The 144,179-nt window shown below is 43.9% G+C and overlaps 4 long non-coding RNA genes across 13 annotated transcripts in view; 1 reads left to right on the top strand and 3 right to left on the bottom strand.

Annotated features, from left to right (window-relative positions):
- The window catches only part of LOC134472391 (uncharacterized), a 12,317-nt gene extending 8,719 nt beyond the window's left edge, over positions 1-3,598 (bottom strand). Inside the window, exon 1 of the long non-coding RNA XR_010042196.1 lies at positions 3,456-3,598. This is a non-coding gene — a long non-coding RNA (uncharacterized LOC134472391). The remainder of the gene's footprint in view (positions 1-3,455) is intronic.
- Positions 3,599-70,237: 66,639 nt separating this feature from the next.
- Positions 70,238-85,991, bottom strand: LOC134472389 (uncharacterized). Its single transcript, XR_010042194.1, has 3 exons — positions 85,758-85,991; positions 73,275-73,420; positions 70,238-70,675 (listed from the first exon to the last, which is right to left on the bottom strand). It is a non-coding gene; the product is annotated as an uncharacterized LOC134472389 (long non-coding RNA).
- Positions 83,065-88,157, top strand: LOC134472390 (uncharacterized). The gene is made up of 3 exons (XR_010042195.1): positions 83,065-83,149; positions 85,776-85,870; positions 86,773-88,157. It is a non-coding gene; the product is annotated as an uncharacterized LOC134472390 (long non-coding RNA).
- Positions 88,158-93,552: 5,395 nt separating this feature from the next.
- On the bottom strand, positions 93,553-109,563 carry LOC106028889 (uncharacterized). Of its 10 annotated transcripts, none has more exons than XR_010042413.1 (8): positions 109,352-109,563; positions 107,943-108,084; positions 104,190-104,233; positions 102,496-102,621; positions 100,563-100,730; positions 96,721-96,798; positions 94,963-95,049; positions 93,553-94,625 (listed from the first exon to the last, which is right to left on the bottom strand). It is a non-coding gene; the product is annotated as an uncharacterized LOC106028889 (long non-coding RNA). The 10 variants fall into 10 exon arrangements; XR_010042408.1 differs by having other exon boundaries at positions 100,563-100,781; positions 109,352-109,562; XR_010042416.1 differs by having other exon boundaries at positions 102,496-102,607; positions 109,352-109,562.
- Between the last annotated feature and the right edge of the window lie 34,616 nt (positions 109,564-144,179).

The raw sequence follows: 144,179 nt of genomic DNA, 5'->3' as shown, positions 1-144,179 counted from the left end.
TGAGTTTGATCCCTGGTGCCAAAAAATAAATAAAACTCCTATCTTAAATGGACAAACAGTTGTACCTCATGTGTCTGTGTGGATTATTCAAATACTAAAATTTAAAAAGAGGTATAGCAGGGGTTGCCTTCCAAACGAGTTAAAGCAAAGGCCCAGAGGCCCCTTGTGGTGCTGGATCATGGGGAGGACCAGAATGTCCTCATGATGGGGTGAAGGGAGTATAGTGACAGGTCTGAAGAATGGGTACTCACCAACCATTACCAAAATCTTGCAATATCTTAACAATGGTAACATGCTACATGCTAGTGGACTTCCAGCCCTGGTCTATGCATTTCTCCTTCAATCTCAATAGTTAGAACCGAGGTCTATGACAGAAAGAGGACTCTGACTGAGGGGAGAACGAAAAAGAAAACAATTCTGAGGCAAGTGCATCAGAAGAGAAAAGAGGCGGCAGATACCAAAACGAATATAAAAACTATGTTGAGGAAAGTATTTTTCACATTCTTCTACTCTTCCTCTTCCTAATCACAGGACCCGTGATCATCGCAATTCTAGGCTTTAAATCAATTCACAAAAAACAAATTAACCCAAGCCCCTATGCTAAGTGACTTATTTGTCCAGTAAACTATATGTTACAAGTCCATTCACCTGAAATATAATTTACTGAGGATCAATTTGCCGAATTTACCAAATTCATGTTTTCTAAAAACCACTTATGGGGCCCACAGCATTTTGAATCTGATGAACTGGAGGGCAAGAGGAACATTGGGAGCCAGGGAGGAGGGTGGTAGAGGCTCCTGGGTTCTGCCTGCCCTCAGTTTACTCTCTCTTGCCCTCAGGCTTAGTCTTTGCTTTTGGTCTCCTTGAGCCTTTGAGCTCTGTGCTGACTACAGAGACAATCTGTTCTACCAAGCAGAAGGTTCCTCTTTGCTCCAGTTCCCTCCAATTGTGGCAGCAGGGAGCTGGGATAAAGATAAAAGCAACATTCCTTAAAATGCTGATACCACACAACTATCTACAAGTTGCTAAAACCCACCCAATTAGAAGTGCTACAGTTAATCATGTTTTTGATGACAATTGGAAAGTTTGGATAATTTGGTAAAATTTAAAATTGCTAAGCACTAAAGAAAAATTTACGACTTTTGCAAAGATTCAGAAATAAATCATTATACATAAAAAAATTCCCAGAGAAAATATTAAAAGTTCTGGCAACATTCAGAAGAAAAATATGTCCACTGTTAAAACTCGGTTTTCGAAAACCTTTCAAAAAACAACTTTTCCATGAAGATACAGGGTATAAAGACAGCAGTGAAAGGCCACACCCATCTAAAATCAACCAAAGCATGCTTCATCTGCTGGCCAAACATCAAATATATAAGTATAAACAAAGCAAAACAACTAAAAATAAAAGATTCCTAAACTGAAAGAAAGTGCTCGAAAGGAAAGAACAACTTGTAGGTATACCCATATAAGTAAGGTATGTTTAAGTGTGCAAGATAGATAACCATATTATTAAGTTTTTGATAGACCATCAAACTGAATAGTTGTACTGTGATTGACTGTCTTTGATTTTGTAACTTGAATACTTCTAAGATAGCAATATATATCAACTAGTGATGATTTCTTAATGTGACATTCTGTATCACTTCTACACTTTATTCACCTTTGCTTTCTTTTTTAATTAAAAAAATCCCACCCACTCCCAAAAGATGTCAACTTACATGAATCATCTAAAGACTGGAAATTTTGTGCAAAATAACAGTAACCTTTTAAAGATATACACATCTATAGATACACAGATTTTTTTAATATCAGGAATTGAACTCAGGGCTTGCAAGGCAGGCACCTGTGCTGCTGAGCTACATTACCAGTCCCTCATGTTACTTTCTAAATAGCAACTTATGAGGAACCAGGAATCCTTAAAGAAACAGCCAGTTGCAAGTCAGAAGCAAAGAGAATTCAAAGTGAATCTGGAAATTTTGTTTACCAGAAACCAAAGAAGTAGTTGGAGAATCATTATGAGGATCTTTTTTTTTTTTTAAGAAAAGAATCAGCGTAAAGGAATCAGCGTAAAGGTGATTTTATTAGCCAGATGTTAAGTATAAACAAAAAAAAAATAAGTGAAGGATTATAACACAGTAAATATTAATAAAAATAAAAGAATCCTCAACTTTTTAATGATTTTCTTAAAGGGGGAAATAACATGCTTTTTTGCAAAAAATACCAGCTAGTCAATATACAAGCAATGACATAAATAGAAAAACCACCATTTCCATACTGATTCAAGTAAAAACCATCAATGATGGTAAAACCACTGTATAAAAATTTTGGGAACGAGTGGTCACATAACCTGAAAGCATCATACTATAGACTATTTACCAACTGCAAAGGGAAAAAGTTATTTTTATAACCTGCCTTGTCTTAATATGGCAGAACATTTTTATTATGATTTTTGGCTATTGATGCTCCCTCTGATACATTCTTCACCTATTTTCTGGTGGTTTGTGAAAGGACTTTGCCCCCAATGGGAAGCTGCAGCAGTGGGAGGCTGGGAGGTGGAACTAAGGGGCTCTATGTTGAGGTCACCTTTCCTGCCCCTAGGCAATTTACCTGTGGCACAAAAGGAATTCCACTGGGCTACCTGTGCCATCAGTAATGTCCCTTAGGCACCACCCCAAACCTAAGCTATATATATGCCCCCACACCATGTGTCTGGTACAGAGAAAGCCAGACCCCGGAGGTCACTGAGTCTTTCTCCACATTCTTAAAATAAAGACCACTTTTATCTCACATTTCTATCTTTTTAGCTGCCGAAAGTTCTATCAGTTTATCTTTCATTAACTGAGTAGTATAAATTTTTAACTGAGTCTTTGACTTGTTTACGGGACATCTGTTACAATACAAATTTTAAATTTTGATACAGTTAAATATCTCAATCTATTTCTTTATGATTTCTGCATTTGAGGGAATTTCATCTATCTTTCTCTAACTTCAGAGTCATAAAGACACCTTCCTATATTTTCTCGTGGAGTTTGGATTCTACTTAGCTTGTTTATCTAAGAAACTGAAGAATGATAAAACTGGTGGAAAAGTCACCTTCTGTTAACATAATTATTTGTTCTATTACATTTTTCAGCTCTAAGTGAATTCTCCTTTGTGGACATGAATAATCAAGAGCTGAGGAACAAGGGAGAGAGGAGGGGAAAAGGAAGGAAAGGAAGAGGAAAAATGAGACTAGCAAAAAAAATGGTTTGTAAATAAGGAGAAGAGGAATTCAAAGGAGAGGAGGGGAAAACGGGAAAAAAAAGATGACACATCATGTACAGATATGAACTATGTACGATAAATGTTATTATGTATATCTAAAATGTGCCAACAAAATAAAAAAGTTTAAAACATGTTACAGTTATAATTTCAGTGTGTTAAGTGAAAAAGAACAAGTCGTATCATCTTACATGAGTGAACAAAACTTGTTTCTTGAGCTCTTCAGAACTGTCATTTGGAGTCCATGCTTCAGCAAACTGCAGGAAATCCCATTTTTCCTTATCACTTTCCTCAGCCTGAAGTTGTTCCTTCCTACCATTCAATATGCTCCCAGTGACCCGAGCCTGTACAGTGGAAAAGCACGGGAATTTTACAACAATTCACTTTTTAACTGAGTCTCAATAAGTGTCACCTCACAGCTGACACTTATTAAGCAGTAAATGTATTTTGCATTTCAACAACAAGCTATCAACTAGGAAAAATGTATTTTTCTAGCAGACTATGGACTTTAGTAATTTATTCAAAATTACAATCAAAGTACCAAGTCAATGATTTCTATCTTTAATGAGTAAAGGATCTAAGTAAAAATATTATATATCAGCTTTTCTAATAAAAACTTTTATACTAATGTTTATGTACTTTGAAATTTAGCCAAATATGACTGACAATGCTGAATAGCCACACCCACTGCTTAGAAAGTACAGTAAAAAAGGAAACATTTGTGCTCCCTCTGAACTTCATCACATTGAAATCCAGCACACATTGTGCTGGCATGAGGAAGTGGAGCATTTGGAAGGTGATTTGGCCTTGAAGGTGAGAATCCCTGGACTGGGATTAATGAGTTTATAAAACACTCCATCAGGAAAATACAGTTAACTCCAAATAAATAACCCAATGATGCACAGGAGACTCTTAAAAAATTATAAACCAGTCCCAAAATTAGTACCAGGAAGAAAATTCTAAAATTCAGAAATTAATGAAATGAAAACAAAATTGACTAGGTACTTTGTGAATGGATCAAAGAACAGATTCCTGCAAAGGTTCAACAAACTAAAACTTTAAGCCATTTTTAACAAAATAAGGAAATTTTTTCCCAAATGTATGGTAACAGAACTGTAAAAGGTAAAATCACAATCGTTTTTGCCCAAAGCTACAGGATCAGTTGTGAATCTTTTACAAGGTCTCTATTTTAATGAATTAGGAATTCAGAAAAAGAGGGTAAATTCATATGTGTATAAAACCTAAGTTCAAAAAAGACTCAGTAAAGTTTTATAAGAACAATAGAAAAGATCTACTTCCAAAACTCCTAAGCCTCTTCAATGAACTTGAAAGGGAATACCCAGATTCATTCCTGGAACTAAGCATTAACCACATTCAAAAACCAGAAAAGAACCCAAGCATTACAGGACTATCTCTTTCACATTAGCACAGATGCAGTGATCCTCAATAAATACTGGCAAACAGAATGCAGCAAATCAGTAAGCTTATACTCCATGATGAAATAAAATTCATTCCAAGGGTGGAGAAATGGTTCAGCATATTCAAATCAATGAGTAAAACAAATTACATACACAAAAGCAAGGAGAGAAATCACATGATCGTCTCAATTCAGAAAAAACTTTCAAAAAATTTACTACACACGTATAAGGTTTATTTTTAAAAGCTTGAAAATACAGGTACACAATGTAGTTATCTCAACCTGGAAAACTATCAGTCACAAAACAGCAGTAAACATCATACTATAGCTGAAAGCTTTCCACAAACATGAGGAAATCAACCTTGTTCACTATCTCCAGTCTCCTTCGATATTGAAACATTTTGAACCAGTAGGCAAAGCAACAGCATGAGACAGAAATAAACAGGATGCGGCTAAGAAAAGAAGTTAATGTATCATTATTTGCTGAGGACGTCACCCACTACACAGAAGACTCCCTCAACTCCAGCAATAGGTCCATAAAAGTAGCAATTACATTCAGAGGAGTACCAGGATATAGACACAACACTCAAAGATCAACAGCATTCATGAAAACCAATAGACAAATTAGAAAACTAGTACCTTTCTCCATGGTATCAAGAAATGAAACACCCAGGAATTAATCTCAACAAGAAAATGAATGATCTTCATAAAATAAACAGCACTAATAAGGGAGATAAAATAGAATATCTAGCATTGAAAAGTTATCCTGTTTCTGAACACATACACCCACTTTAGTTAGTCAAAGAGGTAACCATACTTGTAAAACTGTTATTTAGCTCTCACAAAAATCAAACTTCAAAGCAGTATTCTTACAGAAGTAAAATTGACCCTAAAAAATCAAACAAGCAGTATTCTTACGGAAGTAAAACTGACCCTAAAATTGGTTATGGGAGCAGGAAAGACTTAGAATACCAAAAGCACAATCCAGGGAAAGAAGGGCAAGGCAGCGGAACAGAAGAGATCTAGAATAGCAAGGGCAATTATGGGCAAAAAAGGCAAGGCAAGAGGTATCTCAATTCCTTACCTGAAACTGTATTACAAATCCTCAGTGATAAAATCAGCATAGTACTGGAAAAGAAATAGGCCTAGGATCAATGGAACAGATTAGAAAATACAAACACAACTACAAAGGAACTCAGCCACCCAATATTTGACAAAGGGGCTAAACATGTCGCCTGGAAAACGGATAGCCTCTTTAATAGATGGTGTCTGAAAAATTGGCTTTTCACATGCCAACAACTTAAAATACAACCATGCCTATCACCATGTACTAAACTAAAGTCAAAATGGTTCAAAGACCTACGTATTAAAACACAAAAAATCTACTGGAAGACTAGGTAGGTCGAAATCTGGGAGACACCGAGTTAGGCAGAAAATACATGAACAAAATGCAAACGGCACAGGAAACACTTCAAAGAATCAACTGGCATTTTAAATTATTGAAAAGTTTTTGCACCTCAAAATAAATCATCAATGGAGTGAAAAAGAACAGCCACCGAATTTTATACAGCAACCCCCTAACCCACCCAGAGATACTCCCAAGATTAATTCAGTGGCCTGGAAGCCATTCCTTACCTTGGCTTCGCACTCACACAGGCACCGGCACTCGCATTCCTTGTTTACAAGGCAGGAAGTGTGCCTCACGTGACTTCCAAACCCCCGCAAGTCGCACACGACGCTACGCCACGCCACGCCACGCCACGTCACGCCACGCCACGTCACGTCACGCCACGTCACGCCACGCCACGCCACCTGACGCCATTCCCACCCCATCCCTCCGGAAGTGGGATCACCGCGGGGGGGGGGGGGGGGGGGGCAGGGTTGGCTTTGGGCCAGGCAAACCTTTCCAGTTCAGATGACTATTTCACTGGGTCAGCTTCCAGGAGGTAAAGCACCGGGGCCCAGTCACAAATGTCCTGCACAGACCTGAGTGGGCCAGCCCCGGGCCTCCAAGCACCCCCCCCACCTTGTCCCCTGTGCTCCCCAGGGTGCCACCGTGGGGGGGGGCATAAGCCAGTCAGAATCATAACCACAAAGATGCAGGTACTTTCAGAGGACCGTAACAAAGCCCTAGATGAGCTAAAAGAAAAAAGATATAAACCATAAAAAGCAGTTCACTAAAGATTGGAGGCCATAAAAAGCTTTCAATCAGAAATGTAAGAGTTTAAAAATCATACTGAAAATATGGGCACAGAAGTCACCCTGTGAGGCTAGAATTTCAGAACTAGAAGACAATGAAGCTGTTAAAGATCAAAGATCAGCTCCTTTAAAATAGAGACTATTAAGGATAAAACAATTGATAGATGATGTAATGAAGACTAATTGAGAATCATTGGAATAAGTGAAAATCAAAAGAAAGCACATTGTGCCATAAAAGATAGGTCCTGTTAGGATGGCAGAAAACTTTCCACGGAGTAGTCCACTCAAAATAAATAGAATACACTTTCTTCTCAGCCACAAATTGAAGTTTCTCTAAAATAGATCACATACTAGCACATTAAGCATGCTTAAGTAAATGGAAAGGAATTTAAATTACCTAGTGCATTTATCAGACATACACAATGAAAAAAAACTAGAAAACTGAGGCTAAAGAAAGCCCAGAAATTATGTAAACATGTGGAAATTAAACAACACCTTCTTGAATAATCAATGTACCAGAGATGAATTACTGAGGAAATTAGACAATCCTGCAATCCAGTGATAATGCCAACATACTACAATGCATGGTACACTATGAAAGCACGACAAAGAAAAACATTTATACATGAATTCTATCATCAGGAAAATAGAGCAAGCCCAAATAAATAACCTAATGATGCACAGTAGACTCTTAAAAAATAATAAACCAGTCTCAAAACTAGTACCAGGAGAACAACTCTAAAGATCAGAAATGAATGAAATCAAAACAAAATTGACTAGGTACTCTGTGTACGAATCAAAGAACAGATTCTTTGAAAGGTTCAACAAACTAGACAAACTCTAAGCCATTTTTAACAAAATAAGGGAAATTTTTTCCCAAATGTATGCCAATAGAAATGTAAAAGGTAAAATCACAATGGTTTTTGCCCAAAGCTACAGGATCAGTTGTGAATATTTTCAAGACCTCTATTTCAATAAAATAGGAATTCAGAAAAAGGGGGTAAATTCACATATATAACCCACATTCAAAAAAGAAAACTCAGTCAAGTTGTATAAGAACAATGAAAAAAGATTTAGCTCCAATACTCCTCAGACTCTTCAATGAACTTCAAATGGAATACCCAGATTTAACCGGATTCAAAAACCAGAAAAGGACCCAACAAAAACAAGCATTACAGGACACTCTCTTTCACATTAACACAGATGCAGTGATCCTCAATAAAATACTGTCAAACAGAAGGCAGCAAATCAATAAGCTTATACTCCATGATGAAACAAAATTCATTCCAAGGATGCAGAAATGGTTCAGCATATGCAAATCAATGAGGGAAACAAATCACATTAATGAAAGCAAGGAGAGAAATCACATGATCGTCTCAATCAATACAGAAAAAAACTTTCAAAAAATTTAATACACACTTACGAGGTTTATTTTTAAAAGCCTTGAAAATACAGGTACACAATGTAGTTATCTCAACCTGGAAAACTATCAGTCACAAAACAACAAGTCAACATCATACTATAGCTGAAAGCTTTCCACAAACATGAGGAAATCAACCTTGTTCACTATCTCCAGTCTCCTTCGATATTGAAACATTTTGAACCAGTAGGCAAAGCAACAGCATGAGACAGAAATAAACAGGATGCGGCTAAGAAAAGAAGTTAATGTATCATTATTTGCTGAGGACGTCACCCACTACACAGAAGACTCCCTCAACTCCAGCAATAGGTCCATAAAAGTAGCAATTACATTCAGAGGAGTACCAGGATGTAGACACAACACTCAAAGATCAACAGCATTCATGAAAACCAATAGACAAATTAGAAAACTAGTACCTTTCTCCATGGTATCAAGAAATGAAACACCCAGGAATTAACCTCAACAAGAAAGTGAATGATCTGCATAAAATAAACAACACTAATAAGGGAGATAAAATAGAATATCTAGCATTGAAAAGTTATCCTGTTTCTGAACACATACACCCACTTTAGTCAAAGAGGTAACCATACTTGTAAAACTGTTATTTAGCTCTCACAAAAATCAAACTTCAAAGCAGTATTCTTACAGAAGTAAAATTGACCCTAAAAAAATCAAACAAGCAGTATTCTTACGGAAGTAAAACTGACCCTAAAATTGGTATGGGAGCAGGAAAGACTTAGAATACCAAAAGCACAATCCAGGGAAAGAAGGGCAAGGCAGGGGAACAGAAGAGATCTAGAATAGCAAGGGCAATTATGGGCAAAAAAGGCAAGGCAGGAGGTATCTCAATTCCTCACCTGAAACTGTATTACAAATCCTCAGTGATAAAATCAGCATAGTACTGGAAAAGAAATAGGCCTAGGATCAATGGAACAGATTAGAAAATACAAACACAACTACAAAGGCACTCAGCCACCCAATATTTGACAAAGGGGCTAAACATGTCGCCTGGAAAACGGATAGCCTCTTTAATAGATGGTGTCTGAAAAATTGGCTTTTCACATGCCAACAACTTAAAATACAACCATGCCTATCACCATGCACTAAACTAAAGTCAAAATGGTTCCAAGACCTACGTATTAAAACACAAAAAATCTACTGGAAGACTAGGTAGGTCGAAATCTGGGAGACACAGAGTTAGGCAGAAAATACATGAACAAAATGCAAACGGCACAGGAAACACTTCAAAGAATCAACTGGCATTTTAAATTATTGAAAAGTTTTTGCACCTCAAAATAAATCACCGGGGCTGGGGATTTAGCTCAGCGGCGTAAGCGCCTGCCTTGCAAGCAGGCAGTCGTGAGTTCGATCCCTGGTACCGATAAAAACAAAAAAGACAAAAAATAAAAAAATAAAAAAATAAATCACCAATCGAGTGAAAAAAAAAGCCACAGAATGGGAAAGCGTTTTATACAGCAACCCCCTAACCCACCCAGAGACACTCCCAAGATTAATTCAGTGGCCTGGAAGCCATTCCTTACCTTGGCTTCGCACTCACACAGGCACCGGCACTCGCATTCCTTGTTTACCAGGCAGGAAGTGTGCCTCACGTGACTTCCAAACCCCCGCAAGTCGCACACGACGCTACGCCACGCCACGCCACGTCACGTCACGTCGCGCCACCTGACGCCACTCCCACCCCATGCCTCCGGAAGTGGGATCACCGGCGGGTGGGGGGGGGGACTTGGCTTTGGGCCAGGCAAACCTTTCCAGTTCAGATGACTATTTCACTGGGTCAGCTTCCAGGAGGTAAAGCACCGGGGCCCAGTCACAAATGTCCTGCACAGACCTGAGTGGGCCAGCCCCGTGCCTCCAAGCACACCCCCGCCTTGTCCCCTGTGCTCCCCAGGGGGCCACCGTGGGGGGGGGGCATAAGCCAGTCACTTACCTGGACTCTGGGCACTTTCCTTCCAGGGCTCCAGCAAGTGCTTGGCTTTCTTCACCATCTCGTGAATGCCCTCCACTAGGTCCTGTATCTCCGCTAAGTCCAAGCTGTCCACCATCCTGTAGGCAGCAGTGATTTGGAACTTGGAAAAACCCCAAGCAAATGGGATTGCTCAGGTTCAGCTTCCTCCTACCCCGCCTCGGGTTCTTGGACTTCCCCCTCCTCCAAAGCAGGAACTATCCCTGCGGAAGAAAAGACACGGGTTTAAACTGGAAAAACCTTCTCAGAGCTCCACTTGGGTGAGTTTCCTGGCCCTTTCTTATGGTTATATTTCCATCTTTAATTTTCCTAAGTCAGGCACCTGGGGTGCGCCGTCCGTGGTGCTGAGTCTCCCCAGGAAGGCACAGGGGCCTCCTCAGCAGCAGACATTGGGCTGGTTGGGGCCCTACATGAGATCAGAAGCCTGGGAGCAACCAGTACCTGTGAGGGTGCCTCTGAGACCCAAAGGGAGAAACGTCTAGCTTTGCAGTCCCGGCACTGGGGGAATCTCAGGGGGCCCGGGGACAGACACCTAGGCACTAGCCTGTCACTCACTAAAACCACCATGTGTGTTCACTTCTGGAATCATCAAGGCCTTAGAAGTCTTTCTTCCTAAGAACCACGAGTTCCTTTGGGACAGTGAGGAATGCGGCACACAGCCCGACCTCTGGTCTTCATCCTCTGTCTCTGTAAACCCCGGGTCCCATCGCATCTTTGCCCTGCCAGAGCTCTGTGAACCAGCAGTCAGTGTCTGCCTGGGAGCTCCAGCCGGGATTGATCAGCCCTGAACGAATAGCCTCCCTCGTGCTTTGAGACTGATGACACCATGATAAGAGGTTCAGGGGGACAACAGCTGCCCCAGAGGCCATCACCCACTGTCCCAATTCTCCAGTCACTTGGATTCCAGAAAGGGTGGAACCCTGCAGACTGGGACCCCAAATGACAGAGACAACTCTTTCCTGGAAATAAAACCATCAGCCAGGGTACCAAAGCCACCAGAACAGACATCACTGGCCACCAGCCAATCCTGACCCCTAGCCACCAACCTTGGAGGGCAGGCCAGTCTGCACCCCACTTATCAACTGTGCCCCCTCAACTTCCTAACCTGGATGCTTTTCCTGCCTTACCTATAACTTCCTGATTAAAGCATTGTTCTATAAATTTGTGCTTTAGATTTAATTTCCATGTCTACTAAGGCAAGCATTTACACTAGTCAGAAAACAGCTGCAGACAATGTTCCAGAGAGGTGGTGCATATCCAAAGGCCCCATGGCAGAAAGAGGCTGACCTAGCAGGGGTACAGGGAGTGAACAGGGGTAGTACTAGGCAGGACTCTGCTCAGCACAGAGAGAGTGGAGAGCTTGGATAACTATAATCAAGGCTGAAGAGTGGGTTCAAATATAATAGAGCACTCTATCAACACTGCAAACCATCCCATCAAAAGTTCACAGAAGAAACGTATCACAATCACAGGAACCAGTGCCGAAAACACATCACTTGAAACAGAACAGTGATTTATGGGGAAATTTCCCTCAGTGAGGAAAGAGAAAACACTCTCACTTTGGTGGAGAACAAAAGCAAGACTGAAGTGGAAGGGATCAGCTCAACTCTCCCTGAAAACATAAGAACAACAGGGACATGCACCCCACACCCTTGCACAGCTCTGCCGAACCCAACCTGGCCCTGACCCTGACGCTGGCCCTGACCTAACCCTAACACTAGCCTAAGCCTAACCCTAAGGCCTGGCAAATGCAGCGAGACACAGAGGACAGGAGAGATGAAAAGAGAAGGAAGAGAGGTACAGCTGTCTTTGCTCTCAGGGGAAAAAAAGTATGTTTGAAACATAGTACCTTTTATCACTTTATAGGAAACCCCTCTCCTGTTGATAGACCTTTCATTTTATCATTTTGCAAAGTTACCCCTAAAAGATGACAGTTGTAAAATGTCTAAAATGCATACATACAGCTGGGTATGTGATGCATGCCTGTAATCCCAGCACTCAAAAGGCAGAAGCAGGAGAATTCTTGGGAGTTCAAGACCAGCCTGGGCTACAAACGAAGCTCAAGCTACCCGAACTGCATAATGCGACTCTGTCTCCAAAAGACAAAAATTATTAAATTAAACAAAACATAAAATGCATATAACTGAGAGTAACCGTGAGCACAGAAAAATGCTAGAAATGATATAAATCTCCAATTCTAGGAGAATGTGAGATGAAGAAAAGCATGTTTTTGCATGGATTTTCTTTCATCTTTAAAAATAGGGTTCCTAGATATGTGTGTCTGCAGGGGTGGTTTGAGTGAGGGAGAGACCAATCTGTTAAAAACCCTGACCCTGGCTTCTTCCCACCCATTCCCATTGGCAGGATTTCAGGGGGAGTTGTAGAAAGCGATCCAAACCCCTGCATTCTCCCCCACACCACCTGCCACTCCAACACAGGACTGACTGACATAAGTTGTGGGAAATATGAACTACAAAAAAGGACATTGCTTCACCTTTCTTAGGGCTGTAAATTTCACGGAAGGAAAAAAGTTTACCAGTGAAGACAAAATACTCTCATGACGTTAGCAATCACCACCATGCACCTGCCGACATGTAATCTCAAATTTATTTTTAATCAGTAGAACTACTAATTAGAAATAAAGTAGGGAAGCATGTCATAAGTAACTGGAGAATCTGGTTAAAGTATCCTAATGTCCGGTTAAATTCAGCACTTTCCAAAGGGGGAAAAAAAAAACACAACAAGTTGAGAAGAAATTTTCCTGACTACCATTTATAGAACTTTTAGATATTAATCTTGTCTACTTACAAATCAAAACACTGTGATAATGAAGTAACAGCTGTCAAGACGTAAATCTACCATGCAGGAAAACCTAACCTTGAGAACAAAGTTACAATAAAATCCCTCCCACTAACACTGCTCAACTCTCACAACCCAGAGTTTTGTTTGAGCAACTGCAACATTTATTGATAAATAAAATAAACTCAGTGACTTTTGGATACAGCATCTTGGGGCAGAAGCAGCAAGAGAGTTTGCTAAGTCTGCTATGGCTTCTCTGCTGCAGCCTCACATGAACTGAGAGCACAGTAAAAGGTGAAGAATAGGAAATAGGAGAAAGAACTTTTGCAAAAGGGAAGACAGAGAGACAAAGGGAGGAGGAGGAGAGGAGAAGGGAGGAGAAGAGATGGGCTGTGTGCATGCACCGAGTCCCCACAATGAATGCAGTCACTATGTGCTGTAAATATGACCTAATAAAAAATTTAAAGCGAAAATGATTTCTGCATACTGAGAATCTGAACCATATCTCAACTCTTCTGCCTGCCCTAAACATGAGACTTCCCTGAGAAGCTCCAGAATTATCAGATTATAGAGACGGGGGTAACCTGAGATTCTCCTGTAACAAAGACTTAGTTTTATGGGGTTTTTTCCTATTATTTCAACAAGTACCTCAGGTCCTTCAAAATGGATCATGAATTATCACTACATGAGAAATGTTTACAGAAGAAACAAAATACATAGAAAATTCTTGATTGAAGGGTGAAGGTGAGGGGATTCCTGCGCACAAGGGAAAGCACAGTCCAGGAAGCAAGAAGGGCAGAGCCACTTGCCCTTCCTGAGTCTAGTTCTGTGTCTGGATTCCCTCCTGTCCTGCAATCCTAGGCCTCCAGGGAGGGAAGATTTGCAAAGGGAAGATGTTCTACGGGAGCCTTCAAATGCAGGGCAAGAATGGCCACTCGACAAGGGTGACTGAATGTCTTTCTCTGTCATCAATTCAGTACTAAGAGCCCAGCTCTTAGTGTCAACTAAGTAACTCACCTAGTGTCACCCACACAATTCAGTCCCTGAGGCACCCGAGAGTGCAGATGAGGAGGAGCCTCAGACATCACTATCTAGTCTCCATTCACAGATGGAACTCAGACCCAGTGAGAGATCCCTGAAGTCCAAAAGTTTTGCAAGCAGCATCACTCTTGCTAAATCATCTTGAAAATGAGATCACCATACCATGTGCCTAAGAGGAGGGGGCAAGGACCAGCCAGGCCAAGATGCCTGGGAATTCATGAACAAAATGAAAACCGCAGGAGAAATACTTCAAAGAATCAACAACTGGGATCACGTCAAATTAAAAAACTTTTGCACTTCAAAAGAAATCACCAACAACGTGAAAAGAAAGCCCACAGAATGGGAAAGAATTTTAAGCAACAATCCCTCACACAATGGACTTATATCCAGAGTATATGAAGAATTGAAAAACATCAAGACCCCAAATTCAAAGACCTTCTTCAAAAACGAGCATCTGAGATGATCACACATTTAACAGATGAGGATCTACAAATGGCAAGTAAATGCATGAACAAGTGTTCACCATCACTGGTCATTCCAGAAATGCAATTCAAAACAGCACTAAGATTACATTTCACTCCAGAAAGAATGGCTTCCGTCAAGCAAAGAACTGATAACAAATGTTGGCAGGGCACTGGGTAAAAAGGAACACTTCCACACTGCTGATGGGAGTGTAGACTGGTGCAGACACTATGGAAAACAACAGGAAGATTCCTTAGGAAACTGGGGTTAGCAATTCCATTCAATCCAGCTATTCGGCTCCTGGGTTTTTTCCCAGAAAGACTGAAAAGCTCATGCCACACCTGATATATGTGAACCGATGTTTATAGCAACACCATTTGTAATAGCTAAACCTGGGAAAACACTGCAGTGCCCGTCAAACAAAGAGTGGATGAAAAAGATGTGGTATTTTTATACAATGGAATACTACTCAGCTGTATAGAAGGATAATCTTGAGATCTTTATAGGTAAACGGTGGCAACTTCAGACTATTCTCAGAAGGGAAATAAGTAAGACCCACATTTGTAAATATCACATTGTCTCTCTACTGAAAAAAAAAACTATAAAATCTGAAAGATAAAAGATCCAAAGTACAAAACAGTCATTGTTAGAATGAAAGGAAAGCACGCTAAAGGATATAACTATATAGATGTTCAGGTGTGTAGGATAGATGCCCCAGCTTCTAAGTGTCCATTATATCATTGAACAGTATGGTGCACACTGTCAATGCTTGAGCGTCAACTTTTTATGCTTTCATTTTGTAACTTGAATAGCTATTTGTAAGAGGATAACATGTAACTATCAACTACTATCTTCTGATTGTTTATATTATACTTTGGAACTCTGCATTGCTTCTACCCTTTTTTCTCTTTTGTCTTGTTTACTTCATTTTTCCGTAAATAAATTTAAAAAAAATACTAGAGGCAAATTCCAGAGAACTTCATTGCTGACCTTACTATAGAGAATCCTCACCTTCAAAATTAACTGAGGCATTCAAACCTTTGGATTGTGCTAAATACGATAATTACCACTCCAAAGTATGTCGCTGAGTAGAAACTAGTGAGTTCTCTATACTAGCAGCAAAGTCTTCAGAAGATATATTATCTACCAATTTAAGCATAAATAAAAACAACAGAAACTTGAAAAGAAACAAACCAAATGCCTCCCAGAACTCCCAATACACCCAAAATCTATCCAGTGGGGTAAGTACAGAAGAGCATAACAACTAAAGATAAACACTCAAAAGGATAGCAGAGAAGGTTACAAAACACTAAAAAAGGCTCAGCAGGATCAAAGAAGATACCACTTACAAGACAATCAGAATCATAACCACAAAGATGCAGGTACTTTCAGAGGACCGTAACAAAGCCCTTGATGAGCTAAAAGAAAAAAGATATAAACCATAAAAAGCAGTTCACTAAAGATTGGAGGCCATAAAAAGCTTTCAATCAGAAATGTAAGAGTTTAAAAATCATACTGAAAATATGGGCACAGAAGTCACCCTGTGAGGCTAGAATTTCAGAACTAGAAGACAATGAAGCTGTTAAAGATCAAAGATCAGCTCCTTTAAAATAGAGACTATTAAGGATAAAACAATTGATAGATGATGTAATGAAGACTAATTGAGAATCATTGGAATAAGTGAAAACCAAAACAAAGCACATTGTGCCATAAAAGATAGGTCCTGTTAGGATGGCAGAAAACTTTCCACGGAGTAGTCCACTCAAAATAAATAGAATACACTTTCTTCTCAGCCACAAATTGAAGCTTCTCTAAAATGGATCACATACCAGCACATTAAGCATGCTTCAGTAAATGGAAAGGAACTTAAATTACCTAGTGCATTTATCAGACATACACAATGAAAAAAAAACTAGAAAACTGAGGCTAAAGAAAGCCCAGAAATTACGTAAACATGTGGAAATTAAACAACATCTTCTTGAATAATCAATGTACCAGAGAGGAATTACTGAAGAATTTAGACACTTCCTGCAATCCAATGATAATGCCAACATACTACAATGCATGGTACACTATGAAAACACAACAAAGAAAAACATTTATACATGAATTCTATCATCAGGAAAATAGAGCAGGCCCAAATAAATAACCTAAAGATGCACAGTAGACTCTTAAAAAATAATAAACCAGTCTCAAAACTAGTACCAGGAGAACAACTCTAAAGATCAGAAATGAATGAAATCAAAACAAAATTGACTAGGTACTCTGTGTACGAATCAAAGAACAGATTCTTTGAAAGGTTCAACAAACTAAACAAACTCTAAGCCATTTTTAGCAAAATAAGGAAATTTTTTCCCTAATGTATGCCAATAAAAATGTAAAAGGTAAAATCACAATGGTTTTTGCCCAAAGCTACAGGATCAGTTGTGAATATTTTCAAGACCTCTATTTCAATAAAATAGGAATTCAGAAAAAAGGGATAAATTCACATATATAACCCACATTCAAAAAAGAAAACTCAGTCAAGTTGTATAAGAACAATAAAAAAGATTTAGCTCCAATACTCCTCAGACTCTTCAATGAACTTCAAATGGAATACTCAGATTTAACCGGATTCAAAAACCAGAAAAGGACCCAACAAAAACAAGCATTACAGGACACTCTCTTTCACATTAACACAGATGCAGTGATCCTCAATAAAATACTGGCAAACAGAAGGCAGCAAATCAATAAGCTTATACTCCATGATGAAACAAAATTCATTCCAAGGATGCAGAAATGGTTCAGCATATGCAAATCAATGAGGGAAACAAATCACATAAATGAAAGCAAGGAGAGAAATCACATGATCGTCTCAATCAATTCAGAAAAAAACTTTCAAAAAATTTAATACACACTTACGAGGTTTATTTTTAAAAGCCTTGAAAATACAGGTACACAATGTAGTTATCTCAACCTGGAAAACTATCAGTCACAAAACAACAAGTCAACATCATACTATAGCTGAAAGTTTTCCCTAAACATGAGGAAATCAACCTTGTTCACTATCTCCAGTCTCCTTCGATATTGAAACATACTGAACCATTAAGCAAAGCAACAGCATGAGACAGAAATAAACAGGATGTGGCTAAGAAAAGAAGTTAATGTATCATTATTTGCTGAGGACATCACCCACTACACAGAAGACTCCCTCAATTCCAGCAATAGGTCCATAAAAGTAGCAATTACATTCAGAGGAGTACCAGCATATAGACACAACACTCAAAGATCAATACCATTCATGAAAACCAATAGACAAATTAGAAAACTAGTACCTTTCTCCATGGTATCAAGAAATGAAACACCCAGGAATTAATCTCAACAAGAAAGTGAATGATCTTCATAAAATAAACAACACTAATAAGGGAGATAAAATAGAATATCTAGCATTGAAAAGTTATCCTATTTCTGAACACATAGAACTACTTTAGTCAAAGAAGTAACCATACTTGTAAAACTGTTATTTAGCTCTCACAAAATCAAACTTCAAATACAACCAGTATCCTTACAGAAGAAGTAAACCTGACCCTAAATTCATATGGCAGCAGGAAAGACTTAGAATATCAAAAGCACAATCCAGGGAAAGAAGGGCAAGGCAGGGGAACAAAAGAGACCTAGAATAGCAAGGGCAATTATGGGCAAAAAAGGCAAGGCAGGAGGTATCTCATTTCCTTACCTGAAACTATTTTACAAAGCCTCAGTGATAAAATCAGCATAGTACTGGAAAAGAAATAGGCCTAGGATCAATGGAACAGATTAGAAAATACAAACACAACTACAAAGGCACTCAGCCACCCAATATTTGACAAAGGGGCTAAACATGTCGCCTGGAAAACGGATAGCCTCTTTAATACATGGTGTTGGAAAAAATTGGCTTTTCACATGCCAACAACTTAAAATACAACCATGCCTATCACCATGCACTAGACTAAAGTCAAAATGGTTCCAAGACCTACGTATTAAAAGACAAAAAAATCTACTGGAAGACTAGGTAGGTCGAAATCTTGGAGACATAGGGGTAGGCAGAAAATACATGAACAAAATGCAAACTGCACAGGAAACACTTCAAAGAATCAACTGGCATTTTAAATTATTGAAAAGTTTTTGCACCTCAAAATAAATCACCAATGGAGTGAAAAAAAAAAGCCACAGAATGGGAAAGCGTTTTATACAGCAACCCCCTAACCCACCCAGAGATACTCCCAAGATTAATCAGTGGCCTGGAAGCCATTCCTTACCTTGGCTTCGCACTCGCACAGGCACCGGCACTCGCACTCCTTGTTTACCAGGCAGGCAGTGTGCCTAGTGACTTCCGAACGCCGCACGCCACACGCCGCCACGTCACACGTCACACCACGTCACACCACGTCACGCTACGTCCCGGCTTGGCACGCTGCGCATGGCCCTGGAGTGGGGTCACCGTGGGGGGAAGGGGCGTCACCGTGGGGGGAAGGGGTGTGGCTTTAGGCCAGGCAAAGCATTCATGTTCAGATGGCTCTTTCACTGGGTCAGCTTCAGGTGAACACCACTGTGGTCATCTTCTTGTGAATCCAGTTACCACAGTATTGCTAACAATTGCCTTCATGGCTTCCTGCATAAACCTCAGTCTCACAACTCCATCATGGAGGTGGGCTATGGCCTAGATGAATACATAGATCCTGCCAACAAGTTTATACATTAGGAAAAGAAAACCTTGGATACTTACTGCTAATTTTGTTGAGATGTGAGATTAACACAAGATACCTTTGACCTCTACAATTACAAGAGATACTCAAAATGGTGGCCACTAGATTCCAGACATTTTTCAATAGAGCAAGCTATGAAGTGTGTATACATTTTTTAGCAGATTCTGTATATATTTTAAATTTTTCTAAAAGCTCATAAAAACAAGAAACACAAACAAAATTAGTTCTAAGAATGTATTTTTCTTTAATAATATGCACAAAATTTTATAGTTTGATTATATAGTCAGTGTAGAAGATATTTTACATTTCTTTTTGCATACCCTGAGAAGTGATGTGCATTTTAAAGCACAGGATGTTTCAAAGTGGATCGCTCCCATTTCAAGCATTGAGCACCAGTGGTAAGCAGTAGCTACCTTGCTGGTGACTGCAGACCTAAGCCATTACACTTACCTGATGGGGAAAACACCAGTAGAATGCATACAGGGAAAATTCATGCTGCTTTCAACAGAGATGCTCACAGTGGGAGGAACTTCCAAGCCCACTGGGTGCATTGTTTTCCTTCCCACGCCATTAAAATTCAGCAACTGGGACCTAAGTGCGGTTGCACAATGTATGCATTGATTTACGCTGTTCAAACAGGAGACACAAATCTTAACTCTAAGACAAGGTGGTGAGATGCCATTTTCTCAGAAGCCGGAAAGCTGAAGAACCCACTGGATGTTTTTTTAATAGCAAAAATTTCCATTGTGAAGAACCAAAGAAACTGTGAAATAGCTGTTAACCAAGTGATCATCTTACGCATACCCACAATTGATATGTATGTCTACCGTGTGTGCATGGGCGCTCACGAAGTCATGTAGCTGAATCTCTTGGAATATCACTGTCTTAGCACTAATGTCCTCATGAGACTCTAAGCCTGGACTCCTTGACTGTGCTCTATACCTACAGAGCTTGTAGCTTTTCTCAGAAGGAAAAAACAGCTCTGCCCAACCACCGAAAGCCTTTAGATGGACATGAGTCTCTGGCATCTGCCGGGAATCCTCAAGTGCAAAACCTTCACATTTATATCTGTCTCCTTAGCTGATTTCCATTTCCTGCCTGGCTTCTGGAAGCAAAGGGAACTCAAGGTGACACCACCCCAGTTGATCCCTATGAACTCTTCACTGTTTTCCCTAGAGGTAACTCACAGATTGGAAAGACTCTGTCAGTGTCTACAGGCACCTAACATGTTTTAAATTTAAAACACAATGAATTCTTCACTACCTTCATCCACTTTCCATTCCTTTTTGCAATGGTCCAAGCACCACTGGCGTCTTTGGAGGTCACAGACATCTTTCCCCAGTGACAAAGGATGATGATGACTTCTTTAGGTATGTCTTTTCCACATGTTCTGGGGCAGGAAGAAAGGACGTTAACATTTCTGGGTTTAATTTCATTTAAAATTTTACAGTTGCTGATTTTGGCTACAGAATAGTGCAGTTTGTAAACTATAGTCATGTACTGTGATCAAAAAACATGGCAAATACTTCAAATTTAAAAATTTTTTGCAGTAAAAGACAAATAGCCAAATGGTGTTAGAAATCCTGGCTTCCTACACACCAAAGATTAAAGTTAGATCAATGTCTCTCCCCATGAACTAAACTAAAATCAAACTAGACCAAGGATCTAAATATTAAAATAGAAATGATCTTGTGAACAGGTAAAACTCTTGAAGACAAATGTACAGGCAGACTTTCTGAATAAAACTCTGATCCCACTGGAAATATTACCAAGATGGAGCACTGGAATCACATCATTCTAAAAAACTTCTGCATAGCAAAAACATCACCCAGCAGGTTGAAGAAATAAACCACAGAGTGGGGGTTTTCCTTACCAGCTACTCCTCAGACATGGAACTAATAACTATATAGAGAATCCCCCCAAAATCAGATACCCAAAATGTAAAGAGCCAATCTAAAGTGGGCATTGGAAATGAATAGCTATTTCTCAGATGAAGGAATACAAAAAGCAAATAAATATATGAAGAAATGCTCAACATCACAGGTCATTTGTGAAATGTAAATTAAAACAACATTGGAATTCCATTTGCATCCCGAAAGAATGGCTGTTATCAAGACATCAACCAATAACAAACGCTGGCGAGGCTGTGAGGAAAAAGGAAACTTTCTCCACACAGTGTGAGTGTAAACTTGTGTAACCACTGTAGAGATCAGTATGAAGATTCCTCAAAAAACTAAAACAAGAGGTTCCATTCAACCCAATTATCCCTTCTCGGTATGTTCCTGGAAGAGTTAAACACATCATACTACAGCAATATATGTGCACCGATATTTATAACAGCACAATGTATAATAGCTAAATCTTGAAAATGACCCATATTCCCAACAGATAAATGCCTTAAAAAATCTGGTTTTATATACAATGGAGTACTACTCTTCCATCAGGAAGGAGAAACTTGAAGCATTTTTAGTTAAAAAGATGAACCTTCAGGCTATAATGTTAAGTGAAACCAATCAGACATAAGGCATGGTTTCTATTATATGAGCAACCCAAAGTATACATAATGTAAAGATATAAATAAAATGTAGATAATAGGAAACAGGAAGATAGATCTTTTGCAATTAAGAAGGGAACCAAGACATGGAGTGGGGAGGGGCGGAAAGACATGGGAAGAATTAAGGTGTGTTATGTACACGCACCAGGTCCCCAAAAGGAATGCAGACATTGCATACTGTAAACACGAGCTAGTAAACATTTAACAAATAGATTAAAAATAACTAATAGATTTTCTCACTGTGTGCTTAGGTTTGTTGTTTATCCACCCTGTGCAGCCTAGGAGAATTTGGGGCAGCTGATCTCTTATATAGAGGATGAAAAGTGAGAGATGTGCAGAGCCTGAGATGATCTGGGTTTGCGTAAATGAATTCTTAAGGGAAGACGAGGAGCTCGCTTTGGAAGACACAATTTCTGAGGTCCTGATGTGCAGCAAGAGCCAAACAGCGGCTCCTGACCAACTGCTACTGACCCACAGTCTTCCACTGCGATCCTTCTGAGTCCTGTGTCAACTGTGCCATCGTGTTCAGAAAGTTCTAGGAGACAGGAATCAATACCAAGAATTCACTGATGTGGGCACAGAGCACTGTGCCTCTTGTACCCCCAGAGCAGCTCCCGACTTGCATGGCTGAACGTGGTCTTGGCCATAGGTCTCTGCATGGTGACAGTCCCTCATTCATTTTCCTGGCACCTGCTGGGCCCCTCTGTGCTTGTGACTTTGCTGCTTCTCCCTTTTCTTCTTTATTATTCCAATGTGCTCCGCACTGCATCTGCAGACTTCACAGGACCTCTCTGATTGAGGGTGCCTAAATCACAGGATCACAATCTGTCAAGAAGCTGCAGACTGATTTTCTTTCTACTAGAGCAGAAAAACACATTTTCTTTTATCCATATGGATTTTGCAGTGAAGCTGTGCAGTAAATTATTAGCACATTCAGATTGTCAGTGACAACTCTGGATGATACGCAGACTCCAAGTGTGTTGTATATGATCTTCCAAAGATGCAAATGCAAAGCCTATTTGCTTTATCCTTCGGCTTGGTGTTCCATTATTGTATGTTGTTCCAGTCCTCTGGCAGAAAACCATAGAAATAGTAAGGAAAGAAAATGCAAGACTGGGAAACTGTTAGAAACTTAAGGAAACTGGGTCAGGATGAGGCTCAGAGGCCAACATAGGACACATCGTGGCTGAGGGCCGAACCTCAGGGAAGTTGAACTTTAGCCCCATGCAAAGTGAGCGACTGAGGGGAACTGAGATTCGGGGCCTGATCGAAAGTCAGCGCACTGTTATTGCTTCAGCGAGGTCTCCTTCCAGATTCCCCAGCTACACTGCAGAAAAATAACCTTCAGGTGAACTGTGTCATGTGTCATCTGGAGGGAGTCACAGAAGGCCCTGGTACTGACTGAAGTCACTCTGGGTGAATCTGCTTCTGGATGAGATGAACATTGAATCAGGATGAGATGAACATTTGAGTAAAGCAGACAGCTCTTCTCAAGGCAGCCCACTCAATCTGCTGAGACTCCAGGACAGTGAAAGGCTAAGAAAGAATCCCCCGAATCTGTTCACTTTTAAGCTGGAGCATCGGTCTCCTGAGTCCAGACTTGGACTTGGACTGCAGCATGCGCTCAGGAAAGAGAACTTTGAGAATTGCTTCAGAATGCCAAGAATGATGGAACAAATGCTATAATCCCAGCACTCAGAGGGCTGGGCACTGAGGCACGAAAATTATAGGTTCTGGTCCTTCTGGGGCAACTTAGTGAGAATCTCTAAATAAAAAAGTCTGAGGATATAGATTCCTAGCATCACCAAACAATATTTTTAATGTAAAATTCACCATACTGACTGGTCGCACCTTGTATTGTTATTTTCTACTATAATCTTTCATCTTTCACACTCTGACTGTGATACATCCTAGAATATATAACAGTAACACAGTTTGCATGAATTTTTCCTTTACTTTTTGTTGTTCTCTTGACGTGCGTTTCATATCTAATTTCCGTAATTCCCCTGTAAATGGACAGGTGTTACCATCCAGATTTACAAATAGGACTAAAAGAAATAAAGTGCTCTAGATCGGGTCTGGGGGTGGTCAGAGTATGTGGCAGAGGTCTGTGATCGATTCTGGACCAGGCTCTACCCATTGGTAAGTGGAGGCCTCTCAGTGGATGGAATGTAGAGCTGGGGGCCTAACAGTGCTCAGTCACCCCCCCTCCCCCTAACACATTCTGTGACAGTTCAGATTTTTAGGATCACTCCCAATTTAATCATTTGTAATTTGCTACTAAAGCAATCTTTCCCAATGCGCTGCTGTGGATGGACTGCATTTTTATTTCATCTGCTTTCTGCTCCTCACCACCATTTATTTATGATACATTGGAAAAGGACTGAAGTTTAGTAATTTATGTTTTTCAGACAAAATTTGAAGATTGTGTTTACTAAATTAGACATTATACTAATGCATGCAGGCAGTGACTACTTAAGTGAACGGTAAGAACAAGACTGCTCATTCATTTCATCCTTCCAAGATTCCTGTGTCAGATCTGGGATGACAAAATCTATTTTTTTATCACAGACTCTTTTCTTCTTTTCTGTTTGCATGGATAGAATTTGAGCACACACACAGACATGCACACACATTTTACGTAATTATACAAATATTAGCCTCAGATGCCTGCAGAAAGCTGTGTAACTTCTGAAGCTTCCTCCTCTCCTCCTTGCTCTCCCACAGAGACAGCCACTCCTGGGTGTTTTATCGGAATCACCCCCATTTTCTTTCCGTCTCCTCCACCATCTCCAAGTGATCACTTGTTTGCTTTGGGATTTTTCCACAGGAACCACACTGTGTACATTACGCTGTCACTCAGTTTTTTATTCAAATTGTTTTGTAGATTCTTTCCCCATATGTCACATACACAGTTTGCCCTAGAATGAACAATTTAAAATTGATTAGTAGTGGAATCAGCCACTCCGGACTACATGGGGAATCCAGCTTGCAAAGAACATTATCTAAGGGGACAAAAGCGCTGATGGTGCCCAGTTGGATGCAGCAGCCTTTGACAGGGCACGTAAGGTGCCGGTGACCGCAGTTTCTGCAAACTTTCTTCCTGTAAATTGCAATCCTGCGTTCAGTCATGGCCTCTTCTGTTGGATGTCCCGTGTCACCAGCCCAGGCTCTTTGTGAACATGATTGCCCTTCCCATCATCCAGATGGAAGCTGGACATTTCTGCAGCCTTGTTTAAGTGCACGTCCGCATAACAGAGTCTTTGGAGAAGCAGAGGCCACAGGAAGCAGATGTGTAAACACGGAAAGAGCACTGTTGTCAGGCACTGGCTCACATCACTCCTGAGGCTAAGGAGTCCAAATTTGGAGAAGGAGGCAGCCGATGGTGCTGGAGAGGCCCAAGACCTGTTGCAGGGGGAGCTCCCATTCCTAGGAAACTCAGCCTTTTGTTCTACTTAGGCCTCTGTCTGACTTGATCAGCCCCCCCCCCCCGTTATGATGAAGGGTTATTTGTTTATGCCAAGTCCAGCAATTTAAAGCCTCTAACACCTTCCAAACTGACACATAAAGTGAGCCATCAGAATGCAGAGTAGCTCAAATCTGGAGTTTGGAAGTTGTTTACCTGAGATTTTCATTTCTTCCCAGACGCTGCTCTAGCAATGGATTCCACACTCTGGACTTCCCTTATGTTTGTGTCTGTGAACACACTCACTACCTGCCAAGTGCAGCACAGGGTTATAGTCATTGGCTTATTTTTCTCTTCAGTTCAACTAAATGATATCGAGTGAGAAAATGAAGCTAATTCACAGGTGGCTCCCTGGGGCCTCCATTCTGGACAGCACAGAACAGGCACAGAGGAGGTGCCTGCTGGATTCAGACCAAGGCAGCCTTGAAGAGTCGTCCTTACTCCAACACTCACACGTGGCAGTGCTGACTTGAAACATGCCTTCTACAACAGACCTAGTGGAAGACATGTAATTTCCTTAGGGTTCTCTTTCGGGCATTACTATCTCCACTCTAAGTACTTGAAATGATTCTCCCATTGACAATGAGTCTGTGAATAACAGGACCAGAGTGGAGGGTTCTCTGAAGTGCATCCTTATAAAAAGGGCAAAAGGATACACTACAGTCTTCAACAGCACAGCGTGCTTTGTCATCTGGGAGCTGAGGCAGAGGTCCGGCCCTGACACAGGCTCCACAGCAGCTCTCCTGGCCCTGCCTGCCCCTTTGACACGGATCAGTGACAACCATTGGCAGGAGGTAGAGTTCGCACATGGCCCATTTTGTCCTGTGGTCTGTTTGTCCACCCTTAACCGGGACACAGGACCAGTTTCTGGGCTGCCCCCTTGCAGTGAGAGACTCACAACCAGTAGTGGAAAGTTGCAAAGGGTGACCACACACTGTAAGTAGGGGCATTGCTGGCTGCTAATTCTGGGATCTAAATCAGTTTCTGCAACACCTGAGTGCAGGCCTGGGCTCACATTTTCTGTCTGATTTCAGCTCTCTGTCCACAGCAGTCTCTGACTGACATGGATTCTCTTCCGTTAGGTAGGTAAGGGTGGGTAAACACATGCTGGGTGTGGAGGACCATTGCTATGGCTGTAATATGTACAATGATTTGTGTGATTTAGTTTAATCCTGTGACGTAGATCGTTTTCTCTTGAGGCTGACACAAAGGTGCAACGCAGAATGTCTCACACCATACTGAGAAACTGTTAAGCCACAACTCAAACTCAGATCTGCAGAAAAATCAAGCAGACAGAGAGAGTATGAATAATTCACTGTGGGTGTTTATCATGACCAGTGGGTGAAACCATGTCAAACAAAACAGGTAAAAAATATAGAGGTGAAGGAACAGGAGTCACACAGACCTGCTGATACAGGAGGTTCATATACACTTTCTTTAGGTCACTTGCAAAATGCAGAACTAACTCAGAGGGCTGCCGATAGGATTAAATAAAATTACGAGTGGCATAATAACTAGCACGTTTGGGCCAGGGATGCAATTCTGAGTCACACTGCATGCCTGCAAGTACAAGGTCCTGAGTTCAATTCCTGGTGCAAAAACAAAAAACAAAGCAAAACAAAGCAAACCTAGTGTGTTCACATAGAAACATCTATCTTTAATCCAACACCCCTGGACTAGGCCAGTGGCAACGTCTCCATCCATAAAAGAAGTAAATTTAATAAAATTTGAAATTAACACAAGAAAAGTACATTTGCATTCATAGGTTTGAAAGTGCATATACTTGTTGGAAAATGAGAGATGCCTAAACAAATTAGTTTAAATTGGGGAGAGACAGAGACAGACAGACAGGGAGAGGGAGACAAAGAGGGAGAGGAAGACAGAGACAGACAGAGAGAGGGAGGGAGAGAAATATGAATGTGCCTGGTTTGGAGACAGTTGATCATGGAGTAAAAGCTCTGAAACCTTGAACCCAAAAAAATCCATTTCTTCCTTTAAGTTTTGTACATCAGAGATTTTGTCTCAGTAAGAGGAGAGTTGACTAATATAGACTGGCTTTGGGTACACAAGGATCAAGATGCTTAGAAATAACTTTATTCTATCTTTCTTTTTTATTGCTATTGTATCTTGGTGAAATCAGAAGCCGGCTATGTTGTCCTCTTATTTAAGTGACAGTAATAAAAATAAGAGGAGCTATTCCTATATCCAAGAAAGCTAGCATGAAGTACAAAGTTCTGATTTCCTGGAATTTGAAATGGTTTGGTGACAATTTATTTTCAAAGCTCACCAGAGCAGCTCTAGATGTTCCTGGAGGTCAGGACACTGAGAGGATGGAAAATAAAGAAAGGAGATGAAGGCTGGGCTCGCTCGGGTGAAGCCTTTACTCTCCTGATGGGAGAGAAGGCACCACTCAGCCACTGCAGCACCCATATCTACACACTCAGGAGGAGGACGTCAGTGTCAGCCCCGCTGCCCGGCAGCTTGTTCTCCTGCCTGACCTGGGTGCCTTGCCTTCTCCCAGCAGGAACAGCTGGTTTATGTGGCTCGTGTTGGGCTCTCCGTGTTCTCAGGGCTGTCTTGCTTAGCCCCACACATGTGATCCAGCTCCAACTTCAGCTGCTCCCTCCACAGCTGTAGGTGAATTCATCTCCCTGAATAAAGGGTCTGAGAAATTAACCAAGAAACCAGAAAAAAAAGAAGAAAAATTTTGTTAGTCTACAAACTATATTTTCTAGAACATGATCGCTCTGGGCTCCCTTCTTTGACTGAGAGATAGAAGAACTTATCTTTCAATGTTGTAATGTGAAAAAAAGAGTATCCTTTGAAACTCTCCAATTTTTGTTTCCTTCTCTGTTGTTAAAGTGCTCTCCAGGACATCACTCCCGCTGTGGTGAGTAGGGTGGAGGGCCCCTGGGACTAGGTTTGGGATCTGCATCTAGGAGATCGATGGGACACATTTCAGGGTGAGCCTGAGGGTGGATTTGGAGGTGTGGGCTTGGGGTCTATGTCCAGTCTCACACCCTTCTCTGGTGCTCTTCCCCTGCTCTGGGTCACATCCATCATGAGCTCAGCAACTCTCCTCTACCACTTTGTGCCACCGTGATGCTTCTGCCTTGGAGCTGACCATGGACTGAATCTTACTGAAACCGTGAGCCACATTAATCCTCTCCTTAAACTTTGGGTATCAGGCATTGTATATCAGTGTCTAGAAAGCTGACTGATACACTCTTCAAGCTGCATGATTCCTTAGGACATCAGGATACTGGAAATGAATGATGTCCTTACAATAAACGTATGTTTGCCCTGATTTTATGTTTTCCTCTAGAACTATGTTGCCCGGTACAGTAGACTCATCTCACTTGCTTGGAAGTTACATGCTGCCAGAGGATGTTTTACTGAGAAGCACTGATGTAGAACATTTTCATCCTCACAGAAAAGGGTTCTAAATGGTGACATTCTAAACTTACTTTATTGACTTACCCGACAATAGCTTTCTTACTTATAATGGTAAGAAATTTACCATTTAATAATGGTAAGAAATTGCCATTTCTTACCATAATAATGGTAAGAAATTTACCCATTTCAAACTTTAGTACTTCTCTCTCTGTCATATAAATTTTAAATAGATATTTTAGCAGACACTGCTCTGAGCAAATGTACTTGGAGGATCAAGGGCTCTGGAGTCAGAAGATCTGGTTTAAAGTTACATCTGGTAATTGAATTGCTAGATGTATGACACGTCAATTTACTTTGCTTTTCTGAATCCTGAATTTATTATCTGGAAAATGGAGAGGGCAAACTTCATGTATAAATTACTGTGAAAATTAAATAAAATAAATGTGTAAAAACAACTCAGAGAGCTATATACCCAGCTATTGAAAACTGATGGTTTGTTTCGCACTTTGAGCCACACTGAGCTTGTGTTGAAACAGAGAGTAAGCCCGCAAGTGTGGTTTGTCTGAATGCTGTGTGTAGATTCCATTATCATGGAAGGATAGCATCTCCATCCTTTAACTCTACCATGATGTTTTGGATCCAGGCTTGGATTTTTCATTAATTAATATTGTTATTATTACTAGTAGAAGTAGCAAGAATAGTAGTATCAGTATCTGTAGTACCAGATTAGGCCTACCATATATCCAAAGACCTTTTCAAATCTCCACTAGAGCAAGACTTAACTCTTTTTTTCAACTCTTAAATAGCTAATAACTTGATGATGGTTGTCTATTGGTGGCTAAAGTGATGACAGATACATTGAATGAGGCCAAAGATAAAGCTGAACCTGGGTATCTTTTAGCTAAATCCTGTTGACTATGGCTCAAGGATGACTCACATCATTTTATATTCTGATTTGCATGAATTGATATTTCAAATAAAAAAGCTTGTGATCGCCACTGAGAAATCTTCTTCTCACAGCAGGTGATGGGTGTGTATCAGTAAATTTCAGGTGAGTATTTAGCTAATATACTGAACAAGGGCCCCTTAGAGGTGTTCCTGTCCTGGTCATTGGAACCTGTGAAGGAATTAGCTGGTGAGCTAGAAGAACTATGAGGTTGCAGTGAAGGATCCTGAGAAGAGGTGTTTATCCTGGGATGTCTGAATGAAGGAAGTGTTGTTTGTAGGTGAAAGAGGGCAGAGAGAAGTAGAGACGACATGCGGAAAGGTCCCCAGCTACTGTGTTTGAAGGTGAAGGAAGAAGCTGTGAGCTAAGGAACTCAGGTGGCCTATGGATGTGGGAAGAAACAAAGGATCTGGATATAGAAATTTTTGGAGCTTCCAGGAAGGACAGAGTCCTATGACATCTTTGATTTTGGACTCCTCAGCTCCAGAACTTGAAGGAAATAAATCCATGGTTTGAATCCATTGAATTTGTGATCCTGTGTTTCAGCAGCAAAAGGAAACTGATCCTTTGTTTTATTTTTGTTTACTTACCAGTACCAGAGATCGAACTTACGACCACAAGCTTGCAAAGCAGGCACTTATGCCTCTGAGCTAAATCCCCAGCCCTTGATCCTTTGTCTTTAAAAATGTTCCTTGCACAGCAGTCTGATTTCCCTGGGGCTGATTCAGCTACCATGGTTGCTGGTACTAACCAGCATCTGTGGATCTTGTCAAGCATTGATTCTCTCCAGGAACTTTAATCGAACTATTGACTCAATTTGCACAACAAATCTATACACAATGGTTGTTTCAGCAGAATTTTTATTTTGTTTTTCTTTTTCATAAAAAGGAAACCAGGAACTTTTGACCAGGTTACTGAAGTCCTTAGGCAACTGGCACTTCTCACTTAGGAGGGGTGGAAGGGTTTTCCCTTTGTGGTTTTACTTCCTTTTCAGCAGATGATGTAACCTGGAGGGGTCAGAGAGCAAATAGCTAGCTCACAGTCAGGCTGCCTTGAGCAAAAGGATGCTGGTCTGAGCATAAATAATGCGTCACAACGAGGGATACAAACAGTGGGGCAGCAGTTGAAATCCATTCAACTGACATAGTTTTGCCTCTGTAACAATCTTAGCATTATTATGGCTGACAGCCACAGGGATAGTAGGAAAAATGGAAGTGGTTTCTTGTGAAAGGAACACATTTAATGCTGTTTACCTGACTACTGAGGAGACAGCCCTGCTTAGGATGAGGTGATGGTAGATGAACAAGTGTGTTTGGGTTGAAATTCTGGGTGCATCTTCCTATCTGTAGGTTCTGAACCCACGTTTCTGCACCTGGAAAGTGAAGATCATTACCATTTTCCATAAAGTAGAGAAGGGCCTGCTGAATTTTTCCTGCATACCTCTTAGCTAAGCCACACTTAGCACCAGAAAAGGGCTGAATTGTTGGATTCTCCTGTTTAGCTCATTTCAGTCTCCTCACCCCACCTGCACATCCAGCATTGCTCATTTATTTTAAGTTTTGGTTACATGAACCCATGTTTGCAGCACATAATGATTACATTCATTGTGGGGAGTTGGTGCAAGTATGTAACACACCTTAGTTCTTTTTCACTCCTTCCCTTCCCCTCCCCTCCCTCCCTCCATCTATTGCTTCCTTTTCCTCATGCAAAAGTTCCATACCTCTGTTTCCTGTTATCTTTTATTAACATTCTCCCAGTGTCTTAGCTCTGGCTGTTGTCATAACAAAGCACACCTAAACTGCATGGCTAACAAAACGGGAATATATTTCTCACAGCTTTGGACACTAGAAGTCCAGAAAAAGAGGGCTGCCTGTCCAGGCTGGTGAGTTTTCTCCTTGTTTACGCTTGATCACCATGATACACGTCACTGTATCCTTTTTTTGTTAGTTTGTTTGTCTTTTTGAGATAGAGTTTCTATGTAGTTTAAGATGGCTCTGAGCTCAGTTTGTAGCCCAGGTTGCTCTCAAACTCACAACAATCCTCCTGCCTCAGCCTCCTGAGTGCTGGGGTTGCAGGAGTGCACCACCACACCTGGCTCATGTCACTGTATCCTTGCACGATCACCTCTGGATGTGCATGGATGGAGATAGGTAGAGATGGTAAGCTGTCTGCTGCCTTCTTTTATAGAGAAATAAATCCTGTCTTCTGGTTTTCACCCTCCTGGCAACATCTAAACCTAGATACTTGCCAAGGGGTCTATTTTCCTAAATACCATCTCTTGGCAGGATAGGGTTTCAACATATGAATTTTAAGGGGCACAACTTAATCTAGAGCACTTATGCATTAAAAAATAAAAATTCATATTTTCTCCTTTTTGCATTACTATTTATCCAAACAAGTAGCTATTTATCCTCAGAGCCAGGTCATGGCTGGGGCCAGGAGGCACTGAATGAACTCAAGCTGGCACATCCCCGCTTTGAAGGTGACCGTGTGGCAGGGCAAAGCAGTCACTTCAGAATTATAAGTTAAAATATTTCATTGACAGGAGGTCTCGATGTGACCTCTTGAGGTTTTGTCCTCAGAGATGGCCTGCTTATGTGACTAGAGGGAAGAAAAGACCCCTGTGTAGTCTGTCACTCGGCTCTCATTTGCCGGAACTCAGTCCCAACAATCTGAGGAAAGGTTTAATTTGGCTCATGGTTTCAACTGATTTAGTCCATGGACCACTGACTTCATGGGAGAAACAGCATGGCAAAAGGATGTGGCAAAACAGTTCAAGGAGCCAGGGAGCAGACCAGGGGACAGTGCCTCACAGAAAGCAGCAAAGGACCATGCACCATACCCAATGCCCACCTCCCTGGTCCACTTAGGCACACTCTGACCTGTATCTCACTAATCCCCTAACCTGACTCCACGACAGTCAACCTGACACATTATGATTAAATACCACATGTGGAGACGTGAAGAAAGATAAGGAGTCGAGTGCTGCATGTTGAAGAAATGCTATCTTAGTTGCTTCTCTTGTGACTGAGGCACAGTAGCCAGCACGTGCACATTTAAGGAGAAGAGGTTTGTTTAGCTCACAGTTTGTAGAGGTTTCAGTCCATAGTCTACTGGCTCCAAGGCAGGACAGCATGGAAGAGAAGAAGCAGCCCATGGTGTGGTAGAAGGAAGCAGGGACAGATCAAGGGAGGAGGGAGAAAGATAGACCATTCCAAGCCACAGCCCTGTCACCACTTTCTCCAACCAGGCTTAAGTTCCCAGTGTAACATTCAGCTGTAAACCCATCAGTGGACCAATCCATTAATGAGTACCATACACCCATGATCTAATTACCTCTTAAAAGCCCCATCTATAAGCTTGTGAGGAATTGGGGGCATCTAAATATAAACCTTAACAGTTGCTATATGCCAGGCCCTAGAGACAGCATGAAATAGCTGAACAGTGAAAACCTTCTTGCCAGCATATGCAGTTTCAGCCCACAGCTCTCCAATTATTCATGCACTGCATGTGAGATAGCCACGGTATTCCACCTGCTGGAGTCTAAATGGCTAACTATTAAGTTCAGAGCTATTTAGAGCCATTGAAGAGCTAAGGCCATACTCATCTCTCTATTTTGATCCCCCCTTGCAATTGATTTTTCCGAATAACACCTCCGGCCTACATTTAGGGACATTAAGAAGCACAGTCACAGAAAAACTTTCTGACACTTCCACTGATGCCTAGGGGAAAGATTTTTGTTTTTGGTTTTTTATTTTCTTTGCTGTAGCACATAGAGGCTGCTCTTTTTTTTTTTTTTTTTTTTTTTTTTTTTGCACATATAACTTGTTCTTATTTTATAGTCATTAAATTATAATTATATTTCCATCTTTGCCTTAGCCAGATTTGCTGGTCATATCAAGCATTATTTCTGAATAGTATAACATATGTTTTTCTGTACCTTCGTGTGTGTGCTGGAAAACTCCTAGCTGGCTGATAATGAAGAATATATGTGGAAGGTGTCACTTTTACAAATAAATGAGAAGGTTGGAAGTGGGGCAGATTCATGTTACTTCAGTGGTTGAATAAGAGTATATTCTCCTGCTTCTGTCTACTTCTGAATGCTGGATGTGCTAGTGGGTTCAACTTTTGAGCTTGGAGTGGTTTCTCAGTCACTTTCCTCATCTCTGGAGAAAAATACCCAATGATCGCAATTGAAAGGAGGAGAAATTTATTTTGGCTCATGGTTTTGTATGGATTAGTTCATGATCAGCTTGTGCAAATGCAGAAACCGGATGGTAGAAAGGTGTGGCAGGGAGCAAAGATGCTCACCTCATGGTGGTCAGAAAGGAGAGAGGGTGGAGAAAGCCAGGGATAAGAACCCATCTTCCCAGGTGTCCTCCAGTGACCATATCCAACCATGCTCTACCTTTTAACAAACAGCACACTTGACTCTGAACTCGTCAGTGGCCCTGTTGTGCCCCAACAATCCAATCAGCTTCAAAACACATGAGGCTTTGGGGGACCTCATACCCACAAGATCTAAACACGAAGTATGACCAATAGCCGAAAGTGCTCACACTGAAATGATGAAGAACCCATGGAGAGGGTGTTACAGATTAAAAACTGAAGTCCAACTTAACACCAGCTGAATTAAATCAATGTGGTGCTGAGTATAGATGTTCCACCTGAGGAAAGTTGCCAGCATAAGAGATATCTTTCTGCACCACCTCTCCTGTCTCAGTATCTCACCGTTTCTCTTGTGATAATGTCTACATTAGTCTCCTGCCTCAAGCCTCTGTGGCTCCTGCCCATTTGCACCTGAATGATCTCTCAGATTGTAGCTTTCATCATCTTGCTCTTCTGTACAATTACTGGAATGGGACATGAAGAATTATCTTCACTTGTTGGGCTGCTTGGTGACACCCACGGTACCCTTCAAACATCTGCATTATGTCCCAAGAACGAAGGACAACCATCCTGGCTGGGTTTGGGAAGGGGCCTTTTGTCCTCGTCCTCATGTAAAGTTGACTTACTACAGAGAAAGCCCAGTGAGGAAACAACCACACAGCTCATACTTAAGGACGCAGGGATCCATATGAAGTTTTCTGGATCCTTGGAAAGTAGCATCTACCACAGCAATTCTGTGTGATGTTTAGAAAGATTAGCAGGAAGCCTGCCCCAATTAGAACCAAAGTGCAATATTCAATCAACTGCTGGGTTAGGAAACCAATAATGTGTCTACCCTGGGAAATTCAAGAGATGGCTTTATACACAAGCTTACACCTCTGCAGAAAAGAAATTTAAACATTTTCCTACTTCATCAGGCATTTGAGGAGAGGTTGAGCCGAGCCCCATTCTGACACTTAGGAACTGGAATTGCTGGCTTGTTCACATGTAGCTGTGGTGAGGAGTAGATGATGGAATCCAGTACAAGCTCAAGACAGCAAAATGAAGCTGCCAGAAGAGAATGAGTTCACAACGAGACAAATGAAAACCAAGAAGGTTTCTCAGAGAAAACAGCGTCTGAGTCTTGGCTTCCAGCCCCTACTGCATGTCATGTCCCAGAAATGAAGACATCATTGCCTGCAGAGACTGGTGGCCCTCAGACCAGGCACACCAGGAGAAGAGTTCCCAAACTGGAAAGTTAGTAAAAGCAGAACTACTATGCTAAAATCTGTAAAAATTGATAATACAAAAAAGCAAATGAGCTCTACCACAGAGAGAGGAGAATTCTAAGAAAAAATCAGAGAACTGCTGGACTTCCAGACAATGTAACGGGAATGAGAAGTGTCTAAGATGGGTTTGTGAGTAGACTGGGAGGTGTTGCTGGCCGTGAAGATATGACAACAGAAGCCTGCAAGAGTGAGAAGCAAAGAAAAATGGAAAATGAGTAAAAAGAACAGAACACTTTTCACCTGAGTGATGACTACAGAGATTGTAACACAGGCACAGCTGTTACACCCAGAGAAGAGAGAAAGGAAAAGATACAATACTTGACGTAATGAATTTCTTTCTCATCTCCTCCTAATTAATGCTAGATATCAGATCACGCACCACAGAGAGTCCGTATCTCAGAGAACACCAAGCAGCATAAATACTATAAAAGCTACACCTAGGTGGATCATATGAAGCTCCAGAAGTCGTATCCGATTCTGTTTGTTTCTTCACACTGTCCTTTTCGCCTTACTTTTGGTTTAGGTCTCACGATGGGACAGGATGTCTGGGGCAGCTGGAGCTGGGGGTTTTCCTCTCCCTGCTCAGTCAGGCTCTGGAGGCTTGGATGACCCAGCTTTCGTGGACTACTTTCTCCAGTGGGCAGACCCTGGTAGGAACAAAATCTCTGCCATGATTCAAAATGGTTCCTCTCCCCTCTCCCTGCAGGAAACACAAGAGTTTTTTTGTTTGTTTGTTTGTTTGTTTTGTTTTGTTTTTTCTCCTGAGACCAGGGAGACCCATAACGTCAGAGGGGCATTGAGCCATCCTTTGCCAGGTCCTCCTGGGGTGACCTCTCAGGCTAGTTCACACTGAGCCGCCAGGAATCTATCAGTTGTAGCTTGAGATCCTCACCCTGCAACGGTGTCTGGAAATATTTCTGCTCTGGTAGACTGAGATTCTATGACCTGTCTGTCTGTCTGTCTGTCTGTCTCTGATTTTGTAAAGGTGGCTGGTTTCCTTGGACACTCACTCCACTGCTGGATATAAGAAGTGCTCTTAGCTTTCAGTTCATCCAGGTTTTTCCTTGTTTTTCAAGTGAGTGGCAGTTTTCAAGCTCCTTGGTGCTGGAGCAGAAAGCAGATGCCGGCATCCGGTTGTATTTAACTGTGGTCTGCAACTGTGATTTTGAAATATTGTTTGTAAAATAGCTTAGAGACTTGCTAGACCCTACCTTAAAATAGCAAATAAAAGGGAACTGGGGTTAGACGCAGTGCAAAGACCCTGGGGTCAATCCTCATTATTGCAAGAAAAGAGGTCAAATTGCCCTCCCTGTGAGGTCCTAGGCATTCTGGGTTCAACTTAAAGGACGGAGGTGTTCCAGAATGTTCCCCATTCTGGATGACATCAGACTTGTTTCCTGGACTCTCAGGACTGTGAGTTTATCAGTCTCTTCCTTCTCAGATACACCATGACATGAGGAGAAGTCCAGAGGGTGGCTGAGCATCTCCGCTCTCTTCCTTCTTCTGGACCTGTAGGCTGTTTCCTAAATCATTTAAGAGTTTCCTCCCTTCGCAAAAATTCTCCTGCACATCGTGCTGGTGAAGAACCATGGACCTTCCATGCTACTCCTACCACTGAGACTCACCCTAAAACCAATGGAATTCTGCAGGTATATTTTTGCATTTTGTAACTAACCATCAGAACAATTGATCCAAATACCTTAGTCTGCCAGTCCCTGAAGTACAAGTGAGTTTAAACTATGTGCTTCTCTGACTCACTACCTCCTGCCCTAAAAAACAGCTACCAGAGTTTAACTGTGTTTATTTCAGTTCCTACCATGATTTCTGCAGCTTTGTGGGCGTGGAACAAATGCACGCAGAAAGGGTGAAGGAAAGGAGTTGGGGACAGGAAACCACGTTCCCGGCCAGCTCATGGCCTTCGTGGCTCCCATTCTTCTCTCTGGGTGATTCCAGGTCCACCCGTCCAGCTCTGCCTCTGCATCAGAATCCTCCTTCCTCCACACCTTCTGTGCATCCGTCTTCAGAAAACTCTGATTCTCACAGCTACCTTAGTTGTCAACTAAGGGCCGTAAGGTTTGAGATTCATTTCAGATCTATAATTACTCTTGTTTTAAAAAATTAAACGTGTAAAGCCCGAAAACATTTTTCATTTTCATATAGTTCTGTACTTGGAAGATGTTAATAATATTTTTACAATCCTTTAAGAGTAAATAGAAGCATGTCAAACTCTCTCTCATGCTGATCTTGCTTTGTGACTCAGGTGTGAAAATTGAGTGAGTGTCCTTTGATGGACTGTGCCTCACAGGTAAAAGGAAAAGCTATGGGATTACATGTTCCATTAAAATGCTAAATTGTCCCACTATTCTTAGCAGCTGCTACATTTCTATGTCATAATAAGGCTGGTTTGATTCTTCCATTTGTGGTATCATTTCCCGTTCAAAACTCGGGAGTGCTCATACTGCCCCGTGGCAGAGAAGTTTCCCTGGGAAACAGCAGCGGTTAAAGGTCCACAGTTTAGGTTGGTGCAGTGAGGGTGGAATTCATGCCTTACTCAATATAGAGGCTACAGGTAACACGGTTATGGCTGCCATGTTTCCAACTTAATCAGAGAGTTAAAATGTTTTTTCTCTTTGAACATCATAATTCAAAACATACCCTCAGGTTTTACGGATTCGGAGACACAAACCTCATAAACTTTTCATTTTCTGGAATCAAGAGGAGCCTCCAGCATACTTTGACAAAGAGGTTTCCATGTCTCAAGTACCCATTCCAGACCTACCTCACTGCTGGCGCTCAGACTCCCTTTCCATAACGCTGTCAGGTCTGCATGAAAAACGCCTGCTGCAGGAAGCAGCAGTTGCAGAACAGACCGAGTTAACTGTTTCCTACCACGGCCGTGGCCAGGTGAGAACGTGGGCTCACGTGGAGTAAGGACAGGGACATATGCATGCTCCACTCCTCGGGCAGGTGCAGGTCGGTGTGCGCTCTGTGCTCGTCTCATGGAAAGATCAACAGCAGCCCGCCCCGTTGACCTTACCGTCTAGGCCAGGGCCCCAGCGATCAAGAGGGCATAGAAATCAGGGTAGAAAAAGGCTGTGAAGGCCCATGGAGCTGGTGACGGTTGAGCTCAGAGCTGACAGGTGGCTGTGGGAACTGGGAGAAGAGCCAGAGGCTGGGACCCAGCAGCACGAGAAGCACACAGGATGCCGAGATGCCAAGGGTGCTGGGAGGAAGGGACAGAAGAGAGGCCCGATGGGGGTGGCCTTGTGGGCCTCGAAGAGTCCACATAAATTCTAAGCACAGTGGAACTGGGGACCTCTCCTATCTTTGGGAAGGTCTCTGCTGGGAGGAGAGCATCTGGCAGAGCAATACACACAGGGATGCAGCAGCCGCCTGGAGCACGGTCCCGGAGATTTAGTGCTGGGACTGTAAGGTGATGATTCTGTGCGTCTCCTTGGCTGGGTCATCTGCCTGTGCATTTGATTAAGCAACAGTGTAGGTGCTGCCAAAATACGTTTTAAAGAGCAGATTCACATTTTAAACCAGTTAGCTCAGAGTGGAGAAGCCTCAGGCATGCAGAGTTCAAGGTCTTAGAGAAAAAGGCAGAGCAAACCTGAAGAGGAGATCTTGCTGCAGACAGACGCAGCCTGTGGCTGTTTGCTCCAGCCTTCTGTGGGCTCCCGTCTCCAGAGACCTGGAAAACAGTTACAGGAGCAGACACAGATGGGGGTTATATTCAAGTGACTGCAGAAACAAAAGCATGAATATTTGTTGATATCTTGTTTGGGGGGTCAGAGGAGGGAGAAAGCAGGCCTGGGTCCCTGGGGGACTGGGGCATGAGGAATCAGGGAGGAGCTCTGCTGAGACAGGAGATGAGGAGCAGATCCCCGCAGTGGGGTAAGACTGTCCCCACGGACTGCATCCAGGAACTTCAGATCATAATATTAAGTGAAATAAGCCAGACCAGAAAGCTAAATACTGCATACCGTCTTGTATGAGAAACGTACAATATAGAGAAGTCAAAGAGGAAATGAAGCAGAGATAGCTGGAAACAGAGAGGCAGATTTCGTAGAGATGGGGTTGAGGGTGGGGAGAGGCCGAGGGGTTGAAAATGGTCACAGTGCGGGTGTGTGTCTGCCAGGTCCTCTGACGAGTGTACCCGCCGTGTCCTGCACCTGAGTTAGGCAGAAAGGAATTTCACCCTGGTCACACGCACTTGAAGTGCAGCTGATCCTCCATCCAAGGGCACAGGGCTCACGGGAGGCGAGCACACCTGGACCGAACACACCAAGAGGCGCTAGGCAGCAGCATCATGGGTCCCTGCTTGGCTTTGCTGGTCTGCAGCATGTGAACGGATTTCTTAGACCTCTCCAGCCTGGTTTCTTTAGATTTTGTTTGTGACAAAAGTAACATCTGGACCACAGACTGTTTTTAACTAGCATCTCAAACAAATAGCATTTTAGGGTGAAGCCACTGACAGAGCCCTCAGACGACAACGTGGTGAGCAGGAGCGTTTGGTGCCACGAGGCCGAGAGGCCCAGGAAGCGCTGTTCACTGTGCTTCTCCTCATTCATGGGCCAAGCGGTGGCCCGTGGGTGAGAAGGAGCTTTGAGTGGCAAGGTGCCTGGTCACTGTCCCGGGCCAGAGCAATAGTGACAGAGGCCCCTGATGGCCTCCAGGGAGGAAGGCTGCAAGGGCTGTGCCCAGCTCCTGATCTGAGCAGGACCATTGGTGCAGCACGCTGGGACGTCTGACCTCAAGGCCCCAGAGGACTTGCAGTGTTGCCTACAGAGACAGGAGGAGTCACCCTATGGGACAGCAGACAGCCCGCTGAGCCCCCATCGTCTCTCATCCTGGCTCCACCACTTCTGCTTTTCATTTTTTTAAAATCTTGAATGGAGATGGACCCACATTTTAAAAAAGAGAATGAAAATAAAGTGCAAGACACATGCTTTAAAAACACAAGAATACAGGAAACGGATACTAATTATTCAGAATTAGATTCAATGCACATAAGATTGTTGAAAATAACCCAAATGATTTGTCTCTCTTTTTGTGTTGGGTTAGACATGGACCCATAACAAGCAATTCACAGACTGAGCGAGGGGCTGTTGAGCAGCTTCACTGAGGACATAATTCTAAGGCAGATTCGAGGGGAGACTCAGGGAAACTAGACCCAGGAGGATGGGGATTTTGTAACTTGGGTAGCAAGAGGCAGGCGTGCTTGTGTTTTAGCAAAAGGTGTGAGGTCTGAAGAAGACAGGGCTTCCTATTCCCGCTGGCTGATGAGGTCACGGAGAAGAGGGACAGGTCATGGGGAGGAGTTGCTGTCACCGACTGCACCTCCGTCCTTCCCACAGGCCGCTGTGCTGCTTGTGCCTCGGGGGGTGGGGGGTCTGGCTGAGGATGGGAGCAGAGTGGAGCCCTGCCCGGTGGTGTCCAGATCTGTGTCCTGTCGGAGGTGGCAGCAGGGTTTGGCAGCTTTGCAGCCCAGGTCCTCGGGAAGGGCAGGAGGACAGGTGGATAGACCTGCACACAGGACAGCCAGCTGCCTCGATCAACAGGTAAACCTCCAGAGAGCGAAAGGACCTGGTGGGCAGCAAACACATGTTCAGCACAGCCCACCAGTGGAGGCCAGGACAGGGTCCAGGGCACCCGAAGGGTGGGCTGGGGGGACTCACTGACAGCTGCACTGTGGACTGAGTCGGTCTCTGTCTTTCTCCTTCCTTCCTCTACCTCTTTCTTTCTTTCCTTCCTTCTTTTAAATTTTGAGAATCAGTCTTATTAAATCGCAAAGTTGCTCAGGCTGGATTCCAACTTAAGATCCTCCTGCCTCAGCCTCCTGAGTGCTGGAATGACAGGTGTGAGGCACCACACATGGCTGCGACTAATTGAATCTTAAGTACAAGAATTACCTGGTGAAATGCTGTCAGCTGACACCACTGTTTCTAAAGGCTGACTTGGCTGGTTACCAAAGGATACAGTTAACTTTTTGAGCCTTCAGGATAATTATAGAAATCAAGCAGGAAATTGAGCTGGTTATTCCCGAAGTACAACCAGGAAAGCTGAATTTTGCCTTTGACCTGTGGGACTGGACAAAACTCAGGTCCCTGGTTTCCTGTCCTCTGCCACCAGCCCTGCAGGGACCTCATTTTCCAGGCTGCATGGTCCAGAACTCACATTAGGGGATGTTTGCATCCAACCTAGGCCAACTGCAGAAAGCCAGGCCTGCTCACCAGATCCAGGGACGATAATTAGGCTACTATTTAAATTTTAGGAAAATAAAATAAAATTGGAGTTTTTATTTGTTCTTTTACTCAAGTAGAGTCAGCTAAAAGAAATGTATAGACAATAATGGAATTAAGGCAGAATTGGAATAAATCCAAACATAAAATACAAATAAGGGCCAGGGGTTTGGCTTAGCAGTATAAGTGCTTGGCTTGCTTGGCAAACTCGAAGTCACGAGTTCAATCCCTGGTATCAATAAATAAATACATATATACATACATACATACATACCAGTGGCAAAGCATAGTGTCATAGAGACGCTTCCCATAGCACCACTGCTCCAGACCTGTTTCCATGGCAACATGGCAGCTCCCTTTGGTCCAGCTCTTTAATGAAAACTTTCTCCTTGTGCTTCCTTCCACTAAGAGGAGGAGCCCTGCTGGGAACTATCTAAACCATTCAATGATGGGCTTAGAGCTGAAAGTTCCCTCTTCAAAGCCCATAGAAATGACACAAAACAGGTGAGATGATTTGGATTAAATAAAGAAATATCTCTGACAACAAATGAAAAAAATGTTAGAGACTTAAGAAAAAATTCTATAGTTGAGGAACAGATTCAATAAATTAATGGAAATAACAAAAAAGTTCTAACTGCAAGATTCCCTCCGTATTTCCTGGATGTTTCATGGCTGCCTATGTATGCATAAAACCCCCAATGATACCAAACCCTACTGCCATTATTATTTGTAAAAACAGGGTCTCACTTAATTGTCTGGGCTTGGCTGGAACCTGTGATCCTCCTGCCTCAGCTTCCCAGAAAACGGGGATGGTAGGTGTGCACTTCTATATTTAGCTAGTTCCACAGTCTGTTATTCATAGGACAAATTTTATAAATTAAAGTAATAATGTCTTGATTACTCTTCCTTCAGTGGGCACATACAACTCCCAACTCAAAGGAGGAGAGGTTCACTTTGGCTCACAGTTTCAGTCCTTGGCTGGCTCCCAGGCAGTCACAGCATGGCAGAGAGGTCTGGTAGAGGGAAGTGTGCTGAAGCCAGGACTGGCGGGAAGTAGAGAGAGAAGGAAGAGCTGGGGATTCTATTTCAATAATACGTGTCTTAAAACTGTAATGTTTTCCAAAACAATGTTCAATATTTATCATAAATAAATGTCAAGGTATAAATAAGGTTTTTAATTTCCAGAACATGTCCCTTTTCAAGCCATCAGGCCATGGTTATTTAATTATGCAAGGATGCTAATTAACCCCACAGGGAGGAGAACTCTGATACTCCACTGTGAGCTTTCACATTATGGGAGGAAACCACTTTTTATGTCTCTGTGTTAGCGTCATTTTTGTTACCCACTGAAGATGACATTTAATGTATGGGTTGGATCACACATTGTTCCATTTAACCAAGTCAAATGAGGGCTGTATCTTAGATTTTCTGAGCCTAATGATCAAAAAGAAACACAGATAATATAGCCTTGGGAGAGCCCAGAGAGAAGGAAGCAGAAAAGTCTATGGAAAATAATGTTCTACAGTAGAAGTAATTGATCTTTGTATTTAGCTATTTGATTCAGAACATGCCTGAGGTTTGGAGCTGCCTGGTGTATTTACAAACGACAGTTCCCATCCCTCTCTCTCTTTTTCTCCCTCTCCCTCTCTCTCCCCCCTCCTTGGGAAGACATGCATGGCCAGTGTGCTGAGCGCAGTCCCTTTACTGGGGCATTTGGAGCTGGAGAGCAGGAGGTCAGGAAAGCTCAAGGCCCCTTCTGCTCACCCACACAGTTCACCCTATACTTCCTGCATGTGTCAGCATCTGTCCTCCTAGGAACCTGGCTGCTGTGGCTGACTCCTTGGCTGGGATCACCCCCAAAGCAAAGGGGTGCTTGTGGCCATCAGGTGGTAGGGCTGGTTGGGATCCCAAGAGAGAAAAGACCAGGGTGACCAGTGTGAAGCACAATCTTTGCCTGTCTTCAGGAAAATACCTGAGCATTTCCTCAGTGCGTGGGGCATTCAAGGCTCTAGCCTGGGTTTCCACCTGCAGGGCAGGTAGGTAGCTGGCTGGGTCTCAGGGCTGTCAAGGCACCTGGTGACTCTTAGGACAAAGAAGGAAAGTAGGGACACGGTGTTGGGGGCCCCATAGGTGGCCGCACAGGGTGTTGGGGGCTTCACAGGTGGCTGCCATGAGCACTCAGCAGGGAAACTCAGGCATCTGTGCAGCAGCAATGCTGAGGGACAGGTCTGATTGCGACCAGCAGGGATGTTCACAGCCGGGGTTAAAGGAAGACACGTGACTGGCAGAGAGTGTCCCTGGTGGGAAGTCCCAGTGTCCCTGCACAGAGGGCCAGGGACAGGCAGGAGGAAGGTCCCAAACAAAATGCAAGGAGGGCCGCAGTGATGGGATGTGTGCAGGTCATCCTGCTTTGGGCCTGGGCAGCAGAGCCAACGACTGTGCCGATGTGGATGGCTGGCAGGAGATGCAGACAGCATGGGGACAAGCAGTGGCTGGAGGGACACTGGCGCCAGGGGCAGCCTGGGGCTTCAGCTCCTGACTGTGTCTGCTTCATGCTCTGGGCATCCACAGTGAAGTGAGCCTGGGGCACAGCCAGTCTGCTGGGGAGCTTCCCTGAGAAAGTGGGGAGCAAAGGCACTGAGCCAAGTTAGCGACACACACTGTCCCTGCCCCTCAGCTGCACTTGAGGCCCGCAGTGGGTGCTCAAACCAGATTCCAAGGCACCTCTGAGGAGCTGCTTTTGCCCCTTGATGATAAACACGCTGCTGAGAAAGTTTTGCTGAGATTAACAACAGCGAAAAAAATAACATAAAATAAGAGCCAGGCACCGAGACCCTGTATTACCAGCGCTCTGGGAAGCTGAGTTCAAGCCCAGCTTGGGCAAGTTCATGACATGCAGCATCCCTGTCTGAAAGGTTAAAAAATAGAAAAAGTGCTGTAGCTCAGTGTGAAGGCCCTGGGTTCAGGTCCCTGCACCACGAAGGAAGCAAACAAACAAACAAAGTACATATTTTACCGCAGTAACACTCCTGAGACTGCCCTCTGTGTCTGTCTGTCAGTCTGTCTGTCTGGCTCGCAGGATATCCTGCTGTACTTACTGCACTTTTGGACCACAGCTGGCCATGCACAAGTGACACTGGGGAAGGCCAGGCTGAGGAAGTGGGGTCCACTGTATCCACCTGAAGGGAGACACTGAGGGCTCCCCGGGTCCTCACAGCAAAATTCCCATTGCAGCAGAGTCTGGGGATTGAACCCTTCCCTCCTGGGGCGCTGAGAGCCTTTCTGGGCTGCAGGTGGCCCATCCTTGGTTGTGACTCTGTCTGTCCCCAAGCACAGATGAGCCCACTTGGGATTGGAGCTTGGAGCACAGCATCAGAACAAATGCCCTAGAAGAGCTTGTGGGCCACTGAATGTCCTGGTGTGTAACCCTTTCCATCCTGTGTACCTGCAAGAAAGAAAGAAAACCACTGCGGCCCACTACTCCTTCTGACTTGGTTATTAGGGTTCCATGTGGGGACACACACCTACCTCCCCAGAACTCAGGAGACGGAGGCAAAAGGATAGCGAGTTGCAACTAACCTGGGCCCTTTAGTGATTCAGGGAGACCCTGTCTCAATATGAAAAGAAAAGCCACTAGGGATGGAGCTCAGTGTAAAGGCGCTGGAGCCATTCCCCTGTGGTGTACAAGGAAATGTTTAAAATAGTGCTCTACAGATGCTACAAGGGAAAACACATAGCTGGAGTGGTATGGGAAGACATCCTGGGAGCCGGCCATTCCAAGGTGCCCTGCAGCTGGAGGAGCTAAGGAGCTAGCAGCATGCGTCACGTGGCCCTGATGGCCCGAAGAAGCAGAGTTGAGGCTGAGCCCAAGTTGGGGCCAGTAGACACCAATCCAGGACATCCCTGCAGGTACACAAAGTGGGAGAGGGGTCCCCCAGGATGTCCCTGCAGGTACACATGGCATGAGGGGTCCCCCAGGATGTCCCTGCAGGTACACAAAGTGGGAGAGGGGTCCCCCAGGATGTCCCTGCAGGTACACATGGTATGAGGGGTCCCCCAGGATGTCCCTGCAGGTACACACGGCATGAGGGCTCCCTCCCCAGGTGTGCTGCAAGTGTGAGAACCCACATCTCGGCAAGTGTGCTTGCCTGAGCTGCAGAACACCCTGCACCTGCAGGAGGCTGTGCAGTCCTCGAGTCACAGGGGGCACAGGACGCTGAGGGCACCTGTGCTGACCTAGAAATGGCCATGCAGCTGGGCACCCTGCACAGCCACTCTACGGCCCACTTCCATTCCCTTGGAAATGCTGGGGCCTTCTGTCAGAGGGGTAGGTTCTGAGCACTGAACCCAAGCTATAGTCCCAGACAACTTGTAAATTTATTTGTTCATTTATTTATTTATTTTGAGACAGAGTCTCACTAACCTCGCTAAGTTGTGCAGTCTGGACTCTAACTCAAGATTCTCCTTTCTCAGCTTCCCAAAATGCTGTGCTCCTGTGGAGTCTGCACCAGAGGGGGAATGGAAAGGAGAACACGCTGAGAAACACCAAGTCACGCGTCCTCCTTTTCACACACTTGGGAGCCTCTTGTACTGGGGTTCAGCTTTGACCTTAGCCTTGACCAGTTAAAGAGAGCCTTCTCCCCAGGACTCCTGATTTCAGCCTGCAGAGACCCTCCCTGCCCCTCATCCCCCAGGAGGGCTGTGAGAGGAGAACAGGGATGGATAGGGTCAGAATGCACTGTGTGCATGGAAACATGAAAGTCTGTGAAATCCGTAGGCGGGGGAGCAGTGCCCTTGGTGTCTCTCTGGCTCTGTCCCCACAGCTATCACTGCCTGCTGTTGCCTGATCCCAGAGCACTAGCATCTGTCGGGGTGGTGACCCTGCACCTACTCCTTCCTGATTCCCTCTGGCTTTTTTCTGGCATCAGCAGGTGGACTAATTTGGAGAACGTTGTGTTCTCCTTAATATTCCAGCAGCTCCTCTTGGCCAGTGATGTCCTAGAAGGTCGTGTTAAGGTCACCCAGGCCCAGCCGGGCACTGTAGTGGGGTTGGGGTCTGACACGTGTTTCATGTGCTCCCTTCTTTAGCAGGTGTTAAAGTTTGAATACACTTCCAGATTTAAAATTGTACTATGCCGTCATCCTGAAAAACCCGCTACATGCAAGGAAATAAGTACAGTTTGAAAGTGAATGGGAACTGGATGTTTCCACATCTCTCAGTCAGTGTCTGCTGTTATGGAGATGAGTGGGCTTGTCATGGGAGATTTGTGGGTGCACATAATGTACTCTACCTCTTCTGTCTGTCAGCCCCTGCCCCATCCCCTACTTTTGCATTTCTGGGGCTCCACTGCACAGTAGGTACCCAGGAAATCACACACCCATACCTCTGAGCATGCAATGAAACTCAGGGCTCCCCGAAGGGTGCTTTGCCCAGTTGGGTCTCCAGCTTAGGGGTGCCCTCACTTACATCTCCTCAGAAAACTGAGCACTTCAGCTATTTCCATGCCCTGAGGACTCAGCCGTCCCTGTGTCACAGGTCCCCCTCCCCTGCCTCGTATGCATGGGTCCCTGGGCTGCACACAGGACTTGGGCCAGTGTGGCCCACACGTGGAGCTTGGTGGACTGGGACCCCCCTGGAGACACACACTGGAGGACAAGGACTTGAATCGGCAAGAGCATCAGAGAAGTGGCTGTGTCTTTCAGAAACTGCAGTGAGCTTTGGTGCTCAAGACCAAGATCATCGACTCAGAAAAGCCCTTTCATTTTTATTTCATTAATAGGTGTTTGTAGTGCACAGTGACCATGTTCATCATGTGGGTTAGTACACGCATGTGAGTCATTTTAATTCTTCTTAATTCCCCTTCCCTTCCTGTCACCCCCTTCCTCTAACTCCTGGTCCCCACTTTCTTCACAGAACAGAAGGGAAAATTTGCTGGCTGGAAGCCAGGCGTGGTGGTCTGTGCCACGGCCCCAGCACTCTGGGAAACCAAGCTCAGAGGACTCAGAGTTTAAGGCTGCCTGGGTTATGTAAGAAGCACAAGGCCAACCTGGAGTGAGACTTTCTCTCAAGAACACAAAAAAACAAAACATTGATGATAATAAATAACTTAAAGCAAAGAGTTAGTTTTCCACAGCATAGTGTACCTTGTCTCTGGTCTCTTAGTAAATCCTAGAATCTGACCATTTTCAGAATAATGGTTAATGTGAGCCTCCGTTTTATTGTAGGATCCAACTAACACTGCAATATGCTGCATTTTATTCTAAGGACTCTGTCATGTCTAGATGTCTCTCTAGGCCTCTTGTGCTTATCCGTGGGGTTTGTTGGAGCTGGCTCAATCTTGGACGTGTGACGCTGGAATTAAAGGGACGTGGCACTCTGCTGATTGGTTTAGCAAGGACCTAAGTGAAGATTCAGGGACGGCTCACACGGGGTGTGGGTGGCACTACCCAAAAGGTTGTGACCGGATGGGATAAAAGGGAAAGGAGGCTCACTGCTGCTTCTAACTGCTCCTGACTGCCCTGCCGTGGACTGTTTCTCCTCTGTGATGACGCCTTGCCTTGGAGCCAGCTGATTATTGACTGAAATCTCACAAGCTTTCAATCAAATAAACCTTTGCTCCTTTAAATTTGAGTGCTGGGAATTGTGTCATAGCAATTAAAGAAGTGACCAAGATAGTCACAAAGGGCAAAGCTGTTGAAACACAAAGCTCCAAGCCCCACAAACATGACACACAAGCCATGCACAAGTGGTTAGGGCTAGGTGTTACCATGATGGCGTGTTTAGTTGGCATAACATGGACTATAGAAATAGCCACTAATTTCTTCCTCTGAAGCAGTGTTTAATTAACTTGAACAAGTATTGCCAGATAATAGCAATGGACAGAATTGACACTCTAGCCGTGAAAAGCTGCCTCTAAGACAAGACTCCTGCTTCTGCCTTCACAGCTCTCCAAATTCTTCCCTAAAGCTTATCTAACAAAAACAAGACACAGACACACACAAAAAAGCCTTAGCATCCTGTTTGGGTGGCGTGTGGGGAGAAAACCTCCTGGAGGTATAAACAATTGAGATCCACGCCAGGCAGCAAGACAATCTATGATAAAGCTGTCACCTTCTCTGGCTTGGAAATTGCTGGTTGGAACTGTACCTCTAGCAGAGGGAGTGTGATGGTAGAGTAGCTTTACTGTGGGTTAGTTGCATTTGTCATGGTACTAAAAGGGAGGAGGAAGAGAGAGGGAGGTGGAGGAAGGGAGACAGAGAGAGAGAGAGAGAGAGAGAGAGAGAGAGAGAGAGAGGAGAGGAGGTTGGGGGAAAACTCATCATTGGCTTCTCCTTGCAGCAGAAATGAAAGGGAACAGAAAGATCCAAAACTGTGACTGAGCATGGGGGTAAACCGAGTGCTTATGTAGCTCAGATCTTAAGGGGGCAGGAAGGTGACAAAAACACTTGAAGTGAGAAAGTCCCAGGAACCAGGATCGGTCCACAGTAAGCCAGTGCTGCCCTCTGCCCTTGCTGCAGGCAGCTCCACTGTAGTCCAGATGAGGGTCAGAGAAGGCCGGAGGAAGGAAACAAGAGGACTGGGGAACAGCTGTAGACTCAGAGCCAGCTGGAAACATGCACTTCCCTTGTTCTCAGACAGTTTTTCTAACTTCTTTTTGCAGGAGGCGGTATTGGGAATCGAACACAGGGACTGTGGAATGAACCATAGCCTCAGCCCATTAAGTTTCTTTCCCTTTAAGGTGTTAACTGACCACCACCAAGTAATGAGGCTGGCGCAATGTATGATCCTCCTGCTTCAGCCTCGAGGTGTCTGGGTTACAGGTTCCCAGCATTTTAACAACTGTGAAATAAGGGGTGCATGTCAGCCTGGAATTGTTGATTTTCACCACAGATGACAGGACAGGGCTTTCTGGGGAATAAAATTGCCTTTGGCTGAGTGTTTACCTTCAGAGGTGAAGAGCATCCGGGGATCCTCAGCATGGTCAAGTGGAGGTCAGGTGGGAAGCTGTATGATCCCCAAGCCCAGAGACGGAGACCAGGTGGAGGATGGGAAGGGAAGAGCCCGCAGAGTGGTGATGGTGGCCGCCCCTCACAGGAGACGTCTACGGTGGCATCTGAACCGCTCCATGTCACTGACACCAAAGGAACAGCAGCCCCTCCCATGAAAGAGGGCGACTCTGAAGTCACTGTGGTCTTTCAGTGTCACACACAGTTTATTTTTCCATTCTGTTCCATTCCATTTACCCATCCAGTGCCTCACTCTGAAGCTCAGGATGGACTTTAATTATGTAAACCAGGTAGGTGCTAACTCACAAGATCCTCCCACCTCAGCCTTCTCAGTGCTGGCATCACGGGTTTGCCCTCCCAGCCCCAGGTCCATACATTTTATAGTGCTTCTCTTTATCTTGGAAAAATCAGAATGTTTACTTGGCAAGTTTGGATACCAACTTCTGAGCATTGCTAGATTTCCCCTTTCAAAAGCTTTCTGCAGGCCGAAATAGTTTTCTTTTTCTCTAAACCTAAGATATTGACCCTTATCTCCTTCCAGTTGGGCTTCATGCCCCCTCACACACACGCACACATATGAGCACATGCACACATACACACACATGCACACAGACACGCATGCACATGAGCACACACATAGCAGCACACAGACATCAAGCCATTTCCCATTTCCTTCTCCTGGATCCACAGCTGCCAGGTCTTACCATCCAAACTTAGTCTTCATCTGTTAATGTGCATGGTCCTATGCTAGGGAAAACTCCCACCTGTGGGGTTCAGTTTCCTTCATGTTCAATGCTATTGATTCTAGATTTTAAAATGTTGGTCAGCATGTCTCCCACCTGAAAGCCATCCTTCCTCCTTTTCGATTGTTCTGCTTTGATAGCACTAGATTTTCTTTGTTCTACTGCAGAACATGAATTAGGAGTCTCGAACATTTTATTTTGCCCTCTGGGGACGTGTCTAATGTGGAGCATTAGGACCAATATTCACCCTCATCATCTTCCTGTTGGTGGCTTTTTGCATGCTTCATATTTTTTTGCTGGGCTTCTGTTCTTACCTGTTTTCAGGCATGGGGTTTGATATTTTCCTACCTAGTTTTATTCCTGAGGTCACAGTGATGCTGTTGCTATCCTTCAGGGGTCTCTCCAACACAGGGATGCTCCACCCATGTCACCTTGTCCTTTGGGACTTCTGGTCCAGCCACTGACAGCAGAGCCTGGGTGCTCACTCCCAGCCAGTGCTGCACAAGAATGTTAGTGCCGTCTGTCAGGAGGGCACAGGGGGAGGACAGGAGGGGCCCCTTAGCAGGAAAGTGCATGCTCATCGCTGCTCATTCTGCCAGCTCATGAGTTCAGTTTGTGGAATAAAGTCCCATTTACCTTGCACCTCCATATGCTTTGACCTCTTCCGAGCTGTATAAAATTCACTCTCTGAAGTCCAAACGGCCGCAGTCCACACTTCTTCCAGCTACTTCCTCCAGAAAGCCAGGGGCTTCTTCAGGGAGGCCTAGGCTGCCTCTCATCTTGTGCAGAGGCAGGGAACACACACTCAGAAGGGGTGAAGCGGGCGCAGGCCATACATGAATGGAGGGAGCCCTGAGCCAATGGTGGTTTCTCCCCCAGCCCGGAGCCCCTGCAGCCCTGTTTTCCCATGCCTGGTTCTCAGCCTGCCCTCCCCTGGACCCTGGGGCTGGTGAGCTTTGCATTCACTCTGTGCTACACCAGGAAGGCAGGCAGGGAGTCAGGGAGATTCATCGGAGATCTCAGTTCACCCCAGCCATATTCTCTCTGTCATGGAGCTTCATGTCTTGGTCCTCTCTTCTTTTTCCTTCCCTGTGGAGCCCAGCTGGTAGAGAAATCACCAGGTGAACAGATATGTCGAGTTGTACTAGCTCGGACTTTCTAAATTCTTGGTTCCATGACCTTGGGCAAATTGTTCGCTTCTCCTCTAGGTCTGTGAGACCCCAGTGATAATGGGAATTTCCTCCAGAACGTCTGTTTTCATACAGTTCCTGCTGGTCCATGTTCTTGGACGTGGCTAGTTTTAGGTTCTACACAGGCATCTGCTCTCTCCCTCTCTTCTCCCTGCTCCTGAGCAGCTGTCCATGGTGGTGGTGCAGAGGCAGGGACCTCCCTTTAAAGTCCCAGCATTTCTAGCCAGGCATGGTGCCTCCCCTGTAATTCCAGTCCTCTGAGGGCCTGAAGCAGGGTGGTCAAAAGTTCATGCCCAGCCTGGGAAATTTTGCAATTTAGCAAGAACCTGTCTCAAAATAAATAAGTATAAGTGCAAAGGGTTGGGCATGTTGCTCAGTGTAAAGGCCTTAGGTTCAGTCTCCAGCACCAAAACAAAATCCTCCCAGTGCTGTTTTCCGCTGTGAGGCCTGGACACAACTGCTTTTGGGATAACACAACCGGAGCTCCAGAAGGTGGCTTCACTAGCCGAAGGCCACGTGGCAGTGTCTATCAACACCAGGGTCTGATTTCGGACTATTCCAAAAGGAAGCTCTCTTGTGCTCTTGCATCCACTGCACTCAAATCACAAAGGCAGCAACACTGGACAGAACAAGGCGTTCATGACTGAAGTGCATTCCCAGTTCTACACGGTGCTTTCCCTTCCCTCCAGGCCCTGCTGCGTGAACAGTTTGCCCAGATGGGACCAAACAGAGTCTCACTGTGACCTCACACTGGCCCTGACCCCATTCGGGGGCTGGGAGGACCTAAAGCTCTTAGCTGTGAATGGCTGCCTCACAGCCCCACATGAGGTCCTCTGCAGGGCTGGGTCTATGTCACAGGCCAGCAGTCCCAGGAGGGAAGTGACCAGTAGCTGTAGCAGAATGCCAAGGACAAACCTGCACCTGCTGGCATTTAGAGGTGGGTGCTATACCACACTCGCGTAGGTCAGTGAGCAATTTTTAACAATGAGTGTCACTAAGCAGCCACTGGACCTTTGAAACCTAAGCACAGCGTGTGCTTCAAAATTTAAACTGATGGGCTTAGAGAAGCACGGGCCGTGTTGCTTATGATTCAGAATCTAGACTCTGCTACCAACACAGAGCAGGTGGGTTGGTGTCCAGAGGGAAATGAGCTTCCTTTCAAGGTAACATCTGCCTGAAGGGCCCAGCACCCCAGAGAGCGTGTTTTCAGGAGGCTCTTATGACATAGATGGTCTCTGAACTTCAATTTACTATGTTTCACTTCAGCAAGAAACATCAATTTTTTAACCTGCTCAGCAATGCTGGACACTGAGGCAGATAAATACTAAATCACCAGGTGATTACTCTGAAGAATAAATTCATACAGTGAAGCCTTAAAATGCCTTTGTGATTGTCTGAATTTTCTTTGGAAGGTCGGTTCAAACTATAGAAAATACCTTTAATTTGCATAAGAAATACAAGTTTCATTTCCAAAAGGGTTCAACACAAAGTATGTTTTTTGTACATCCCCACACAGAACAACAATCCATTGAGACACAAAGTCATTCTACTCCAAAAGGGACATTTTCAAATCCATTTCAGGATCCAGCATCTTTGGCACTACATATGAATAAACTGTTTTTAGCCTAAACATCAGACTTCTATTTTGAGTTTGGAATCAGCTGAGGTGGCCTTTTTAGGATCTGACCCAGCTGAGAAGTTAAATCTGTTCTCTCCCAAACCCAGGTCTGTAAATTCTAACTTAGACTCTAGATACAAGGGACAGAGAGTGACTCAAACTAGCATTTGCTTAGCGATTTCAGGCCTCCTAGGAAGTTTTTCCTTCCTAATGGCTTTAAATCTTGAATCTTACATAATAAACTAAAAGGAAGAGAAAGTGCGGCTTCAAATTCAGTAGCTCAATTTCATTTGAGAAACCTCTGTACCCTGCCCTGCTTCCTAATGCTGGCCTAGAAGTCTGACCCTAAACTTCATTCAGCTTCTCCTTTACTCCCACAAAGTCCGCCTTCCTGGACTCTTGTATATGATTTATAAACTTTGATTCATTTTATGAAGAGTTTTCTGGCGGATTTGTTGACATTCCTTTATTCTTTTGGGAAATCAGTTACCAGCTGATCTAAACATGATAAAATCAACTGTGTCCCTCCCTGATACAGGGCTGGCCCATTCTCTTCAGTTGCTTGATTTTTAAAAGTGTTAATTTGATCTGTTGGACTCACTCTTATTCATGGCTATTCATTGTGCATGTGGCTCATAGACTATGAGGATTTTGAATTAGTCGTTTGATTGGTAGTATGTAATTTCAAACTGTCTTTGCAAATTAGTTGGTATAAACCTAGTCTAAACCTGTCCCAACTAATGCTGATCAAATAAATGTCCTTTTGTGTAACTGGATTATTTGTATAACTGTCTTTTCCAAAAGAAGTACCTTTTAAGTTATATAGAGAAATGAAATTACATGCAAAAAAACCTCAAGCCATGCAGAAAGTAGTAAAGAGGTAAGAATTTACCAAAGCCATGAATTTACCAGATTTTCTTGACTTTTTTTTTTACTATTTTATGGATCCAAACACATTTAAAACTTAGGGCAACAGAAAACTTACCTCTCCACATCATCACAAAAGACTGACGAAGTTACATTTAACACGATGACTCCTCAGCTCTATGAAGGACAACTAATTTTGAAACATCATTTTCAGCTGTTTTTATCTGGCCTAATTTCCTTGTGTTTGTATTTCCCCAGTTTATGTGCCGTGTAAATTTATCACTTTGCTTATACCATTTGAAGAACCCTGGCTTTAACATCACCAATGTATACCTGCCTGCTCTGCTGCTTCTCAGCTGAGGGAAGCAGAAATAAGAAAGCTTGCACAGGTGATTCTGGAAGGGTTACTACTGTGATTGCTGGGGTTTGCATCTGGATGTCCCCCCACAGCCTTGTGCAGACTTTTTGAAGGTGGCTGAATCTACAATGTGTGAGTGATTCACGGTGCAATGCTGGAGTTAAGGATGCTGGAATTAAAGGTGGGTGATTGCTGGATGGGGCCATTGATTGGACTGACACCAGTCTAATCCCCCGAGTCTGAATAGGATCAAAAGGGTAGAAAGAGGCTTTTACCCTGACTTGTCCCTTTGCTCTTCCTCTTCTGGAACCAGCCAATTATGGCTTGAAATCTCCACAAACTGTGAGCTAAACAAACCTTTCCTCTCTTGTCTTTGGCCGTTAAGTATTTTTCTCAGCAACCAGAAAAGTGGCCAGGACAGTGATCTACAGGAAGTTCCTACGATATGCAATGTCCATGAAATGGCTAAGGCTTATAAATCTATTAAATTGGAAAACCTCAGAGTGAAATCTTTGACCACTTAACTTTACAAAGGATTTGGGCCCAAATCCAAAATTAAGTGGTAGAAAAGGAGCTAAACCGGGTGCTCTGGTGTCCCATCATCCACCTTCACAGGCCAAAGGAGATGAACTCAAAAAATAAAGGAAAAGTAACGGAAATGCATATGACATGCACTCATACTCATAGGTTTTTCTTCTTCCCTGAATCCTATTTCTGTCTGGATACAAATTCATCTTCATCCACAGTGTGATCGAAGACTCGGGTGCAGGGTATTTTATTTCCTTTTTTACTGGTGTGTGTTTGCAATACCTAATCATTGGGTTCATCTTGGGGAACTGGTACACACACACATAGCATCTCTATCACTGTTACTTCCCACTCGCCTCCCTGTTCCCACCCTAACTTCAACCTGACGCTAGAGACCCTCCCCAGCTCCCTGAAGCCCACTTCCTGTTCCCTATCATCTATCACTGCTTCACTCAGCTACACAAATTCTAAGCAAGTTCCTGAAGACAAGAAGTGCCTGATGAATGATGGACCGGAATCCACGTGAACCCAGACTGGGCATTCTGCCTTGAGAGAGAGAAGCTTTATTGGGTGGGGGTGGGTTTGCCTAGGGGACACAAAAAGACCCCATTTGGCTTTGAGAAAGGGCTTTAAGGGTTGTTCTGGGTGCAAGAAACTCTATGAGACAGCCAGGTGCAAGCAGCAGATTGTGACACAGTCAGTCATAGGGTACATTCCTAGGCAGAGGTGACTTTTGCAGTTGGGACAGTTCTGGGAAGTTTCTTTGCTTGCAGTCCCACCTTGAACAGGCTCCAGGGAGAGGCTGACCCTTCAATGAGCAAAGGTAAGATTTTGCTGGAGTTTTCAGACCTCACAAAGGACTTTGCTTCTTTTTTTCACTTGTAAATCTTGAAAAAGATTCAGTTCCAAAAACAGAAGAGCCAAGCTCTCTTAATTCAGTAGTGAGAGTCCAATAGAGTGGTGTTGCATCTTGTCCCGATTTCTTACTGCAGTTTCGAGATCTCACTGTAAACTTTACTCAGCTTGGTGGACAGGAAGCCAGAAGTCGCCCTGACGGGTCTCACAGGTACCTGCAGTTGGTGTCCACATATACACGTGTGTGTGCAGAGAGGCGAACTAAGAATTCCAAGTTCTCCTCTGATTCAAGTGGAGGACAGAGAGAAACAGAAGTGCTTCAGAGAGCATCAAGCAGACCGTGGGCCGCTGTGGGGAGCCCTGTCTGCATCCCGGATTCTAAGCTCTTCTCTGCTGCATCCCTTGTCCCCTTCCAATGAAGGACACCCTCACTCATTGCCCCTTTGATGGAGAACACGTGGCTTCATACTGTGTCTGTATTTTCCCATAAGTGTTGGTTTATCACTGAGGAAACCAGGGAAGCAGGATAGAAAGCCATGGTTGTGATTCTAAGACATGCAGCTCCGCCCCAATTCCTCCATATGCTGGAATGGTTAATATGTGATGGTTAATTTTACATGGCAACTTCACTGGATAGGAGTTCCCTGAATATTTGATGGGATGTCCCCTCCCACTGTGTGTCCCTGGGGTGGGGAGGGGGGTTCTGCAATTGATTAACACAAACATCAGTAGATTGAGTACACAGATGCTTCCTTCTGTGGGCAGACCCCACCCCATCAGGTAAAGACCTGGATAGAACAAAACCCTGGAGAAGAGGGCTTAACAGCATCTGTCTGACTCAGGTAGGGCACCCATACATCGTCTAGGCATGGTGATGGGTCTTTAAAGACTCCATAATTAACAGTCCCAATTCCTTGTGATGTGTGTATACATTCATTGATCTGTTTCTGTCAGATTGATCTCTATCTGTCCACCAATCTAACTTAGTGATTGGCTCTGTTTCTGGAAAACCCTGGGTAATCATGTGTGCACATGCCTCTGTGTGTGCATGTATGTGCATGAGTGTGTATGTGTTTCTAAAATACATTCCGGATTCTTCTAAAACTTCCACTGCCATTTTTCTCTCACCAGATTGCTGCTAGCCTCATTCTCCTGGATGGCAGGCAGAGCCTCTAACTAGTTTATTTGTAGCATTTCTCCATCCAGTAGATTATTTCCCTCCATAGCTTCATTTATATATAAAAAAGCATGTGGTGGTGTTTCTACATGTAAAGCATCAAAAGCCACCTGCCTCCATCTCTTCTGAGGACTTCTTCCTGTCCTTCCTTACCCAATAACAACCACTGGCGGGGCTGTGGGGGAAAAGGAGCCCTTCACAGTGATTGGTGGGAGTGCAGACTGGTGCAACCACTATGGAAATCAGTGCAGAGAATCCTCAAAAAACTAGCACCCAGCTATTCCTCTTCTGGGAAAAGAATTAAAAGCATCATATCATAGTGATATATGGGCACCCATGTTTATAGCAGCACAATTTGCAATAGTTAAATCTTGGAAACAACTCAAATGCCCATGAACTGATGAATGGATAAAAAAATATAGTTTTTCTACTGTATATGCAATGGAGTACTACTCAGCCATAAAGAAGGATCAACTTGACCCATTTCTAGGTAAACGGACGCACCTTAAGACCATGCTCTGAAGTGAAAGCAGACGATGTATGAGTCTGGTATTATCTCTCTGGGATGTCTTGTAATCCACAAATGAGCCCCCAAGCTTGAGTTTAAAAAATAAGGCAAAAACATATTTTAAAAAGCAGCGCTGATTTAGTTTACTCTGGGCCCAGCAACACAGTGCAGCTGGAGATAGCAAAAGCTGTGTCCTTCCACTAAACTGCCTGCTCCTCCTAGTACCTATCACAGCTCCGAAAGTAAAGGTCATGGGCTTGGATTAGGAAATAGGCTAATGGGGAAGATCCTGTTGTCCTCAGCAGAGAATAGAGAAATCTAGCACCAATTAACAACCTTTGTTTTCCTTAAGAGAGGATAGGGAAGTCAGTTCTTTACAGAGGAGAGCATTGATTAGCATATCAATTAGGCCACCCAGAGGGAGAAGGGGGAAGGGAAACATATATACAATAGGGCCACATTACAGATATTTTGGTATGATACAAATATAACAAAGTTGTTTTTTTCTAGAGAACAACAGATGACCATTAGATATTGTTGCTATTCCAGGGTCAAAAGACACTACATTTTCATGCTTAATGGAAAAGGGTGTGTCACCTCTTTATAGATAAAACAGGATTAAACTGCTGACACACAAGAATTGGGATGGTCTTGTCAGGCAAAGCTGGTCACATTCATGGGGACTAACTCTTGGTGCCCAATGAGAATGCTGCTGGTGTTTAGTGAGCAAAGTAGAGGTACCTGGTGGGTTAGAATCCAGCAGGCCTCGGCCACAGCTCATCTGCAGGACAAGGTTTACTGTATTTCCAAAGACGAATTTTTTTTTTTCTTTTTCTTTTTTGTCAGTACCGGGGATCGAACTCATGACTGCCTGCTTGCAAGGCAGGCACTTATGCCACTGAGCTGAACCCCCAGCCCCCAAAGATGAATTTTATAAAAGGAAAAATCAGGAATGTCCCAGGCTGTCAGTGTGAGCAGGGCCTCACCACCATCAGGTCCCACCGACTTTTATACTCATCTTTGGGAAGTCGGGAAGAACTACATAAGCAAGCACATGACAAAACTCTCAGGCTGCTGTGGTATTTTTTTAAGACTCATTACTTCATGTCAGAAGAGGCAAACCCAGAATGATATTTTGTGAACAGAACCTTCCTGCTGACTTTGGTTTGCGCTTGTTAAATTTTCACTAAAAAGTTAGCGCACAGACAGAGCTAAAAACAGAAATCTCTCCTAGCGCCACTGCCAAGGCTGTAAGGAAAGCCACCCTGCTGTTGTAGCTCTAAGATAATAAACCCTTTTTTATATGGGCCTCTTAGAGTTATGGGATCACAAAGTGTCTCGAAATACATCGCAAAGGGAACAGCAAGTTTTAGAATCACGCCCCAACTCTTTATGGCTGTAACTGTCACAGAGTTAATAATAAATTATGGGTACAAATGAGTAACTGCCATGTGGAGCTTGGAACCCCGGGGGAAGAGTCCTTCAGATACAAAAGATCAGGTGTTGAGGGGCAATGGATAGGAAATGTGAGCCACAGGGAGGGCTTTGTGTGGGCTTCCCTGGAATTTAAGTGATGCTGCACCCCGGGGAGTGGGGTCCTTGGAGGTGAAAGCCTAGGGAAGACAATTGTTTGCCCCCGGAAGGAAGAAAATCAGGAAGCTGAGGTGATTAGCATATGCATGAGCTTCTGCAATGAGACTGGCCAGACTCTTCTAAACACAAGCCACAAACCCTGAGGGTTCACCTGAGACGATCTCTTATGCACATCCCCAGGGACCCAGATGCTCCTTGCTACCCTTTACGTGATTAACTTCTGTCCTTCTCTGGGTTTGTTCTCCCTCCCAGATTCGGACTGGAAGTTTTCTTCGCGCCCCTGATTCCCTTCTATGATTCCGGGGTGCGATGGCCTGGAGGACCGTGAAGGCAGCCAGGGCGGAGTCCCTGCCATCAGCAGTGACCTGGTTTTCTCTAAAGGGAGGTCTTCCTCCTTTTGTGTGAGCTCCCAGAGCCCTTCAGCATTTTAATCCTAGCATTGCTTAAGCTGTCCTACACCTTGCACAAGATTTTGTTCTTTTGGTTCCCTGTAAGCCACCTTAAGTGGGATCTATACACCACTCATTTCTTCTGGCGTCAGTGTTATTTTGTTCATAACATAAAATCGGCATTTTTCTTTCTCTGTTATTTATCTTCAAAATAAAAACTCTCCTCAGGTGTGGCTTGTTTGCTCCTTCTTTTATTAAATTTGATGAATCAGAAAAGTCTTCCTTATATCTATGGGACTGCTAAAATCCATATTAATTTTAGCTGGGTTAATTCTCCAAGATAGTGAAGGATTGCTTTCTGACTTCTGCTAAATTATAAATCACATGTATGTTTCCTGTACTGGCATTTACAAAACTGCTTTCATTACTTGCTTTCTATAAAATATATTTTAGGTAACGTTTAACTTCTAAAGGCAACTCGGAACTATGTTAATAGACCATATTTCTGATTACTTCATTATGTAAATATTGATTTGCAATTAGACACAATTTCCTGATTTTATGGTGCATTCTCCTGACACAAAGACAGGCTGTGGGTCTACTAAGTCAGATGTTCACTTAACGTTTTTTAAAATGTTGTCAATATTGTGCTACTTTATGTCACCTGTAATCCTGGACGTTCTGTAAAACTTCTGCTCACTGGTGCTCACACTAATCTTGTTTTGTCTTACTTCTCTAATGTAAAGTTCTTCCTAAACTCAAACACAACTTTTGTTTCCGTTGTTTTTTAAGGGACCTTATGGAAACGAAAAAGCAACACCTCACCCATAGAGAGCCTCACATTACTTCCAGATACTTCCAGGTCCTATGTAACGGTCTCCTTGTATCGGAGTGCAGAGACCTAGACCATCTCCAGTGCAGAAGCTGTCTCCTGAGAGGGATTTGTGTTTCCGGCAGGATGCTCAGGGGTCCATAGGACAGGGCTGGCACTCCTGCAATTCCAGCACTTGGTAGCCTGAGGCAGGAAGATCATACATTTCAACCCAAGCTGGGCAATACAGAGAATTGTGAGACCCTGCCTAAAAATAAAAAATAAATAAATAAAAGGGCTATGGGTGTGACTCAGCATGAAGATGGTGAATTCAGTCTTCTGTACTCTGAAAAGAAAAAAAAAAGTAGTGTTAGACCGGTGTCGCAAGGAAGACTCCAAGGGCCTCGCTCTCATGTAAAAACAAAGGGGTTTTTATTATTCCGTGTACACGGGGTCCTCCAAACAGGTGGAAACGGAGAACCCTGAGTTGGGGCAGGGCTGGTGTTTTTAAGGGGGAAAAACTGCAATGTAAGCATTTATTACAGAAGCCAATCATTACAGTTAGTGCGGAGCGGTGGGCATCTTATCTATCTGCTATTGGTCAGTTCATAAGGGGTGACCAGCAGGTCAGAGTTAATTAACTGTCTTTGTTTTTGCACAACTTGTCTTTAAGACACCTGGTTTCTGTAGACTTGAGTCTGACATATTTTATAACCCTGATTAGCATAATGGCACGCTCTATCTCTGAGTTCCCTGACACAGCACATCCCCAGCATATCACAGCCACAGAGGTTGTTTTTATTTCTGCAGGGCTGAGTTAGTACTGAGTCACGAGGCCCAGTGCTGTTTCTAGCTGAGAAACAGCATCTTGTTTTTAACCTTTAAATTTCGGGTTCTACAGTAGGAATAGATCACAGTTATTGCTTATTCTGAAGATATGTTTCCTGCAGAGCTGAGGCTCACAATAAGAGTTCTCCAAAAGTTACATCACTGTGTTGAATAATACTGGTGTTACTGCTAAATTAAAAAGTTATAAATCTATCCCTTTCTTAATGCCACCCTGCAGGTCCATTACGGAGCCAGGCGGATCTTGCCAGCATGGATCTTACATTAACCAGGTGAACTGTAGCTGCAGGCTGGAGGGGCCCTCAGATCTCTGAGACTATGGGAAGTGGAGGGGGTGGATCCAGGCTGGCTCATGGACTGACAGGGAGGCACACTGCAGATGAACACTGGAGAGCAGACCCCACTACTGGGATAGTGTCCCCCTTAGGGTCTGTGGCCTTCAGCACAGAGAAGTCAGGACTGGGAATAGATATTTAAAAGGGAGTTTACATGTGGGCCAGGTGCGTCATCATGAAGGAAAGGACCTGTGAAGTCTGTGAAGTCTGACTGCTTGCACTGACGTCTGCCAAGTCAGCTCATTCATGGGAACAGGCAAAGAACTGTGGTGTCCTGCTGGAGCAGAGGCGCTTGGGCTCACAGTGGTTCAGATTGCACTCTGAGGGGACCCCAGTCATGGATGAGGTCTCCAGTGATTCAGCCAGTGTGACAAGGTGATTGCAAGAGGAACCTTCTGTGTCATTAAGTTTCTCCAGAAATGAAAGAGGGAAATGTTTGTGTGCTGCTCAGGAGGCTGAGACAGGAAGGTGGCAAACTTGAGGGCTACCTGGGCAACTTTAGTGACAACCTATCTTGAAATAAAATATAAGAAAGGCAGAGGGTGCAGCTCTGAGGTACAGCACCTTGGGTTTCATCCCTAGTACTGCAAATAGCATACCAAAGTCCAGAACACACCACAAACACACGAACAAAGAATCTCAGCATGCCAGTCAGAGCTAGGTAACATACGGAGTAGATTACTCGTGTGCTTTCTGTCACTGGGTTCTTTCCTTTAGCAGGTGTTTACAGGCTCCTGTCCCACAATTTATCTTTTCAGGTATTAAATGATATTCGATTAAATGGATCCACTGCATTTTGGTTGCATGCTTAAAGCCTGACGGGTATCCGCATCGTTCCCAGGTATGAGCTTTTGTGCGTGACAGCTGCGGTGAATGTTCCCGTGTGTATTTCCACGTAGATCTGTTTTCATTTCTCTCGCACACATTCCTGGGAGTAGAATGCTGACTTTGAAGCCTCTGTGGTTCATCCTGTAAGGAAAGTGGCACACTGTTTCCGGAAGGCTGCATCCCTTTCCACCCGTCGGCGGCACGGGGACAGCCTTGCTTCTCCTCTTTGCCGGAGTTCAGCCCTGCAGCTGTGTGACTGGGTTCAGGGCTGCCCGCAGCCTGACAGTTTCACTTGTAGTTTCCCCAGGAGACACCTGCTCACCGTCCGGTTGTCTTCTGTGGTGAAAACGCCTGCTGAGATCCTTTGGCCGTGTTTAATTTTGTATATTACAATTGAAGTGAAAGGCTTCCTTATAATCTCTTTATCACTTATACGATGTAAGAATGTTCCTTGCAGTTGATGGCTTGTCTTTTATTTTCTTAAAGCTGTATTCTAAAGTATGATGTGTTAACATTTCTGTTGAATTTCAGGGTGACTGTTTGTTTTGTTTCATGGATCACACTTTTGAAGTCACATTGAAAATTCCTGTTTGACCCAATGACATGAAGATTTTCCTTCTAATTTCTCCTAAAAGTTTTAAAGATTTAGTGTTTACATTTCCACCTGGGCAACTTTAGTGACAACCTATCTTGAAATAAAATATAAGAAAGGCAGAGGGTGCATCTCTGAGGTACAGCACCTTGGGTTTCATCCCTAGTACTGCAATTTAGTGATTACATTGTCATAATGGATATTTAGTTAATGTTTGTGTACAGTGTAAGGCAAAGATGTAAGTTCATTATTTTGCTCCTGGATATTCTACTGATTTTTATTTATTAAAAAACAAAACAATGTTTCTTGGATTACCTTGAGAATCTCTGTCAAAATCATACTATTATAAATATCTTCCTTAGAATTTTTGTCCAAATTTTAAGGTTAATTGCAGCCTCAAACAGGAATTGCTAATAAATTTTATCAAAACTTGTCCGGAGCCGCTTCCGTCCCGCGGAATGGAGCACACGAACACTTAGCCTCTGCAAGCACCTTTATTGACTGGGCAGCAACCTCAATACATGTCCGTCCTCGACGGCTTCTTCCGTGTTGTGCGTCGGGCACTTCCTATACTTGGGCTTATATAGCTAATGTTATCCAATCATGGGATTACACGTGGGGACAGGCGATTGGGCGGCAACAAGGAAGCAATCAATCATTACCATATATGGCGGGGACAGTAAGCCGAGCAAGAACCAGGAAGCAGGATGTGTGTGCCATCTTGGGCACACGATGGGCGGGGGAGCAGCGGAGGCGGCAGGCGGGTGCCATCTTATGAATATGCTCTCATGAATAACATGGCAGGCTCCCAACAAAAACTGAACCATTTCAGAGTTAACAATTAAATTGATTCTTGAAAATATTTGAAATTTAAATATTAATAATTCTAAACAATACATAGACCCCCAGCTGTAGAGATTTTAGATTACACAGAAAACCTCTGAGTAACTAGTTTATCTGTAAGTATATGCCAGTAGAGTAAGCATAATCTGTCCTCAGTCAGCAAGAAAGCTGGGAACTGCTTCAAAATGAAAGGGATCCAGGATACCGCTCCATGCAAAGGTGCTGAGCTGAATCTGCAGTACTTGCCTCACAAAAGAGGAAAACAAGTTAAGGGAGACAAATGTTGAGTGTCTGAATGCTGAACTGGGGAACCTGTGTGGAACAGATATGTGATGCCTGGCCCATGCCTGATGGGTGGACAGAGTGGTGATCAATCATGGAGCCAAATAATCAGAGCCAAGAGAAATGAAGAAAGCACAGTTCAGAGACAGATAGAGAAGGGAAGGAAGCCAGGGCAGCATCAGTTGACACAGAGACTCGCTAGATATTAAAGGTGAACACTGAACGCTGTTCCTACGGAAGAGTACTTGGCTGTGATGTAGCCCAGGCGCAGCTGATTTCCCATGCTTGCTACCCCATGTTGACGTCATTTGGGGTGTTTTGGTGTAAATTCCTTCCTTGAGTTTTAGGCACAGTGAAAGGCACCTGGCACCTGCGACCCGATTTAAGAGCAAGTCCTCTTCCTCTGGCTGCTGTAGCCTGAGCCCTAATCAGTTTCTTCCTGCCTTTCACCAGTCAGAGTTAATACATCCCACCCCTCGGAGATGAAAGCATGTCCTTTCCAAATGTGGCAGGCAGTCACTTCAGCCCCAGGTGGCACAGTTTTAGGGAGAAAGCATCACCAGCCTGTGCGCACCTCGAGTTCCCTGTAAATTTTGCTGAGTGCAGGTTACAAGCCAGTGGTCACCCAGCACCAGAATATCTTTCTTTCGTTTCTGTCTCTGTTGCTTGCAGTTTAGCCTAAAGGCGCAGTGGCTCCTGGTCCACAGGATGAGACCGTCATCAGGTCAGTCTGTGAGGACAGTGCAGATTGAAGACCACTGACCAGTTGAGCTTCTTGCCTACACCATGGGAATTCAGATGTCTTCCACACTCACTCCTGGAGTGAATGGTTAACCTGCAATGGCTGTGGTTGTCCTCAATATCACACCCCCCCGTGACTGACATTTACAGCTGTTGCACTTGGACTCTCCTGTGCATAAAGATCCTGCGGGAAAATTAAAACCTGCAGTTCCCTAGTGGGTTCAGCCAGCGGAGGTGCTGATTTCGTACTCAGGGACAGGACCCTCTACATGCATTCAAAGGAAAACAAAAATGACAGCGGAACTCTGGGTGATTCGAGGCAAACTAGCAGAGACCAAACTCTGAGACTTTTCTCAGTGCTTCACGGCTTTTTTTTTTTTTTTTTAATTTGTGAGTGATAGAAGATGCTGAAGCCGAAAAAGGTTTTGTAATATTCCTCTTATTTGAAGTTATTATCATCAAATTTTGTGGGTGATAGAATTTTTGGCATGGCTAAAAAGAAATATGAAATAAAAGTAGCCTTTGTTTTAAGAATGTGCAGAGAGACTCCATGACCTCCTGGGTCTGGTTTTCTCTCTGCCCAGACACTTGGTGTGGGGGCACACATACAGCTTAGGTTTGGGGTGGTGCCTAAGGGGTATTACTGAGGCACAGTTAGCCCAGTTGAATTCATTTCACACCACAGGTAAATTACCTAGGGGTGGGAAACATGACCTCAAGATAGAGCCTCCCAACCTCCCACAGATGCAGCTTCCCATCCAGGGCAAAATCCTTTCAGTGGGAATCCAGAAACTAGGTTTTCCATTTAGGAAACACAAGTGAGTTTTGGGAGCACTGCTACAGTGGACAGATGCAGGACGTTTGGTCACCTAATGAGGACAGAAGAGTTAGAGATCTGGTCTGGGGCTGGGGATTCAGCTCAGCAGCACAAGTGCCTGCTTGGCAAGTGTGAGGTCATGAGTTCGATCTCTGGTACAAAAAAAAAAAAAAGACTTGGTCTGCTTTTCCTTCATCCTTGAAATATGAAGAAGGTGGATCACTGGCTTGACATCTTGTAAAAACAATTATAATAAAACCTAATTATCTGACCTCTTGGCAATAAGAGGGATGTTGTTTGATTACAGGAGCATCCTTGCCTGTGGGTGGCTAGTGGGTGGGGTCGCTGTTAGCATTGCTTCTAGGAACAAAACTGCCCACCTGTGGGCTTCTGAAGGAAGGTGCTGCAGTGTAAGTCATGTGTGAGATGTAACTCTGTGGGTCTGTGAGACGGAGGGACTGAACACTCTGAGCGATGGCCCACTACCGGCAGTAGAGAGCCTACTGCAGTCCAGGCCAGGGTGGACAGCAGGTACCTGGTGCGGGATGAGCAGTTCTGGGGAGACGGAAGGTCTGAAAGTTTCCCACTTCGATTCGCCTGTTTGTGTCCTTGGCCTTATTGGTCAAGCGTGATCCTAGTAACACCGCTGAGCAGTTTGCCTTGGGCTACACTCCAGTCACCTGCGTTGGGTCACTTAGCCTTCACAGGTCTGTGGTCAGCTGCTGGAACCACCTCACTGCTTAAATCTGCTTTCCACAGAAACACGCAACAGATGGCTTTTCCACTGGTTGAGTTGCATCGCCTCTGTCTCCAATGGTAGTTGAACAAGTGAAAGGAAAAAGGTGATTTGTATAAACCAGTTCCTCCAAAAAATAATTGCTCATGGTAAGAAAAAAATAATAATTTGGGCCCTCTGGAATGTTATCATGGAAACTAAAAACTTAATACTTTGAATGCTTGTAAAATATTTGCAACTAATGCAAGGAAAAAAAGTAAAAGAAAAAGAATGACAGATATTTTCCAGCTGTGTTTGACACAAAATAGATGCTCTGAAAGGTATTGGATTAAAAAAAAAAATGGGGGCCAGGGTTTAGCTTAGTGGCATAAGCACCTGCCTAGCAAGCATGAGGTCATTCAGAGTTTTCGGTGTAGTTAAAAGACAGAATATAAAGTGGCTTTTATTTTAAGGATATGGAGAGAAACTCCATGACCGCAGGGGCCTGGCTTTCTCTGTGGGACATGTGGTGTGGGGGGCATACATATAGCTTTGGTCTGGAGGGGTGCCTAAAGGGGCATTACTGATGTGCCAGCAGCTGATTAGAATTCATTTTGTGCCACAGGTAAATTGCCTAGGGGTAGGAAAGATGACCTCAAGATAAAGTCCCTTGGTTCCACCTCCTAGCCTGCAGCATCCAGGGCAAAATCCTTTTAGTCATGAGTTCAAACCCTGGTACAAAAAAATTTAAAAAATCACAAATTTCTAGGTCATGATTACTACGTAAAGCTACCTCTACGTGAGGCTGGTACCAAGTTTTGTGAGTGTGAATGATACACATGTGCAATATATTTCATGCATATAAGTATGTTTGTCATTTTGTTCAGAAAATAAGCATATAAATATCCACAATACCAAATAATCTAGTGCTTGCCAAAGCATTAAAATTTCCATAAGTAACACTCTTTCTTTTTATTGATTGACTTATTTTATTTAGTTGTTTATAGAAGGGGTCTTGCTGTTAGCTCATGCTTGTCCTGAACTTTGATCCTCCAGCCTCCCAACTCCCCAGTGCTGAGGTTCGAGGTGCATACTGTTAACTGGAAGCCAGGTCCTCAGGCAACAAGAGACCAGACCCTCAACTCCTTGAGCCCCCAGTTCCTGTGCCTTTGATGAAAGAACTCAGTCAGGACACAGGGGCCATGCAAAGGTGAGGGAGGTTGCGATGAGGTCTGGTACCACCCAGTTACATCACTCCAGACTGATAAGATGCATTAGGTTGCCAACCCATCAGTGCTTCTACTAAATAGATGGCTTAGGTGGCTGAGCTCAGCTTTGGGCACCTCCTCAGACCCGTCTGGTGACAGTACACTGCAAGGTCCCTGGGTCAGTAATTAGGAAAAGGGAAGGGGGCAGGTCCTTCCTGAAGAAGGTGACGTGTCAGGACCCCTCCAACACTTGTCCTCCAGAGGGTCCCTGTCCTATGGGGTGCTACCCCATCGGTGTGTTTTCTCTGGGTAAATACTAAGCTAGCGGCCGGGCAGCAGGAATGAGCATCCTGTCTTCCACCAGGTCCATGCCTACATCCCCCTGTTAGCTAAGGTGGCCAAGGTAATTGCTTTTACCAGACTGAAAACAGAACTTCTGAAATCTCCATGACAATCAGGTAGTGTCAGAAGTTGGAGCCTGCACCTGCATTGATTTACCCCTCTCCTTCCCCCAGGGGAGGTAGAGACCCTAACTTCCTTGACATTTTGCATTTCAATGAAGTGGTTTCGGGAGTCCTGGAGGAAAGCATTTTTGATGCTAAAACTGCCAAGAAAGTGCCTTAGCTTGTGAAAAGATTTACGTGCCTCTCCAAAGGACCCAGAAAGGACTTAGAATCACAATCTTTCTAAGGAAATTGCTCTCAAAAGAGAGGATGTCACTTTGCCCCTTTCTCTAGAGGAAGGTTACAATTTGTTTTGCTCCTCTGTATGTGTCTTGATGGTAGCATAAGCCTTCCACCAAAAATGAGATTTGCTAGAATTTACTGTAAAGCATATGGTCTGTGAATGAGGTCCCTACTGACTTAATATTTCCCCATCCTTTGCTTGCTGATTCTACACAGCTTTCAGCCCCATAAGGGCTGAGTGATGAATCTCAGCGGAGTTGTTGGCCTGCCTCAACCCCACATCTGCAGCACATTGTGTTATTAACAAAAACACGCAGAGGAAAATCTTTGGAAGGGGACTTTAGATGCCCAGTTCTTTCCTTTTCATAAGATAATTAGAGGTCGCTAATCTTGAAGGCTGTAGGCCTGTGGCCACCTGTGGTTTGTTTTTGGTATGAAATAACCCGCTTTGACAAACTGCTGTGTTCGTAGGAAAAAGGTTGTGCTGGAAGAGCTCACATTGGTTTGACACAAACAGGTTTTGAAAACAAGCAGAGAGAACGTTCCAGTATCAGCACCCACAGTGGCATCCTGATTATTCTCCTGCCAGTGTTGGAACAGACATCATTCTCATTCTTTCTTTCCTCCTTTATTCCCCAGAGAAGCTATCACTTTCCAGGCACCCCTGGTCCCTGGCCTCCCAGAGGTTCCTGAAGAGGTTGGTGCCTTCCACAAACCCGTATGCTTCTGCTCCAGGTAGCTGACTTAGATGGGAATGTTACAGGTAGTCAGACTGGGCTGGTCCTCAAGGGAGCCAGTGCAGAAGCCCAGGTACCTTGCAACTGTGGGGGAGGCAGACACCGCCTGCTGTGGGCCAGGCCTCAAGTCAAAAGATCAAGCAAATGCGCCTACAGTCTCAGGATTGATATTCTCAGTATTTCTCTATCACCCTGAGGAACCAGGAGTCACCATCCAAACCCCCTACAGGAAGAGTCATTGCTCTGTATGCATGCCTGCTTGTTACCATGACTTGCTTCCACATTTGTCCCTGACTCAATCAGTTTTACTTGGACAATTAATCTTATTGGTTGACCATAGATGTGTCCCACCCCAAGCCTGCCTTGTGAGCTTTCCTGGCATTGGACCCGTCTCACTTCAAGGTTTTGCCCTATAAAGGTCACTAGAAAAGTGCAGAGTATGTAGTAATCCACTACGCACTCCTTCTGTCTCTCTAAGATGGGAGTTTTATTTTTCTCTCAATAAATATATCCTGCTCTTAATCTCTGTTGTTCCTAAAATTCATTCTTCAGTTTTAGAGAACACGAACTGATGCCAGACACATAGTAGGCAGGCAGTTTCATTTCCGTACATCACTTTCACCAGGGGACAGGATGTTAGGGCCTGTGGGTATCAGGGAGCTACAGGTGATGTCTCAAATTGGTACAAACACCAGCTAGGAATTCCGCAGGTGGTGAAGCAGGTAAAGATCCTAAGGCACTTCCAGAGCTAGAAATTGGAAATTGATGTTACCTAGATGTCCAGACATTAAAAGGGCTGAGGAATGAGACACGTGGGCGGTGGTCCTCAGCAGCAGGCTTCATCAGCTGTAGCTCAGTAAGGAAACACAGAGCTCAGAATGAAGCACACTGATGATCCCTTGTTAGGTCTCAGACTTGAGGGCCAGGGCCCCTGTTTCAAGCACAAAGCAAACTTAGCATCGTCCAAAGATATCAGGAAAGGAAACATTCTTTAAAGGTCTTCCCACTTTGGGCTGGGTGGGACCTGGTTCATATTAGAAGTTATCTTTCATAAATGTCTTTTATAAATGTTTATGTAATGAAGGCTCTGCAGGGAACACTGACCATTGGAATAGAAAACAAGAACACTTAGCAATTCCAGAGTAACCTTTGCAAAAAATATTGTTAAGCATCATAATCACCACAGAGCCCCAAACTCCAAGAATAACTCTTTCATACAAAAGATACCCACAGCCACTTTCCCAAGGTTGATGTCTTTGTGATGCTGCCCGCCTTCTCCCTTGAAGACATAAGGCAACCTCTGCTTTACCATAAACTTTACCACACTTCCGCATGGTTGCCTGTGTGTCTTGACTAAACTCTTTCATCCAAGGCACAAAGGACCGACGACCCAGCTTCCTGGTGACAGTAGAGATGGAATCCAGACCTCCAGGTTCTCCCAGTCTATCCCTTCTCAACACCTGAAGACCACAACTTTTGCACATTAACCGGAGACTTTCACTCTGTCTAGAATACCCTTTCCTTCACACTCACAAGCTTAATCTTGCAGCCCTAGACATTAATAACAAACTCAAAATCTTTTTCAAAACTTATATATTAACGAGTCATCAGCTGGGGATACATCAGTTGCCTTAGTCAGTTCAGGAGAGAATCTCCTTGAATCTTGGTCAAATGCTCTTCTTCCTAAGGCTCGTCTCATGTTCTCCCTGGAGGAAGTAATGTCCACCTCATCCTCATCTTCCTAGGGCTTCCCCGCACCTCGTGGTAACATTCATCAGGACTTTATCAATGCCTTCTCCATCTATACCACACAGGAACCTGTGATTGCTGTTGAAATTGAATATTCAAGGACTGAAAACTGAAAAACAAGAGCTATGCTTTTCTACTCTATTTAGTTCCTTATATAGCACTCAATATATGCTTGTCCAGATTGCTAAGTGGGGCAAAAGATCCTTAGGTACAGGGTGGGAAGAGGAAAGAGAACCAGCTACAGCTGATCACTGGCACTGCTGACAAGGCATAGCAAGGTGTTTGGAAAAGCAGGCATTAAACTCTGAGCCTAGGACAACTTTCCTGGCTCTCCTCTCTCACCACCTTTCCAGGCAGAATTTTCATAGAACAGCTTGGGGCGCCGATGCTTTCCTGGCTGTCAAGCTGCTGCTGTGATAATTACCCTGGTAATCACCCACACCTTGCAGATTAGTGGTGCTAAGTGGTGGGCCTGAGGAGAGGGAAGGCAGACCTGCTCTCAGGCAGCATTTGCAAGAGCCCCAAAGTATCCCTTTTAGCTGCTGGTAAGAGGAGAAGGAGAGAAAAAGGGGTGAATTATTACTCATGTGGATCTTGAGAGGTACTGGACACTATGAATTACTGTAGGTGCTAGGGTTGTGTCCTGCTGTCTACAAGGCTTGTGGAAGAGAAAATTCGGGATTCACTTTCAATAGAATTGAGTAGGAGTAGATGAAGGGAATATACTCCATTTCCCATAATTTGGGGATACTCAGGGTTCAACAGAACAGCTGGGACTTTTTAACTGAGAATTGTTCAGCATTCTCAGTAAGTCAGTATTGTGCCTCTTTAAGGCTAAAGTCCCATGTCTGGCAGCATCTGGCCTGCCTTGACCATAGAACCTTTGACCCCACTCTCTTTCTTGTTTCCTGGGATGAGTGGTCTGTAGGGCACTATGGAAAATTCAGCCCTAAAGACAGGACTTCATGGAGAGAAGGTAAATGATCTTTCTTTGAGAAACCTTTGGGTATGAACTAGGTCTGTTAGATGTTTAGGGCCGCACTTCCCATTTAGTCTGCTCCATGCACTGATACAGGAAATATGCTTGTTGCACAGCTGAGGGAATGAAAGTTGAAAGACATGAAGTAGCACGATTGAATTCAGAGTGCTGGGGACGGGGTACAAGCCTGGATAACTGCACCCATAGGGTGGTCCTGAGGGCCCATCTCCTCGGCAGGGGAAGGAAATCACTCTGATCTTCTTAAGGGCAGCCCAGGAGCTACACAAGGACAGGGACTGTAGACCAGAGCAGCTAGGTAATCTCTGTAAAGTGAGCTGTAAGATTAAACTGAAAAGTGGAGGAAAGATGCTGATTTAAAGATCCTGAGGAGTGAAGCTGGACCCCATGGAAAGCTCTCGGTGACTGGTTAGAATCAAGGAGAGAAACCTAACTTCTGCTTATGCCCAGAGCCAGTTAGGACTCTGGCCCCTGAGACACTGGATCATTCGAAGATTCCTCCTCTGTGCTGAATGGACACCTTGAAGACAGGAGGGAGGCTGAAGATGAAGGTGAAGATAAAGACAGGAGGGGTAGCCCTATAAGCCCTCGGTTTCCAAGGAGCAGAATCTGCTAACCTATCACAGATTCCAAGCACATAGTCTGAAAACCCACAAAGCCAAGGACCCGGAAGTGTACTACTTGTTGAGATAGAGTAAGATCACTGTGTAGGCCAGCTTCATCCATTGCTGGGACACAACATTCAACATCCACAGCTTAGCAGAGGAGAGTTTTCATTTGGCTCACAGTTGAGAGGATTCAGTCCATCGTCTGCTGGCTTGAAGATACAAACCATCATGGCCAAAAGGGCAAAGCAGAGGAAAGTTTCTTACCACTTGGAAGCCAGGGAGCAGAGAGAGAAGGGAAGGGCACCAGATGTAGGTGTATTGTACCCTCTAAAGTTCACCCTTAGTGATGTATTGCTTCCTCGTGTTTCCATTAGGGGTGCCATCAGCCAGACTTGCATATCTTAGGTCTGCTGAACACGCTACATAAGCTCTTTGAATTTTCATTCCCTCATCTGTGCAAAGAATATGTGTTTTATGTACCACTGAGTCAGGTAAATTCAGTGACAAATGCACATAGAAGCACTCAACAAACAGAGGGGATGCCATCTCAAAGGAATTCCCAGCAGGCCTCACTGCCAGGAGTACATTCAGCTATGAACTCATCAGTAGCTCAGTCCATGGGCCAGTGCAGCACCCACCTGATTCAGTCCACTCTGAAATCCCAACTCTGATGAGACTTTTGGGGAACACCTTATAGATACAAATCTTAAAAGATACTTTACCTTTTCCAGTGATGACAACTAAGGGTCTCAGCTGGAAACCATATTACCAGCAGGTGGTGTGCTCTGTGGGGCATGTGTGTGTGTGTGTGTGTGTGTGTGTGCGTGTGCACGCGTTTCATCCCATGTAGCTTGGATAAGGCTGAGGTAAGCCAGAATCCTTAAAGGTTGGAATAGGCAGGCTCAGAAAAGCTCCAACAGAAACCCCCTGGTACCCTTGAAGCTTGGGCCCCTGGAGGAATAGAAACAGAGAAATCTTTCTGTTTACTGTGCTCTACAGGCCCAAGGTAAGACTGGGTTCCTAAAGTACTCTCCAAGGGGTGAGAGGCAGCTGCTGCAGCTCAGACACTTACAACTGAAGGAAAATCCTTCTCCTTGACGGGTAGAGTTGGAAAGTCTTCCTCCTCCATCAGAGCACTGTCAGGAGAGTCCCCAGGGCATCTCATTGCCTTCTGTCCTGTTGCATTTGGTTCCTGAGGCAGGTCCAGTTTCAGGGGCCCTAGGGAGCACAGGTGTCCAGGCAGGGACAGATACTGGATGAAAATCTTGAAAATTAACTGGAAATCAATAACAAGTGAGCTGGTACATCTATAAAATATTTGAAAGTTTAACAATAAATTTCCATGACAAATAAAATACATTGAGGAAAAAAGTCAACAAAGTCTGGGAAGGAGGAAATAAAACTAGCTACGAATATGATAATTATGTGCATGGAAAATCTCAAAAAGTCTAACAAAAAATGTCTAGAAAGGATGTGAGGTTGAAGATCAATGTAGTACAGCAAGAATAACTATGCAAAGAACAATAAGAGGGCAGAGTTAAAGAATCAAACAGAACTATACCTGTATCCACCAAGAGATGAGACAGACTGTAACATGATAATGTTAAGTTCAGGGCCTGTTTGTTGCTAACTACAAAACCCTACTGAAAGAATCCAAATCAGGACATAAATGGAGCAACACGCAGTGGGCCAGGGATGTCTGTTTTCCTGTAACTGATTTGCGGATTTGATGTAATCACAACCATATCAGTGGGCTTTTTTTTCATAGATATGGACAGGCAGTTAAAAAATCTGATAATGCCAAGTGTTGGCGATGAGATACAGGAACTAAAATTTCATGCATTGCTCACAGGAGTAAAATACAGAACCATTACAACCACTGGACAGTTGTTTGGAAAATTAGACATGTGTTTCCCATCCAATTGGGAAACCCCACTGCCAAGTATTTAAACCACACAAATAAGAATTTATGTTCACACAAAACCACAAAAATGTTTACATCAGCATGATTCATACTTTCCAAACACTAGAAATAATCCATATGGCTGTCAACACGTGAATGGATAAAAACTAAAATATCCCGATGACTGTATATATAAAATACTTCTCAGATGTAAAAAGGAGTGAGCCATGGGTAGCTCCACCTAAATGTGTAAAACACTTGTTTTTTGCAACACACACACACATTTCAGCTGCCATAACACAGCTCCCTCCTCCAATCAGAATCCCAGCTGTCCAGACTCCCATGTTGAATGTGCCAACCGCATGACTTCTAATCAGTGTTAATTTATCCTAAATCAGACTTGCAAAGGAGAGTGCACTGGCTGGCATCTAGTGTTACCTGGTAGAATAGAAATTAAATTTCATGCTTTGTTGGGTAAAAGCTAATTAATTGCATTTATAATCTGTTCGTTTGTTACTAGACTCACAATCACTTCCAATTACTTGGTAAACCCATGTAATTATGTTTTAAAATAATTTATTCCCTTTTCACCCCACTAGCAACAGTTGATTTTTCGATAGATTAAATATACTCCACGCGTGAGCTAACTGTATTTCTTTCTTTCTTTCTTTCTTTCTTTCTTTTTATTTGTACTGGGGATCGAACTCATGACTGCTTGCTTGAAAGGCAGGCACTTATGCTGCTGAGCTAAATCCCCAGCCCCTAAGCTAACTGTATTTCAAAGCATAAATCATCCTTTTAATGGATAGGGTCTTGTTTAATTAATTAAATTGAATCTAAAGTGTAGTCTGTAATCTTTCTATCACCCAAAGTTTAGTAGCTGGGGTTATCATGGCAAAATGCTAGCTGTCCTTGACATTCTCTAGGTCAGTCCAATCAGTCTCACATGCATTGAAATAATTTCTGTCATCTTTGTAATAATTACTGAATCAAATGTCACCATACGGAGATATTAACACATTGATATTCTTTTAAATAGGACAAATGATTGTTAAATTCAGTGGTTGTGGAGAAGTCCATGAAAATAAAACAGATTTGTTAAATCACGGGGAAATGAATTTGTGATCTCTGTTGGCAAAAATGTGCACTAGACAATAATGGTTTAATTTTCCATAATTATAACAGAGGCCTGTGGATCCACAGGTTTTCTTAGAGAACGAGGCACATGTAGCCCAGACATGAAGCTCACCACTTCCACCATGCTTTATGAGCTGCTTCTTCACACCTGCATTCCTGAATCCCTGCAAGCTGCAGTCTTACTACCCGTAAAATGGGTTTATAGCAGTGATTACCTAGCAGGACTCTTCTGGGAATTAAATAAGTTCTGCCTTTCCACTACTTGACAGAAAAGTAAGCACATAATAAAGGTTGGGACCATTATTTCTTATTAATGGTAACAGTAGCATTAACTAGACTACTTATTAGAGGACACATGACATTATTGCTAAAAGAAAGAGGAGACTACCGAGTAGTCCACGTGTGGATGTCACTAAAATAAACACACATTGCTTTTGACTAGTAGGTCAGAGGTTGGGTATCTGTACACAAAATTGTCCCAGTCAGGCCTGAAGGCACTGATTGGTGAAAATCAATATCCTGGCAAAGGAATCACGCCCGAGGTGATAATAAGGCATTGGAATTAAGCATAACTGCACATCGGGTGTTAGAGCAAATGTTGAGGGCCAGCAGGTCAGTGGTCAGCAGGAAGAAACAGAGATGCCAGCAAGCCTGGGCATAAATCTGTGTGAACAAGGTTCTGTTAGCAGAAGCTGTGTTCAAGTGTTTACATGGCTCAGGGTGGAGTCCAGAGGCAGAAAATATGCGAGTAATTTAACGCGGAGCTATTAACATGGATTATCAGGTAGTAAAAGTCCTTTTCAGAGGTTGTGCAAACACTAGGCTGTGGTGTCCTTAGCTTCTAGCCGTATTTTGATGATTCCAGCAAGAGCTTCCTGCCATTTCAGGAGAGGAGGAATAAAATAAAATATAGGAAAATAATTAAAGTTAGAAATATAAAAAGAAAAATAGAGAAATTGTCTCCCCTGGGGTTATTGCTTCATGCTTTGAGAATAAAATAAACTCGATGATCTATATTGAGAAGTGAAATTGGCTATAAATATGTGAAATTATCTATGCAGTTTACCAGCATGATTTATTATTATTATTATTATCGCAAGGAAAGTGAACTCGGGTTTAAGTGTAACAGGCACTGCTCTTCATTTCCACTCACAGTCCCCTTCTTTACTGTACATTCAAGCTCAGTCTTGGGGTGTCTTTATCTTACTTATGGGCATTTACATTTAAATACCTTGGTTTAAATGACAGACTTTGTTATCACTGAACTTTATTTTGTGATCTAAAGGTTTAGTCTAACCATCAATTGTGATTTTTCTTTAATGTTAATTAAGTGTCTTTTCCATTGATCTTATATAAAGAATGAGCTCAGATTAATTATTCGGGTCTCACCACATTTATAGCTGAAAGGAAAAGGAGACATTGAATTGAATTTATTCAAATTTTAACTGATTGAAATGGAATCTCCTTCAAGTCTTTACTGAGAACAGCTTGTCAGACAGGAATATATGTACAGTGCAGATTGGAGATTTTATGAAACTTTAATTCCCTTTTAGTGCCCTTCACATCATGAAAATACATTACAGTAGAAAAATTTCATCATCCACTTTTGAACATTTAATGACTAAAAGAAATAAAGGTAGACCCAACTCATGCAGTGTACACTTTGCGTGCTAATCAGCTCTTTGCTTGAGCTCGTGTATCACTGTGAGACCAACACATAACATGGAGAAATGCTCAGCAGCTGTACAGTGGATCACAAAGCCCCAGTTCTGCGGCTGCAGAAGTGACTGTGCTGTATTTATCTGCACACCTGGGGTTAAAGGGAATGTAATAGAAATGAAACAGGCACAGAGCCTCTCCAAACGTGTAGATGCCCCATAGCATCAGCCAAATCACTTCTGTATTTGTAGATCCTCCCTACATATTCTCAAAATTAGGATCCATGAGCTTGTATTTCCTTTCAAGTTGAGCTGTTTTCCACGTGCACCACAGACTGTACTTAGAGTTAAAATGAAGGAGTCAAACACAGCTTGGCACTAAATCTTCATACACACAAGTAAACAAACCCACAAAGTGACCATTTCATTCCACTCTGAGAGTGGGGATAAGGGACGAAGTGAGGCATGGACAGGCCCTGTAGCCTCATCCACGTGGGTGCCCATGTGTTGATGGCTTGGTCTGCACTGGACACCATTGGATGGGGGGTTCCTTTAAAGGTGGGCTGCACAGGGAGTTCTCATCCATGTGTTCTGGGCCCTAAGGGGTGCTGTGTGCTGCTGGCCTCATATTCTTCCCCTCAGACCCTTGGCCGCCATGAGCTGAACAGCTGCCTCTCCACATGCCACTGCTGTGATGCCTGGCTTTGCCTCAGGCCCAGAAGGAAGGGGTGCACCAGAACTGGGACTGCAGCTTCCAGAGCTGTGAGCCAAAGCAGCCTCGTCTCTACATGGGGAGCATCTCCAATGTTTTGCAGTGTTAGAAAGTGCAATAACAGAGATGAGGTTTAAAATAAACGCAGATGGCAGACTTTAAAGCAGTTAGAAACAGTGGTTTAGGGGTCAGGAAACTTGGACTCTTGTACACTGTGACCTGTGATCACTTCATGGAGACCTTAGGTCGCAGGAACAGAATTAAGGAAGGGAAAAGCAGGGAATACAGGGTTTAGACAGAGTATTTGTCTTTGCTTTCCATTGCTGGGCAAAGTGCTTGACACACACACAAATTAAAGTAGAAGAGATTTATTGTGGCTCAAGGTTTTAGTCCATGTTTGGCTGACTTCAAGGTAGAAACGGCCTGGGGCCAGGACCAGGAGGAGAATTATGTATCTCATGGCAGGCAGGAGAGAGGGACAGAATGACAGAGAAAGAGACAGAGACACGGACACAGACACAGACACAGACACAGACACAGACACAGACACAGACAGACAGAGAGACAGAGACAGAGACAGTGCCAGGGAGAAAAGAGGGAGACAAGGACAAGAAAACACCTTTGCATGTCACATCGCCTGTGACAATTAACTGTGTCAACTTGAGTAACTACATTGGGTAGGCGTGGCTCTGGGGATGGCTGATGGCATTTGCTGAACATGTGCTGCGGTTTGCTGGGTGTGAGTGAAAGCAACCCTGAGACCTGCTGTCTGAAGGAAATGAAGGGGAAGCGAGGCAGGAAGGCTGCTTCTGTTCCTCTACAGGAGCTCCTCTCTTCACATTCACCTTGGATGTTGTCTTCTAGCATAGACCCTTCCACCTTTCATCACTGACCCTTTAGCCTCCTGATACAACTGACACAGGACGCTGCAGTGAGCTCCAGGCCTTTGACTGATTCCTTCTCATCTCTAGCTTGTAGAAACCTTCTGCACAGTTCCACACCCGGCTCTGTGAGCAGCCATTGTGAGCCTATCTTGTAATCCTTATAAACCTACTATCTTGGTTACTTTTCTCTTGTTGCTAGGACAAAATACCCAACACTTCAAATTAGGCTTACAGTGTGTGGAGGTTTCAGTCCATAATTAGCTGGCTCTGAGGCAGTGTGGCATGGAACAGGGGCAACATTTCAAGACAGCAAGGCTACAAGAGCAAAAGCAGGGAGAACAAGCATCTTCTCCTCCCTTATATTGTACACAAGTCACCATCCCCCCTTCCAGGGCAGGTGTGGCACTCATACCACCTCTGTGCCCTCCTCTTGCACAGGCTGAGGATATTTACAAAGTAAGGGTCCTGGCTCCCTGCTGGGTGTCTTAGTCAAACTTCTCAAGTTGACGCAAAATATCAACTGTAACACTCACACATCTTGCATTAACTCTGTTTCTCTAGTGAGCACTGACTGATCCACCTCCAGTGGCCACTTCTTCCAACCAAGCCCTCCCTCCTACAGCATATCGGGCTCTGAATTTAGCTGTGGATTTGCCCAATGATGAGGTCTGTTGCTCTCACCACATGAGTCTTTGAGGGGTGCTTCATATTCAAACCATAACAGTATCATTCTGTCCTAATTAGGGCAATTATGGTTAAGAAGGAAATAGGAAAGATCTTCCATTTGTTCTTCAAAAAGAGAAGCAAGGGAAGCAGAAGACATTGAGGGAGTCTCCAGGGTTTTGCTTTGTGTATTTAAAGGAGGGATGAATTCAGTAGGTAAAGATAGTTGCACTTGCCTAGTCCTCTGTGTCAGGACTTAAAATGTGCTGGTTACATGCTCTGCCTTACTTGGGTTTGAATCCTGCATCAGAACTGTGCTTAGAGACTGTGGGAAATAGCTGTGGAGCAGGTTTTTATGAAAATCCATGCATATTCCTGGGACCTAATTTTATTCCTTTTAACCATTAAATGTTCAAGACTAAATTATAAGTTTTTACTACTAGTGTCTGGTGTAACACATAATAAATACATTGGTACATACACACATGGCAGGCTGATCTTTTCCACTTCCTTTTCCTCTCCTCTACCTTCCCCTTCGTGCATTCCCAGATCCACTGCCCTGTAAGCTAAAAGCTGGAATGTTTCAATGTCGTGTCCACATGCTCAGTGTAACTGACCATTTTCATGGAGTCATCACAATCATACATTACATTCGCATTCACCAGCCATTGTCATCTTCTGGGTTAGAAGTGCAGTCACCCCCAGGGGACAGTATGGGGACGCTAGGGTCCCCCTTCCAAAAGCCCCGTTTCATGGAATTCACTTCTTAATGATTAGTGATACTGACCATTGAAGAGCAAGGCTCAGGAATCACAGCTAAGGTTCTCCCTTTTCTGTTTCTTCACAAAACCCCAGGATGAAAAATCTTAAACATGATTTGTTTGTTTTTGTCAGTTCTGCATATTTGTTGTTTATTACTCTCAGTTCTGTGATGCTCGGCAATGGACTTGCACCCTTGATTAAGCAGCCATGCCTCGGAAATGACAGGGGAGGCCTCCAAGTGTCTCTAAGGAAGGCAGTAGAGAAGACGTCTCTGAAGAGAGGGGAGAGACAGGCACTGCTGTTTTATTGAGTGTATTTTAGGGGCTATGTAACATTAAGCTACTGCTCTGAAGATTGTGAATAATAAGTAGATTACTTGTTATGAAAATATGTCTATAATTCCATAAAACTGGCTGAGTTAATGCACTAGAAACCTATTAAGCCCAAATCCTTGTTGCACTGGGATGTTATTTCAACCAGCAATTCATGCAACAACGGCTGTTTTTCAATGCCTGCCCCCTCCCCCGGGAGAAGACACTTTGGTCAGCCTGAAACCGGAGTTCTCACTTACCTTCTCCTGGCACTGATGACTGACCAGAGCACAAGGAGGGAGGCAGAGAGATGGGATCGAATGTGGTACAGCTGTCGCTGGCTCGTCTCTGAATGGCCAGATTTTGTGATTTTAGTAATGTCACTTTGGAAGTTTATTTTTCCTGAGATAATGTACCAAGATCTTTGTTCATCTTCTCTTATTTTATCTACTCATTCAGTTTTTTTTTTATAAATAATCAGAAGCATAAGGTAGCGTACTAAATAGAACAATTAGACATCTAAACAAGACACTAAGGATGGCAGATTCGTGCTTACTGACTGGAGCGTGGTGGAGCCCAGCAGGAGTTGGAACCTCACATCCTGAGACCAGGTGAAGCAGCCTGCTGAGCTAGCGCAGCTGCCCTGCAGAAGAGCAGCAGTGGTCACCTTCTCCAGGGCCCTGTGCCTGCAGCCACCCCTTCTCCCTCCCCATCCTCCCAGCTTGTTCTCTGCCTTCTGCATCCTGGGTGATCACACCATCACTGAGCTCAGTTGTCCTGTTCCTCTCTTGAAGCTGTTTTCACACAACACATATGCCAGGACAGCAGGAGAGCAGTGTGAGAAGAGAGCGGATGCTGGCTGTGGTCCCATTCCTCCAGAACGGGCGTCCTCTGTGGCTCCATTGCTGTAACCATGGTGCCCTCCTCGCCAGACCTCCAGTTGCCTTCACCCAGCACATCAGTCCCGCAAGTTCCAGGCACCATCCTCCTGGTCCTGCCCCTTCAGACCAAGGCGGCTGGTCCCTGAGGTTATCTACCTGTCTGTTCTTGGCTCTCCTGGGTTCTCCCTGTCCTGTAAACAGTCATTTTATTAAACTTCCTTCCCGGATGTTTCCAGGATACAGCATTTCTGCAAGCTGCACACTATCACAGATTTTCCTCACGTGAAACTAATTTTATGCTTGGAATAACTCACTCAAACCCCTGATGACTCTGCAAGTAGCCTGTTAATTATGCTAATTTTCAAAATAGCTTCCTTAAGAATGTGATAGAATAGGTCAATGTCCCATCGATGTGCTGAGCAGGCACACTCCATGGATGCGTAGAGAAATTCCAGAGCTATAGCAAGTGTGCCGCTCAGCAGACTTCTGTGCACCATTGGCAAAATGAAAACCTTTTCAGCTTTAGATAAACAAGATCTACTTTCTAAGGAGTCTCTTTTTCCAAACTGTTAGAGGAACAATTTACATGCCACAGATTCTCTTTTTCTGTTTCTACTGTTTCCTGTCTCTCATTGTCTCTTTTCCAGGTTGCTGTCATCATTGGCTGTCAGGTTTGGGGCCTGGCTTCTCATTTCTTTTTCCCAGTTACAGCTAACAAGCAGAGGTGCTGGTTTTGCTGGTGATGCTCCAGTAGTGGCCCACAGTTAACAGATAGAAGTGGAAGATATTTACACAGCTGTGCTGCCCGAACGGCCACACTCTCCAAAAGTATGGAGCAGCGGCAGCATGTCTAAGGGTACCGTTTCCCATTCCCCCTTGTGCATCAAGGAGCTGCCTCCATCCGCCAGGAACTGCTTTCCTCATGCTTCATCTGGGAGGATTTTCACAGCACCTTTCTTCCTACTCCCGTGCATCTTCTGGCTGAAATTATAATTCACTGCAGTGCCCATGATGAGATGTGTTGTGTTACATGTGATTACTCCTCTATCTGCTTTTGTTCTCTCTCCCTTGCATTTCTAATGTTAATCACAATATCTGGCCCACAAGAAGCATTGATAACTGAATCGCATTTGACTGCAGGAGGCACCTATGATTCAGCGTGAACCACGCACGGGAGAATCATTTTCATGTAGACTCACCCACCCTCCATTAGCCATAAAGTCCGCAACCGCTGTCCTTCATCAATAAAGTCTATTTGCACAGAGAAATGCTCCTAAGACCTCCTAATGTGATGCCAAGTAATTGTTGACCAAATTTCAAACAAGGGCACCAAGCCAGTGATGCAAAACCTGAATGGAGTCAGCCAAAGAAAGATTAGTTTCTTTCTGAGAAGAAGCTTTTCTGTTTCTTTATGCCAGGATAATTTTCTCATATATCCAACAATGTGTGAAGCAATGGAGAAATTCATTTAGGTCTGTTTTTCTCCTGATTTTAACCAAAAGCTTATCTTTCCATTGGTTCAACTGTAACCTAATCCAATAGTTCTGGTAAGATTCAATTACATAATGGCTTAATTGAGAGTAAATTAAACAAGTGTATGTCTAAGTCTTTCCCACTAAATGAGATCATTAAATTAATCTGGGAACTGATGTTTCAATTCTGAGATGATATTTTAAACATTTTCTACCAAGCATCTGCCTGAGAGGTTAGAGTACCACACTCGGGTAAGTGCACCACCACTGTGCATAACTGGATCTGGAAGAGTCCTGGGCCAGCAGCCCCTCATGGATGCAAAGATGCCCTTTATATGAAGGCCACTCCACAGCTGAAGGCACTCACTGTCTTCCTTAAACATGTCTTTTGGCTTAGATTTCAATTCTGTCTGTTGTACTTAGTGTATGTGTGACCTTGACAACTTCGTGTGTCTCCTAGTCTCTGTCTCTTCTCTTGCAGGATGTGAGTGCTGAATCCCTGATGACTTGTCAGAAGGAGAAGTGTTGTGCACCACACACCACCAGTGAAGGAAGCTGATTTCGGTGCACATGATTTCCTCCTTCCTGTGCTCTGGGGGCTGAGTTTCATGCTATTAGATATCACGAGACATGAGCTGTCTTATCACTGACTCCACTCGGTGACTGCAGTTTCTGTCTTGTCACTGTGGATTCTCTGTTGCTGTTGTTGTCAATTTAGGCTATCAATTTTCATTCATATTACACTTGTTGATCAACTTAAATGATCATCTTGAAGAACCAATGTTCTACTAAGCTAGATTGAATCCTGTTTTCACCAACTTCCGCACCCCTGCAGCAATCCCTTGGGAAGTGCGTCCCCTGCTCCTGAGTTTTGCTTCTGTTCTGGAGGGGCCCCATTCTGAGTCAGATGGACTCAGTGTAGCTGCTGACCTCACCTTCCTTCAGGGGCCTACGCTGACCTTGCAATTATCTTCTTGACTTCATCTGAACCTGGATCGGGTGTTGTCTGCAGTACAGTCACACTGGGTGATAGTGGGTGGTTAACTACTCCGTGCTCCCTACACACCCACACACCACTGCTCACCCTGTCCATCTGCTACTCTAAGGATCAATTTGTGGGTGGGAGATGACCAGAAATACAGGCTGATAGGTCTTACTGGGTGCCTTGTTTAAAGCAGACATGTTGGCAAGTTAACGGCTGTTAAAATTTCCTGATTAGTGCATCACAGTTCTTATTTAGTACTTCACTGCTAGTTTTTGAGCAAGCAGGTATCAAAGGTAAAGCATTTTGAAAATCTGAAAGATTCTCTATAAAATTAAGATCGTGCCACATCAGTGAAGAGCTGAGTTGAAGGGAGGCTTCTCTCCAATCTTGCTTCTTCAACTCTTGTTTTAAATAAGAATATCATGTGAGGGCTGGGGATTTAGCTCAGTGGCATAAGCGCCTGTCTGACAAGTGTGGGTTGTGAATTTGATCCCTGGTACAATATATATATATATATATATATATATATATATATATATATATTATGGAATGAATTGTGTAGTTCATTTTAGTAAAGAAAAAAAAACTTTACCTAATGACCATTTATACTAATCCTCACTGATTCTCTTGGATGTTTGATTTCCTCCTTCCCCATAAGTACTGCTTTAACAGCCTCAGGCAGCAAGAGGAGACCTCACATTTGTACTATATGTTTGCAGAGAGAAGAATTAACCATATAATGGAATTAACTATTCAGTGATCTTCCCGGGGTGTGCAGGTTAACCAGGTTTAAGTAGGAGATGTTGGCTTTTATTCTTTTTTCCTATATGAAATGTCACATGTATTTCCTGTATTAATAGTTAGTTCTCTTATCACTGATACACAACACCTGAAACCCACAATTTAAAGAGTTAGTGATTTAATTTACCTTAGGTTTTTGGAGGATTCAGTCTGCAGTTATCCGGCTCCAGGGCAGTAGTATTATAGCAGAAGGTCTTGGTGAAAGCAAAGCTACTTAGTTCATCACAGCCAGAAGCAGAACAGGGAACAGTGGCAGAGAGGAAGGGACAAGAGACCAGATATTGGCCTTCAGGACCCACCCAAATATGTCCAAGACTCACCCAGATACAGTGTGTTGATGGGGTCCCCAGCTGGATCCCAAAGTCAATTAAGCTGACACTGCACTTGAGCCAGTACTGTTCCTGAATTGTACATTGTTAAGAATAGAATAAGAACTTTGCCTGAAATTCATACATCAAAATCTACTTAGGTTCATTTTAATTCTGCCTTAAAACTGTGATCCAGGCTTTCAGAATGATCCATAGCACAGGGCTGATCTGTATATCATTGTGCATAGCATAGTAGTTGACAATTGCTGTTTGAATGGTAAGGGGAGATCAAAGATCATTTACAAAGAAAGATGAAGCAGACTGTAACTGTGACAAGATTTAGGATATTAATGTGTAAGTTTTTCTTGATGTGATATTCGAAGTACTAGGTTAACAGAATCAGGTGGTGTTTTACTTAGACATGGATTCATTTAATAATGGTTACCAAAGGCTCAGTGCATGCCAAAATCTGGGCAAAATTTAACATGTATCCAAGGTACGCAGCCCTTCTCTCTGGAGAGAAGCATTTGGTCTCTATTTAGGGAGTGGTCACAAACATGCAGAAAGAGTTGGGTATAAAGTAGAAAGTGCTGCTGGGATACACTGGAGTTTCTGAATCTTAGGTCTGAGTAGGGAGAAGATCTCTCAGAAGAGATCACTGAGCTGAGAAACAGCTATGAAGTATGCGAGCCACATGAAGGAGAGAATGAGTATACTAAACCTCTGGAGGAGATAGGTGGAAGGTTCCCAGATGGATGGAGGCTGGAATGCGACAACATTAGATCAGTTTCACAGTTTCATTTCTGTCTGGGCAACGACAGAGTCTGCAACAGCTCTCGGTATTTAGTGCTCACATGTTTGTTTCTAGAGCTAATTGCCTGTGGGTTGCATCATAGGGTGAATGATGATATTTCTGAACATCTTGAAACCAGAGATTTTTGGTTCCTGTTTAGCAAACATCCTCAAAGATACACCTATAAGTAAATGTTAATGTTATCTGGTTAGCACTAACCCAGTCTGCTGACAGGTAAAATTAATGATCACACATTTGGAGGCTGATAATAATGATTCTCCTTACCAGTCCTCTGTTTCACAGCCTCCATGAAATGTGCTCTGCTCTGCTCCTCCACGCCCTTCTTCCATGATGTTTGTCTTGGAGCCAGCTGACCATGGACTGAACCAACTGAAGCTGTGAGTGAAATTACATTTCATATCCTTTTAACCTGGAGGCATTGAGTACCTTGTCCCAGCAGTACCAGCACCTTGGTGTTGATCATCTCAGCCTCCAAAAGTGTGAGGAATGGATTTCTTATCCTCATAAGTATCCTGGTCTGTGGAATTCTGTTATGACCTCACAAAGCAGAGTAAGATAAACAGCACCAGAGCTATGACTTGTACCTAGATGTCCTCCCAAACCTCATGAGCTCACAGGTGGGGCTTTTGGGAGATGGCTGGATCATGGGTGTGTGCTACTGGGATCAAGAGTGTGAGGACTAAGTTTATTCCCCTGGTTGGTTTAGCATAGTTTTGGGTATTAATAACAGAAGGTACTCCTGGGTGTGGGGGTGCCACTCAACAGTTTGAGACCTGAATGGGATAAAAGGAATAGAAGGAAGGAAGAATGTAGCTGAGCTGCTGCCTCTGCTTGTTGTACCATGGACTGTTCTCCTCTGTGATGGCTCCCGCTACACCACCTGCCTTAGAACCAACTGAGGATGGACTGAAACCTCTGCAAACTGCAGCCCAAAATAAACCTATCCCCCTTTAATTTAGGGTGGCAAGTACTTTGGCCAAGCAATAAGAAAAGTAAGACAACAGTAATGAAACTCAAGGCTAGATGAAGAGAATGGAAATGAAAAGCTGAGATCCAGACAGAGTCTGGATTAATAATAATAATAATAATAATAATAATAATAATAATACCCCCTCCATCTCATCTTGGCCAGGATTCTGAAATGAGCTAATCGGGCAATGAGGGAGAAGTACGGCTGCATGGAGAACTCTGAGTGCTCATTCAGTGTTTAGCAGAGTCTGGGCCACTGTGAGTAACTCAGTTATGCATCGCTGATCCCCATGATTCTTTTACTGAACAGTTAGAATTTATCAAAGTCCACGTTGGAGTAGAGCAAAGATGCCAAGGGAAGAGGCGTAAAGGATCCCAGAAGCGTCGTCACTGCATGATGTTCATTTTCCTCCCAAGATTCTAATCTGGCTCTGGCCCCTGAAGGAGCAGCAGGACTGCGGATCCATGAGTTGTGCTGGGGCACAGTGGTCACACTTTGTCCCACCAGAGGGCAGCTGTCCACATGGAACTAACCACCCAGCTTACTACAGAGAACGGATCACGAGACAGGTTTTCAAGGAGCACTTCAAATACTGGTCAATCAGTATTCAAATTGTGTAAAATGTGTATTTAAACTTCATGTCCTTGACTTGGCCCTGTACACTATGCAGAACCCAGTAGGCATATAATAAATGCCAGCTGAACTGGAACCTTTGAAAAATGTCATTTAAATGAAAGAAAATCTGAACATCATTTATACGTATTTCCTCTGCCATTTTGGGAGTTAAGGACCCATTTGTTGAAAGCAAAGTAAGAGATAGAGGAATTCACATTAGGATGGAGCCAGGCTGGCATAAAGTAACAACAACAAAAATTCTGTTATTCAGATCCACACACCACAGGGTCAGAGATGGATTAAATAAGAACAGTGCATTTGGCAGCTGAATGAATGGGTCGGAGCGTGGGACTGTTGACTGTTGCTGATTTTAATGGCAGATGAGGAACCATTTTTAAAACAGAACTTGTGACAATAACTGGAAGGGTTTTAAACTTCCTGGAGTGGAAACGCAGAGAGAGGAACACTCAGAACACACAAGGACCAGTTGGTAGAACTTCAGCAATTTATAAACCAAACAAATTCCAGACAGGTTTCCAAGCCAGCTGATTTGACAGATGTTTTGTGCTAGAGTCTGGATTGACAGATTAAATGTAGCACATACCCAGGGCAGAGAACCGTCTTAACTGATCTGTGTAAACTAAGTAACCCAGAGATGTTGAAATTTTTTCAGTGACCGAAGAGGGGTGTTCAGAAACTCTGGTGAATATTTGAGTTAAAAATAAAAATATTTTTATAGCAAAAGACACATTGCCACTGATCCCCTGTGAGATATTCAATTCACTCTTGCTCCAAATACACTTATGCCATTCTTCTACCACCTTCTGAAGCAGTTCTTGAAGTCTTCTTTCTGGAGTGTCTCTTCCTGGCTGTATTGGTGTCCTGAACCAGTTCACATGTTGAGGACAACTGGTGTCAAAAGTATTTCCTATGTGTCCTCATTTACTTTATTCTTCAGATCTGGCATCGTGGGATTTCTGGGTCTTCCCCAATTCAAAATGACCCAGAGAATTAAACATTCTGAGTCAGTTGAGGACATCAAGGCTGCCTCAGTAGCAAAACCAAAGACACTTGGGAAAGAGGACTCCAGAGCTGCTTAGAAAGTAGCAAGAAAGATGAGGTCCAAGATGAAGGGGAGAATTTCAAGGGAGTTTCATAGCAATGTATCTTCTAGTGTAGTGATTTTTAAAAATTTCAACATTCACTGTACTTTTGTGCATAAAGCTTGTATTATCTGAGTGATCTCAGGAGAAAGCTGGGGGAAATGAGGGAAGCATGACAGGGCAGAAGAACCTGGACAAATGTATTTCAGGAGCAGTTGACCTTAGCTCATTTACAAGGGGGTGAACGCCCAAGGTCAGAGATGGGCTGTTACCCCACTGGCCCACCTTTGGCATCCCCTAGTGGTGGGAGGAGACTATAATCTCTTATGTATTTAGAGTAACAGGACTCCCATCACCAAGGACTCTGATTTTGAGTAAGCATGGGAGAACTCCACAAGCATCATCCCCAAGTCACTATGAAGAAGCTGCACTTGGCCAGTTTGGAGGCATCTGATAAGGAAATCAAGCAACATCTGCTCCCCAAGAGCTCCAGGAACTAGATTAGATGTTCACAGGGTAACAGAGAAGAATCACAAACGTATTGTGCTGAGTGAAAACAGTAAGAAATAGAGTAGTTTGTATGCATAAGCCACTTACATAAAGTGCACCCAAAATCTGTCTCATAACCACACTTAACCTGAGGGCTTCAAAGACCAGAGAGTTAAGAGTTAAAAACAAGATACTGTTTCTCAGCTAAACACAGAACTGGGCCTCATGACTCAGTCCTAACTCAGCCCTGCAGGAAGATCAAAGGAAACATCTGCAAATGTGATATGTTCTGGCTACACTGTGCCAGGGAATTCAGAGATAAAACTTGCCAGAATAATATGCCAAGCAGTTCCCAAGTGCCTTGACAGGGCAGTGGCCAATCAGAACGGAATGTTGGTGTTGTACTCTAGAAAAAAAGAACTTTATTATATTTGTATTACACCAAAATACCTGTAACATGTCCATACTGTATATATGTTTCCCTTCCCCTTTCCCCCATCCTCCCTGTTAATCAATGCTCTCCTCTTTAAAGAAAGAATTGTAAATTCCTGCAAGACTCCTCCCCCCACTCCTCACCTAAGAGAAACAAAGGTTGTTAATTGCTGCTAGACTCCTCTATTCTCTGCTGAAGAAAATAGGATCTTCCCCATTCACCTATTTCCTGATCCATGCCCATGACCTTTACTTTGTGAGTGGTGATAGGTAGGAGAGGTGTGGCAAGTAGAGAGAAAGGACACAGCTTTGACAGTCTCCTACTGAGGCTCCTGTGGGCACAGGGGAGGACAGCACAGGGTGTCACTGCCCCTGCACCCCTTCCTGGGCCAAGACAGAGAGCTGTGGTGGTGTCAGGGCTGGTTCTCACCCTGGGAAGGCCCAGCCCTGTGGTTGGGAACTAAGACACCTGTGCTGCAGCCTTGCCTGCTCTGAAAGGCTGGCTGTCACTGGCCCGGGCCAATATGTATTTTTTTAAACAAAAAGTTAAAAAAATAAATTTTAAAAGTAGACAAAAGCTTATAGAATAAGGGTATAAAGAAGAAAATGTTTTGTATAACTTACTAGAATAAGAAAACTATACATACATATTAGTTCATAAACCTAAAAAGTCACCTTAAGTTAGGTTTAATTTATTACTCAAGAATGAGTTTTAAGTACAGATTTAGTGCAGCTTTCAGGTTGTGTCCAGAAATCCATGGGAGGGAGCAGCGGTGCTCTGGGCCTTGACCCTCGGGCAGCGCTCGCTCAGAGTTGCCTGCAGTCCCGGGAGCTCCATGCTTCCTGGGTGCCCCACAGGACCTCCTCATGGCTTCCTGGATTCTGCATCCTCGCTACACTTTCCGGTGCTTAGACATGTTCTAAGACACACATGCCTTTGTGCCACAGCTGCCTGCAGGCTCGGGATGGTAACAAAGCACTAGGTTTGTAGCCCAGGCACAGCACCTCTGCCACACAGCCCAGGCCTGTCCCTAAGGCCTTCTGTGACGTCTGCACAGCGAGGAAATGATGTCACAAAGCACTTCTAGGAGCATCCTTGGGGGTGAGGGAACCATGGTGACCTTGCTTTATACTAGGTCCTGTCAGTAGAGGGCGCTGGAGGGACACCGAAGTAGGGGAGTGCTTTTCCTCCTGGTTCTGGCGGCCGCCTCCATCTTGTTCCTGTTATCCCTGATGACAGCTTCACATGGTCTGCACAAGTGGCCAGTGAGTGCCATCGGCCACCTTGTGCCGTTTTCCTGCTTCCGGTCTGTTGTCTGGGCCACTTTCATGAAACCTTCTACCAGATGGTCACAGCTGTGCCCTCTTCAGCCACAGCTGCCTAACTTCCGGTCAGGTGGGTCCCCCTACCCCACACGGTTTGCTTCTTCTTTGGGAGTCCATTCTAAATCCCTGCCCACTCAATTCTCTTGCCAGTAGGAATTCTGATGTCTGTCTGTTCTCAGTCGTAACCACTTTCCTGATAGTCATCCCATTCCTTTCCTGCTGAAAACCCAGACTGTCCCTGAATTTTATGAGCAAAAACCACCTGACTGAGCATCCGTGGTGAGGTGAAAGGATGCCACCTCAATCACCATACTACAGGGTGGGCATCTTTTCCCAGAGCTTCTCACGCCATAGCCCTGTCTAGCAATCCATTGAAATTGTTGTGGTGTTGATTGCACATTTTTGGGCCTGTCTGCATCCATTTCTTTCCACCACAGTGCTGTGCACTATAAACGGCATGGCAAGGGGTGACACCTGGGCAGATGGGCACAGATGGAGGTGGAGCCAGTTACCCTGCATGCAACCTCTGAGCCTGATCCTTACTAATGACGTGACCTTGGCCAGCTTACTAAGTTTGCCGAAATTCAGTTTAATGTGATGTGAAATGGAGCTGCTAAGGCCTGCACATAGGATGTTATAAAAGTCAATTGCGTGTCTATCAACATCTATAACATCTACAGCAGGAGGGTGGAAGGTCGGCGGTGGCTGTCATGGTGGTAAGGGTGGTGACATAACGATGCATTATGTATTATGCTCACTGTGGCAGTTTTCAGTCTAAGCAGCAATGTGAGGAAACAGTGAAGGAAAGGGTGTTTCACACAGAGTGGAAACTCAGGAAGGCACCACTGCACAGCTGGGTGGCACAGTATGAGGAATAAAGAACAAATAAATGGAAAGAGGCAACCTATTATTTCATGAGTTTTGATCTTCAAAATAATACCACAGAGCATGAGTACTTACCGTTTCTTCTGCTGGAGGATGTAACTCCCTCTGCCTGGTCTTGTTTAGAAAAGCCTTTCTGTGATTATTATTGATCACACACTGGCTCTGATGTCTTCACGTTTTCCAAGTCTCAGATCAGTGTGGCGTGACTGTACCGCGTGTCAGAGGAGGCTCTTGGGAGCTCCCTTGCTGCTTTTGTCAATAATGTGGTAAGATGGGGCTGGAAGGCCTTGCGCTTTGGGATACACACCTTGCCGGAGGCTGGAGCTGAGAATGGTACAACCTACTGAGAGAACAATTACATAGCAAGTGTTGTGCTGTCAACTGAGTTTGAAGATAGCAATCTTTACTTTAAATGAATTATCAGTACTTTGTGGTACTTGGCTGGGGCTTTGTGCTTTGGATATTTTGTTTTCTAGTTTAGATAATGAATTTTTGACTGCTAGCTCATCACATAGAAAAACTAAAATTTTATTCTTCAGAAGGTCTGTCAGAAAAATCTGAACATAAATAAACCTAGATAGAACTAATTTTAAAAAATTAATTTTACTGGTAAGCTTTTGTTACACATAATGGTCACATTCATCATAGAAAACTTGCACCTGTGTGTAATGGATCTTGATTCTTCCTCAGACTGTGCTATTCCAACTGCACATTTCACATATTTGATAAAAGTAGATACTGAGGAAGTGTGGGCTGAGTCACAGGACCCCTGCCTACTCATGCTAGCTTTGTCCTCCCAGTTGCACAGACAGACACAGTTTTCCCTCAGCTCTTTTCCTACGGGGGTACTGGGGATCAAACTCATGACCTCAAACTTGTCAGGCAGGTGCTTATGCTGCTGAGCTAAATCACCAGCCCACAATTTTCCCCAACTCTTTAACACTAGTGAAAATGCAATTCTAAACTAATTTTGATTGGGCAGGAATGGATGAGTTAATTCTCCCTGTTGCTGTTCTGTGGCACACTCTGTCCATGTTTTACCATGAACTTGCAAGAATTCTAAGTGATCGTTTACTCTGTTTTAGCACTTATGAATATTTTGAAGAGTACCATAAAATTTGCAAACATATATAAAAACAATGGTATACTGGACTCCTATCAAGTCATAACTTAACTTTACTGATGTTAGTATTCTGGCATATTCTTGTATTTCCTTTTTACTTGTTATTACTAAAAGATTAAGTCACACTATATACATTACAATTGTGTAACAAACATTGCCTCACATAACTACAATGCCATTATCACAATAGACAAAAATCAGAATCATTATGTCAGTCTTTGTGAATGTCAAATATTCAACCTGCTATCAAATTTTATATCCACATGTCTTCACTAGAAGCAAGAAGGAATCCGGGCTTATTTAAAGATGCTGCTGTTAAATATCTTACCTACCCATGCATTTATCTGTAATTTTTCATGGTGTTGACTGGAAGAGAATGATGCAAATCAGTTATCCTCGTGGTCACATTTAATATGTGCCTCTATCCTTCAAAGTTCCCAAACCCTCTGAAATAGTCAAAATGCATTTAGGATGGGTTTTGAGTATTATTAAGTGATTATAGTGTACAGATAATGCTTTGATTGTCACTTAGCTCTTCACTTTTCAAGCACTAAGTGTTGATTAATTTCCTAAAATCTGACATTCAAAAGGAGATTGGTGAAGTGGCCTGTAATGACTTCCCAACTAAAAGAAACCTAGAAGTCAATTGCCTTTGCTAAATTCTAGAAAGGGGCATGCGATTTCCCATCATAACAAAGCTTCCATTTTCAGTGGAGAGCCATATGTTTTCTCAAAAAAAATCACATGAAAGCATAATGTTAAACTAATGTTGTTGTAGACAAGAACAATAGCAACCTTGTGTTGATTTACAAAATAAATTTCTATAGCTCCTTGTTCTCAGGTTCTAAAAGTTCACATAGTTTCTTGGGAAATCATAGTTCTTGGTACAATTTTAAATTAACATATTGCTAAAACAGAAAAGGGAATATGAAGAAGACAGTTCCAAAACATTGCTGACTACAGTAGCCAAGGTGAAGATTATCCTAAAACATTACAGGAACTTGGTAAATGTCTTGTGACACTCCACATGAATTTGAAAGCAAAACTTCATGTTCAGTGTATACACATCTGTGCAGAGGATTTCACCAATATGGAAAGAAATAGAAGCAGAGGAAATCTGGGCATAATTTTACTTTTTTTATTTAAGAAAACAATGCTTACAAAACACTCAACTAAATTTAATCTTATGCTTGCAGAAGCATTTTTCCTTTACTTTTAGAATTGATACCAAATGAAAATTCAAACACATGTTTCTCAATGCTCAAATAATTTTCCCTTATTTATATGTATTATAGCATTAGGAGCTACAGTGGCTGAAATATTCGAGATTCTCACCATTGCAAATAATCTATTCAGTCTACCTAATTATTAAATTAAATGCCACCTTTGATAGCATTATGAAGAATTTCATATGCTTAATATCTTAATGAGGATTTTGGCTATGATGTTTAAAAGAAAAACTAATCCTCTGCATGGTTTAACTAGTAGACAAATTGACGGCCACATTTCAGCTTTGTAGAAACTGGCAGAGAACTCTCCTTTAGACCCTCTGATCATGACATTATGGGGCAAATTTTTTTCTATTCTCTTAAATAGCTTAATATATATTAAGATAAACATACAAGTGATTATTTCTAAGACTCTCTGTTTACCTGCTCTCTGTGGATCATTTGTATCAAAATTCTTTCTCAGATGTCTTACACTCTAGAATTTGGTCTCACCCTGAATAGGTTCTGAATTCTCTTGATTGTTATGGAGCCTTCTATACCTGGGATACCCTGTCAATTTCATGGGCGTTAGGACTCACTTATTTTCAGTTTTGTTGTTATTTTTTTTATGCCAACCCTTTCTTGACTGTCCTGAAGAATCAGCTCAGTGTCCCTTATTATAGCTGTCACACTGTCATTGCCAGTGGGCTGAATGGTGGCCAAAGGAATGTGTCCCCTTCTTCAGAACCAGAACCTGGGAGCACTGCCTTCCATGGCAAGTGGTGGGATTAGATGAAGGAGTCTGAGGGGAAAACCTTATCCTGGGTTGTCTGCATAGGCTCCAGATTCCCTCCCATGGGTCCTCAGTAGAGAAGCGGAGCAGATTCAGCTCCAGACACAAGAAGAGCAGGCTCCATGACGGCTGAAGACAGCTGAGGGAGATGTGGTGACACGGGAAGAAACACCAGCTGCCACGTGAGGCTGGAAGAGACAAGGAATGTTTCCTCTAGGGCTTCTGAGGGAGCATGGTCCTATCCACACACTGATTCCAGACTTTCGCCTGCTGTAATGGTGGGTGAAGACATGTTGTTCTTGTCAGGCTGAAAGTTTCGGGACTGTCACCAGCATTCTCTGTATTCTATTTGTCTTAGTTTGGCAACTCTATCGTACTTTGTTCAGAAGTTCAGTGGAACTCACTGTCAGCCTTCCAGATAGTTAGGTTAGTATCCAACACACAGCACTAGAATGCTTCAGTAGCAGAATACAAATGAGCTAGTCCATTCTTATGGTGCAATGTATTTACCTTTTGGAAATTTACCTTTTCCACTGTAGAGCATACTAAAGTGGGTCCTGGCCCCAGGCTGGACCATTTTGAGAAGTCCTTAAGAAATGAGATCTGTTCCACCTGGAAGTTGAAGAAAATTGAATTAATTTAATGTAGGGGTAAATAAGAAAGCTTAATGGTGAAATAACAACTGGACAAGAATTAAATTAAAATTAGAGAAGTTAATAAGATGTCTAAAATGAAGCATGAACTCTTTGAGTTTAATAGCTTAGGTTATCAGTGGAACTGAAAATGTTTAAACATATTCAAATTAGAAAACGTACAGAGAAAAACATTTCAAAAGCAAATAGCCCTACTGAGTCAGGAAACATCTCATAGGAGAAAAAAAAAGAGGGGATTGGGTAGGATGCATAGTATTCAATACTGGGCACTGCCATCTCAAAGTCACTGGAAATTTTTGGCCTCCGTATCCACAAGTCCCAAGGAACCTCAGGCAGAAGGAAGAGAGCCCAGCAAAGGAGAGCATGCCCAGAACCAAGCTGCTGAAAGCCAGCAGTCAAGAGGGCATTTCAATGGAATCAGATTTAAAAGAAGGGAGGGACACTGTGTAATGTAAGATTGGGGAAATGAGGGAGAGTTCACAGTGAACTTCTTACTAGAGCCACAAAAAAGTAGAAGACATGAACCGACACACTGATGGCATTACAAGGGCAGCGAGCCAGCAACCACAAACAACCCGCAGTCCTGTGTCAAGTAAGTAAAGTAAATGAATATGCTTAAAATGAGAGTGAAACAGAGCAAATGCCAAAAAGAATCTGTCGTTAGCAGAATTATACTATGAGCAATGCTAAAGGGAATTTTGAAAGTCTGAAGAAATACTGTGCCAGCCAAAATCTGGGATTCGTGGAAAGAAAGAAATGGGGAGGAGTGAGAACCACTGCTGTGTGGTTAACAGTGAAAGCACAGCTCTTTCTAACTGGATTTCTTAGAAAGCCAATGACCATTGACAGCAAGGTGCTTGCATTGTGGTTTGTGCTTTATATTATATTTGCAAGTAAAAGGTAAAATGATAGCAGACAATGAACACAGTGAAAAAATTAGAAAAAAAATCAAATGTTCCAAACTGACACAATATGTGGAAAATTTGTTATGTCTATGTTTATTACAGAAAGCAGATTTGTAATTTGAAAATCCCCAGGAGGAATACAGGGCCCAAATAGGGTCCATGAAAGCTTCTAGTAAATAATGAATAACTAAAGAGTATCAATTTTAACCAAACTGTTTTGAAAGTAGCAAAATATTGATTAATATATAAAAACTAGCAGAAAAGTACTAGAAATGAATTTAAAAATATTCTTTTTTTGCAGCAACATTAAATATGTACGATACTTAGGAATAAGGTGAAAGATACACAGTAACATCTAAAGCCTAAAATGTGTAAATCGTTGCTGAAATAATTTGAAGTTGACCAAGGAACACAGGAAAAGAACGATATCAGGCTTATGAATTAACAGAAACAAAACTGTTAACACTGCAGTATCCACTGAGCAATGATATACTCACTGGAGTCCATTCAAAATCTCTGCTGAGTTATTGTTAGTAATTGCTGTCCTGATTTTACTATCTATGTGCAAATGTAAATGATCTAGAAGCACACACTTTCGCAAGGGAATAACAAAGCTAAAGATTTTACACCACATGAGTTCCAGAATTTATTATGAAGATGCAGCAATCAATACAGCCAATTAGATCATGGAACAAAGAGGGGCCCAGAAAGGGACTTACACTTACATTGTACATTTTTTAAGGAGCCATGTGACCAATCACACTATCAGTGAAGAAATCGACTCACTCTGTAGCACTGTAAACCTGGACAGGTATATGGAAGAAATAACAACATGAATTTCACTAATAAAACTTTGTTCATTCATCAAACTGAATAAGTAATAAATAGGTAACCACAGACTGGGGAAAATATTCAAACATAGGTAGCTGAACAAAACATGTGAACTTTGTCCAGAATGTCAAAAGATTTGTACAACTCGTAAAAAGACAAGGCAGTCCAGAGAGTGGACGGACAAATGAACCCCAGTGGACATTTCCCAGAAGATTACGAGTGGGGAGCACCTGTGAAAGTGTTCAGCATTGGCCATGGATAACATAAATGAATGTTATCCTGAAGTCCCATGGTGTACCAACTGGAGGGGCTAAAGTTAATCAAGTCTGTTAATAAGATGGTCACTGTTGGTTTTGGCAGACTGCTAAGCACTGGAAACACACGTGGGTGCAGACTACACAGCCGCTTTGGAAGTCAGTGCGCAGCTTTGGGTAGAGTTAAACTGGATCCTGTGGCCAAGAATTTCTATTCTCCACTGAGAACCTGGTGTGTCTATGTTCTTAGCAGTTTTATTCACAGTTGGCAAAGCTAGAAACAATTCAATTAAACATGTTTCTCTGGAAGAAAGAATACTTGTGCTATATACTTTCAGCAAAATACTACACAGCAATACTCAAGCAAATTACCTATATGAACAGTAATAGAAATTAATGTTAAAAACAGTATGTTAAGGAAAAGAAAGTCATGGGCAACTATGGCATATTTCATATGCATGAAATTCTAGAAACACACAGACAATACTGGTCCTTGCTGTAAGAAGGATAAATACGTATACCTATATTCATAAGGAGGAACCTAAAAACACTGAGTTCAACCTAATGTTCTCCAGAGGCACAGGTCTCTGTGTCCAGATATCTATCCATCAAGGTCACAATCAGGATTGGAGCAAGCCTCTAGGACAATTATTTCTAATAAAAATCAATGCATTTTGCTAACACTTGATATTAAAAAACCCAAAAACTCAAAGGCTGGGAAGCTCTTACTTAGCAGGAGGTAGTTTCTAGAGAACATCTTGTAATCTGTGTGACAGTGTGGCCCCACCAGAAATGTTCTGTGTCCCTCACAGCTTGACAGTCTTTCACTGGACCTTTAGATACCTACAAAACACTCTGAGCATAAAACCTGATTGTCTCTCTGTAAAGGTGAAGAATGCTTTTGCAATGTTAATTACACATGTGAATGTCGACCCTTAGGTTTGAAAGTGATGGAATCTTCTCTCATTGAACTCCTCTCATTGATGTGCAGGGCATGTTGGCCCCTGAATTTGCTGATAAATTACTGGTTTCTGAGATTTAACCTATGCCAATGTCATCTTACAGTAATTCAACAAAAGTAGAAATAATCTGACCAGCACTTTGTCAGAGGTTTTAGAGAGCTGTGCCAGGGCATCAATTTTGTGATTGTATGCATGTGCAGAAGCTCATTTTACATTTCTTTTAACTTCTTTATTATGTTATGGCTGTTATTATGTTAAAATATGCATGCAATTCTGCTGCATTTCAGGATAGTTGGGGAATGTATTAATGCACTTTAATCAAAAAGGTCATGGACCTGGTAGAGATGAGACCTTATTCTGAAGATGTTCATTGTCATACTCATGGTGACACTAAGGACTCGGTGGGCACTGGCCAGGTGGACATCTGAGCAGACAGAACCTGAGCTTCTGAACCAGGAGTCTGCGTGAACTCTTCCAAGAGCTGTGGAGCTGAACAGAGCAGGGAGGGGCAGAGGCGGTTTACTCAGGAGGAAAGGTCTGGAGATTGAAGGAACACAACATAGTCTGTGTGTCCTGACATCTGTCTGGGAAAGTCTTGGTTCTCCTTCTGCGGACTACCTGGTTGCATCTATGTATGTTCCTCAGCGTGTCGTGTTCTTGTTTAAATCCTCTTTAGCTCCTCGAATGAGCACACTTCCTATCAGAGGTTCAATCCTGAGCCTGTCAGTTTGAGCTTAAATGGTGTCTCCTTTATTACTTCTGCTGTTGGTACTCAGTAGATATGTTCTTTATTTCTATTTAATAGCATTCTAACCCTGTCTGGTGTAAATTAAAATTTTGGATAATCATTGAAATACTGGTCACTTTTCCTGGCATGTAAGCAAACGTCTTGCCTCTGACATCTCCTTAGGAATTTCTCTAACAAATTGCCTAACAGAAAAACAGATGCCCTAAATGAGTTTCTACAGATTCCACAGAGATGAGAAATAAATTCACTAGTTTGACATGAAGAATATGCTTAGCTCCTACATTTCTAAATTCTAATAGAGACTGGGAAAAATAGATTTTTTTTTTTGGTCTTTTTCCTTTGTTATCAGTACCGGGGATCGAATTCACGACTGCCTGCTTGCAAGGCAGGCACTTATGCCGCTGAGCTAAATCCCCAGCCTGGGAAAAATAATTTTAATTTACTGGCATCTACACTTAGGCAATTCACAATGTATTAGGATGAGGAAGCATAAAAATGAACAAACATTTAATAAGATTAACTGCTGTGGATGGACTTGGATCTGTGGTTCAAGAGAAGTCTTCTTTGAAGGAGAAAGGTTATCACGGGAACTCTAGTGGGTATGTACAAAGATTTCAAAGAAGGGAAAAAGTGTATAGAAGAACTATGGTAGACAAGGAACTGAAAAGAAAGATTCAGACCAGACTCGGAAAAACCTTAAAACTTATTATCAACAATAATAAGTGGTTGGAAGTTGCTGTAGTTTGGAACTTGAAGGTCCCCAAGCCCACATGCTGAAAGCTCACTTGCCAGCTCTGCAAGACTCAGGGGAGGTGTAGAACCTTTAGGGTGCAAGGTGTAGAAGAGGGAAGTCAGGTGGTTGGGGTGTGACTTTAAAGCGGATATTAGACCTGGACACTTGCTGTGTGTCTCTCTGTTGTCCATCTGCTGTGTGCTGAAAAGCCCTCCTCAAACATGTGCTCTTACCTGGATGCACAGCAAACAACAGTAAAACCACAGAGTCAAGCAAGCATGGACTAAACCCTGCATACCATGAGCCAAAGGAAAACCTTTACTTCCCATAAGTTGATTACCTCAGGTTCTTCATCATAGCACACAAAGCCAAAAAGTTAGAAAAGAAAAGAAAGACATGATTAGGTCAGTGCTATCAAATGATCTCCAAGAAGCAGTGGATTCAGAGTAGGGGTGAGAAGAATGGAGGAGAAGCTAAAAGCCAAGAGATCTAGTGGAAGTCTCAGGTGATTTCTCACTAAGGTTTACCCATGAGGCTCATAGAATAGAAACAGCTATGGATGAACATTTCAAAAAACACTTTCTAGGCTGAAGATAAAGGCCTTGAATTTTCTTTTAAATATCACCCATAGAATCACATTGACCTTTGGGAATGTTTCACAGCTCTCACAGTTCCTTCTGAAAAACCCATTGCTGTCAATGGCTCTCTGAATTTATGAGCAGTTATCTCTGCTCTTATATTTACTCTTCCAAGTTGACTTGTTTATCACATGACAAATTAGAATAAGCTGCTTTATAAGTTTTGGAAGTTAAACCTGCAGAAGCTTGACAAATAAGGAGCCACTGAGAAGTGCAATGGACGGAAACGGCAGATGGAAAGACCAGAGAATCACCAGTTACCTTGGTCACATTTGGAAGCTCAATTTCAGCATATGTCAGATTCCATGTGAGTCTCAGGAGCTCTGAGATGGAGGAAATGCAGGTGCAGCAACAGAATGGGTTGGTCTTTGCTATCACATTCACAAGGATTTGCATCTTACCTCTGACTTTTCGTGTAAGTTTGGTTATTCTTGATGCCTTCGAGTTGCTGATGAAGAACGTGTACGGTACTGACGTGATGTGGATATAAGATTGACAGGGGTCATGTGTGTGGCTCCACCAAGGTAGCTACTCAACAAATATGCTCCTTGACCTCCTCAAATGGGACTCTGGAAAATTAGATATCCAGCAGGTCCACGCTGAGTGGAGTAGAACTGACTCTGAGTACCAAACAGGAAAAGAATCAGAATTTTTCCTTCTATAATGCTTTGTAAAGTACTTGACTCTATTAACTCACTTATACCTCACAAAACTTTTAGAGATCAGGGTTATGATCTCGATTTTCTCCATGAGAAATCCAGCATTTAATTGACCTGCCCAGACGCAACCCCTAATAAGGAATGGTACAGTTAAGATTCAATCCCCAAATCATGGCTTTAAGTCCACAGTGAATACAATTTGGTGATTTCTGCAGAAGATGCGCTCATTGCTGACGTCAACAACTTCATCTTATCCTAAGCAATGAGCTGCTGGTGATTTGCTGAAGATGAGAGTGTGACTTTTCCTCTGCTTCACCCTTTGTGTTACTCATCAGGTAGGACCACTGCCCTTAAATAAATGTCACAGCATTCAAGATAACACACACTTTCCTTTGTTGGATATGAAAGACTTTTGGAATAATTTTTGACAGACCAGTAGTTCTGAATTTAAAACTGTCTTTTACTTTCCCCCTTTGGATGAATGTCAAAACTCTATGGAAAACAGCATATTAATTTTGATTTTGTAGATATACTCTCACTCTACAAGTATGACTCACAATTAGAGTTTTACCTGTGCTCCTAGAGATGTGGGCCCTTGATAAATATTCAGTAGTTATCTAGACAGATTAACTTATTCATTAACCACTCTTACTGGTTTCTAAATCAACTTTATTGACTTATTTTGGGTTCTGTTCTTAAGTTCTTTTTGGTATCATCATTAACTTTCTTGATGTGTTTGCTAGATAAATCTTAGGGCTCCTGTCCAGCCAGATGTTCCAGGCAGCACAGTCATCCCTGAACATAAATCACAGTATTCATTTATGTCTTTAACCTGAGGGGGCTGAAATAATGTCTTTGCTGCCACTACTGGACGACACAGGCAGCAGCTGATGTCCCTTTTCTGGTTACTAACAGTGAGGCAGCCACTGTTGCCTGTGGTGGCGAGATCACTGGACCAGGGCAGTAGAGCAAGCCCAGTATCACCCGAGTAAGCAGAGCCTTATGGTCAGTTTTGTTTTAATTCTTTATTCTTTCCTTTCCTCAGCAGTAAAGTCAGGTGATCACGTCTTGGTAAACAATGCAGGGTGTTTACATGCAAAGCAGTAAGCACAGAGGTTACTTGATGAATAGAGGTTTTCATGTTAGTAGGAACTTAGGAGCACAACGCTCAACTTGACAGTTCATTTTTCTTTTTTGCTGTGCTGGGATCAAATCCAGGGCTTTCTGCATTTTTGGGAAGCCCTCCACTGTGGAGCCTCAAGCCCAGCCAAGCCTGACACATTTGGATGTCAAACACTTCAAATTTCACCGAGGTCTGGATTTTCCCGTCTATGGATATCCTGGGTCAGTTATGTGTCGGGCATATTCTAACCCGGCTCTCACCTGTCTCAGCATTTTGCGTCTCATTTTCCTCTTATGTTGCGAGGTGGACTTTTGTTTTTTCCTTCAACTTGATGGCACACACACACACACACACGCGCGCGCGCGCACACACACACACACACAAGAATTGTTGTCCTCACTGGACCCTAGCATGGCTTATTACCTGCTGGGAAAGTCTTCTCTGGTTCTCTTAGCATTAATAATTATCTCTTCATAACTCACAATGTCCGTTGTCTGCTTGTTGCTTTCTGTGCTTGGATCTAATTATACCTGTACCATGTTTGTTTCTCACCTATTAGTCTGTGATGACAGTCAGATAAAGGTAGACTTTATTTATCTTGGTCTAGACGTCAGTAGACATTCGTCAGATGTAGAGTTGTTTTACTTCTTCATGACCCCATGCACTGCATATAAAAAGCTGACAGTGTGTTTTCTGTATTAGAATGAGAATCAGAATTTTAAATAATAGCTGCAGGCATCTGGTGATGGCAGAGAGGACAAGGGAGAGGAATGTGCAGGGCCAGCGCTGCCAGGGTTTGTAGCCAAGGAGGGGTGATGTAATGTGATTAAATGAGAAGAAGCAGAGCCTGAGGGGACAGTCGTCTTCCCCGGCTGAATGCTCAGCCATGCAAGCAGAAAGCTCCAAGCAGGAGAGACCAGCAGGAATACTTGGTGCAAAAGGCCCAGCAACTGGGGGATGAGCTCAGGTGGTCCAGGTTGCACAGAGCCCTGCTCAGCCAGTGACCAGCAGAGCTCTGTTCTTAAAACATCTCTGTGGGACCAATTTCCTGATTTCTGTGTGAGGTGCCTGCTGTTTCATCAGATGAAGAAAGCAGGTTGCATTCACTCGGTATCTAACACACGGTATGCAAAAGCATGTGTGTGTGCTATGCATGTTCGAGCACTGTGAGCTTCAACATATTAAAATGTTTCTCACTAATCTGTTAAGTAAATTGGTTAAAGGGTTAAGTCACAAGCTTAAAGTTTTACGTGAAATTAGAGAAATCAAAATTTGAATGCAGGTATTTTGTTTGATTTTTCTAACTTCCTAAGTCTTCCCTCTTTCTTTCTCTTTTCTCTATCTCTTTCTCTCTCTTCATTTCTTCTTTACATTCCTATCTTCTTTCTCCTCTTTCTTCTCCTTTTCCTGATCCCCTCTCATCTGGTAAGCTCCTTTGACACTGACTGGAAAATCACTAAAGGCAAATTAAGGGTTTGAGGCTGAATCTCCTTGTTAAAGTGCTTGTCTAGCAGGTACAAGGAAGGCCTGGGATCCAATCTCACACACAAAAGGAAAAATAAACAAAACAGGAAAAATTAGTGCTTATATTGTTTGATCAATTTTGCATGCCTATATCTGGTCATCTGTGCAACTATTTTCATGACAACAATATCCAATATAATAACCATTGTTTCCTATCATCTTGTTTTGAAATTGCATAATTTTTATTGTTTTAAAAATTCTCTTTAAAATTAAAAAAAAATACTCAACTGACTCTCAATGAAAGTCATTTGTCTTTCAACCCAAATGGCTTTTCAGTGCTCTCAGGAAATGTCCATACTGCTTGGCTTTGCAAAGACTGAACCATCAAGGCTGAGCTCAGCAAACAGCCTGGACCTCTGAGCAAGACCCTTCGCAACTTAATAAAAATGTTTTTTTTTTTCCTTTTCTGTGTTAAGTTTTATGGTCCCCGATGCATAGTGGATTGCAATACAAGATAGCTGATTTATTAACAAGCATTTATTTTTGTTCTTATTTTATTGCAACCTAAGTCAGCTTACTAATCAAATGTACCATGTTAATTCACCTTTAGAAAGATGATAAGATAATCCTTGCCTTCTAAAAGTACGTGCACGCCGACTGACTGCTCTTGCCACAGATGGTAAATAAGGGTTAGGGACCTTGGAAATCCCACCAGGAGCATGGTAAACAAAATGAGCCACACTGACCCCACACTGCCCTCTCCACCTGGTATGGGAACTCACCATGCTGCAGCTGATCTGCACAGACTCTCATCTAGAAGTGCTGCCTAGGGGAGAGACAGAGAGTGAATCTCAATCACATAAAAACACGAAGGCCAAAAGAAGAATAATTACGTTTTTCCCTTGTTGTGTTGAAAAAGATATCATTTTTCCCCAAATGACTAAAAATACAAAATATTTCAAGGCTGTCAGTAACAAGGAATAATAAATTCTAATTGGTAAAATATATGCAAAACATTTTCTTATTATTATTCTCCTTTTAACATTTTTCTTCATCATGGCTAAAAGTCATGCGTATTTTTCTCTTAATTTTACTATTTTGACTAAATTTGACTTGATTTTCAGTGTTTCTTCAGATTTCTTTTTGGCGTGCTAACCATTTATAAGTCACTTTTACTGCTTTACCAATACATTAAGTTCACTTTAATCTCTTCTGATCAATTCTGGTAAGCATCTTTTACGATTTGCTGCACCAATGTCCTCAAGAAACTATTGGATAGTTTTACCTGACAGAGTGAAAACTCAGAGAATATCTAGGTCAAAGACCTAATTTCACAGGTGAGGAATCAAAAAGCACTGGTGGTATGGTACATGTGTTACTCAAGGTTATCAAACTGTTTAAGCAAACCCTGAGGAGTAAACAAAAATATCTGAATTCCCAGAGTTCTCATATCATTCAAGTTTCCTCTGCTAGTCCACAATGATTTGATTGGATCGTTCTTTTGTGTTGAATCATGAGTGCTTCATCCTTGATCAGACTATACTGCGGTTTAATCAGAAACATTTGGATTTAAACTCACCTGTAAAGTATATGACTGACCAAGTTACCTCATTATCCTCATACCCAATAATATTTCTGTAAAATAGGTACTGTGATACTTTTACCACTGAGCCACAGTAAGACAAAGATAACATAGTAAATACAAACGTCTGGTTTATTTAGCAAGAAAATTAGTGTTATGGTTTGTGCCTGGATATCCCCTCTAAGTCTCATGCAGTCATGGGGTGTGAGGATTTCAGAAGGGGCCGAATCTAGAATTTGTATTTGGTTCATTGTCTAGTGCTGGAATTGGAGTGTGAGTGCTACACCAGCCCTAGGGTGGCCATCCTGCATGTAACATGAGAGGGAAAGAGGCTTGCTCCACTCCTTTTGCTCTTGCTGCTTTGGTGTCTTCCACCCCTGGAGTGATTGCCCTCTGCTCTGTGCCACTCTGCCTTGGAGCCAGCAAGCCTCCAAATGGAGGCTGAGTGGGGCCAAATGATGTTCACAGAGTAGTTAATGTAGGAACTGACACAACAAGGCTGAGAAATTCATACTATACAGAAGAGGAGTCCACTGCAGTCCACCCCTTAATCACTCATATCTACACTTGCTTTCCATTTGAGTTCTTTTCCTCTTGATCTTCTGATATCAAACATATGGTTTTTTTTTTTTTTTTTTACTCATATCAAGCAGTTATTCAGCTGGATACCCTACGATTAAATTTGGACATTCTGATAGTATTACATTTCCAAAACCATCTCTAAAATGTAATACTCCTTGTTGACAGTTTGTAATTTGATAGCCTTACAAAAATTCACTAATACTATTATTTTTTGCTGTATAGGGGATTTAATCTAGTGTCTGCATGGAGGTACATCCTGAGTAGCTTTTTAATGTCTTATTTTGAGACAAAATCCTGCCAATTCACTGTGTACTTAAGCAAGTCTCAGACTCCTGCCTCAGTCTCACAAAGTGCTGGAATTCTAGGCATGTGTCATTAGACCTGGTAACATTATGATGTTTTCCTATCAATTTAAGTACTAGGAATTTCATGTGCAATGATGAATTTCCAAATTGATGACTAAAGTTTATGACGCTCTACATAGGCATTCATTAATGATATAGTGCATATTTATATTTTCAATGCTTTTGTAAATGACAAAGTTGTTTAGACTTCTACTTTGACTTCTGATTGCTAGTGTGAAATAACACAAGTATGGTTTAAAAATTAATCTCCCCACCCAAATTAATCTTTTATTATGCAACTATCTAAATCATTTACTGGTTCTTCAGTAAATATTCTTCAGTCTGCAACATTTACATTGTCTATTCTAAACAGACAAGATGGCCTTGGAATAAAGATAGTTTTATCCTTTCTGTTTCAGTCTCATGACTGTTTTTAAATTATATTTTGCTTGATTTATTCTTCTGGCTAAAACTTGCAGTGTAATGTGAAATACATAGGTGAGAATGGACAATCAGTTACTTCTGATCTTAGGTTGAAACATTTAGTCTTTATTTATTGTGATGTGACTTCTTTTGGGGGGGGGTACTGGGGACCAAACTCATGACCTTGGACTTTCCAGGCAGGTGCTTATGCCACTGAGCTAAATCCCCAGCCCCAATGTGACAATTTAAGAAAAATAACATAAAAAAGACAACAATCAAGCAGTGTCAAAACAGGTTTGTAGGAAAGTTATAATAGTTAATATATTGTGTATTGTTGTCTTTGTAGTCTTTATTAAGTGGATGTTAACTGTTTTTGGTTGGTACCATTACATAAGATCAGAAATGTCACTATTTTTAAATTTTATTGCAGTCACTTTTTTTGTAGTTTGCTAATGTGGTGAATATATTGAGCTTTTTAAATGTCTTTGTCTAGTTTTGTTAGCATGGTAATGATTATCACATGAAATAAGTCAGGAATCAAAGTAGTGTACCTTTTCTAAATGTTTAAAAGGATTTCTAGGTTACTAGTATTGTTTCATTTTAACATATTTGTTGAAAATTAACAGGGAAATTATCAGGCATATGAATAAAGCATAAAAAACTTCAGTCTCAGTATAGGTCAACTGTGTTTGACAGAAACATACAAAATACTCTACCTAGCAATAGCAAAACACACTTTTCTCAAGTGCACATGGAAATTTTCCAAGATAGGCCATATGTTAGTCCACAAAAAAAGTCTTAGTGAATTTCATACACAGTGTCTTATTATAATGGAATAAGACAAGAAATTTATACAGAAGAAAAACAAACAATTTAATCTAAAAATAAAAAACAAAAATGTAAAAATTGCAAAAGTGAAAAAGAAATTATAACATACCACCTTATACCAAAATGAAGTTGGACCCTTGCCTTTCATTATATAGAAAGTTAACGCAAAGTGAATTGGAGGCTTAAATGTAAGAGATACAAGTAGAAAACATTCACAGTATAAAACACTGGAGGAAGCCTTCATGATATCAGACTTTACAATGAATTGGATAAGATTCCAAAATCACAAGAAACATTAGAATGAAACATACATTGGATTAAATGAAATTTAAAACTTTGTGCATCAAAAGATGCTATCAGTGGAGTGAAGAAACAACAATCCATAGCATAGAAGAAACTATCTTCAAGTCATATTATCTGAGAATGGCGAGTATCCAGGATATATGAAGAGCTTGCACAACTCAACAGCAACAGTTTATTAATAACTGGGAATTGAGCAAATGCTGTGAGTGGACTTTTTTCTGAAGTTATACAGCCCAACACTCATGTAAGAAACACTCCACATCAGTGAACATTAGGGAAATATAACTCAGACTCATATGAGAGACCACAACACATAAATGCAGATGACGTTCAAAACAGGAAAAAATTAGTGTAATCTCTATTTTAAAAAGAAGAAAAACGCAAAACAAAGTTTGGTGAGGACATGGAGAACTTAAAACCCTTTCCCTTAGAATATAAAAAGTTGCAGCTGCTACGGGAAGCAGCAGAATTACCATAGATCCAGCAATTTCACTTCTGGGAACATATACCAAAGGACAAACCCAGATACCGAAAGGATATCTGTACACTGATATTCACAGCAGAAGTTCTCAAGAGTCCCAGACGAGAAGCTGGCAGCGCATCCATCCACAGAGACTTAAAGAAAATCACACAAAATGTACAGTATCACACTATTTAGCTTTGAAAAGGAAAATAATTCAGATACACATACAACAAGGAATAGCTTTGGAGACGTGCTGCCAGGTGAGAGACGCCATTCACCACATGGCACATGTTGTGCGACTCCACTCCCACCAGCTCCCTGCTGCCCCCAAATTCACAGAGACAGAAAGGGGACAGGTGAAGTGGGGGCGGGGCAAAGGGAGCTGGAGCCCACTGGGTGGGGAGTTCCAGCCCAGGATAGGAGAAGCAGCTCTGCAGGTGGGTGGTGGTGATGACAGCCCAGCAACAGGAGCAAGCCTCTGGCCACTGACATTGGCACATCTAAAAGTGGTTGTGATCCTAACATTTGTGTTGCACACACGAACTGTAGTTAGGAAAAATATTAAGAAGAAATACCAAGGAAACTTTCAAGTTCAAGGACTCACTTATTTTCAGTTTTATTGTTATTTTTTTATGCCAACCCTTTCTTGACTGTCCTGAAGTGCTGATGAATCAGCTCAGTGTCCCTCATTATACCAGTCACACTGTCATTGCAGTGGGTTGAATGGTGGCCAAAGGATGTGTGGCCATCCCTTTCAACAATCGCACCTCCACGGTGGCAGTTCTTCCAGGCTAGGCTGAGGTTCCCTCAGCAACGGGGGTCCCCAGACTCGCAGATTCGGGATCCTGTTCGACCTCCCAGGAGCCACGGGCGCCGGGCCTGCCTGGAGCTCCCCGGCCCGGGTGCTCCCCGCTGCTCATCCCGCCCTCCCGGGAGGCCTGCACGCAGGGCGCCTCAATCCGAGGAGGGGCGGCTGGAGGCGCACAGGCCGGCCAGCCAGGCCGCCGGCTCTCCCGGCTCCCCCCGGCTCCCCTCGGATCCCGCCGGCTCCCCCCCCCCCCCCGGCTCCGACCTGCTCCCCCCGGCTCCGACTGGCTCCCCCCGGCTCCGCCCCGGCTCCCCTCGGCTCCCCCCGGCTCTGCCCCGGCTCCCCTCGGCTCTGCCCCGGCTCCCCTCGGCTCCGACCGGCTCCCCTCGGCTCCCCCCGGCTCTCCCGGCTCCCCCCGGCTCCGCCCCGGCTCCCCTCGGCTCCGCCCGGCTCCGCCCGGCTCCCCCCGGCTCCGACCGGCTCCCCCCGGCTCCCCCCGGCTCCCCCCGGCTCCCCCCGGCTCCGACCCGCTCCCCCCCGGCTCCCCCGCCTCCCGGATCCCTTTGCTGGCGGTCCGGGCCATCCGCTCCTGTCCCCCTTCTCCTGCGCACCTGGGCCGCAGCTCAGGTTCTCTTTCCCGCCTTCAGGCGAGAGGCCGCGCCTCCCCGCCGGCACCAGAAGCCAGCAACCAGCGCGAGAACCAACCGGGAAACCAATGAAGGCGCCGACGCGCAGGCTCCCCAGCACCGTCTGCGGCCCCTCCGACGCCCGGGCCGAACCGCGCCCCCAGGGGGCCGCTCTGGGCTAGGGCGCCACGGGACTCAGTGTTTCCCTTTGAAGGTTTAGATATCTGAGCTCTTGATTTCCACTGAGTGTATAGGTAGACACGGGTCTAGTTTTCATTTTTGGCCTGTGCAAAAACTGTTTTTCCACGACTGTTTATTAAAGATGCTGTCTTTCTTCCAAAAAAGGTATTTGGCTTCTCTGTGGAAGATAAGGTGACTGAGTGTGTATGGAGTTGTTTCTGCAAAGAAATTCTTGGAAAAGCACTAAACACCCCCAATTTAAAGACCGTCGCCCAAAATGGGCATCTGAGATGAATCTACACTTCTCAGATGAAGAAGTACAGATGAAAATTAAACACACCAAAAAGTGTTCAACATCATCAGTCATTGGAGAGCTACAAATGAAAACAACACTGAGATTCCATCTCACTCCAGAGAGAATAGACAAGATCAAGAAATAAACCAATCACAAATGCAGGGCTGTGCGGGTGAAAAGTAGCCCTTCTCTATTCTTGGTGGGGGTGTAGACTGGTGCAAGCACTGTGGAAATCAGTGTGAAGATTCCTCAGAAAACTAAAACTAGAGGTTCCCTGAAACTAAACTATTCCTCTTGTTGATATCTTCCTGAAAGAATTAACAGAATTGCAGGCAGTCATGAGTTCGATCCCTGGTACCGATAAAAACGAAAAAGACCAAAAAAAAAAAAAAAAAAAAAAAAGAATTAACAGAATCATACCACAGCATTATATGCATACCCATGTCTATAGAAGGACAAGAAATACTGAACTTTATCCTCCCCAGCCTCTGATTCTCAAACATTTATAACTTGTAAGATCCTTTCACCTCTGTTTATTAATCCTGGGCATGTCATAGATTTAATGGCTGCTTCTCATATTAATAAGGACATCAGTATGATGACAATGTTATCGTACTTTACGCTTTTTACCTTGGCTCCCCTTTAGTGACATGGAAATTGACTTGCTCATATTGTACAGCGAAATTAATGCGTGCTAATCTGCTTAAATATTTTAAGAAGCTATAGAGAGAAGAAAAGATGTTCCTGTACAGAAATATAAGAGCACTGGAATACTTATACAATATTTGAAAGAAGGTTTGTAAGTCAGATTACAACAAAAATTTTCTGGAATCCTACAGAGCTGTTGTATCTGTGCCTAATTAATAAAAGCAAAATAGTATCTACTGTCTCTCTAATCAAAAATTTACAATGACCTAATTTAATTCTTTAAAAAACACTTTTTTTCAAAAACTTGTTCTTGTTAAAAGGAACCGGAACCTTGAACGCCTACCTTGAAATTTTGATACACTATTAATCATTCAAAATCAGCTGCCCCTGTACTGGAGCTCGTGTATTGAATACTTTTAAGCACACAGGAGGTTAAAAAAGATAACTATTCATTCCAAAGGTAAAAATATTCAGACAAATGTAAAAATAGTTTGGAATCATTAATTAATTAAAATGAATTTAAATGGAAGTTGGGTTTTACATTCTCTACCTACTTTAGCGAGAGTCATTTAAATGTATCAAAGATTTTTTCTAAAAACTATCAAATATGTTGGAATGGGTATCAGAACCCACTTGATAGGAATAGAATCATGTAAAAGCTTAGAATTGTAATTTATATAGCTAATCCCCATTATCCAACGATGGTCATCAGTAATAAATACCTTCAACCTCAATTTATTCATTGCAAAATGAGTCTAATCATGATTATCACCAAAGACAGAGCTGTGAGTATGCCATAAAGTTCAATTCAATAAAACGCTTAATACATATCTAAAAGAGTGCCCAAAGCATATGTTATTCAAATTTCGTTTCCTTTTCTGTTGTCTGAATTCCTTTTGCGTAAGAACTAGTACTTTAAATAGTAAGTGCCAATTCTCCATCCTAACAGTACATGTCAGTTAGGCTTGTCATGTCCTACGTTGGTAACCCAAAACAGGTTACGGGCCTCTCTAACCTGCCTTCAAACCTTCGGGATAGTAGTGATCGCCTCTAGCCTCATCGTTTTTCCCTACAGTTACGTAATACTTGCTTGTTCATGACATGTATTACTTGGCTTCCCAGCTGAAATGCAGGCTTCAAAAGCATAAGCACTTTTACATATTTATTCACTATTCTTTCTGAAGCATGACATACAATAAATACATGATTAACAAAAAATAAAATAAGAACCGACATTTTGATCATTAAAAAGCATATTACTCATAAAAGGGTCATTCCATGGAAATGATATCACAGTTATAAGTAGGTATGCATCTTGGTTAAATTTGAAATGAGAAATCTAAAAATTCAACGTAGTAGTTTCAATCTATAGATTTAATGCCATCTCTCACAATCCTAGCTAGTTCATCATGCAAATTTTCAGGTTCCTGATAAAGTTCTTATGAAAACTCAGATGACCCATGATAAGGACAGTTATGATTAAATATGGAGAATTTACAGATCTCCATGTCTAAATTTATTACCAAGCAACCTTGTTCTAAACCATATGGCACTGGCATAAAACTGCCACACATAAAAACGGGGCAGGATTAAGGGTCTAGAAACAAAGTCTAACATTTCTACTGCAAGAATTTTAACCAGCTTGTATGATCATTTCTTCTGCAGATCTTCTAGTTGTATATTGAAGTTTTTAAAAATTATTGGTAGTATTACTATCCCTAGGATTAGTATTATGTTTTTGATGTGGGAGTTTTTTAATGCGTGTTTCTGCAGCTATAACTTAAAAGGCAAAGTATGTAGCAAAACGAAGAAAGAAATCGAAATAGTATACTACAAAAATCTTAAGTTCAAATTAAAGCAATAATGAAAGATGAGAATAAATTCTCAGTTACAAGATACACCGAAGGCCAATACCTAAGTAGGAGTGCACATCCTACTTTGATATTAACATTACATTTAAATGAGTTAAACTCTTCAATTAATGGTGTAGAAGGGTGGGTAAGACTGACCGTAAGAAGTGGTAAATGTTTGAGGAGAGAGACGAGTTCAATGTGGTTGAAGCGTCATGCAGGGTGTACCTCCACCTGGCATTGCATGGTATCCCAATTCTGCATACAAATTTTATACTTCTGCACAGCAGTTAGAATTTTTTTTTGAAAACTGAACACAAGATACCATTTCAAACCAATGTCTCTTATAAGAGACAAATAAATCTAAACATTAGTCCTTTGTCTGAGGAATAGTTATCAATATTTATTTCCCATTCTTTGAATTGTCTCTTCACTCTGTTGGTGATTTCTTTTGCTGTGCAAAAGCTTTTTAATAAGATGAGGTTGTTAAGGCTTTCTAACATTTCCCACTCCACTGGAGTTCCCCCCCACCCTGGAGTTTTGTTCATAAAGCTTTTGCCTACAGCTATGTCTTCAAGACTTCTACCTATTTTCTCTTCCATGAGACTTAGTGTTTCTGTTTTATTTTATTTTTTCCTTAAAAACATCACTTTCTTTTCTATTTTTTTGTACCGGGTATCAAACTCACGACCTTGCACTTGCCGGGCAGGTGCTTGAGGCGCTGAGCTAAATCCTCGGCCTGACCTTTCTTAGTAAGGAAGGATTCCGGGGAAAACAGTGGTCACTTCTGACATTTCAGTGGTTGCAACCTGGGTGTGGGTGTGGAGGTGCACACCTGGAACCCCAGCACTCAGGAGGCTGCAGCAGGAGGGCACCTAGGGGTCCAAGTTCGGCCTAGGTGACGTGGCAAGGGCCTGTTTGAAAACAAAACCCTGCTGCAGGCCACTGTGTGATATACTTCTTTTCAGTGCACCCCCCAGCAGGTATCTCTCCCATTTTACCCACCAGGAAACTGAGGACCAGAGAAATCAAAAACTTGCCCCAGGGCACACTACTGAGCACTTTTCTATCGTCAGAGTTCCAGAAAGAAATTTTCCAGACATCACAGGCCAAACTGAAATACTCTTTATCACTTTGGGTCAAGAGCTCCGTGGGTACGGTGGCACCTGACTGTAATCCCAGCACTTGAGAGGCGAGATAGGAGGATCACAAGTTCAAATCTTGCCTGAACAACTTAGTGTGGCTCTGTTTTTAAAGAAATACATAAGTAAATAGAAGCTGGGAGAGCTGAGGAAACAGTGTCCTTGTTTGCTGCAATTAAGCCTCAGTCTGTCCGGGTTTCGGAAAGCCACACCTTGATTTGGATTTCTTGTCCTTGGAGCCCCAAATGCAACTGCTAATAGATCACACTGATATTTAGCAAACTTTATTTTTTGAGTTTCTTTTTCTTGTTTTTGAATTTTTTCTCTATTTTTGAAGAGAAAGAAAGCTAATTTAAGCAGATCACCTTGTGGATTTTGAGCGCCATGTTCAACTTTTGTAATTTTGCCCAAATATCCAGAGCAGCCTGGAAAATAAAATAAGAGTTAACAATAATTATCCCTTCTTGAGAGTCTGGGTTCACATTAGTAAACTTAACTAAGGTTTCTCACAGCCAAGTTAGGAACGTAGCTGTGTTTTCATTAGCCTCCTGGACCTGTTCTAAAAGTTTGTTATAGTTAGTATGTTTGTGAGCAATCTTATTAAGGCCCACAATTAGACACTCAATCACTTTATGTAATTTTGTTGAACCTTATCCATTTTGATAGTTCCAGTCAGAATCTTGTTCTGGCACAGCTGTAGTTCAAGGGTCATTATCAGTGGTGTTCAACTTATGTCTGTGATCAGCTTCTTCTCGAGCTGTCTGCCATAGCTGAGTTCATTTTTGTGAGCTGAGAGTGGTATTTAGTATCACATAAATATCCTTAAAGTGTAAATCATAACAATTAGTTATAAATTCAAATTGCCTGGTATAATTCTGTGGGTCAACAGAGAAGCTACCTAATTTATGGGTAATCTGAGATAAGTCAGAAAGGTAGAAAGGCACATGTATATTAAAAAGTCCCTCAGGGCCAACTTGCTCCCAAAGTGGTAGTAGAGATTGAGGAGAAGATTGCGGAGTAGATGGCCATTTGGCAGCCATGCGTCCAATAGGTGTGTATGAGCAATTATCTGTAGAGTGGCTACAAAGTGGCTGCTGGTTAACATGGGACGAGGAAACACAGTAGCTGGCATCTCACTGTGGGCCTTGCAGCGATGTAATTGCTGTCCACAGCACAGTGAACCGTTATGTGGTCCACAACAGGGTGGCTGTTGCTGATCACAAAAGGTGCCACAAGGGAGCAGCCATTGACCGTGAGATCTATCCCAAGATGGTGGCACTGTTTCTCATGGGGGAGGGCCGCAACATGGCTACGGTTCCCAGTGCAAGCTGCAACAGTCATGCGGCCTTCCGGAAGGACATAGTGACCGAGACTAGTATGGTGGGTGGGCAGTGAGAATTCCGTAGGGGACAGAGAATTTTCAGGAGAGTACGAGGTCGTAGACTGTGAAGCAGTGCTAACAGAGAGATTAGAGCTGCAAAAATTCTCAGGAGACTTCGAGGAAGTGCTAACAGAGAGAGGGATTAGAGCTGCTGGGAGAATTAGGGGTCCCAGGAGATGGAGGGGAAGATCACACAGCGGGAGATAATGGCGAGGAATGATTTTGGGGTAGGGAGGAGGTGGCCGATAAAAAACCGGATCATAGGGACAGGAGGGGAGAATCTATGTCACAGCAGAGTTAGCTGAAATTATCTGAGCAGGGGTACAAGATTTAATGAGAAAGGGGCACGTTCTCTAAGCAAGGAAAGCCTGTATGTAAGGGATCTCTGTTAACTTGTCGCCAGTTTGACAGAAATCATATAGGTTTTTGAGAATACAGGGGTCAAATGTCCACCCTTTGGGCCATGGGCTGCTGGTAAGTGGGTAGGTCGGCCAAATCTCCTGGCAGTAAAAAATTAATTGTTTAGTTTTTATGGTCCTTTTAATTTTAAGAGTACGTAGATTGGAAATTAAGCATTGGAGAGGCATCTTTTTGGAATTAGAAAGAGCGTTTCCCATGACTAATTCAGGCAAGAAACAAGCCCTGGTCCAGAGATTGAGCCGTCACTCCTCCCGTGGCACCAAGCAGTGGTTAGGGTTCCAAAAGGTCATATTTCTCAGTTGTCACGGAGAGATGTACGAGTGGCTTTGACGTGGGTTCAGTAACAGTTCTGCCCATGAGAGCATGAAGCTCTGAGGGATGTGAGGCTTTTACAATGTGAGACAGTCCAGGAAAACTCTGCCTTGGGCTATCCGAACCCAAAGGATGTGAGAGCTTCTGAGTGTGGACACAGGTTGCCCAGAAAGATCCTGCCCTGGTCTATTTTAAGGATGTGAGAGTGTCACGAGCCCACGGAAAGGGGGAGAAAACCTGCCTGGGACCGAGCCCAGTGCTAAAGAATTCTCTGGAGTTTGCTCACCTGAGATTAATCAGGCCGGTGTTGTGTGAGATCAGTTGGTGACAAATTAAGCAGGTCCTGGGAGATGAAAAGCAGAGAATTAATCCAGGATGTAATCCAGTTTGTGACTTGGCTGGGGACTCGAACTGGGTGTGTCCCAGGAGTCAATTGCCTGCCGATCCGAGTCACGGCACCAAATAATAAGATTATATCCAAAAGATGAGAAGTATAAAACAAAAGAGGCCTTTATTCTGAGAACATGGAGAGAGAAAACCAAAACACCCCCTGACCACTGGAGTCCAGCTTTCTCTCTGGTGGACATGTGGCATGGGTGGTATGTAAGTAGCCTCAGTTTGGGGTGGAACCCAAGGGGGCATTAGGGATGCACATGTAGCCCATTGGTCTTTGTTTGGCACCATAGGTAAATTCCTAGGGGCGGGGAAGATGGAGTCACAGGTAAATTCCTAGGGGTGGGGGAGATAGGAGCTCCTTGGTTCTGCCTCTAAGGCTTTACTGGCTACAGTGTCCTGTCTGGGCTAAAACTCTTTCATATGGTACTAGGTGTGTTTGTTCTTCCTGATTCTTGGCATTGTTTGTGGGTTAAATCTCGTGTGATACATAGCAATTTTCTTAAGCAACGTTATGTTTTCATTTTCTCTACTATCTTTATTTTTATCATAGTATTTCGCTCTTTTGGGTTGGGGGTGAGAAAATACAGTGGTGCACCGGAATCCATTCCTGTGTACTTACTCCCATAAATATAATGCTTTCCTGTGTCTTCTCTTTGAGTCAACCTTTAGCCATTATTGTTGTTTTGGTGCTAGGGACACACTTGGGCCTGCGTGCTCTGTCTCTGAGCTGCCCCCCTCCCCCTTTCCCACTGTTTCACTGAGGTTTTGTGCTGGGTTGTAATGCTGAGGTTGTGATGAGACAGGCACTGACTTACAGAGCAGATATAGGCTGACTTTCCATTCCAGAGGCTGGAGGTCAAAGTTACAGCATCAGTAGGTTTCTTCTGAGGGCCGAAGGGGAGTTCTTCCATCGTTGTCTCTCACTGGCTTATAGATGGCTGTCCCTCCTTCCCTCTCCCTGTTTCTGTATGTCCGGCTGTGTGTACTTTATGGGCCCACCATCCAGGCCTACTTTAACTCAGTGTCTGCTCCAAAGACACCGTCTGTGAGCACACTCACATTTCAAGATCCCGGGTGAGGACTTCGTCATCTACATTTGGGGCCAGATAGTTGAGTTCATGGCAGGGTTTATGCCTGGAACTCAAAGAATCCATTTGGCACAGAACACGATCCTTATGCTTAAGCTATGAGTGGTCATTATCACGGAGGACGGACCTGTGCCTCCAGTCACGTCTGCAACTCACAAGAAGAGATGCTGGTTACCATTTGAATAGCCTTGCATAATTTTTCAAGTCTTGCAAAAACCACACAGTGTCTTTGTGTGGGTAGTACCACAATGTGGTTAAACTGAAAATATAATGGTCCATCAGACTGGGAGAGAAGGCTTGGTTCGGTGTTACCCCCAGCAGCCTGTGAGGCTGAACCTGGACACCCTCCTGCAGGAAGAGGAGGGAGAGGGGAAGACAGAGAGGGAGGGACAGGGGGAGGAAGGGGGAAGGGGGAGGTATGCACCTTCCCTGGACGCTAGCTGTGCTGACCTGCCCTTCTCTGCCACCAGGTGTCATCTTCAATGTGTCCTCGGTGGGAAAGAGCTTGGGTTCAGTGTCTCTCCAATTGGTGCCCCACGTCACGTACACAATTTGCACCAGCATCTTACACAGCAAGGAGGACAGATCTGATAAAAAAAAAAAAAAAACCCTTCGTGGAAGTTCCATCCTCAGAGTCTGCCGGCCGACGGTTCAAATACAACTACATCTTTGTCCTGCTGCAAGACATGATCGAAAGGGCCATCGTTGCTATGCAGACCAGGCAGGAAGTCCTGGAGCCAACTGCGCAGACGCAGGCAGCACCCTACCCGTGCCACACCAGCGACCTGTGACTGGGCACCACCGCAGATACCCTGCAGGGCTCTCCTGGGGGTGGGTGGTGAGGGAAGAGCCTTGAACTTTTACATAGTCACCCAGAGTACTCAAACACAATGTGTGTCAGAGGAGGGGAGCCACTCTGCTGCACACTACTTCCTTTGTGCTTGACGAATGTCGTCCTCAAATCCTGCACCTTGACATCTGCAACACAGGCTGTGGGTCCCTGGCTGTGCCTCCTGCTAGCTCTGATACTGGCACCTTCTGAAGCTCCCTTGAAATGCACAGTGGAAAGTGAGCTGCTGAATGTGGGGTTATTAAAGGGACGGGTTTGAGAGTCATCGTAGCTATGAGAACAAGGACAGACACTTGTCCTTCAGTGGACCACTGCAGATAACAGCTCATGCACATCCTGCCCTGGGGCACAGCAGCTGATCAGCACGCAGAGTGTAGCTCCTCTTCAGGTGATGGGATCCCCTTTGTGGGACAGGTGGCATTAGGCTAAAGAACCAAAATGTCCCCAGAGCTGCTGGGTCATGGGTGTCCCACTGCTCACTGGACTCAGCCAGGTATGGGTTCAGAGCTGACTGTGCTGTAAGGAGGCGGGGTCTGGTTAGAGGTGGTCCCTGGGGTGTGACCCAGAAGGACATCTATCTCTTCTCTTTCTACTTCCTGCTAGCCAAGAGTTGAGCAGGTTTCCTCTAACACCCTTCCCACCACGATATTTCTGCTGTGGAGCCAACAGACCACGGATTGACACTCTGAACCCTGAGCCAGGCTAAACCTTTCCTCCTCTGTGTTGTGGTGTCCATGATCGTGTCTAGTGTGGGCAAGCTGATCCATGCAGGCAGCCTGAGGCTTTCCCTCCTTCCTGTTCAGGGATGGGAGGTACACGATGGCTCAACCCCACCTTTTTACGGTAGGATAACAGTCTGAAGATCTCGTGATAGAGCTCATCTTGGGATATCTGTGGTGAGGAGAACCTAGGGTCAGGAGGAAAGGGACCAAGGTGTCCCTCTCCCCCAGGGACTGCCTCAGTAGGCACAGCACTGGTAAAAGCCCCTTAGCTTCTCTCCTTTATGTGAGAGCTTTTCTTTCTTTTCAAAGCTATGATATTTCTGGCTCTGGACATTTCCATCACTGCAGAAAGTGCTCCAAAGGTGTTTTCTCAAAGGGGACAGCACTGAATAGATGGTGCTGTTGGTGAGGTCCTCGCAGGGACACTTTCCTTGCAACCCAGGAATTTGAGAGCCCTGAAGTGCCAGGTGCTGGGGAAGTCAGCATTTCAGGATGCTGCTCCCTAATCTCAGACAGTTTCCCTCTGACAGTCTCCTGCTGGCCCTGGAATTCACTGATCATCAGCACCCTTGGGAGAGAGGTGGCACTTGTGTGGTGGGCACAGTGGGAGCCTGGTGCTCACACCCTGGTTCTTCCCCTGATCCAGGCCGTCCAGGGAGGAGAAGAGTGAACACACAGGCCAGCACAGGAGGTGGTGGAGACTGGCAGGGCTTGGCTGGTGAGGACCCTTCCTCACACCCCCCTGCTTTGTCAGGCACTGGGAGGAGGCTTTGAGGGAGCAGACTGAGACATGCCCTGTGGCCCTTGCAGATCAGTTCTGGAATCTGAGACACAGCCTTGCCAGCCAGCTGGTGCTGGAGCAGAGCCCAGGTGCGATGAGCCGGGGCTGGTGCAGGGCCCAGGTGTCCCATCTGAGGTCTGTGTGCTGCCCAGATTGAGACACAGCTGGGGTCCATCACAGGCGAGGCCGCCCAAGCATGGGTTCTGACCACACGTGTGGGAAGTGTTGGACACTTCCTGCTGCTTCCTGAGTGGCTGCTGCTCACTGATTCATTCCTGTATTCAGTGACATTTGTGGGCTATTTGTCAGCCGCTAGGTTTGGGGTGAATTGGGGAAGGTGAGAGATAAAAACCACTGTGGCCTTTGTGGCACTGACAGCTCAGGGACACAGAGTGACCAATGCATAAGAAGAAAGTGGAGGCAGTGTGGGTGCTGGACAGGGCGAGGCGGAACCAGAGGCATGAGGATGGGGAGGAGCCTAAGTGTTCTGGGGCTGTTAGTGTGGTCAGGGGCTGCCCAGCCCTGAAGGGAATCTTCGAGCAGACTCGGAGACAGAAACAGAGTAGGCAGTGTGTCCCAGACCAAATGGGAGGTCAGGGCAAAGGCCCTGGGGTAGGAGTGGCTTGGGGTGTGTGGCGTGCAGAAGGGCAAGAGAAAGGTGAGGGCACAGAGCAGAGCAGTCTGGGTAGCTGCAGGTGACCTTCTCCTGCCTGATTCCATGAATGTCCTGCCCAGGACCTGTGTGAGGAGGGGATTGGCGGTCACCTGCAGAACTGTGCCCTCATCTGGGAGGCTCCTGTAATAACCCAGGGGAGAGACTGCCCGTGGTGGTCAGGTTCAGGGTGCATTCTGAGTGAGCGGAACCAGCAGGTGGTATCAGCACCCAGAAGACTCCATCTTGGCCTGGTACCTGGGTCCCTGGAGCAACACTGAGCTAGGAGAAGAAAGCACGTTGGTGGAGAAGGCTCAGAGGAAGGGAATAGAAGTGCAGTTTTGGCCATGTCAGACTTGCTTTTAGAAGCCCAGAGGAGGTGGTGAGCTTTCTGCAGGAGTCTGATCCTGATCCGCCCTGCTGGACGTCTCAGTTTGAGTCTTCCATTTTGATGGTGTTGGGGGCTCTGAGGTTGGTGGCTGTGACCATGGGAGAGAACACAGCTGGTGACATGAGAGGCCAGCACCGAGCCAGGGCCTCACCTCAGAGAGGCTGGGAGGAGGGGACTGAGAAATGGCATCCTCCCCTGGCTCGGAGGGAACTCGCAGGTGGACCCGGGCAGGGGGAACCGCAGGAGGGGAAGGTTCAAGAGTGGGCTCATGGATCAAGTAAGGCCAAGGCGGCCATTGACCTCTGGACTTAGCTGTGGGCACGTGTGTCCTTGAGGAGGTTAGGGAGGGTGACTTATGGGACACTGAAAACCTGAGTGGATTCCAGGGGAGCTGGAGGTGACAGTGGAGTCCAAGTCCAGCAGCTCAGGCAGGAGGACATGTGAGTGGGAGGTGTCCTCAGGAGGGCCGCGCGGGGACAGGCCACCTTGGGGAGAGAAGGGCACCTATGTTCTCAAGGGGTCAAGGGAGAAGAAGTCTCAGGGAGTGTAGTATCTGAACGTGTTCGGGTCCTGGCAGAGTGGCCACGGTAACAAAGTCTGTTTATGTCACCCTTCTGCCTGCCTGCCTGTCTGTCTGTCTGACTCTTTCTGTCTGGGTAACATCCATCAGCAGCCCCGGTCCCATTCTTTGAAGACACCAGCATTAGTAAATGCTGAAATTACAGAACTTGTGAGGGCTGGGGTTTTGTGGTGCAATCTAATCTTCCCATCTGCCTCGCCATCTGTGAGCAGTGATCACAGGGGCCATTTTAACTGACACTCAGTCCCAGGTAAGGGCACTTTTAGGACTGGAACCTCAGTGCTTTTCACATCTCAACCAAGGATTGCAGATGTTTAATGTGTGGCTTTGAAGAACGAGCCGGCTGATAAACAGTGTTTTGGCAAACAAAAAGCAAAAGTTATCCTGGAATTCTTTTATTAAGAAAGAAAAGAACATTTCTTGAAGACATTTTCTTGGCCTATCATCTCCTGTGCTGCTCTCTGGCTCCTTCTGATCACTGCACCCTTCACTGGGTCATGGGCAGGAGACACTGGCCACTGGCCCTGGTTGGCAGCAGTCCCCCAGCACTGTGACTGGGTGTGGGTGCATGTGGGTGGAGTGGAGAGGGAGGAGTGGCAGAGATGTGTGGTGCCTGGGCCAGGTGCTTCCTGTTTTGTCCTACATGGTACATTTCTGTAGGCGAACAGTGACCCTAGCCAGGGATCCCAGAAGCCTCACTCAGAGACATCGCACAGTCTAGATGGGGGTGGCCCTTCAGTCACATACTTAGTCCTGCTCTGTCCATCTGTTAAAAACTTTTGTCTCAAGCCTGCTGCAGGACATGAGTTTCCTAGGTGCTGGGCAGCGATACACAGGTGACCAGTGCACATTTCTCACATGTAAGTCACTCACAGCTTCACAGAGTCCTTAATGTTGCCTTCGTAACCTACTAAGGTGCTGTGGCTCATGGGTGCAAACTAGAATGTCCCCTCCAAAGCCTCGTGCATTCAGGGGTGGTGTGAGTGAAAGGTGGTTGGACCTTGGGGATGACGTGCTCAAGGTGGATTCATTCATTCATGAGTTCAGGGCTCACTGTGCCCTTGGGGGGTGGGGCCCATGGGGGTGGTTACGGGGGTATGACCTGGAAGCATTTATTCCCCCTCCAGTCTGCTTTCTGGTCACCATGATGTGAGCAGCTCTCTTTCGCCTGAGCCTTCCACCATGGGCTTTCTGCCTCGGAGCTGGCTGACCATGAACTAAACTGTGATCCAAAACAACCCTAAGCTGCAGGCATCAGGTATGTTGTCTCAGAAAGGAAAGTGAATAGGACAGGAGGAGCAGAAAGGAGGAAGATTAGCCCTAAGGCCCTGGGGGTGCCAAGAGCCATTGATCACTACTGGCTTCATGCCCTCACCCAATTGGCCACATCTGGGAGGACTCCTTGAGGGAGGAATTTTACTGCCCAGAAGTCTAAGTCTGAGAACTTATAGCTGCCTCTTTGCAGATCTAGGTCCCCAGTGTGAGGTTGGCTGATTTCTTTAGAGCTCCTGGGGTCTCTGCTCTGGAAGCTAAATAGAGCTCGAGCTTTGCCACTTGCTGGTCGAAGGACCTTGGCTTTGCAATCAGTGTCCTGGCCTTGAATGGGCTGCTGATTGCTGAGCTGCCTACCTGGTGAGGCTTGAGAAAAGCCCAGGCCTGGGGAAGAATGGGGCAGGCTCTGTGAGCAGACAGGAAGCTGGAGCAGGCTTCTCTGTCACAGCAGTCTTATCTGCAGGTGTGGAAAGTGGGATGGGCTGAGGCAGGGAATGTCATACTCAGAGAGGTGTAGGCTCACTGAGCACCTTGCCCCTCCCTGACATTCCCAACTGAGTAACAGAGAGCAGAAGGGACCAACAGAGGACACAGGGACAACCATGGGCCTTGGCACTAGTGCTCTCCTTTGGCGACCCCCTGCCACGTCCTGGGTTCCACTTCTGAGGGGTGCTGAGGGCTGAGCAGGGTGGCGGGGATGACAGGTTGCAGGAGTGGGCAGTGGGGGCCAGGGAAATGGGCAGAGTCAGGGCGATGTGGGAAGGGCCCTGGAAATCACCACCCTCCCACACTGAGATCCAAGTCCCTGTCCTATTTCCCTGGGTGGTGCTCCCTGCAGAGCGACTTTGATCCAACAGGCTGCTCTGTCTCACATCTTTGAACTCACGGGGTTGTGCTGATGGAGGCAAGTGGCAGCCAAGACACCATGAACCAGGACTATTAAATGTAAATGGAGGAGAGGCCTCCTGCAGAAAAAGAAATGGGACAATTAAATGTTTGTGAAGATGTGAGCATCCTTTCAAAGAGGCATGAATGCTTAGGTCAAACCTATTTCTGGGGTCACCCAGGGCTGACTTCCTTCCTTCCCAGCTTTCTTAGACTGCTCAGCCTGTCCCCCCCCTCCCCCCACGGGCTCTCCTGCCTTGTTTCTCCTACACTTATGATTTTACTTCTTAAGCTGATTTGTGGTCATGCTTTGCAGATATCTCAGCGGGACATGAAATGCTTCGCTCCAACATTTCTTAAATGCCTTTAAAAATAGGTCATTAAATACATTTTAGAAAGGTCATTATTTTTGACCTTGAATGTATTGTGGAGAATTCTTGATATTTTTCTCATACCTGACTCAGTAATTTTGACCAGCTACCAGTAAGTTTAAAATTCAAGATATTTAGCAGAATACATAACATTGTTGAGCAGGCAGGGACAGTGTTCCTTGAAACAAATGAGTCCTTTCAATCTTTCAGTTCACAGTTTGCTTTGTGGAAGTCCAGTCAGTCTCTTTCTCATTACTGCGACAGAACACCTGACACCCACAGTGTAAAGGAGAAATTTATTTTGACTCATGTTTTTTTTTAAAGGGTTCAGTCCTTAGTATGCTGGCTCCAAGACAGAGAGGGTGAGGTGGGGAAGCCTCAGGGAGGGAGGCAGCCAGGAAGCAGAGAGGGAAGGGAGGAGACTGGGCCTGGGTGTGGGCTTCCAGGTCTCAACCCCAGTGACCTGCCCGCTCCAAGCAAGGCCCACCTCCTAAGGCTGGATGGATTACTGCACTCATCAAGGGATAAAGCCACCACAGCGGGGTAGCACAGCCCACATTAGCGAAACCTGTGAAGCTTCTGGGGGACATTTTAGATCTAAATTGTACCCCATGCTCTTGACACATTTGAAGTTTACAAACCTGATCATTTCCCACATTCTGGTTTCCTTCTTTAGGGCTCCAGTGACATACATTTCTTTTCCCAGTGTTTCTGTCCATAACTGTTCTCCAATTCTTTTGAACTGTTTATTTCTTATGGTTGTATTTACTGTATATATTTTTAATGTCCTTATAGTATTTGGGCCATGGTCACTTCCTCTTCCAGTTTTTTTGTCTGATAGTTATAATTTTCTACTTTTTTTAAAGATCTTCCAACTTAAAATTCATATTTTTTGCCATTTTGTTATCTCATACCTGATTCCAACAGCTGTACTGTGTGGTATTTCTTATAGAGGAGTTTGCTTTATTAGATATTTTGGAATTGGTGGCAAGAAAATTTTCATCATTTTCATCTGCTCTGTGTCGCCATCATTTTTGGCATGAATTCTTCATTCATTCATAATGGTGTGACTGTCAGTTGCACTTTCATAGAGTTCTGCCTCTGTGGTTGTTACTCCTCTGGAACGAATCAGGTGTTCCTGCTCGGGTTTTGTCAGAAGGTCCACCTGGTGGGGAGGACCAGGTGCCATCAGTGGCTACAGAACTCACAGGCTGTCTTTCCTACTTCTACAAGGAGAAGGAGCTTCTTGCAAATGTGTAGATTCTTCACGTAGACTTGCTGTCTGTTTCTATGGAAATAGGGTGCAGGGGCCAGGTGGTTCCTCCATTTCCTGATTTAAAATGACTTTTGACACTCACTTCCATGCGGCTGTGTATATCTGTTGCACAGACTGTCCTGCCAACTTTTGAAAAGTCCACTTTTCAAGATGCCTTCCGAGGTCTACAGAGGGAACCACTGAAGTAACCTTTACTTACACTGTTTGTGTGACTCTTACACAAGTGTGATTGTCACTGGAAGCCTTCTCTAATTCTTTTTTTTTGTTTTTTTTTTTTCTTTTTCCTTTTTATCGGTACCAGGGATCGAACTCACGTTGTGAGTTCAGCTTATGCCGCTGAGCTAAATCTCCAGCCCCTAATTCTTGGGTGTCTTTTCCAAGAGTTTAACAAAGCCGGAAGGCACATTTTTTTCCCCTTCTCTCTGGATTTTGATGAACAGGTACAGAGCCTGTGTAGTGTGGCTGCCTTTCTCCTCTCTGCTTGGTTTAGGCCGTCTCTCTCCTCCACAGCTCTGCAGAGTGTGCAGTGCAGAAGCTCCAGCCCCAAGCACTTGCTCCAAAAGACTGGAGTTGGGTGGATGCAACTCTGAGTTTTGGTGGCTTTGTCCTTCACAGAACTGAGTGTCCACAGGATGTGCCCCGTGTGGATTCTGAGCACTGTGATTTTGGAGGCTTTCGGAAGTAGAACTTCTGGTATTATCTGAGCATGATCCTCAATGGCTTTCCTGAGACAGAAGTCACTGGGAGAATAGATTCAGTATCTGCCCACCCGTGGCCTTTTAGAAACAGAGAAGTTCACCAACAAACAACCTTCTGAACCCCCGCCACCCAATAATGCAGTGTGAGTTACTTTGAACTTTACAGTCCCTGGGGTTTGGCTTTGTGGCGGTTAAGCCTCTCTGGGAGGACAGTCGGCTTTGGCTGGGTGGATATATTCATGGCTTCCAGTTTATAGCCCTCTACCTCTTCTGAACGCTACCAAACGTGATTAAAAATCACAGAAAACCACCCTGCTCCCCACGTGGCGGAGGGCTGGGTTAGCTGCCCACACTTAGCTTTCCTGTGGTCGCCGGCAGGGTTCACCATGTCAAAACGGAGGTTCACTTGTCCTCAGTGAAACGTGAAATTCAGTACAGAGCGGAAGGAGACAGTGGATGTGGAACTTAGGAGTGTACTCAGCAGCACAGTTGGCTTCCCCTCTGTCGCAGGCCTAGCCCCAGAGGGAGAGGAGGGGAGATGCAGCTTCTGCTGTGATGGGGCCACCTGGGTCCCCAGCAGGTGGTCTGCTGTGCTGAGTGCTCTGAGGGGTCCTCTCAGTGGTGACCCAGGATCCTGTTGTTTGCAGGGCTGACCTCGACCTCAACAGAAGTTCTGGGTCTCCTACCCAGAAGGCCCAGGCACATGGGGCCTCCCAACCCCCTCTCCGAGGCCTCCCCATTCAGGCCATCACCATCCTCCATCCGGTGGGCTTAGTAGAAACCAGAGACCTGCTGTCATCCCAGCACTCTGGGAAGCTGAGGCAGAAGGATCACAGGCTTGAACCCAGCCTGGGCAACTTAAGCACTCAGCCAGACCCTAACTGAAAGTAAATGAAGTAAAGAAAGGGCTGAGGGTGTTGCTCATTGTGAAAGTTCTGGGTTCAATCCAAGTCCTGAAAAGGAAAAGCAAAATCCAAGAAGACAAACCGCGTTGCTGGTGACCTCGTCTCTCTGTGGGCCTCTCCTCTGCAAACCCTTCTGTGGTGTCTCCCTGTTTGTTTGCTAAAATTTAGGGCTTACCCTGTGTGCACAGATCTCTCCAGGCTCTGGGCCGCCAGTGCTCAGCCTGCTTGGTCTCCTGCTGGTGCTCAGGCCAGGGCTGCTGCTGACTGGACCCTCTATGCTGCCACTGACCCTGCATCTGCTGCCTGCAGCCTGCAGACACCACAGGGCTCCTCATTTCCTTGTTTCTGCTCCCTGCTCAGGTAGCTGTTTCTTCCGGCCCCCTCCCTTGACCTCTGTCCAGAAAGCCTTCTTCTCCCATTGGCTGCAGCCACTGTTTTCCCCGCCTCCCTCACGGCTCACCTCACGTCAGGGAGCAGCTCTTGGCTGATTGGCTTATTTTCCCCTCCCGTATTCCAGAGTTGATCCAAGGCCTTGGTGGGACCTTTACGGTTTCATTCACTGGTGTACCCTGGGCCCAATCCTGAGGCTCCACACTTCTGTTGATCTCAGTGATGAATAAAATAACTAACTTGCTGAGGGTTCTCACTGGAGAACAGGGAGAGGGGATGCTGTAGTGGTGGAGGGGACCCAGAAGGGGCCTGCAGTGGCTGGACAGGTGAGGATCGTTCAGCAGCCTGGAGCAGTGCGAGGTGGGACGGACGGTCGGCGTGGCCTTGTCACGTGAGGTTGCGATGTGGGGGACCAGAGCTGAACCCAAGGGTGCAGCCGTCACTGTGTCCTGGTTCTGGATAGACATGGAGCCCAGTCTTAGTGGGCTGAACAGCGAGTGTAGGAGAAACGAATAGAGGTGCTTGCTTGCGGATTTGTACGTATTTTCTGGGTGCTGAGATGTGGTTGCTGGGGTCACTGTGAGGGCTCATGGCCTGATTCCTTCCTCTCAGCCGCACCACGTGAAGCAGTGGGCAGAGGACACGGGTTGGGGTCTGGAGGACCTGGAACCAGCTGTGTGCCCTGTGTGGGTCTCCTCTGGGTTGTACCCTCGGCAGCCAGGACAGTGGTCACAGCTCAGGTCGTGGGCTTTGGAGTGCACACTAACCTTGAAGGAAAATATGGAGAAGTTCCCACCCCTGCTGCATAGGTCAAGTGCCTGACTTTGATAGAACCGTGTTGCCCACTGACTGTGTCTTTCCAGATTCCTGAACAATGTCGGGTTCTTTTTCCTGCTCATCATGATGCTGACTTGGATGGTGTCCGTGGCCAGCATGGTGCGGAAGCTGGTATAGTAGCGGGAGATCCAGAGAGGGGAGGTAAAGGGCCTCCTGGCTGGGGGTGGAAGTGCAGCCCTGCAGTGTTCAGCTCCTGCCCCCTGCTGGGCTCCCCGGTGGTCTTCCCAGTCCCTGGCTAATTGGCATAAAGCCCAGAAAACCACATCCAAGGCTTTTCACCTCTACTGATGGCTTTTGAAAGTGTGAGTGGGTGACAGTGTCTGGGAGAAGAGACTGCCCACAGTTCCCTGCAGAGGATTTGGCCAGGTGACTACAGCTGTGCACTCTTTACCTCCGAGCATTTTTATCAGTGTTCCAAGCTGTGCAGAGGCTGTGTCACTGTCGCCTGCTATTTCCCTTTTCCCAGTCTCTCTGCTCAGGGATGGCTGCGTTTCCTCCTGCTCAGGTGGAGACTGGTGGCCAGGGCATGTGCCTGAGTTTTCATTTCTTTAGTGGTGCCGTGATTTGGACTGAGTTCAGGCCTTTGCCCTGAGCTAGGATCCCATCAGTGTTTTATTTTGAAATCTGAGACAGGGTCTTGCTGAGTCACCAAGCTGCTCAGGCTGGACTTCAATGTGCATTTCTCCTGCCTCAGCCTCCCAGAATGCTGGGATTATACACATGCATCACCACGCTCAGCTCGGTTTTTCTCCTTATACACATAGGGAGCCCAGAGTACCCTATATGCACACCCAGAGTACCACACCCACAGTACTACAGAGTGATGGATATGCAGATGGGAGAGGGTGTGGAAGACCCTCTCATTTTATTTTTATTATTTATTTATTATATTTATTTAATTATTTATTAATTATATTTATTATTCATTTTATTTTTATTATTTCTATGGGGATTATTTTGCTAAACATGTTCCTAAGCCTACTCAGGGACCCGCCAGGCTGCAGAATGCAAGCACCAATGTTTGCCTTCTTTGTCTCTTTCTTTATTAAACAAAACCAAAACAAACCAAATGAAGGATGGTATTAAAAACTACAAGCTCCAGCAAACCTGAGATCACAGCAAGGCTGCAGCTGTGCTGGGCTGACCTGAGGTCTTGGCCACCTGCTCCCAACCCTGCCTTATGTGTGTCCTCACCAGGGACAGCATGCTCACACCTTCTGTCTCTAAGGTGGTGACGACCCACTTGGTGAGGTGCTTGTGAGAGCCCCACACCCAGCTCTAGAGGGAGCGTCCTCCCCAGAGTGCTAGACACCCACTCCGCACCCATCCTGTGCCACGCTGTGACCCCATTTCCCTGTCCAGAGTACCTGCAGATGATGGGTGTCCACCCAGCCGTCCACTTCCTGGCCTGGCTCCAGGAGAACATGGCCATGCTCACCCTGAACAGTGCCACCGTGGCCATCTCCCTGAAAGCCATCTTCACACACAGCAATGCCTTCATCCTCTTCCTCTTCCTCCTGGATTTCGGGGTATCGGCTGTCATGCTGAGTTACTTCTTGAGTGTGTTTTTCAGCCAAGCTAACACGGCCGCCCTCTGCACCAGCCTGGTGTACCTCATCAGCTTCCTGCCCTACATAGTCCTGCTGGTTCTGCACAACCAACTAAGCCTGGCTGTCCAGATGCTTCTGGTAAGTAGGCAGCTCTGGAAAATGCAACTTGAAATAGCCATTTACACATTAGAACAACCACCCCCCTAAATTGCTAATTTACCACTCTAGATATACACGGGCTTTCCTGTATCTTTTTTTTTTAAATTCTACCCACAAATGACAAAGTTTTGGTGGTAGTTCACTGAAAGTACAGTGTTTCTTTGGCTGCCTGCTCAAAATGGTCATTTTTCACTAAATAGAGTTTCTCTGAGGACTCTGGGAAATCAGTGATGTCCTTCGGGAAGTGCCTAACTGGAGTTTCTCTCTGTTTCATGCATGAAAACAAATAGATTTCTACAGCTATTTTAGAAGTAAAAGAATAATCATTTTTCTTGAAGCATCATGAATTACATCCTGGTAAGTGGCAAGATCTTTCTGTTAGCAATATCAGAACTGCTCATCCATATGGAATGTACCTCCTGAAAAAGAACGTGAATGTCTTTTGGGTCTGCTGTGTAATGTACAGAGAAGAGAGAATGCCACGTACTTTTATGACAATTGTCTGGCAGGCATAGTGCCTGACCATAGCAAGAAACTGACCAATGTGGCAGTCAGTGGATATCATTGTTAGGTAGATCTCCTCTGCAGCACCAGTAGCCTGTCTGTACTTAGTCGCATCAGAAAGCTCAGGCCTTCAGCTCCTGCAGCAGGTTATGGGTTATGGGTGGGAGACAGGCGTGGAACCACCTTGAGGAATCCCGGGCTTCTGAGTCACTAGAACTTGGACTTAGAAGTCCTAGGCTTGGAACCCCAGGGCCTCCAAGGAGTTCTAAAGGTTTTTCAAACTCCTTTGGTCCCAACAGGCTTCTTGACAACCTTACTGCATCACTTTCTCTTTGGGAGGGGCTCCTCTTTTATTCTCACTGAGAGCCTGGAGTAAAATATAGCTGTGAAATCCGCACTGTTTCTATCCAACTCCAATAAGTCGCTCAGTGTCTGAGTCGTAGATGCTCAAGATATGCCTGCATGTGCGCTGAGGGCCTGTTAGAGTCAGCTGGCTTTTGGTCCACTGACAGGAGTTCCTCGAGCTGAGTGACCTGCATCACATTTGCAATGACCTGCAGCCAATGGCTTTGTATTAGTGTTAATTATGGGTTTTCAAATAATGGGCACACAGGGGACCACTTTCTTTAGCGAGGTCCTTACCCCCGAGTCACTGATGAACTGTGTGAGCTTTTGAAGGCCCTTACTTTTGCCTTTCCTTTAATCCTTGAATTTAAAAGGTCCATGTGTACAGTGGTGGTTTCCTTTGTGAATATGCAGATGTTTTCTAGCAAGTGGAAAAAAGACACAGAAACCCAGTGCACTATATGTTTTAAGGGTAAGATGTTTGTGCGTGGGCCCTTTTGTTGGGATTCCAGTTTTGGGAAATGTGAAGCTGGTCCAGAGTAGAGCAGGTGGACGGAGATGCTGGTCCTGGGTTTCCCTGTTGGCGCCCTGCTTTGAGAACCATTGGGAAAAATCCCGACATCCATTGCTGTAGAGGGTCCAGGCCACCAACCCAGCTCATGCCTGGCTCTGCCTTAGGCCACCCCAACCATCTGAATTTCCCCAGGAATGGATGCACGCCTGTTGCCTTGGGTAGCACTGCTGAGCTGGGTCTGTCTTCCTGGGTCTGCTCCCCTTCTCCCTCCAAGTCCTCCCTGCACATGACACCCACTCACATGGTTGTCCATGTTTTCTTCTGGCCCCAGATGAAGCCTAACCGTGGACTGAACTCCCTGAAATCCTAATCCAACTTAACTTCTGGTCTTTTAAGTTGTAGGAATCTGGTTTTGTGTCCAGGGTGTAGAATCGAGCATGCAGTCTTTTCCAGCTTTCTCCATATGCTGTGTCCCTGTTAATGTGGCCTAAGGTGATTTTTTAAAATAGTGTTGGTGGAGTTTTTCTTTCTTTTTTAACTTATATTGAGATTTTGATGACTAAACTCTTAAACAGAAAAGACATATATTTCTCATATTTTTATATGGATTTGGGATGTGTTTTTGTTAACATAGACCGAATAGATGCTGTAATAAAACTCAATCCCACATTTACATTAGCCATGTAATTACTCTTCTCAGAATTTATATATGATGTGTGAAGATATCTTTAATAGATGAGTAGTCCTGCTGATTTGTTCTGTATTTCTCAAGTTAAACTGTGAAGTAAACTGGATCAAGGAGCCACAGAAGGAAAATGGTCACTGTCAGATCATTTGAATATTTCAGTTCAAATTCCAACACGCACACCATGATCAATACACACATTTCATTAAGTTGTACCTGAGTACCCTAGGGAAATTAGAAAGAGGAATGGCTTTCCTAGCTTATATTTTGGTCAAGAAATAAATGGTAAAATTTTGTAAGAAAATAATGATTCTTTCTTACCCGAGATCTCCTATTTACATAATTATTTACATAATTTTCAAGGCCAGAACAAATTTATAGACTGTGGGCTCTTAAGGAGACTTCTTTTATTTAAAAATGCTTATTTTTCCCAGGCATGAGTTTTTGTCAGTAAGTGTATGAAATTAGGTCTAAGTCAAGCACCTTTAAAGATGTAGACATTAGGTAGCATGATGTTAGTTGTCACTGCACCGATGCCGAGGAAGCTGGGGGAAGATTCTGCACACTGCCGCTTCCTCTGAGCGGTTATAGCTAACGGTACCAACCTCGTTTTGTCTCAGCTCCAGGCAGCTTTCCTGAAGCTTCTAAGACTAATAAACTCCTCTCACCATGAACAGCCAAAGAGGAAGCATGGCTCTCACACTGACCTTTTCCTTCTGGCCAGGGATCCAGTGGCATAATATGTACCAGGCTCCAGAACCAGGGAGCATGACATTTGGCTGGGTTTGCTGGATGATTCTGTTTGACTCAAGCCTTTATTTTTTATGTGGATGGTACCTGAGCAACTTGATTCCTGGTAAGGATTCTGTACTTTATAAAATAACAAGATAAACTTTGCAAATACTTTAACCCTTATGTGTAAGTTTAGAATGGTCACTTATTCTCTATAGAAGAGTCTGACAGGAACCTGTAGGACATCTTTTAAAAGGAGGTGTGAGTTTTTGGAGTTGCTTGGTCAAATGCCAAGTGTGGCAGTTAGGGCAGAGGGAGCTGGGTCGGTTTGGGATCTGCCTGGGGCAGTGGTGGAACACAGTGTTGGGTGTGTCTGGTGACTCATTGAGGCGTGGTTTTGGAGTCTATGCCTAGGTCCTCACCTTTGCTCTCTGGCACTGTTTCCTGGTCTGCTTCCCAGCTTCCATGAACTAAGCAGTTTTGTTTCTCCACACCCCCACTTCATGATATTGCTGGCTTGGAGTCAGCTAACCGTGGACTGAACTCCCTGAGATCCTAATCCAACTTAACTTCTGATCTTTTAAGTTGTAGGAATCTGGTTTTGTGTCCAGGGTGAAAAGGTGTCTAATGCACCAAGTGCAGGATTAACCAAGGTGAAAGCTGGCCAAGTCCACCAAATGTTACCCAACTAGTGGACTTCTGTAAGTCACACAGAAAGACTCCTGGCCTCCAAAGTCAAGTGTTTGAAGAAGGTGGGCATGAGGGGGCAAGGGCAGGAGAGTCTAGGGCCCTGGGGGCTATGGGTCCCCAAACAATGCAGAAGTTTGGTCAGAGGTCAGCTGATGCAGGCTCCAGAAGGAGCTAGGCAGGGTGCAAAGATGGAACTGGGTTAGTGGGAGTCAGACGCCCACTCCAAACCCAGGGCTGTCAGCCGCGTCACCAGTAAGGGACTTCTGCCCACGTGTGACAGATGTACCCAGCACACCCAGCAGAAGGAACAGCACAGGTGACAGAGAACTTGCCCTTCTTGTCTGGAAGCAAAGAAGCAAGCATGCACATTTGGAGTTCAGGCCAAAAAGTGTAGAAATCTCTTTAAACTTTAAAATAAATGTTTAGGAGTTAAATTTTGATGGTATTATATTTTCTTACCAAATCTACTTGTGACTCTTCCTATTCACTTTCTAATCTTCAAAATTAAGGACTCTGAAGAGACTTACATGAGAGGGAAGGTAGAGGACCAGGAGGAGAAACGGCCTGGTTCATTCTGTCTGTGGAAATGTCTTCCAGAAGGGGAAACCCCAGCATTCCTGAGGGGGGGTGCTACGGTGGAGGTCTCAGGGTCCTCCAGAGCCTCAGGCACTCACAGGGGGCTGTGAAAGGCGATTGAGTCACAGGGCACTGTGGCCAATGTGACACTGGGCGTTGGGGCAGCTTAGTGGGACATGGCCTGGAGGTTGTCTCTGCCACCCCCGCTCCTCCTTTCTCTGTCTCCCTGGTCCCCATGGAGTGAGCTGCTCTCCTCTGCCCTGACCCTGCCCTGTGCTGTCCCGCCTTGGAGCCTGCTGGCTGTGGACTGAAAACCTGAATCTGAAAGGGCCTCTCCTCCTTCAGATGTGGATGCGAGTGTGTATGTGTGGTACATGTGTGTGAGTGTGGTATGTTTGGTGTGAGTGTGGTGTGTGTGTGTGTTTGTGTGGTATGTGTGGTGTGTGGTGTGTATGTATGGGTGTGGTGTGTGTGGTATGGTTTGAGTGTAGTATGTAATATGGGTGTGGTATGTGTGTGTGGTGTGTGGGATGTGCAGTGAATATGGGCTCTGGGGTGTGTGGTGTGGCTGTGCCTGTTGTGTCAGCCTTGAGGAGAAGGTGACTAAGACGGCTGGCACAAGGGAGGTACCTGGGTTTTGTAGAGAAGGCTGTTTCACAGCAGTGTTGGAGAATATGACGGACAGAGGTGCAGATGGTCATGATCTGAACTGTGATTTTCAGGAAACCCTTCGATTGTGCCCTTTTGGTTCTCTGAATAAACCTTCAGATGCATTCTGTGCAGAGGATGCAAGGGGCAATGGTCCCTTCACACTGCAGGCGGAAATGGAAATGTGTTCAGCCACCTGGAAATGAGTGTGGACCCCTGGTCAGAGGTCATGACCAGCTGACCAGCTGCCCCTCTCCAGGGTGGTCTCCCACAGGGATTACAGCTAGCATAGTGGGGCGAGGCCTGGTGCCCATTTTTTGGTGATACTGTTTATGAAAGACACGATATGTGACCAGCTCATTGATGGATGAATGGATAAAGGAAATGTCATATTTTATATGCAAGGGAGTATTTTCAGCTGTAAAAAAGAGCAAAACTATGTTATTTGCAGGAAAATGGATGGATCTGGAAATCATCCTACTGAGAGAAATAAACCAGACTCAGAAAGCCAAGTACCATGTGTTTTCCTTGAGTATCATCACTCATGGAATCTAAGGAAAAAAAGATGGTGCAAAAGTAGAGGGGAATTCATTCCTAGAGCAGAGGAAGGGAATGGGGGAGGGAGGGAAGGAATGATCCAAACTGCTGTATGTGCGTGAAAATCCACAGTGAAGCCCAGGGGTCTGCAAAGCTACTGGGCACTCAGAAAGTACAGTTAAAGCAACAGAGAAAGACGTCCTCTAGGAAAAGAGAGCTTGGAGTAATCACCCAAGGCCGAGGCTCTGGGAAGCTGGAGGGGGAGCACTGGCTACAGGGCAGGGCCTGGGCTGGGAGCATGTGGAACAGGTGTGAGGTCTTGGCTTAAACCAGAGGGAGCAGTGCTGGGCATGGGGAATGGGCCTGGCCTGGGCAAGTAGGGACCTGGGGAAGAGGAGGAGGAGGGTGAGGGGGAATGAGGTCACCAGGATGGAGGGTGTAGGGTGGGAACAGCTCATGGGGCCCCGCAGGGGGCTCTGGCTCCCGAGGGGGACAGGGGGTCAGACATAAAAAGCTAGGAGTCATTTGCTGAAGAGAAGAAACCTTGGAAGTGCGGAGTAAGCAGCCACCAGAGAGCACACAGAGTTAGTGAGAAGAAACCCAGACTTGGATATGAGGGTGATATGGGCAGGAGACCTGAGGAAGGCTCTAGACACCTGGGGGATCCAAGCACCCCCTGCCATGGGGCCCCGAGATGCTAGGAGCCTGGGTGATGTTTTCCTATGAGACTCTTGGTGTTCCACGGGGTTTCCCTCCAAATCCTGCCCTAGATCTAAGTCCCATGCATGTGAACGCCATGGCTGGTAGGGGGGAGAGGAGTGAGGGCAGAGCAGAGCCACCTACACCCCGCCCTCTGCACACTTCAGGGAGGGAGCCCTGGGAGGATGGGGTTCAGTAAGAGAAGAAGGTAGATAAAGCAGGAAGGGGGGAGAAAGAAAGAGCACAGAGAAGGACAGAAAGACAGACATGGAGACAAACGGGACAAAGAGACTCATCAGAGACAGCTGTCCTGGCTCCCCAGCTCTGCACCCCATTGCAGCCTGGCTGACCTGGATTTGACCAGAATGAAGCAGTGGTCAGTGCTGGGTGCTACTGGCAGAGGGGGTGCTGAGTCTTTCACTGTGACCCTGTGCGTTGCTGTGCTTTAAGGTGGTACAACCCCGCACTGCTTACCTTTCGGGGAGACATGATGCTGGGGAGCAGGGTGGAAAAGGGTGAAGACACACGCTGGGAATTCTGATCAGGGTCACCAATGTTCTGGGCTCCAGGGAAGCTGCTCCTGGAGTCCTGTGTGCTTCCAGCACTTCAGGGAGGGGCCCAGGTTCCTGGCTTACCACTGAGTGGAAAGCTCTGGCCACAGAAAAGGAAGAGGACAAACAATATGAATAGAGGTGTGATGAAGAGGTGACAAAACCCTTCTGTGCAAGAGAATCAGCTAAGAGCACAGTGTGAGCAATCTCAGGACAGATCAGAGTTCTATCAAGTTAGGACTGTCATCTCTACCCATGGCAAAGAACACAGGAAATGCACTCTCGTAGCTAGGAGGGACCCGGTGGGAATCCAGTGCTCAAGAGGAACTCTGATGATAGTCACACTCTGGGATGTGATCAATGTACAGCTATGTGTTCCTGAATGGGGATACTCATTATTTTAAGTATGCCAATTTTCTCCAAATTAAAGCCCAAATTTTCTTAGCTTTAAATTATGTAATGGCTAATCTGTAACATTAGGTTCATGTTATGCAATGGAGTGCTACATAAATCATTTCCACAAAAGTGCCAAAGAAAGGAGTTAATTTTAATTGGTGAAGTGTTTGTAAGGACAGCTCAAAATATGAGTTAGTGACAATGGAAGCATTGAGGGTAATGGTGGAGGATGGAGGTGACCAAGGACTTGGACAGGAGTTTCCTGTAAACCCACACGTGGAGTTCTCAGATGACACAATAGGAACAGGGCAGGGGAAGCTGGGGACCAAGAGCTCCCGAAGAGTGCAGTTTACCTTGTTGATGTTGCTGTTTTACCCAGTGGAGTAGGACACATTATTCTTCAGTCTATTAGTGGGAAAAGGTTAAACTCATCCATAAATTCAGCGTAAAGTAACGGAGAGGGCGGGGAATACAGCTCAGGGCTGGAGTGTTGGTCCAGTGTGCAGAGTGCTCAGGGTTCAATTCCTAGACCAGCATCAGAGAAAAAAGCAATCACACTACAAATACTGGAGAGTTAGGGAAAGTGTAATTTTCAGGTGGGGCCTTTCTAAGCATAATGCCAAAGCATAAATAATAAAAATACTAATTTAAATCACAATTTCAAGATATCCATATAAGTTATATTACAGATCATTTTAAAAGCTTATAAAATATTATTAACCATATGAAAGAAAATGCAAAATTTAAATCAAATTTAGAGGACATATTTCAATAGAAATATTAGGAAGTGACTCCAGTAAGTCATTTGTTACTAAAGAAAGGTTTGTGTTTGGCTGGTTTGTTAGAAATCTGAGTGCCTTAGAAGAACATAAAAATGAGTGTGCCTAACAGTAAATTTTTCCTTCTCTGGCCTGGATTATGACACAAAGTGATTGTAACTAGTGCAGGAAGATGTGCGAGCGAGGGAGGATGCTGTGGGTCCTAAAAACTCTATTGTTCTGGATTCAGAAATGGAAGTGAAAAGACAGCAAAATGTATGTTTAATGCTGATTCTTCATAAAAGCGAAAGTCTGGGAATGTTCATTTCTGAAAGTAGCAGATTGATTAGCTTTAGCTACAGCTTGGAATATTGTGAAATAATATTTAACCACCCTTTCTTTTTTGAGACAGACTCTTGCTTGTAGCTTAGGCTGGCCTCTAACTCCCCCTTCTCTCTCCCACCCTCTCTCCCTTCCCTTCTTGTTCTCACAGAGGCGACCCACCCTCCTAGCACACAGTCCAGGGTAGAACACAGTGCCGGGGACTGTGAGCACAGTGTGGTGGGGCAGACACCTGAGGGATCCTGTGACCTAACAGACACTTTGATCCCTTTGGCAGAGGCCTCCTGACCTCTCCTCCCTGGCTCTGGCAGTTATCAGCCGCTCTGCTGAGTCTGTCTGAGATTTCTTCTGTGAGTGCTACTGAGCAGTATTTGTCTTTCTGTGTCTGCTGGCAGCTAACCAAGGCCCTCCAGGTTATTCCTGTCCTTCCCCACAGCGAGGGCAGGCTCCTCTCTCAGCCTGGAGGCTGAGCCTTGTCCCCTTCCTACACAAGCACACACCCTGTGAGCGCAGGTGGCTCTCGATTCCCACCCTGTTCACCAAATTTCTCCTTCCTCTGAGTGAGCATCTATAAATCTTTGCATATCCTGTGTCCAGGTGATTAATCGCTGGTATCCAGGCTGCCAGAGCAGAAAGAATCGAAATCAGAATTTTATGTACTGCATCTGTACAGCTATACCTGTATATCAGAGTGTAGACATAACAGAATTTTATATGTAAGCATATATTTATTTTATATATATATTTATTATTTATTTATATATTTATATATGTATATATTTTATATTTTAAGGGAACCTTACATAATGTATACATATATATTTTATAGATAACCTTAAATAATTTATACATACATCATTCTGTATTAAATTGTTTTATATTTATGCAAACATGAGTCACACAGCTATTGAGAATAATTTTGCAGTGACCATACTGTGTATAGATGTATAAATACATGTTTATACACACGCTTCTGTTTACATGCACGTAAACAATTTCCCCATCCCTGCATCATCAGAGGCACTTAGCTGACTCCTTACCCTGGCTCTGTGGTGTCCGCTTTCTTGCTGCTGGGACACAGTGCCCATCCCTCAAAGATTTAATGTGGCTCACAGAGTCAGAGGGCCCAGTCCGTGCTCAGCTGGCTCCAGGGCAGAACCATCACGATGCAAGGGTGTGGTGGAGACGCTCATTGCCTGGTGCCAGGAAGCACAGTAGGGGAACAGCCCGAGGGAGGGGCAAAGGGCCACACCTCCCCAAAGCCACACCCACAGGGTCCCCAAGGCCACACCCCAGGACCCACTCAGACATACCCAGAAGTGTGCTTTGCTGATCCCCGCGACTTCAGCAATCTAATGGACAGCAGCTGTCTGTCACAGCTATTGAGAATAATTCTGCTGGTAACTATAGGAGCACAGATGTGTCTCCCACGTACTGACCTCAGTTCCTTTGGACACACAACCACCAGGGGAGCTGCCCAGTCATTCTTCTTGTGTTCATTTTTGAGGAATCTCCATTTTATTTCCCATTACAGTAGCATCGTTTTACGTTTCCTCCAATAATATACAAATTCTTCCTTTTATCCGCATCCTTGCCAGTACTTTTTAGTCTCTTTTTTTGATATTGACCATCTGGATAAGTGTGAGGTGACATCTCACTGTGGTTTTGACTTGCCTTTGCCTTGTCGTTAGTGCTGTTTAGTGCTGACACCATCTGTGTGTCTTCCTGGGAGAAATGTCTACTTGGGCCCTATGTCCTTTCAAAAATTGGGTTATTTGTCTTCTGATGAGTTTCTCATCTATTTTGGAAACTATTCCTTTATCAGATACATGGTTTACAAATATTTTCTCCCACTTTATGGGCTGCCTTTTTGTTTTATTTTTTCCCTTTACTTTGCATAAAATTTTTAGTTTCATCCAAAGTAGGAAGTTTCTTTAAAAAGACAAAGATTGCCCCGTCAGTGAGACAGATTGCAGGGAGGGCCAGCTGGGGATCCCTGGGGATGCACGTCCAGCACCATGGTGGAACCTGCAACTGCCTCGTCTGAGGGCTGTGGTATCTACTCCCTTCTCCCAGGGCAAAGAAGCAGAGCATGGGCTCCTGGCACTCTCTGCCTCTCTCTTCCTCTCCCCTCCTGCTGTTGGTCCATGTCTTTTCTTCTATTTCTCAGGTTTCTCTCTGGTTTTGTTGGCCATTTCCAATGATGAGTTTGAAGCTTGCTTTTGAAGATGAACTTGGCTCCTCTTATTTGGACACTTGGATCTCCTTAAAGATGAAGCTTTCATTGATTTTCTGATTGTTGCTGTGTCTGGAATCTCTGCACACCAGCTGTGGATCAGCTGGACTTAGGGAAACGCTCAGCTCCGGGGACGGCACAGTTGATTGGGGGGGTGGGGAAGGGAGAGCTGGATGTGGTCATCATAGGCTTTCTAGAGGATTGTGAGTGTGAGTTCTATGTGGCACTCGAAGAGATGGCATTCAGGCTTGGGGGAAGGGAGTATTGTTTCCACCAGAAGGGTTTTTTTGCAATAGCAGGAAGCATTCAAGAGACCAAGTCCTGACAAAGAACTGAAAGAGAGGTCTAAGAGAGAGATCGTGCACCCACATTCACAGCAGCTAAGAGGCAGGTCCCCACTGGGAGGATGGAGCTGAGCTGCTCCTCACTGTGCATCAGGGGAACCTCAGTCCCTCTGAGGGCAAACCTGGCCATGAGAGCACACACCCTACCGCTTCCTACAGGGCTGTGACACCTGCACCCTCACCGCATGCCCACATCACCCCAAAGCCAGATGCCTAGAGGCAGCCCTGCTGGTAGTCTGCAGCCTGTACCACTCAACAGTTCTGGACTCACTTCCTTTCTCTCTGTTGCTTCCTTGGAAACCACAGTACAGACTCAGAGGCTGTTCCCCATAATCCCCTCCATCCCTCATCACCTGGAGCCCCTCCATGTAGCACTGTGTGGCCTGCTGTCCTCTGTCCTCCAGGACCTGTGAGTGACAAACTGGCTTTTCAGTGGCTGCATCTTCTGATCTGTCAATCACTCCACCCAAGCGTAAAAATAAACCATGATTAGAAAACAGCCATTGTGAAAGTGCCCACTGAAGTGACCCTTCCCACATTTCTAAAGCACCCTGAGAGCATCACACTGTGTTGAGAATCACTGTTTGAAAGTGTCCAGTGGGTAGAAGGATATCCCTATATGGAAGGTGGGGAATCCTCCCCGCTCCGCAAGGATACACACCAAGCTCCATGTAGATCAATGCTTTCCTCTGTTTTTCCATCTTTCTTTGTTAAGTCACAGCACAGCACAGTATGACCCTGACACCCCCAGCCCAGACTTGGTTAGGGCTAGCCTATTGGGCCTCAGTCCGTGGTATCACCCAGGTCAAGTGCTCCCCGCTAATCCCGCTTGAGAAGATATGGAATATCTGGCTGAAGTCACTGCAGTGCCCAGTTCTGGCCAGTCTGCCTGGTCCCAGAATGTCCTCTGTTGGGGCCTCTTTATCAATCGAAGGGTTTTTATTCCCCTCACTCACTGCAGGTTGATGCAGGTTTCCCTGCCAGCTCTGATCTCAGTTTGGTTCACCGATTCCTGCTCTCAGAGCGTTTGCATCTCCAGTGAGTTGAAACTAGTGGGCTATCCCAGCTATGCCAATTCAGGTGCGGCAGTGGCAGTGTATTCAAGCTGGGAGTTCAAGCGGTGGCACCAAGACTTTAGCTGTTCCAATCATAGCACCAGGACTATTTTTAATTACTCTCTCTCAGCTTAGTTCATTCCTGGGTCGGCAGGGTGTTTCTCCCTCTGTTTGGGACTCCCCATGCTGTATTTTTTTTGGAATCTAAATTGGCTATCTCAGAAAGCCTCTTTAGCTGCTGTTATTTATCTTCCATCTTTTCTAAGCATGATCAGGGTTTTGTCATAAAGTTTTTGCCTATACCTTTGTCTTCAACAGCTTTACCTATTCTGTGTTTCAGCAGGTTAAATGTTTCTGTTTTTATATGCAGATCATTGATCAATTTTGAGTTTAGTTTAGAGCATGGTAAGATATCTATCTAGGTTCAGTCTCTGACAAGTGGGAAGCCAGTTTTCTCAGCATCATTTGTTTAAAAGAAGCTTTTTCCAATTCAGTCTGTTTGTCAAAGATAAGGTAGCTGAGTGTATTTGGAGTTGTTTTCTGCATTCTTTATTCTGTTCCATTATTCCTGGGTCTGTTTGTTTGCCAGTATTATGCAGTGTTTTGTGTGTTTTATGATAGTAACTTTGTGGCATAACTTCAGATTGGGAATTGTGTTGCTCCTTGTCCTGTCCTTGTTTACTAGGATTGGTTTTGATATTCTGTGTCTCTCCTGGTTCCAAATAATTTTAGAATGATTTTTTCTAGCTCTGTGAGGTATGCTATTGGTATTTTATTGGGATTCATTAAATTTTACATCAGATAACAGTCATGGAACTATGACTTTTTCACTATATTTTTTCTGTCTGTTCATGAACAGGAGATGTCTTTTCATTAATCTCCTTTGTCAGAGTGCTACAGTTTTCAATGTAAAAGTCTTTTATGTCCTCTATTAAAGTGATACCTAAGTATTTTATTTTTCTTTATGTTATTGTGAAAGGTGTTGTTTTGTTGATTTCTCTCTCATTGAATGTGTTACTTGTACACAGAAATGGTATTGATTTTTGAGTATTAATTTTTGTACTGCTTGGTTAGATAAAAATTGGCTTAACATCTGAAAAAAATCTCTTTTCCTTATGTATTATATTAAAAACTATCATTACTGTTCAAAACTCTCAGAGAGGCTTTTTAGCATTTGTGTTTAGCATGTATAATGTATTAGAACATGCTCTGTGAGCATGTATTTGTTGGCTATTTAGAAACACACACATCTTACCACAAATTACCCCAATAGTGACTATGGAACTGATATGGGAGATTAGGATATGGCAAAGCTGGCAACAGAAGTGGGTGTGACCTGTTAATTACAAAGTCCTGGAGCACATGCACAGACTGTTCCCAAAAGCCTTGCATCTGAACTTTTTGTAAGAACTTGCACAGATTTTGAATAGGATAGACTAGACCTGGCATCAGTCTTGGATGTGAGATCCTAGTATTACCTCTCAGGATCCATATGTAGAAGTGTTCATGGATTTACTTGATATTTTAACACTATAAAATGTCTCAGATGCCAAGAAAAATGTGCTATTGTGCTTTCCTCATGAGAGCCCACTCTGCTTTCTCCAGAGTGTTCTTTTATCTTAATTTTTCTTCTTTTACTCAGATCAAGCTTGTTCTGCAGAACCAGTTTCTCCCATACTCTTTTCTTTTACTTTTTAAAAACAAACTTTACCACTGATTTTTGCTTACTTCATTCAATTCTTTGTTTGACATGAGAAGACCCTCAAATCTAACTCCAGAATGAGAGGTGAGCAGCCTAGAATCCAGTAATGTTTAATTTGCAAGGCACTTTAAAAAAAATTTTATTTAAGGAGAAAAAGAAAAAAAAGGAGAGAAAGGGTACAAATTATACAGATTTATGGAAAAAAATAAACAGTAGGAAATCACTAGTTAATGGATTACATATTGTCATCTTAGAAGTAATTGTTCAAGTTACAAAATTAAAGCTTATAAAGTGGATATTCCAACAGTGAGACTGCAAACAGTTCTGTTCAATGATCCAACAAAACTCAGTGATATCATTATCTATCTTATACACTTAAATATACATGCAGTTATATCATTTAGAGCACTTTCTTTTCCTCTCTTTTGTACAATGACAATTACACATTTTGGATTTTGTTGCTCCCACAGTTCTTATTACTTTTTTGGAAGAGAGTAGAACCAAATGTGATATAACAGAACAGAGTCAGTCAAATCAAAAGGGTGCACATAATAGATAATGTAAAAGCATAATACAAGGCGATCAACAATGGTTAACATAATGCCTCCCGCTATCTCTAATAGAATTGCCTATATCATCAGTTGTAATAAAATTGAACAAAATAGTAAAGAACAAAACCAACAAAACCAAAACATTGCAGACATTATAGGTCTTCAAAAGTAGATAATAGTCAACCAGAATGGGCATCATAATGAATCCCACTATCTTCACAGCTATTGCCTAAACTTTTGAACCTGGTACTATCAAGCAAAGCAGAATAGAGGAATATCAGTCAAAACAAGATGGTGAGAGCAATACAGGGCTTTAAATCAAGATAATGGAAAGTCAAAGTGGGTTACTATAATATATCCTGCTATTTTTTTTATTTATTTTTCACTTAATTAAAGGGATAAAAATAAAAAAGTAAATAATAAAATGGAGATTGAGATAAAAGAGGGCATAACAGCAAAACAGCACAGATCAAAACATAACCATTTAAGCAAAATAGTGTTTCACCACAAGATAATCCCGACATAAAAGTAGTTACCATATTGTCTCTTTCCTTGAAATCTTTGAGTATAACTTCATATACTGTAGCATCAAATATGTCAAAACAATGTAAAACCATTTAAGAGAATGACAGTATTACAGGGTATTTAGAATCAACTAACAGAAAATGAACAATGGTTTCTGTATAATCTCCTTGTCTATAAAAGTTTTTGCTTATACTATCATATATAATAAAATCCAATAAGATACAACCTGTTTAGACCAATGGAGACAGAAGAACAAAAGCTTGATGAGACTTCAAAACAAGATGATGCTAAATCAGTATTACCTCTTAAGACGTCATTTTCTCCAAAATAGCTGTTCCTATCATCCAATCTTCTCTGCCTCATTTCTGTTGAGCTCTTTTTCTGTCATTAGT

Source organism: Cavia porcellus, unplaced genomic scaffold (assembly GCF_034190915.1).
Source record: "Cavia porcellus strain 051 isolate PalLab524CR breed Dunkin Hartley unplaced genomic scaffold, mCavPor4.1 scaffold_23, whole genome shotgun sequence".
Lineage (NCBI taxonomy): Eukaryota > Metazoa > Chordata > Mammalia > Rodentia > Caviidae > Cavia > Cavia porcellus.
Note: the sequence above shows the minus strand (reverse complement) of the source record. Positions and strands in the feature narration are given on the sequence as shown.